Source organism: Notamacropus eugenii, chromosome 5 (genome assembly GCF_028372415.1).
Source record: "Notamacropus eugenii isolate mMacEug1 chromosome 5, mMacEug1.pri_v2, whole genome shotgun sequence".
Lineage (NCBI taxonomy): Eukaryota > Metazoa > Chordata > Mammalia > Diprotodontia > Macropodidae > Notamacropus > Notamacropus eugenii.
Window position 1 is genome coordinate 246,108,565 of NC_092876.1, and position 144,179 is coordinate 246,252,743.

General features: G+C 36.0%; 1 protein-coding gene and 1 pseudogene across 6 annotated transcripts; one reads left to right on the plus strand and one right to left on the minus strand.

Annotated features, from left to right (window-relative positions):
• The first annotated feature begins 3,958 nt into the window (after positions 1–3,958).
• On the plus strand, positions 3,959–107,384 carry ITPRID2 (ITPR interacting domain containing 2). Of its 6 annotated transcripts, XM_072612556.1 has the most exons (19): positions 3,959–4,038; positions 61,637–61,918; positions 62,396–62,441; positions 65,712–65,761; positions 66,619–66,675; positions 68,597–68,636; positions 68,732–68,830; positions 71,048–71,256; positions 71,952–72,628; positions 84,269–84,341; positions 85,522–85,613; positions 88,193–89,389; positions 90,558–90,638; positions 90,755–90,882; positions 91,263–91,413; positions 94,420–94,485; positions 95,140–95,601; positions 104,983–105,106; positions 106,196–107,384. In XM_072612556.1, the coding sequence occupies exons 2-18, from the start codon at positions 61,705–61,707 to the stop codon at positions 105,085–105,087; spliced, it is 3,747 nt and encodes a 1,248-aa protein (XP_072468657.1). In that variant the 5' UTR covers positions 3,959–4,038; positions 61,637–61,704; the 3' UTR covers positions 105,088–105,106; positions 106,196–107,384. The 6 variants fall into 6 exon arrangements, with proteins under 6 accessions (XP_072468657.1, XP_072468660.1, XP_072468659.1 ...); XM_072612559.1 differs by lacking the exon at positions 3,959–4,038 and having other exon boundaries at positions 61,517–61,918; positions 94,420–94,473; XM_072612558.1 differs by lacking the exon at positions 3,959–4,038 and having other exon boundaries at positions 61,517–61,918; positions 90,767–90,882.
• A 3,431-nt stretch (positions 107,385–110,815) lies between these two features.
• On the minus strand, positions 110,816–111,529 carry LOC140507820 (proteasome subunit beta type-7-like; annotated as a pseudogene).
• Positions 111,530–144,179: the final 32,650 nt, after the last annotated feature.

Here is a 144,179-nt window from a genome sequence, read left to right on the forward strand (position 1 = left end):
AATATCACTCTTTGCTCCCCAGGACATTGATGCTAGGCTGGCTGAAAAAACCCTGAATTCTGGAAATCTGGAATGCTATGGTGCTCTCAAGACCTCTTAAATTCTCAAGGTTGAAGAGAATTCATTTCCTCCCCCAAGAATGGGGAGAAATTACACAGTGGCTAAGGACTGAGGCCTGTTTCTAAGAGACCACAAAGTACCAGAGAGGAATAAGCCCTAAGCCTGCTCTTCCTAGTGCATGATCTCTCATTGGGCATTGTAAATAAAAATCCCTAAGAACAAATAAGACAATAAAGGAAATAGTCAAAACCGATAGACCTATACAAGTGAGTGTGATGGAGAAGATGAGCCAGAGTTGTAACTTAAATGATTCTCAAAGCAAAGGATAACATGCAAAGGAGAATTGGTTTAAACTTACTCCAGCCTGGGTTCTTTCCAACACAGAGTATTTTCTCTATCCTGGGGTCAAGTACTAGGCGTATTCCCAGTACTGGAGAGAAATGCCTAGTCAGGAAAGCTAAAAAGGTTCCTGGAGCATATGTAATCTTTAACACTTACCTTACTAAGGAAGGGCCAAAGGTGCCCTTGTGTATATATAAATTTATTTCTAGTTAAACAAACATCAGTATTTCCAGTTGCTGGTAAACAGTGCATCCATAGAAAAGTAACATGCCAATTACTGAAGCAAAGGTTCTGTGGTCAATATAATTATTTCTAAAGTATATAAGAAGCAAAGTTTATGATTATTGGATTAAATTACACTGTATATAATGAATCAGTATGGAAAGTTTCTACAGAACTTTAGCTTTACGTTAAAGTGGTATCAGTAAAGTTACTTCACCTGTTTGACCTCAGCTTAAATATCTAGAAAATGAGTTTAGAACTAGTGATTTTACAAACGTGAAACCCAAATTGATTACCAGTCACTTCTTGTCTGGTAGAATATAGTTTCATTTTTGTGATGATTTCTGGTACTCACCATGATCAGTACCTCTCTGCTCTCTTATTAAAGAAAACATTCATGATATATATAGACATGAGGCTTCTGAACAATCTACAAACTTTTGAACTCTCTCATTTCTTACTTGAGTTATGTTTTTATATGTGTATGCATGTATGTATATTTTTTTGCCATCCTTTGCCATGTCCATGTTTGCATTGAAATCACTGAATGCTTATGTGAGTTGATTTAACACGAAACAAAACAGCTCTACCTACTCATTCTCTGCAAAAAAAAAAAAATGGTTATATATAAACTGTAACCTCTTTGTGGTTCATGAAACATGACATTTGCAAGTGCTTATCATGAATGCTACAACATAAGATGAGCAGATGTCCCATAAAAAGAATTATTCCTGTTCCTTTTGACTGCAAGGAAAAAAAATCAGCTTAACCAGTTTCTAGATTTTTCTCTCCAAAGAGAAACTGATTGAGCTTTTCATTTAGCTGCCACTGTATTTTGTTTCCTGGCTTCACTTATGGCAAGGGCATTAGAATTGATATGATTCAGTTCTTTTGGTGATATGTTCACTCAGTCACTGGATAAGGATATTACATTTATGCCAACAGTTAAGTTAATGTATATAGATAGTCTAAAAGAACATGATTCTTTGCTCTTTCTGTTTTTTTGTTTTTTAATCATTGCAGAAGCAAAAGGAGGACTCAGAGATCTGATGGCCATTTTGTATTTTCATTTTGGGTGGCTTGACTTGGTCAGATAACTAAATATATCACCAAATGGTCAGATTGCTGGTGACGAGCCTCCAAGTACTTATGCTGATTCTCTGAAAGCATGTGTTCTACTGTCTTTCTATCATTGTAGAATATACCAGAGCTTGTACTTTACTGTCATAGCCTTTGAGAATTTTCAGTCACCTTCAAATCACAAGGGGGTTGAGCAGAATTTTGTGGACTGAAACTGATCAAGGCAAACCAACTGACTTTAAAAATTGTTTCTGGAAATGCCTTTGCCTATGAATCTTGCTATTCAACAACAGGATTCTAGTCATTAACTAACTACTTTTCCTGAACTTTGTCTGATCTGGGAGAGACCAGGATTATACCAGCTAAATAAATAATATTTTTAAAAATTAAATTAACAGCTTATTTCCTGTTTGTTTACAAAAAGGAATGTAAAAACCCTTAAAAAAGAGACCTATTCTGAACAAAGGATCAAGCTTTAAAGACCAAAACTCTTGCATTATTTAACAGTCTTTAGTCATGGTACCTTAGATCTGTGCTGAAAGGCTTTATAGAATCACAAAAGACCTTCCTTCTCAAATCTCCCTCCACAACCTACCCCATTTCCTGAAATTTCAAACTTTGTTAACTTCTTTGGGTTAAGATCATGTCTCTAGAAAGCTGCTATTATCATGAGAAGGAAATCCTTTATTATATTAAAATACATCAGTAAGCTGAAGGACAAAATAAGAGAAGTACAATTTGCTAGATAGGAAGAATGAAAGAAAAGAGGTAGGCAGAATTGAGTGAGATATCAAATTAGGGACTTTGGTCAGCCAGGAAGTGTTTGAGAGTGCTAAGCACCAAACACAAAGTAAGAGTATTGGTTTTCAGAACAGGGAGCCAAGAGGTAAGAGGCCTGAGGACAAACTTTACCTACTTTAGAAGTCTGCCCAAGGTTTGACCATGGGAATGATCCAGAATTTAGTTCAATATGTGGCACATAGCAGGAACTTAAGAAACGTCTTATTTTTTTAAATTGAATCATCAATTGTTTTTTAAAAAATTTTTAGTTTCTTGTTGTTAGTTTTTTTCAGTTGTGTCAGATTCTTTGTGACCCCATTTGGGGTATTCTTGGCAAAAGATACTTGAGTGATTTGCCATTTCCTTCTCTAGCCCATTTTACAGATGAGGAAACTGAGGCAAACAAGATTAAGTGACTTGCCTAGAACCACATAACTCGTGTCTGAAGCCAGATTTGAATTTAGGAAGATGAGTCTTCTTGACATTAGATGGTCTGGTACCACACCACTTAGCTGCCCCAAATTTTAGGTATAACTATACTGTAGAATTCATGAGTCTGTGTTCTACTGAAAGAGCATTATATTTGTAGTCAGAAATTGGAATCCTGATTATGTCACTTATTACCAGTGTTTCTTGGGACAATTCACAACCTCTATAGTCTTCTAATTTGTAAGATGAAGGAGTTGGACTACAGAATCCACCAAATTCTCTTTCAAACTTGGTCCTATGATTTAACATTTTACATAAATGAACACCATTTACCGTGTTAGTGGTGCTTTGTTTGCTAGTAACAATAATTGATCGACTGTTTAAGATTTGTCTGGCATTGACCTTTGAGAAAATCCTCAAATATTTTGAAGGCCTAACTAAGTAATCTAATCTTAGGATCCCTTAATTTAACTATATACATCTAATGCTGCCACTAAGGAAGGTGAAACTAACTTTTGAGGAAAGGAATATAATGCTACATTATTGTGTTAGAATTGCCTAGTTCACCCCGGTGACTAATTAAAGCGACAGGTAAAATTTAGGAAGGGAGAATTCATTACTAGGAGTGGAACAGGGCCAGGATTATCTTACCACTGTGTCCCTATCTCCAGAACTATCTCTCACCTTGTCACTGTGACAGATGGAACAGTACAAGACTGCAGTTTAAAATGAATAATATGTATTAAGGAAGTGAGGGAGGTATGTAAATAGAAGGACCCAAGGAAGGGATAAGCTAATGGAATGTGCAAGTTATTAATTAAAGTTGCTTTTCAAAATGAACAATCTGATGTGTTTTGAGCACTGTTATCGGTACTTCTATGTTCTTGGAACACTCTCTTCTTTCGTCTGCTTCTAACAACAAATGTGGGCTAATTGCTGTGAGTTAATTGAAAAGGATTGTTTCCTAGTTGCCAAGAAACAGAGATTTCTGACAATATACAGCCCAATATGCTTACGGATCAAGCTTCCTGATTTTTCTTTCAGGGTTTAAGAGTATATGCTGCTGTGAATCAGTTGTTCCGTGAGAAATACAGCTCTAAAGAGCTTTCTACCATAGCTTATAAGGTAAGAATTGGATTTTGAAAGCCATGACTTTGTTCCGTCCATATAACTTTTCCTGTATCACCTGAGTGCTTTGGTTTTGAAAGAATCTTTGTACTGAAAATGAGAAGGTTTTTGGTGTTTGAAGTAATTATTTTTTTTTTGATGGCAAAGGAAAACTTTTGTGTAAATTTGTAATCCCTTGATTTTCTGCCATGGGAAGATTCTGGGAAGAATAGATAGATGTTCTGACAAAAGTCTATTTGTGCTGGCATAGTCTGGAGGTGTTCTAAGAGTGTGTTCCTTGTTGGTTTCTGGGTGGCAATAACACATATACCAGGCAATTCTGAATGCTTGTCAGGGCTAAGATATTGCAATCATTGCTGAATAAGTATTTTAGTATTTACATGAATAGTGAGTTTGTGGTGCTTAGAGAAGTTGCAACATTTATATGTTTCTTAATTAAGAAGGGAGAATTTTGACAGGACTGTGTGTATTCTCACCTTTTATTTCTATCTGTCAATGTATTTTTTTTTTAATTTCCTTTTTCATCTCTTTCATTTGCCATTTGCCTTTTCCATTTTTTTTTTTTTTTGGTCTTGGATTCAACTGGCTAAATTAAGAATGCAGTTTGTCATGAGCTTAGTTCTTCCTTGAAAAAGTAAAATTGAGGCATTATTAGACTAGCCATCTGTTCTCAGTGTCAGAGCTCCATAACATAAATTGCTCTTCTGGGGTGGCAGCACAGAAAAAGTGCTTAAAAATGTTTTCAATCAAAATTTCAACAACAATTAAGTCTCTTCTTCCCTTCTTTCCTCCCTCATCTTCTCTTTCTTTCCATTCCCTCTTTGCCTCTCTCCTTCTGTCCTTCCTTTACTCTTTCCTTCCTTTCTCCCATTCTTACATCCCTTCCTTCCCTCTTTCTCCCCTCTGTTCTTTCTCGTTTTTCTCCCAACCCCCTCCCCTCCCACCACACCTTGATCCTTTTCCTTTCTTCTTTCCAAGTTTACATTTGGACTTTCTCCCCATTCTGCTGAATGATCATCAACATTTTAATCATCCAAGCAAAACAAACTAATGGAATCAGGATTTCCTTCCTTCCTTCCTTCCTTTTCTCCCTCCTCCAATATATTTTCTATCTTATTGATCTGTCTTTTCTAGTATGATAAATTTAGTGGTTAGCAATTCTCACAAAGTAAATGATGCTTGAGTCAACAAGTGTCTAGTGGTATTATTTCAAGCCTGAAACTATTAAGATTTAGAAATTTTATTGATCTGTGCATAGACTTAAGTTGTGTTCTGTATATCCAATGGATGCATACCTAGACCAGCATAAAGTTAATGAATACTGGACATTGAAAGTGAATGTCAAAAAATTTCACTCAAGACCATGGTAAGAATGAACATTTTTGATCTACCTCTTCAAGGTCACAATGACCTTTCTTTTCCTTGACACTTCTCTTTTTCCCTAGAATATATCTTTTGAGAGTAACTCTGTCTAAATGTATGTAAAATTATCCAAATATTTACAAATAAGCTTTTCTTGATTTAGAACTTCAAGCTACCTAAGTATACCTATGTCCTGGACACTATGATTTCTTGTGGAAAGAGGTTATTGCAGCAAGTCTTTATGTGAACATATGATTTAAATTTCATAAAAATGACCTCTAAAACTTTGTGGACACAGTTTCATGAAATAAATTTGATGAAGTGATCACTGCATGTGAAAGGATACTGTTATGGGTAAATGCGCTCTACCCAGTGTTTACTTTTAGCTGCCAAGCTAGAGATTTTTACTTGCTTGAATTCACTAGAAATAGCAAGGTTTAACTAGTCTGCTAACAATCGCAATGCTATCACATATCCCACTTGGTCTCAAAGCACTCTGTTTCTAAGACTCAGAAAGCAGTAATTTGAACTAGCTTATCTGACCATATGCACAATTTACTTTTATAAATATGAAGTTTTATTGTTATCCAGTCTATTTTTGTTGGTAGCACATATTTGTTTCTAGTTAAGATATTATCATTAGACTTATACTGTTCCTTTCCTCACTTTGTCAGAAGGCCTAATCTTTACTTAGAAAGAAAATTTGACTAATCCCAGGGCATGATGGCCCCATAAAAGTAACCCTGCTGACAGTGTTTCTCCATGAGTTCTATACTTAAAGGGTGAAGACTTACTTGCATTATTTTTTAATTTAATCTTTTTTCCCTTAATTACAATTTTTAATATTTGTTCTTTTAAAATTTTGAGTTCCACATCCTCTCACTCCCTTCTTCCTCAATCTCTCTTTGAGAAGGCAAGCAATTGATATAGGTTGTATGTTAAGTGATGCAAAACATGTTTCCATATTAGTCGTGTTGTGAAAGCAAACAGACCACCACCAAAAAACCAAGAAAAATAAAGTAAAAAAATATGCTTCAATCTGACTTACATTATTTTTTCCACCTAATAATACTTTATTTTTTTTTCCAATTACATGTAAAGATAGTTTTCAACATTAACATTTATAAGATTTTGGGTTCCAAATTTTTTTCTCCCTCCCTCCTTTCCCTCCTACCTCCCCAAGACGGCAAGTATTCTGATATAGGTTATACATGTGCAATCATATTAAACATATTTCCATATTAGTCATGTTGTGAAAGAAGAATCAGAAAGAAAAAGAAAAACCCCAAGAAACAAAAACCAAAAAAAAGCGAAAATAGTACACTCTAATCTGCATTCATAATCCATAGTTCTTTCTCTGGATATAGATAGCATTTCCAATCATGAGTCTTTTGGAACTGACTTACATTATTTTCAAAAGTTATTTTGAAAGGTGATTTCTGACAGTAACTATCAGTTTTTAATTCACTTTATTACTTGTAATTTACTAGATAAGGTTGAGACGATTATAACATAAATAAAGTCAGATATAAATAGACATTTTATATCATATCATGAAAATCTTTACTGAAAAGATCATTTTCCCTTCTAAAATATTTTCAGGCTTTTGGCAATAAATGTATGTTAACTGAGATTTATTTGATCCTATGTAGAAAGTACTTCAAAAGAGTGTTCAAAAAAGAAACAACTCAGCAGTGGTGTTAATGAAACACAGCACCATACAATTCAAGATCATTCAATTTGAACTTTACTAGTAGCCTTGGTCAGTGCAGAGAGCATGATGGGAATGTCAAGGAAACAAACATACTTGGATGTCTTCTAGTCCATGACTGTTTAGCCTTTATCTGAACAGCCTCTCCTCTTCCAGTAATGGAGAACTCACTACCAAATAAGGCAGCCAATTCTATTGAATAAGAGTTCTAATTGCTATAAAGTACTTCTTTTTATTGAACTGAAGTCTTAGGTCCTGGAACTTTAGCTTCTTGTCTGTCTTGTTCTGTCCTCTGGAGCCACATGCAATAAGTATAATCCCTCTTCTAAAAAAGTCATTAAGATAGTTGAAAATCCCTACTGTGTGTCACCAAATCTGTTCTCATCTACATCAAACATGCCCAGATCCTTGTAATATATGATTTTCCAGCATCTGCTTAAGAACTGCCATTGACAGGGAACTTTGTAAACCCATTCCATTTTGAGACACCCTCAGCTTTTAGCATTCTCTCTTCCTAATAGTGGACATTTATTTCCCTTTAACTTCCTATTCCTATCATCTGGAATCAAATCCTCCCTATCTATGTGATAACTCTTCAAATGTATAGATATCTTTCTCTTGTCCCTGGAAGTCTTTTCCAGGTTACACATTCCCATTTCTGTAATTGCTCTTTACATGACATGGTTTCCACACTCCTTGTTATCCCAATTCCTCTCCTTTGGATACTCTTTAATTTTCAGTAGGTCTCTTAAAATATGGTTTCCCAAACTGAACAAGATAACTATAGGTAGCATTTATATAGTGTTCATTACATGCCGGGCAGGCACTGTACTGAGTGCTTTACAATACCTCATTTGAGCCTCATAACAACCCTGGGAGGTAAGTACTATTATTACCTCTATTTTACAGATGGAAAGCTGAGAGGAGGAAGGGGTTAAGTGACTTGCCCAGAGTTACACAACTAGTTAGTGCTTGAGGCTGCATTTCAACTCAGGTCTCCCTAACTCCAGGCCTAGTACCTATCCCAGCGTACCACCCAGCTTCCCCTACCCAGTCTACTGAAAAATGTAATTTTCTAAGGCAAAGAATAAATAAATGAATACTATTAGTAGTCAGGCAGGCAACAAGCATTTATTAAGCACCTAATATATACCATAAACTAAGTCAGTATTTGGAAATATAAAGACAAAAATGAAATATTCATCTCCTCAAAGAGCTTACATTTTATTAGGGTGATATATTCATAAGTGAATATATACAAGTCATTTGTATGCATATACTCCCTATACACACACATATATCCATGTGCATAAAAGTGTATACATACACACACACGTGTATATGCAAGTCACTTGTATATGTATATATTCTAACCTCTCTATTTTCTAGCTCTTTCTCTAAGTCTCTAAGTTGTGAAAAGTTGCCAATCTACATTAGTACAAAAACTTTCCACACCAAGAGTTCCCTACACCATGAAATCATTGACCTGTACTGTTTCCCTCCTCCCTCCTACATTTCAAAAAAGCATTACCTCTTTCCTTCCAGGTTTATCTCATCCAAAAAATGACAAGAACTACTTCATCTCCATCTATATCAAAATAAAAATTTTGTATTGGATTGGATCTCGTAGAGAATCCAGCAGTATGCAAGTATAGATATCCTTTCTGGCTGATACAATTCACAAATCAACACTCAGATGAGATTGTTTAATCATCTGTGAATCGATGTTATATCTGTGTCTGCATTTCTTCATATTGTTCATAAAGATGTCATAAGAGACTTTGCCCTATGTCTTGCTGATGTCGAGATAAATTATGACTATGTAGCCCCCTGATTTTCCAGTTTAAAGGTTAGCTACTTGGTACCATGGTGCACCAGGGGTGTATGAGATGTTCAGGGAGGACTGGCATCTCTGGTATAAGGACTTGCCAAGCCCTTTTCAAGACTGCTCATTCACTTTTGATGTCTACTTTCATCTAAGTCTCACCTCTGGCTCCAAGAAGCTATGGAATGCACAGTAGCCACACCCCAGTAAAACCATCTTAGCCGATGGGCTAAACCAGGTTGAGGGTAACCAACAGGCCTCAAACTTGTCATGGAGTTAGGGGGATAGCTACCCCAGGCAGGTGAAGACTTCCCCTGGCAGAATGAGAGGATGAGAGCAATTTGTTCTAATGTCCATGAAAGTGCTGCAGCAGGTACTGTGGATAGTTTAGAAGTTGGTCAGACATCAAAGATGCCAAGGTCATCCGTTGTATCTCAGGCCATCACCATCTTGACTTTTGTCTTGTCACTGAACGTTGATGACTATGGAAGAGAGAGTGAGGCTATCAACTTTGCACAACTCTACCCCACTTAAATCCAATTCATGATCAAGTCATCAATCCGTGATGTCGTTGGCCACTTTTTAAATGAAGGACAAATACCTGGCACCATCAATAGAGCACCAGGCCTGAGTTTAAATCCAGTCCAGACACTTACTAGCTGTGATTCTAGGGAAATTGTTTAGCCTCTGTTTGCTACATTTGTAAAACGGGGATAATAATAGTGCCTACCTCCCAGGTTTGTTGTAAGGATCAAAGGAGATTGTTGTATAGTACTAAGTACAGTGCCTCGTATATAATAAATGCTATACAAATATCAACTGTTATTAATATCATTACTATTATTCTCCATGAAGGAGAAAATAGAAGAAAAGTAGTAGTTGATCACTTCTGCTTTCTCTGAATATATTCCATCTTGACAATGTTCCTTTTAAAATATAGTGCCTACAACGGTACACGCTATTCCAGCCATCATCTGACCAGCACACAATACAATGGAACTATTATCTGACTTGTTCTCAACACTGCATGGTTGCATCAATGCTGCCTAAAATCACATTAGTTCTTCTTGAAAGACACATCACACTGCTGACTCATAGTGAACATATAATCAGCTAAAACCTCAAAGGCTTTTGTACATGACTTGCTGTCTGGGCACTTCTCCCTGATCCTGCACTGCTACTGTGTGTTTTTTGCTCTAAAGCTGTGTAATGGTTTTACATTTATTTCAATTAAGCTGTTTCTTCCTAGTTTCTGCCCATCATTACCCTGGAGGATCTTTTTTTAGTTTCTGATTCATTAATAATCCTTCCCAGTTTCAAGTTACTGCCAATTTGGCAAACATACTATTTGCATCTTTATCCAAAACATTGATTCAAAAAAAGTCAGTTAAAATATAGGCTAGAATTGGGACTTTCAGTATGACAACAGAGACTGTCCTCTAAGTGGATACTGCCAAGTGAAAGATTATTCAGTTACACAGTAGTTGTTAGATAAAGATGTAAGTTATCAATCCACCAACTATATAATCAGACTGCATCTCAAAATGCCTTGATGAAACATAACTATACTATATCTACATTCCCCTCACTGTTTTGTAAAGCTGTCAAAAAATGGGAATGAGATTAGTCTAACAATGACTTATTCTTAGTGAACCCATGCTAGTTTTTAATGATCACCACCTCTTTTTTTAAGTGTTCTTAAACCCTGTATTTAAAAATATATTCTAGAATATTTTCCCCCAAGGATTAATATCAAGTTCACCAGTATAGTTTCAGGAATCTCCCTTCTTCTTCATTTAGAAATGAATACAGTGTTGGACAATGTCTAGTCTTCTAGCATCTATTTCATTCTCTATGCTTCTTTAAAGATCACTGATAGGAATTTAGTGAACACTTCTCCAAAATTCTTTCAGTGCCCTGGGATGTAATTATTCTGCTCCAGGACACTTGAACATATTTAGAGCAACGAGTTACTCTTTTACTAACTTATTCATCTGTAATGAATTTGTTTCCTCTTATCCATGTTTACTCTACCCTATTCCAGTCTAAAGGACAATTTATTTAACAAAGAAAATAGAAGCAAACTAGAAATGATGTAAAGCTTTTTTTCTATTTTCTGTTAGCAGCTTAGTAGCATAATAGATGGAGAAGGTGGCATAACAAAGGTAGCACTGGGCCTAGAGTCATGAACGCTGGAGTTCAAATTCAGCCGCAGACAACTTTTGGTTGTGTGACCTTGGGCAAATTACTTATCTTCAGTTTTCTCATCTGTAAAATGGAAATAATAATAACACCTATATCCCCAAGTTGTTGTGAGGATTAAATGAGATATTTGAAAAATGCTTAGCACAATACGGAGCATGTAGTAGGCATTATTATTAGTATTATTGCTAATTATCCTATTTACCCCCAAGAAACAGGTCTCATTTTCCACCTTGTTCATTTTGTACTCCTCTCAAATAGCTCCATTTGTTCTCCTTCCTGCTTTTCACAAGCTTCAGTTCATAGGATAGCAGATTTAAAGATGCAAGATTTCTCAGAAGCCCTAAAGATTATTTTACAAATAAGAAAACTGAGGCAAAAAAGGTTAAGTGACTTGTGTAAGGTCACACAGGTAATAAGTGTTAGAAGTAAGATTTGAATCCTCTGACTCCAGACCCATTATCCTTTTTCAATGTACCATGAGTCCTCATTAGTTTCTGTGACACAATTTCCATGTCCACATCATTTTTTTTTTTGCCATAAGTACCATTTCAGTGCTTGAACTGTTCATTTGTTATCCCTTACTCTCATTATACAACTGACTCTTTTCCTTTTCTAATCTTATTTCCTAGGTGATGTCTTTTATGTTTTTCCCCCATAAGACATGGTTAGAAATATAATACAGCCAAGTCGTGCCTACCATTGCCTTTTAGGTAACCCTCAATTTTTTAGCTTTGAAAATTATGTTTAATGATTTGTACCAATATATGAATCCTGAAAGAATATTAGTATTAAAATGGGTTATGTGATTTTACATAACTTAGCAGCTTAGAATCATGGAAAGAGATACACATTCATTTTTCTTTATGTACCCCATGTTTCCATCTTTGTCTTTATCCCAGATCATCTCCACTATGGTAACAGCTTTCATCTTGATTATCCTGCTTCCAACCTTTTTCTGCCCAATTAAATCTCCCATTAGCCACAAAAATGATCTTCCTATACCACTAGTCATGTCATTTCCCTCCTCAGAAACCTTCAGCAGTTCCCTGTTACTTGTAAAATAAAATACAAGCCCCTCAAACTGTCATCTAAAGCCTTCTACAATCTGGTTGCAACTTATTCTTCACCAGCCTCACCTTCTCCCCCGCTGAGTCATCTAAGTGCAAGTCATATCATCATTTCTCTGTTATCATGGTTTGAAAAAGAAGGATGAACACGACCTGTGAGTAGACCAAGTTGCCTAAATGGGGATCCAACTAGCTGGGTAACTCAGCTCATCCTCTCTCTCAGCCTAGCCCTTTCCCTTTCCTTCTCTCCAAAAGAAGGTAAATTTTGATGGCCAGAAGCTTCCCAGTTAACTTGGGGTATATTGGCTAGATTCCTTCTCTCCCCTCCCCTTCCCTTCTTGTCTCTCCTAAAAACTTAGACCCCATGCACTCTGAAGCCCATGGATTGAAGAACGAAGGGTCCATGCCCAACCTCCACTCAATGGGTGTTTTTGGATCCTCCTGGCTTAAAGTAAATATCAATAGTAACAGTTTCTCCTCAAAACAAAAACCCTGAGGCTCCTGCCCTTCCCAGCATGATTTATCCATTTATTTTTTTTCTTTTCTATTAAAGGGGTTATCCCCTGACTACTTTTAAAGAGGCCTATTCACTGAATGGGCATTACCTCACTTTAAGTGAGTAGCTGCAAAGCCCTCAGCCTAAAAGGCCAATGTCTCCCATTGAATCCTGGGCCATCTCCAGTCATCCTGTTGAATATGTGGTCACTGGATCCAGATGACTCAAGAGGATAAAGTGAGACTGGTGACTTTGCACAGTCCACCCTCCCTCAAAACAAAGTCAAGTGCAAGTCATGTCATCATTTCTCTGATGTCATAGTTCTTTTTGAAAATGAAGGATGAACACAACAACTTACACTTACCAACTTCTTTTTTTTCACGACTCCTTTTTAAGGGCTCTGCATGTCAACCAAACTGGACAATACCTGGTTAGCAAACTTAATTTTCCATTTCCCCACCACTGTGTTTTTTACATAGGTTGCCCCCATGCCTGACAGTAGTTCTCTCCTCATTCTTGGCTTTCAGAATTCCTGCCTTCCTTCAGAGTTCAATTAAAGTACTACCTCTTTGAAAATGATCAGCCCAATTGCTAGTGCTTTCTCCCTCTTCAAATTGCCTGACATATCTATTTGAGTATTTGTTGTAATCCTCTCAGAGAATGTAAATTCCTTGAGGGCAGGAACTGTTTTGTTTTTGTCTTTAACATCCTAAGATATGACTAGTGGGTGTTTAGGAATGCTTAATGGATGTTTGTTGTTATTTTTGTATATATTTCAATAATTCAGTTGAGTTTGATTTAAGAGGTTTCAGCCTGCTTTTAGAAGAACCATTCTTGTGACTGCATTTTAGCACCCTAGAGTTGGCATGGCCAAGGATCACTAAAAAGATGATTGACACACAGAAACTGGTAGAGTAATGTGAAAAACATGAGATAAAAAGATACAATGATCTACTGTATGAAGCAGAAATGTGATGACTAACAAAAAAAGGAAGCAGTATGATGACATCAGAGAGGACATTGGCAGCTCTACAGTCTTAGAAGTAGGAGTTGTGCTGGTCACATATCCCTTAAATGTACGTTTTAGCATGTTCCCTGATATGTGCCTATTTATGCATGTTACTTGGCCACATATGTTCCCTATGTGCATATGTATCTTATCTCTGCATATCTCTTCTTAGTGGCATGGTAAGTCATGTGTGAATGAAGGAAACCTTCTCTTGTCATTTAATTTGTAATACTATTTAATGAAATGCCTTTTGTTTAAACTGAGGTGCCCTTTGGATGAATGACAAAAGTAATCACATTGGGAGGGACTTCTTAGCTGTAGTTTTGAGTGGGTGCTACCCTGGATATTTCCTTGAATCAGGGATAGCACTTCTAAGGGCCCATCTGTCAGAGGAGGTGTTTCAGGGACTACAATGATATAATTGTCTCTAACAGCATGTCGATTTGTTGGTTGTTGGACAACCTTTCATATTTAGCATTCCGAGAGTTAGATTTTTAGGTCTAGGATGATATAATTCTTATATTTTTTGCCATTGCCACTGAAGAACTTTGGGGCAACAACAAAGAAATAAAGGCAACTTTGCATTTTTCCTCATTTCAAACATTGCTGTAGCCCCCTAAATTACCTCAAAGTAGCCAACTGGCCTCTCTGTACTAAGCTTGATTGGTCCTTGGACAACAGACAGTTTGGCTCTACTCTAGACCTAAAGTCTTTCTAGTTTGGGAAACCCTGACAGAGCCTAGGTTCCACTAGCATCAGCTTTCCAGAACCCCATGTCTCCTTAAAGGCAATGGACTAAGACTTTTTGTGGAAATCATTTGTGTATGTCTTTTTAAAAATCCATACCTACTAAAGAGTTCCTTTTATAGTCATATCTCTCTACTCACATGCCTCCCCCATTTCTACCTCATTGATATTATTCATAAAGTCATCATCAGTTGCATGGTCTTCTTTGCCAGCTAAAATAAAGAAGTGCTATGTCTTAAAAATACACATTATTATGTATTTTATTACAGAGTTGGACCAGTCACAGATAAAGCAGAATTTGCAAGCAACATACAGCACAGCAAACAGCAATATTTGGTAAAAGGTTGGTCAGTGCAGGATCTTACATGGATGTTAGCTCTCTCCCTTGATAGGATATTTATCAAAAAGTGCACTGATATAAATATGCTTTTTTTTTCTCATAACATTCATTCTTACAAAGAATGACAAAAATTATTAAATACCTTGAAAACCTGAATAAGCTGCTGTCATTCTTTTGCTACTGTATGTCAGGCCATGAAGTTAATCATACCTTCATCAACAGGGAGATTTATATTTAAAATGTTGCTACCTTCTTTTCTAAAGGATTCTAATATTTGCATTTGACTCATACCAAATGGGTCATTTCAAGCAACAACAAAAAAAATTAAGTTGGTAAATTTGCAGAGCTTCAAAGTAGAGAATATTTAATCCTGGGATAATGAACATCTGCTGAAGCAATCTATCCAACGTGAAGCACCCTCTCCTGATTTTTTTTTTTATAAGAAGTGGGAAAAGAATCATTGTATAACTTCAATTTTTTTTATTTGCTCTTGGGACTAGAAACAAATGGTTATTTCTATATGCTAGAATATGAAAGAGTGCTTCCTTTTATCTCTTTTTATAAGGGGTAAGTCAAGTTTCATTTGAATTAGGGTACTGACTTTTTCTTCTCTGATTAAAATGATATTAGAGAAATGAAGGGCTTAAAGGTACTTTTTATACTTCTAAATACATTGCAGCATTTTTAATTCTGAATGAGAATTACTTGGGAGTAATCTCGTGTTGAAGAGAGCAAGGTCTCCAATTGGGAAGGCCATTATGAAAAAATTCAGCAGTTACTTGGTAAGGGACAAAGTAAGGATGTTCTAGAAAATGCTCCATTATTTGAACCGAAGAGAGCATCAAGTAGTTTAAAATCCCCTGAAAGTTAACAACCAATATATCCCTGAGGGTGATGAATAATTATGCAGGATAAAATTATGTTCTAGAAAAAGGATTAGGTGTCCCCTAATGCCCCATAGGTTTGTGAGCAGATTTCAGGAGGTCTCTGAACCTGGTTGGGGGGGTAGCAGAGAAATACAGCATTATCTTTTATTTTTCATTAATCTCTAAATGGAATGAAGCATTTTCTTACATTATTCTGAGAAGAGGTCCATAAGCTTCATTAGACTCTGAAAGAGTCTATGACATATAAAAAGGAAACCCTGTTGTAGAACTTAACAGGCAGGCTTTTGATATATACCTCCTTGACACTAATTTTTCTGGGGAAAGTCAGAGAGGGGACATTCAAATTATTTAACTTCATTAGGTATCCTTAAGAAGTTACTGAATAGGCAGACTTCAGAAAAACCTTAAACGACTTACATAAGCTGATGCTGAGTGAACAGAACCAGGAGAACACTATACACAGTAACAGCCACATTGTGCAGTGACTAACTTTGATAGACTTACCTCTTCTCAGCAGTGGAAAGATCTAAAGAACTATGGAGTCTGATGTAATCAAAGCATACCATTTGCTCTCTTTTTTGTTTGTTTCTTCTTTCTTGTGGTTCCTCCCATCTCATTCTTTACAACATGACTTATTGTATATGAAAATATGTTTAATATGAATATATATGTAAAGCCTATATCAGATTGCACACCATTTTGGGGTGGGGGAGGGCAGGGAGGGGAAGAAAATTGAGAACTCAAAATCTTATGGAAATAAATGTTGAAAACTAAAAAGAAATAATTTTTTTAAAAAGTGAAGTTACCAAATAATAATAGTTCTCTATTATCAGTGACTATAGACTAGGCTAGAAGGTGTCCCATTAATTTCTTTCCTAGAAGCAAGGCTTGTATTCCTTAGTGACAACACGTAGGACAATGAATCATATTTGAAATAAGGAAGAGAAAGTGTTCTTGAACTTTCCCATTGATTCATAAGAACCCAAATACATACCAGGCTCTTGAAGCAAAGAGGGACTTGAGGTGAGTGGGAGGCATGGATTAGTGTTAGCACTGAAGGATCTGATCTCAGACACTTAGCCTTGTGACACTGGGCTTAACCTTTGTCTGCCTCAATTTCCTCATCTAGAAAATGAGGATAATAATAGGATCTACTTCCCAGGGTTGTTATGAGGATCAAATGGGATAATATCTGTAAATCATTTTGCAAATCTTAAAGCTCTGTATAAGTGCTAGTAATCATTACTTTTCTGTTTGTCACACAAAGAATGGGTAAATGACTGTTTTGACTTAGATTATATACATTATATGCAAATAGTTCCAGGATATGTTCTTGGTTTCCTGATTAGGACTGGAACTGCTTTTCATTTTGTTTTTATAACCCCAGAACCTGCACATAGTGCACATCATCCTTCATGGACTGGTTGGGTCATCAATTTTATGAAACTGAGGAAATACTTAAGAAGATGAACATTTTTAGCTACCAATCATAGCCACTTTGTCACTTCTTATATGTTTTGCTTACTATTTAAAATTTCTATCATTCTTAGATTTAAAAAAATTAGAGGAAGATACTTAAAGGGGAAAAAACTAAGCTTTTCCTCTGAATATGCTGCTGTCAGAATCTTTTGGATGACAGTCAAACCCTTCTGTAATTTCCTGCACCACTTTTAGCTTCCTTTTGCACCACTTATTCCAAGTATGCTCATGGAATGTTGAGGAGATGCCAAATATTATTTGCGTGTCATACTTTAACATAGCACCAGCTAAGCTTGCTCCAAATATCTTAAATCAGAGTTCAGAAATGAAAGTGGAAATACACTTGTGCTCATATGTATGTATTGCACCTTATTAGAAAGTGCTATATTGGAGATCAATTTAGTTCTTGATCAATTTCCTATCAGTGGAGGGTGGAGGAGAAAGTGTTATTTGAGTGTCTTTTTTTTTTTTTTAAATCTTTCAGTCATAGCTAGTAGCAGCTGGGAGTGGGAGTTGAGGAAGAAACATTTTTATCACCCATTGTTATCACACAGGTTTCACTGAGATGAGATAAATGGAAGCCTAGCCCAGTAGCTTCCCAGAAAGATTGCTGAATATGAATCTAGGCTGAATGATGGTTTTTCAATCTTCTGTCCTTAACTCTTTAATATAGGATAATAGGAAAATCGATTTAGAGCTGTAAAGAACCTTAGAAGTCATTGATTTTAATCCCTTCATTTTACAGATATAAAAACTGAGGCCCAGAGAAGTAAAATTGACTTGCCAAAGTTTACACAGATAGCAAGTGGTAGAGCTGAATTAAACACAGATGCTCTGACTTCAAATCAATTTAATTCAATTCAATAAACATTTATTAAGCACTTACTATATGCAAGTCCCTGTGCTGAGTGCTGGAGATACAAGGACAAAAAGCAAAATCATTCCTGGACTCAAGGAGTTTAGAGCCTAACGGAAAGACAATAAGCTTTCTGAAAGCAAGTCTTGTTTATACCGAACTAACTGGTTTCCTGACAGGGCAGCTAGGTGGCACAGTGGATAGGGCACTGGGCTTGGAATTAGGAAGACTCATCTGAATGAGGTCAAATCCAGCCTCAGACACTCACTAGGTGTATGACCCTGGACAAGTCACTTAACCCTGTTTGCTTCATTTCCTCATCTGTATAGTATGAGCTGGAGAAGGAAATGGCAAACCACTCCAGCGTCTTTGCCGAGAAAACCCCAAATGGAATCACAAAGAGTCCGATGCAACTGAAACAATTGAACAAAACCTCCTGACAACCCGAGTTTTGGCCATACTCACAGTAGTTTCCTCAGTCATTTATCAGTGTTAATAGGCTTATAATTAACAATCCTACAACTGCTGACTACTTAGTAAATTTTTTTTTACTTACCAAATGAAATACAAATTGCCACTCTAATCTCTTGTCTTCATGAAAACTTTAGAGATAAAGAATGGATCTCAAAATTATGGATCTAGAAATAGCATTATAAACCTAGAGTTGGAAAGCACCTTAGAGATAACCTAATTCAATCTTTTCCTCAAATGAGGAAACTGAGACCCACAGAGGTCATGTAGGCAGTAAGTGGTAGGGTCAAGATCTGATCTGGACCCTCGAATTCTAAGGGAGGGCTCTTTCCACTACACTGCATTGCCTTCCCTAACCTGGATGGAAATGTACCCTTTCCCTGAGCTCCCTGGGCATTTATTTGACTTAGTTCAGATACTTCCCAGGCCTTTCCTGATTACTCCATTTGCTAACACTCCTAAACAGCATTTATTTACCATGTAAATAAGTATTTTGTATTTATCCATGTACAGGTTGTAATCCTTCCAAAAGAATGTAAGGCTCACGAGGGCAAGACCTTTTTTTTTATCTCCATTTACTGGCAGCATCTAACATGTATCAGGTTGATTAATAAAAATTTGTGGAATTGAATTGTTACTACTTACCACTCATATGAAATGTAATAAAGAGCATGTACTGTAGTTTTATAGAACATTAGTATAATTATTCTCTCAAACTATAAATTCCTAAAAAGTAGTCAGTAATAGTTCACTTTTGCCTAGTACTTTAAGGTAAACAAAGTTCTTTTCTTACAACAATCTGTGCCATACTATACATACACTGTGCCATACACTGTGCCAGTGTAATCATTATTATCTCTAGGAAACTGAGGCCCAGAGTTTCACAGCAAGCAAGTATCAGATTCAAACAGCTTTATCCTGACTCCATGGCCAGTGCTTTTTTCATTGCCTTATTGACTTTTCCATGCAACACAACATTGACTTTTCTGTACAACACCTAGCACATAGTAGGTGTTCAACAAATATTTTTCTAATAAATGAGTTCATCTCCTCAGTTACTACAAATAATCAAAGTGAATTATCCTATTCAACATTTATTAAGCACCTACTGTATTTTACCACTATTAATTAGATGCTTCAAAGCTACACTGACAGGCTCTAACATCTGAGTAACATTCATGTATATATAGTCTGATATGTTTTCACTTTGCAAAGCATCTTTCACTTGCTTTACTTTATCTCATTTTATCTGTACAAAATTCATGTGGGGAAGATAAGGCAGGGAGAATTATAATCCCAATTTTGTATACGGGAAACTGAGGTTCAGAGAGTTTAATTTTTTTGCCTTTGGTCACACAACAGGTTAGTGACAGATAGGTTATGAGAACTCTGACATCTTGGCTTTTACTACAATGCTTTTCCCACTTTACCAAGCTGCACCCTTTATTTGTACAATTTTTCAGCTAGTAAAAGAAACAAATCCATTTTAATGTCTTCCTAATATACCCTATTGCCTCTATGAGTTAAGCAGATAACAATAAAGACTTTCCCATCACTGAAGGTCTTTGAGCAAAAGTTGGCTGAACCTCTTTTGGGTCTACTGTAGGGAAGATTCTTATTCCACCTACTTTAGGTTGGACTAGGTAGCTTTAGAGACCTTTACCAGCTCTGAGAATCTGTCATTGTTAATCTGCCAATCTAGAGGTCATCTAATACACCTTCTTTTTCCCTCCTCCCTCATCCTGCTCTAGGCAAGTGGAAGCCTAAATATCTCCTAAAAAATAGTTGCCTATTCAGTTGTTTCAAAACCTTTTCCACTGACAACTATTGCTGAATGTACAGATGAACTAACTCTCTAATAGCATAAGGTCCTTATTCTTGATTAGCCTTTATGGTAAAACGTCTTAAGACCAACAAAGGATGAATTTCTTACTTAAGAATTTTCTACTTACTTCAGGTCTCTACAGGCCATCCAGGAACGAGACTCCTTTGGTTACCAAGGTCATGAGTGTGATTTTGTTCCAGGGACTTGAAACCAGATAAAGGAAACAACATATGATGTCTCTTATTTGTTCAGTGGAACCAGACCATTTGTCTTTTTCACTTATATTCAGATTGTTTCTTCCCTCCTTGTTGCATTGAGAGAGAACAACAATTTTTAATTGCTTAGCTAAATTGATTTCTTATTGGGACACAAATATTTGAACAAAAATAAGGAAGGTATTGAAAGGAGACTGCAACTTACTTTCTACATCTTCATCACAATCATCATAAAGCATAATTGAAATGATTCTGTAACCTTTATCATGAAGAAACGGAAGTGGGAGAAACATTTTAGGAGTGTTTTCCTTGTCTCCAACTGTAATACATAAATACTGCAAATGGATAGAGATGTTTCAACTTAGAATTTTACTAGATAAGCTAAATGTGGATAAGATTTCATAAAAAGTGATAAAAACTGGTGGAGGGGAAGTCAAGGCTATTTTCAAGTAGGTTTACATCACAGGATTCTTTTTGAACTCTTCCAAGTTATTCATCAAAGCTTAGTGTAGATTACAGTTTACTGTATGGCATATGGTAGTTTCTCAGGCACTAATAGCTAACTAGAGTTAATGGATAAATGAATTTTCATCAGCTTCTTCCCTCTGGTTGAAAAAATAACTTATTCTTTGTCCACAATTCTTTTATAATTACTATGGTTAATCCATTAAGTATCCCTGATTTGTCTTTAAAACTTCTGTTGGGAAACAAGAATGTTGTATAAAATAGTTATACCCACAAACACACACATGCACACTCTTAGTAGAGAGGTGTTAGAAGTGTAGAGATATACATTTTTAGACAAGGTAAACATGTTTGTTTTACTTGACTACATGTATTTGTTACAAAGTGGTGGATTTATGGAGGGATGATTTGGTGGGTAGTAGTAATAAAGATACAAAACAAAAAGAAGAGCATATCACTAAAACATTTAAAATTACATTCATAGAAGAAAAAAGTTAAGTTCAGAAGAGGAGACAAACAGGACTTTTATTACTATCTTATTAAATTTAATAAATACTTAAAAAGAAATGTGGCAGGAATTCATGGGCTCACATATAATCTTTGATTTTTGTTCTTTGCACGTTAAGATATTTGTGTTTGTTGATGATTGTCAGGTTCATAATTTTAAAATAGGACATTTTTGAAAATTCATGACTCAGGTCTGAAAAGAAAAGTAGAAAAAAGAAATGAAAAGAAAAGAAAAGTATGAAGAAGGTCCTTTGGGTAAATTATCAAATGTGAAAAGGGAAAGGATTTGATTGAAGTGCTAACTGTGTATAACATCTAACATCTGCATTTTCAAAAGCAACCTATTTATTTGATGGCCCTGTAGCTACAGTTTCCTGTGATGTCATGGAAAAAATGGAAAACATTGCAATTCTTAGAATCATGGAATACTAAAGCAAGATGAGGCCTTTGAAATAGCATATCTATCTTCCTACCCTGTGCAGGAATCTAAGTGGTTTTCCAGCTTCTACTTAAATGCCACCACTGACAGGGAGAACTTGACCTCATAAGGCAGCCCATTCTTTTTTGTTAGTAATAGTTTGTTATAAAATCCATGCTCACATTGAACTGAAAAATCCTTCATTTAATTTTTACCTGTTGGTCCAAGTTCTACCTTCTGCAGCTACAAAAAGTAATTCAACTCCTTATGGCAGATGAATCATTATAAAGATAGCTATTATTCCTTTCCTTAAGCTTACTTTTTTTCTAGGTCAAACATTCCTTCATTTCTCCTTCATATGATACAGCTCTAGACCTTTTATCTTCCTCTTGAATATACTCAACTCTTAATATCACTATTAACTCATAGTACCCTCCCCAATATTCTAATTGTGTTATTACCAATTATTGTCTATAGAGAGACTGTTATCTTCCTTGTTCTTACTCGAAGGTTGTAGATGAATAAATGGCCAACTTTGCCAAACCAGAAAACATTTTGAAGGCCAGAACAGATCTTAGACTTTGTTATCCGTTTACTTTAACATATACATTAAACCTAAGGTTAGTTATTTAAATATCTGTGCATGCCATATATTAATATAACTGACATGACATTTTGCTCTTTCCAAGGAATCTACAGGAACTTAAAAAACTCTTCCCTGGTGGCATGTATGAAAAAACTTATAATCCTGCTAGAATTTCAGATGCTTCAAAACAAGAAACAGTATCTTTTGGTTACAATTAACATCACATTTTTCTACTTAATGTTCCTAATTTTTTAAAATACTGATCTAATCATATATCAGTACTTCAGAGATCCATGAACTAATGAATAAGTAAATGAATGAGTATTTATTAAGTGCTTATTGTGTTCCAAGTACTGTGCTAAGCACTGGGGAAACAAATAGAAAACTAAGTGAGTCCTTGCTCTCAAGCTCACGCTTTCATTGGGGAAAATAACATATATAGGATGATTGAGGTACAGGGTGAATAAAAAGGCCCAAAAGTCGCAAGGATGAAACTGTAGAACAGAAGACAAGACCCAGGAGTTCTTAGGGTGTTTTAGCAGGCCATATGGCAGTTCCCAGGGATATGGAGGGGTGAAAGGGAGTAACAGTGGGGTTGATGGTAAGGCCCAGTACACCTTAGGACACAAAGTCAGGACCCACAGCAAGGTCCAGAGGTCCTCCATCTTACCAGAAGGAGGCTGACTTCTTTGTAGTTCCATGATTTCAATACAGTAACCTGAGTTCTAACTTTTTATTAGTTACCAGGCTAAACAAACTCATCTCCTGTCATCCAACATTCTGGTGATAAGACCGTTGGAATTTAGCTAGGTCAGTCCTCAGACAACAAACATACAATCCATAGTCAGAACCAGACTTTAAGCCTTTTCATTTTGAGTAGGATTTGCCAGAACTTATAGTCCACTAGTGAAACCTTTCAAGAACTTCAGGTCTCTCCTCCATGCCATAATAAGGCCTCAGAGGAGGACTTAGTGGAGACTGATTGCATTACTGCTTCAAAACACTCTTAATTTTCAGTATCTCCAAGTGATAGAATGGTTCATTTAAATTCAGGTGACTATTAGCAACCAAAAAGTCTCTGTGGTAACCACAGGAAAAGTCTATTGTTTTATGAGTTAAAAAAAAAAGTAACATTCAGTCTTTGGTAACTAGAAAATGAACAATGTTTAAAAACCTCAGAACTAATGTGTTTGTTGGTTTGTTTTTAAATTAGCTGAAAAGATAATTTCTTGGGTGGGATTACTTACTGGATAAGTCTATGAGAAAGATGTCTCACTGGAATAGAAGTTTATAATAATAATAATAATAATAAATAAATCATTTTATGTGCCTTTAAGTTGTATTTCTCAAGAATATGTTTTAGCTGTTTTTAACCTGACTCCATAAACTAAATTTTGATAACTTTGTTCAATATGATTGGTTTCCTTCCTGTAATCTTATATATTTTAATTTATACATTTAAAAGCATTATTCCGAGAAGGGATCCACAGGTTTTACCAGAAATCCAAAAAGTCCAGGACCAAAAAAAAAAAAGGGGGAAGAGGGGCAAGAACCCTTGCTTTGTATAGATTAAGAATGCTATAAATTCTAGGTAGGAAATCAACAACAAAAAAAGACAACCTGCTCATCTTCATTAGGTTAATTTTTTTATTAATGCAAAGGTTAGAATCCCAATTTTTAAATTAATTCTTGCTTTCATCTTCTTCAGGCTGACTGTCTTCCAATATTTTCATCTTTTGCCCTCCATATTGTTCGTATCACAAGTTCAAGTGCCTGTCATGTTGTTGAATAGCCTAGCTTCCCTTGCTTTGTTTGTACGTTTCAAACTTTGTTATATTACTCATTGCAGACCATTTGATAGTTGTCTATTATGACCTCTATTCATAGACGGAACTCTTTTTCCATAAATATTCTGTTTTAATAAACCTGACAGGAAAATGAATCTAGAAGCCTGTCATTTTTTGAAAACTGAAATAACTATTTTAAATACACACATAAATGTATATAGTGCTTTATTACTAAAAGGGATTTACGTATATTATCTTACTTGATTACCATCATTCTCTGAGGTGATTCATACAGATATTATTATCACTATTATAGACATGAGAAAATTGAGGACCAGAAAAAATCAGGTTACTGAAAAGGCAAATGCTTGGTAAGTGACAAAGCCAGGACACAACCTTAAGTCTTCTGATTCCAAGTCTGGAATCAGAATTTCTGCTACATCACACTTTCTATCATTACAAAACCAGACTACAGTCTTTTCTATGTTTTAGATTTCATTCTCTCTCTCTCCTTTCCCCTCTCATCCCCTCCTCTCCCCCCATTATCATGTTTAGACCTTTGGAATGGGAAATTTGTCTTGTTTTTAACTCAGCCATACAAATAAAAATGTAAAAATACTTGTTTGTTATTTGTTCTATTATATACTTGAAATGAGGAGAGGTTAATCTTCCATTCACTTTATAAATAATGGAAGAAGAAAAACAAAGCTATAGAAGAAATATATATCTACATATATATGTGTGTGTATGTATGTATGTACATATGATGATGATCCCCTAAACATCCTCTACTCCTTCCATTAGTACAGATGATGGGGACAACAGTGAGAAAGGGCTTTCCCACTTAGTTGGATGGTAGCTAAAGTAGTATTCACAACATGGTGGGAATGGTTGTAGATGGTGTTGTAATGTAATCTATCTAGGAGGAAGCAATACTGATGAAAGCTACAGGACTCTTCAAGGATAGCCATGTGACAGCCAGTCCTTTACAGGATGAATGATTGAAAAAAATAGCTAGAGGAAAATTAGACATATGCAAATACCTGGCCTCACCTACTCTATAGTGGTACTTGTCACAGGTTACCAGTTGATCAGAATGAAGAAGGAAGAGGCACTTCTAACTCCTCTTTCTGCTTAATTTCCTTTCTCCACTAAAACCATTCCATGCTGCCATATGTTCCTCTACTTTCCACCTCTTCAAATGTACAGTGTCTGGTACACAGTAATCACTTAATAAATGCTGGCTAACTGTTGAATGACATGTTCCATTCTTTTAGGGACTTGATAGGTTTCTATCAACGTTGATAAAATAATTTCTGACTAATTCAAACATTTGTTAAATACCTGATATGTTAGGGAGCACTTTCCTAAGTGTTAGGGGATATACAAAACTTAAATAAGACATGACCTCTGCCTGAATGGAGCTTGCAGGCTAATATGAAAATGATCTGTACACAGACAAGCAGAATACATCAGATTTTCAATGGAAAGTCAGCAGGCACAATGGATAGACTGCTAGATTTAGAAAGAATTAAAAAGATATTGATTTTAATCTCTTCAAATATTTGCCAGTTGTGTGACCATGAACAAGTCATTTTTATCATCTTTGAGCTTCCCTTTCCTCATCTTATAGATGAGGGTACTAATAGCACCCACCTTTCAGTATTACTATGAGAGTCATATTAGATAAAATAGGTAAAGAGTTTTGTAAACCTCAGCTATTGTGATCACCATCATTAGAGAGATACAAAAAAATTGAGATCCAATGGGGTAAAAATAACATTATTAACTGAAGAGACTGAAGATTAGATAAGACTTCCTGGGGAAGATGGAATCTGAGTTTAGTGTTAAAGAATGGGCCAGAACACAACAGGTAAAGCAAAAGAGAGGAAGAACATCTTGGATAAGGCAATAATAAAAACAAAGGTGAGAGTCTATATACTTTGGGTAAATAACAGAGTATATTTATAGAGAGAACATTAATATGAAATAAGTTTAAAGAGGAAGGTTGGCACCAGATTTTGCAAAGCCTTGAATTCAGCTTTTGGAGAAACTTATTGAATAGCAAAGAGTTTGAACTTTACTTGGTAAGTAATAAAAAAACCCAAAAATTTCAGAGGAGAGTGAAATCACCAGAGTTATATATTTAAATTTAAAAAAAAATTAATCTGGCATTTTCTGAGATGGTTTTGTTTTTGACTTAGGATCCTTACTGTCATGCATAGTACCTAGAATTCAATAAATGCTTTTTTCAATATATGAATAAAATGTGAGATATATTAAGAGGTTGAATCAATAGAATTCATGAGAAATAAGAGAAAAGGAAGAATCAAAGATAGCTCCATAATTTCAAACAGGAATGACCAGGTGAAAGGTAGTACCATTTATAAAAAAAGAGAAATCTTAGAAGGAACAAGTTTAGGAGAATACATAACAAGTTTAGTTCTAAACATGGAGTTAAATGTGCAGTGGAGAGGTTTCCTACAAGTGGTTTGATATGGTCTAGACCTCAAAAGAGAGGGCAAAGATGGAGGAAAAGACTTTGAGAGTCATTTTTGCAATGGTCATAATTAAAGCATCAAAATGAATGCATTTGCAAAAGAAGCGAGGGGAAAAGAAAGAAAACCTAGATCAGAATCTGCAAGAACATTTACTTCATGAGAGTCAGAAAAAAGACAAAGTGTCATTGAAGAAGAAGGAAAAAAATTAATAAAACTAAAGTGGGAGATGGTGTCATGGACAGAGGTGATCAATAGTATAAAATGTCTCAGAAAGAAAGAGAATGAGTACTGGGAAAAGGCCATAGGATCTAGAAATTAGGAGCTTATTGTTGAACTTTTAGAAAGCAATCAGTCAATAAGCATTGATTAAGTCCCTGCTATGTTCTAGGCTCTCTATTAAGCATTAGGAAGGAAGAGCATAAAACAAGATCCCTGATCTTAAGACATTTTACATTCAAATAGAGGAAGAGAAAAGAAAATGGGGAATAGAACTTCTTTATCCTGCTCTTCCCTTTTCCTGCCTCATATCCACTCTTCTGAGGGCAGAGGAGTAGAGAAGTAGGGTCTCCCTTCTGACCATCTAACCATGTGCTTCCCATCCCATATTGCCCTTGCCCCAATCCAATCTCCATCCTCCTTTGGAAAGAAGAACGGTACCCTCCACTCAGTAATGAATATTCTCTCGCCTGGTCATACCTTCATATCCCAGTGATTCTGAACCCCATATAACATCATCTGAAACCCATTTCCCACTCCCCACCATGATTCCTTTTTTCATCCCCCTAAACCCTTCTTCCCCAGAGTTACAACCAAATATCACCCAGCCCTTTCACTGTGCCCTCTAAAATGCAGCACACTTCCCTTCATCCTAAATATTTTCCTCTTCCACTCCTTTCATCCACTAGCTATTACTGAAATCTGCACCCCTCCAGATGACAGAATCTCCCTGGCCACCTTTTCAGTTGTAGCTAAACCTTCACTCATTCTCCTTGACTTGCTGGTTGAGGCAGGGAAGCTGGAATACTCTTTGTTCCCCATTGCCACTCCCAGGTTCTCTCCTACTTCCAATATTCAGCAATATCTCATCCTTTGAGATTCAACCTATTCATATCTACTCTGCTAAAAAAAAAAAAATAGAATAAGGACTGAAATGACTAAGTTTTTTTTCCTTCACTTTATTCCTTTTCTTCACTTATGTAAGTTGAATGACTTTTGTATAACCTGAGGGTTTGCCAATGATCAGTCATTCCACTGACTGCTACTTGTGTTGTTAATACAGGCTCTATTCTTAAACAGATAGGCAAAAACTTTTTATTTCTAGTGCCTGTGTCAGTCATCTGAAATAGGGCTGTCCCCATCAGTCAGTCAATCAATTAATTAGTGTTCATTAATCACCTTAGGTGCCAGGTGTTTTACTAGGTGCCTAGTCACCAAAAACATTCAGTACACCACTATCCATGGGACCTCCAATTTTATCTTGCTAGTGGCCTTTTTCTCATATTTCTTATCCCGGATATATTTCTTATCTCAAATGACTGGGACAAGATAGAAAAATCCTGCCTGGGTTTATTTGATTGAATAAGTGTTTCTCAAGTATCTACTATTTTATACAGTCAGCCAGCGAAAAGCAGTATTTTTGAACCAATAAAACTTCATTCTCTTAAGTGCTAGGATACTTTTTGTTTATTTGTTTTGTTTTTGTATCCAAAGCATCCTGCATAGTGCCTTAAACACAGTGAGTTCTTACTAAATTGAGCTGTATCCATTCCTTTCCTTCTCTGGAGAGGGGGAAAATGGAAGGGTGGAGGGGGTTGGGGAGAGAGAGAGAGAAAGAAGAGAGAAGAGAGAGATTTGTTGAATGACTTGGGAATTTCTTTTTGTTCCTAGAAGAATTGCATTGGTATGTTTGAGGTGAGGAGAAGAAAAGTGAGGAGGAAGAAAAATAAGTTCTACTGATCTATGAAAAGGGTGAGTAGGTAGCTCTAACTCAGATCAGCTGAGATCTCAGTCTAATGCAAACAGTACATTATCAGGGAAGTATCACAAGACTACTGGTTTGTTTTGCAAATATTTGTAGCCACTAATGAACTGAATATTTTACCACAATTCTGAACCCTTTCTTTATAGAGAAGGTCTTTATATAGGAGGTCTTCAAAATCAGAAGATTCATGACTGCTCCATGACTATCCAAATGGCCATCAAAAAACATATTCAAATGTTTCCCTAGTTTATTATTTAGCAAGCAAAACAAACAAAAACAACCTCATTCTGTCATTGCAACTTCATCTATTAATGTAATTTCCATTCACTCAGTCATTCATTAGTTGACTCACCTAACAAATATGTGTGGTTCACAGTGACCACTCATGATTTGACAATGGTTAGAATAATTTATAATGACTAGTTCTTCTAGTGTTATTTACTGTAATCAGATTTGGATTCCTGACAGTATATATAGAACAGAATGTATCCCACTCCTTCTCCAAGTCTTCATTTCACAGGACTTTTCTGTTGAGTTTTCTGAATAATCCCAGCTTGAGATTCATGGGCTGTCATAGATTTGGGTGTGTATCATGTGATAATGGTACAAGAGACTATTGCTCACAAAAATATATATCTTTGTTTCTATCATACTCTGTCTCTTGTCTGTACAGTGTGTTCCCATTAAATCTTAACAGAAAATAAGAGGACCTGTTTACTCTGGATTTTTCAGTACATCAGTCAATGAACAATTTATTAAGTGCTGCCTATGTGCCAGGCACTGGGTTAAGCACTGGAGATATAAAAAGAGGCAAAAGACAGTCTCTGACCTCAAGGAGCTCACAATCTAATAGAGGAGACAACACACAAACCAACATATACAAACAAGCTATATACAAGATAAATAAGAAATATTAGGGAAAAAAGCCCTAGAATTAAAGGGAATTGGGAAAGACTTCTAGTAACAGATGGGATTTCAGTTGTGATTTAAAGGAAGCTAGGGTAGCCATAGGCTGAGATAAGGAGGGAGAACATTTTAGCCATGAGAGATAGAGAAAATGCCCAGAACCAAGAAATGGAGTGTCTTGTTCATGGAACAGTCAGGAGGCAGTGTTACTAGACTGAAGAGTATGTGAAAGAAAATGAGGTATAATAGGAAGACTGGAAAGTAGAAAAGGGTTAGGTTGTGAAGGGCTTTGAATGCTAGACAGAGGATTTTGTATTTGCTCCTGGAGGTTATAAGAATCCGCTGAAGTTCACTGAGGAAGGGACTGACTTCTTAGTTCGTAATGTATCAAAGGGAATTACCACACACACACATACGTGTATCATACACACATACACAATACATATATGTGCTTATATACATAAACATTTAGTATGCATATATATATACACATATATGTGTGTGTGTGATTCTCTTTTTATGTTCAGTTTTTTCAGTTGTGCCTGACTCGTCATTTCATTTGGAGTTTTACTGACAAAGACACTGGAGTAGTTTGCCATTTCACTCTCCAGTTCATTTTACAGATGAGGAAACTGAGGCAAATAGGATTAAGTGACTTAATCTGAGGTTAGATTTGAATTCAGGAAGATGAATGTCCCTGACTCTAGACCCTGTGCTCTCTCCACCCCACCACCTAGCTGCCCTATCTTATCCTCTACCCAAACATATTCCTTATGTTTAATCTATGCCCATTAACAATTAAAATCAGAAAGAGCTTTCAAAGAACCTAGAATGAAGCAATGACTCTAAATGCGATCCAGTGACAGTGAGCAAAACTATATGTAGGAATCTTTAGTTCAATTTGACAAACATTTATTAAATACCTAATATGTGCAAATCATTGGACAAAGCTTTGAGAATACAAGGATAAAAATGAAACAGTCCTCATGAGACTATACTCATTCACGGAGGGATAGAGGTACAAATCATGTACAAAGCAAAACAAACTAATTTCATAAGGTAGAGGCTATTAGTAACTGAATGGTGACAAAAGGCCCAGTGAATAAGGTCACACCTAAAGTGTATTTTGAAGAAATCTAGAGATAGTAAAGTACAAATCTATTCACATGTACTACATCATAAGTGGGAGGAGAATGATTCTTCTGTAATTGAAACTGGTATCCACAATTCCATTTTAATAATTTGGTAAGATTAGGCAGTATATTTCAGTTTAAACAACAGGTATTTCCTAGAGATCTGGGTTAGGGTTAGTATCACAGAAATGGGGAAGGGGTACATTGTAGAAGGTGGGGGGGGGGGAGTGCTCTGTGCGAGGAAGAGCTAACAAGTTAGTTTGACCAGAACACAAAGTGAAGGAGGAGAATAATATGAAATAATACTGGAAGGTAATTAAGAACCAGAATATAGCTTGTTTTTATTTTAAAGAAGAAGAGTCTGCATTTTATCCTAATGTAAAAAGGGCAACCATTGAAGATTTTCAAGTTCAGGGGGAAGGGATGCCATAGTCAGAAATGTATTTCAGCAGTATCAATTGGTGAACAAGCATCTATTAAATATTTACTATGTAATGGGCACTGTACTATTGGTAGCTGGGTCAAGAACACACTGAATATGGAAAAAATCAAAATCATAGAATTTCAGAATTGGAAGGGGCTAGTTGCCTAATCCAACCTATATCTGAAAAAGAATCCCCTCAGTAACACACTTGACCAGTGGTCATCTAACTTCTGCCTTGATTCTTTTAGGGAGGAGTGAAGATACTGGAGGTAGACAAATGAGTTAAGAAATTATTTCCAATTTTCTAAGAAAGAGGTGAACTATAGTAGGAGACATCTAAATAGAGAAAAGGAAATGGATGAAAGAGATTATGAAGGCAGAACAAGATTTTAGTCTAAAGTAAGACTGATTCCCAAAAGAACTCAACATTCTTTCAACATTCAACAAAAACTTCAATGTTTATTGTGTGAAGATCATTGGCCTTAGCATTGGAGGAAATAGGAAGTTTAGATAAAAAATAATTCTTGCTCTCATAGAGTTTATTCAAGTGTTTTTATACTTTCTGGATATATTTGTCACATTCTATATGCTTATCTACAAGCATTCTGTCAAATCAATATTCCAAATTTTGCATGGGGCAGAAGCTGTTTCTAAAATGTAGCCACTTCTTAGTTGTAGAATAATTGTATCATCTACCTAAAAAATGTTTTAAAAGAGTCCAAAATATATTTGTTTAATAACCTCTCATCTCTACCTATTTCAATTGTACCTGTCAGTCAAGGCTCAATTCAGACCCAATATTTTCCTTGAAGTCTTTTCTAAGCGCCCCAGTTGAAGAGGTGAACACCTTGACAGCTTCATTTGTCAGCTGTCATAAGTCATTTTGTTTTTTGTCTTCCATGTTCATGCATCTTGTCTCCAAAACAATTTCACTCACTAAGTCCTTGAGAGTAAAGTCTGTATTTTATCCAACTCGACATCTTTGACATAGTAGGTTCTCAATAAATATTTTTGGACTGATTTGTCTTTGGGCAATTTTGGGAAGCTGACTGAATTCAGGAGAGAACCTTTGGAATGAGTCCTTAAAGCTCAGCTCTCTCTTTTTTAAGTACATTAAATAATATAGAGGGGGAAAAATTAAAAGTTAGAGTTTAAAATTATTCCTTCAGGAATACTTTTTCTTTAGCTTCATTCTCTTTGTAGCCAAAATAGTATTTAAACTATCCTTTTGTTGTATTTTGAGGGTTCTTTGCTTCCCGTGCTTTGAGAATGATGACCTTGAAAGGGTGTTGCCAGTTTAAAGATCTGCCAAGTAAGAAAGGCGGAGTTGTGTGGGAATGAGGTTTTGTTTAATCAGGTTTTATAATTGCTTTGGTGCAATGTTTTGCTGAGACATGTTAGGAACAGCAATCCATGGTAACATGTACTCAATATTAATTCACAGCATAAAACACACGTTATAATGTTTGAATAATTTTTTAGTGATCTACTTAGAAATTCATTCAGCTTGGAATGATAGATAAAATGAACTTTATCATGGATAATGGCTGTGCATGAATCCATTACTTTGAAATAAAGAAGAGTCATGGTATAGGAGATATTAAATATTGATAGAATATTTTTCATTTGGAGAGTAGAGAAGACTGGGGTTTGTGAGATAACTCAGCTCTTCTGGACTAGGAGTAGATCATGAAGAGAAGTCACTGAGCATGAAAATATTAGTTCAAGGGAACAATGAAGAATTTTGTAGTTTCACATTACAAATAGTATAAATGTATCCCCATTGAAGTTAAGCTAGAAATACTTAATACCACAAAGATTATACTTAGTTACTAGTGCAGGATACACACCCTGATGGATGCGCTGCCTAAATGTCTGGAAGAATGCCCTCCTACACACTTGAAATATTGAGAAAAGAAAACAGCAATAAGGCCAAAGAACTATGAGGAGCCCTAGAGATTGTCCAGTCCATTGTCCTTGTTTTATAGATGAAGAAATTGTGATCCATAGAAATCAAGTGATTTACATGCACACAACAAGGAGGTGTTCATGTGGGACCAGGCCCCAGGTTTTGAAGTCTCCCAGTACAATGCTTTTCCTTCTGTGTTCTATAGCTTCTACCATCATGTCCAGCTACTCTATCAGGCCTTCTCCTGTTTGGCTTCTTCATGTTCCCCACTTTGTTCTGAGAATGAACACTACCTCTCACTGCAAAACATCAAACAAAGTTTATATACATACGCATTTTGGCTAGAACTCTCTGCTTGCTCATTTTTCTACCCTTGCCTTACTCTCACATCCTTTTTTGTGTGTGTTCTGGCTCATGTCAGCTGAATGTTTGGGTTTAAGAGATCTTATTTGAATGTAAAGAAATAATTCCAAGCTCATTCCCTTACAATCTGTTGAGTTTCAGGCTGTATTTTTGAAGTAAGAACAGATAGAGGACTTGATTAGAGCAGCAAAAGAATTTCAAAATTCCTTTGATAGAGTGGTACTCCATTTTTTTGTCCAATAGTTCACTAAAAACTAACTATATTCTCTTTTTGTTAACTGTTGTAGGCAGGAGACAATCATAAAACTGGGTTGTATGGGCATAAAAAATTGCTTTTGAATGTTGCAGAATGTACAGAAATTTTTAAGAAAACTGATATTTTCTGCCTAGATTATGATGCTTAAAAGGTGATATAGAAAAGACAAGGAGAAGAGGTATATAAGATGAATTCAAAGTATGGCTAAAAACATGGCACACATGGTAAGGCCTCAGAGGAAGACTCTGATGAAGGCTAGCTCTAGAACACTGCAATAAATAATGTATATAACGTTGGTTTGGGGGAGAGGGGAAGAGGAAAATGGCACATCAGGTGTTTATGCAGACATTATAATTCAAATCTGAACTACCTAGCAGTTCATGTGTTGTCTGTCATGTATTGTCCATCCTATAGTAGAAGGCTTGGAGGGCTGAATTCCGGATGATGTGATCTGATCTTCCAGAAGTAATGATAATGAGATGTGCAGCATCTTTATTGGTGTATATTTGTTATATCATGATCCATAATAAATTTCTGGTGCTATTTTCAACTGTAACCATTAATAGTTTTCTTTTGTAGGAAAATAAAATGTCTATATTTTACTCCATATTCTATGCAGAAGAAAACATACAAGGATGGTGCCAATTATAAAAGTTTAATTTATCTAGTATAATTAAATCTTAAAAGATATAAATGTCAAATCAAGAATAAATAGGCTTTAGCAATTTTCTTTCAAAGTAACTAATCTAATTCTAAAGAAGTAAATAAAACATTTGTTATTAAAAATTTGGGGGAGATCCTGATACCTCTTTTTCTTAATCAGTCAAAGATAGGTTCATCTGAATCATTTTCTGGCTACAATATACAATTATGAATGCTAAGTTGCACAACACCAGAAAACAGTATAAAACAGGACATAAATAAAAGTAACTCTTGTCTTATGATCAGTGCTCCTACTTACTGGCTAGTGCTTATAGGATCATATATCTAGAGCAAGAAGGATCAGCTGATCTAAACCCCTAATTTTACAAATGAAGAAACTGAGTGCCAGAGTATGGTCCAAATTTGTTCAAGTAGTATCAGAATCAGAATTTGAATCCAGGACCTCTTACTCCAGAACCACTATATTTCTCCTCTGTTGTGGTTGTTGTTTAGTTGTGCCTGATTCTTTGTGAACATATTTCAGTTTTTTGTGGGGTTGTTGTTGTTGTTTGGCAAAGATTCTAGAGTTATTTGCCATTTCCTTCTCCAGCTCACTTTATGGATAAGGAAACTGAGGCACACAGTATTAAGTGACTTGCCCAGGGTTACACAGCTAGTAAGTATCTGAGGCTAGATTTGAACTTAGGAAGATGAGTCACTCAGGCAGGCACTCTGCCACCTACCCTCTCTGCTGTACTTTTATTTTTTTTCACTTTATTTTTCTCAGACTTCAATTTCCTCTAATTGAGACTTGGCTTACCAATTTATATACTACCTATCTATAGCTCCTTGTCTTAGCTTCCTTCCCTGGATTTATCTTGCTTGTTTAAATTATACTACCTGTACTTCAAGTGTTATTTGTTCACTGCTATTGAAACCCCCTTGACTTTCCAACCAGTGGAATCCACCACATTCTACCTGATTAGTGAGAATACCAATTCTGGTTGCTTTTGGCCAGCTTCATACTATTTGTCATATAAATTCTAGTGAAATAAGCAGCATATGTAGACATTCCAAACATAGTATTCCATACTTTCATTTTCATAAGATCCTGGATTTAGACCTAGAAGGGACTTCAGAGGTCATTCAGTCCAAACTCCTCATTTCAAAGATGAAGAATTTCAGACCCAGAGAAATTAAGCAATTTTCCCATGGTCATACAGGTTATAAAAGGCAGAACTACTATTTGAATTTAAGTCCTCTGACTTCAAATCTGCATTCCCCCCAAAAGGTATGGATATGGGACAGCCTTTATTTTATCCTATAGAAAAGTATAAGATAAGTACTTGCAAGAGTTCATTGACAGAGAAAACAAAGTACTCACAGTCTATCAGTTTTCCCCAGAAGGAAATGAATTTGGGATTGATATCAAAGTAACACTTCATTATTCTGGCAAATTCATCTTTCCCAGAGATTCCTTCACAATCTACTTGAGACTCTTAGTACTATCATGTACCTTAGACCACCAACCCCCAAGGCAAACACACTTAGAGGCTGCTGAACAAACATTTCTGTTGTCCTTCAGCCAGCATTGTCTGAGCAGCTCACAGCAATAACAGGGAAGCCTAGCTACACCAGATCTCCTGCCTGGCTCTCCTTTCCCCTTCCCAATTCACTCTAGTCTCCTTGCTGCAGGAACTGCATTAGCAAACCTTTTCCTTCTCTGAGAAGCTCTCTGTTAAGGAAATCCTCCCTTAGAAGGCCAGTGCCTAAGCTCTTGAACTTGGGAATTTTTAAACTGGAAATACTCAGGAGGTAGGTCCCAAGGCTGGAAAAATCCACATCTGCCATGTGCTTCTGCAGGAGCTCTGTCAACTCCAAACTGCTTGTGCAGGCAAACTCCAGCCTCAGGAAATCTAGTCTCTGAAGTGTACTCAGAAAAGGAAACAGAAAACTACTAGGAAATTTAGGTCCTGGAACCTGGGTGAAAACACATAGCTATTCATATGTATCTCCTACAAATTACCATTAATTACTTCTAGGGTGCCAGGAAAGGGGTGAAATCCCTGCATTATCCTTACCCTGAATAACACACACACCCAGAGAGAGTGAGGGTGGGAGGGAGAGAGAGAGAAATATAGTGAGGAGAGACAGAGATATAGACAAACAGGGAGAGACAGAGAGATCAACAGGCACAAAGATAGGAAAAGAAACAGAGAGATAGCAAGAGAGGAGAAAAATTAGCTCATTTTTGTAGATCATAGGAGAGGGGCAGTTCTGATAAAAGTCTCTCAGCTGAACTTTGTTGTCATCATCTTGGATGAAACCTCGGTCACTAGAAACCAATCAGATGACTCTCCTGTGCCCTTTCAGCAAGGCGCAGGTAAGTGGGCCTACTCTGCCTGGGGAGTTGTCCTTCAAATGCCTCAAATGGGATATCCTAAGTTGATCAAGAGTTCCTTCCTACACATTCTCACCTCCAATTAAATATTTGCTGTCGTACTCAACATGCACACTCTTTGGGGCATAGTGATCCATAGCCCTCCTACATCCAGGGAGTTCCCTGGGAACCTGGGGAAGTCCAAGCACTGCCTTCTTCTTCACTACCTCCCCTATTGCCTCATGCTGAGTCTCAGCAAAGTTTATACTGCAAAGTTCACAGATGCTGCTTATTCAGTCTCAAAATTAACACCTTTTTGCAAAAGCCTAAATCTTCCCAAGTAGTCTGGAGATTTAACTTACACACAGCTGTTATTTTTTCCAGATTACCTTGTCAGATTCTGGAGGCAAATAGAACATATTAAGTTGAAATGAAAATTTTGGCACAAATCTCATGGAATTTGGAGTTTGAAAAGGACATTCAAAACTTCTAATTGAGCCTTCTCATTTTATACATAAGGGAATGGTGGCCCAGAAAAGTTGAGTGACTTATCTGAGGTCACACAAGTATTATATGTTAGAACTGAGACTTGAATTCAGGTCTTTTGTTTCCAAATCCAGTGTTCTTTCCAGGACAGATTGCATGAGAAATATTTTCATTTTACTTTAGTACTATGTGCATGGATATTTTTCCAATGAAAAGATTTTAATGTATACTCAAAAGACTTAAAAGTTTGCTTGTCAAATCAAAAAGATAATAAAATACATATCAATAGAAATTTTTTAATGATTCTGATGAAGCATGAAAAAGGACCTTCATAAATTTGTATTTGAGAAAGCAAATAGAAATCTTACTCATATTTTAGACTTAAAGGGTGAAAATGAGATGAAGAGTATTTTTGAAATGTTAATAAGTATTTAGCAAAAATCTAGAGGATGTGTATGTTGGGTTTATTTTGCACAGCTCTCAAAATGGTGCACACCTGTAACCACTAATTAGTCAATTAATGACAAAAAGGCATTTGTACTTCATGTTATTAGTACATATCTCCAAAGAAAGCAAAAAATTGGGAATAACTATAAATATTGTCCATGGAATCTTGTGGAATGGGATGTTAGGAAAGAATTCTTAGGCAGAAAAGAGTTAGTAATCACTATTGAAAAAGAATTATATGTTAACTTTATAAATGCACACACATATATAATTTGGAATAATTATTTTTTAGTAAAGCTCCATAGCTTTTAATATTATTGTATTCTCAAAAACCTTCCTTTCTCTCTTGAGATCCAGGCCTGTTTCACCAAGTGAATAATGGACATCTTTACTGAATGTGCCAAAGACATTTCATGGTCAATATGTCTAAAACAGAGCTTGTTCTGTTTCCTGACAAACCCACACTTCTTTCTAACTTCCTTATTTCTGTTGAGGACAATACTGTCCTTTAATCTATCAAGATTTCCAATCATGGAGCCATCTTTGCCTCTTCTCCCTCATCCCACAGATCCAATCAATTGATGTCTCATGTATTCTATTTCCAAAATCTCTCACACCCCTCCTTTCTTCTCCACTAATACGGCCACCACCCTAGTTATTGCAATAGCTTCCAACTGGTCTCCATGTTTCCAGTCTATCACCTCTTTAATCCATTCTCCACTTGGCAGTTATGGTTCCCTATACCTACCTTTAGGATCAAATATAAAGTCTGCTATCTTATAAAACCCTTCACTCTCTGGCTTCACAAGCATTCCATCTGAATTTCATGTTATTGCCTTTCATCCATTCTACATTCCTGTCAGACTGCCCTGCTTGTTCCCACTACATGATCGTCTAGCTTGTCCCTTTGCACATACTATGTCTCCCATTGGGAATGCCTAGCTTCTCTGAAGACTCAGATAGGGAATCATCTCTTACTCAAGGTCTTACCTCTCTCATGCTCCCTTTAGTGTTCTTCCTCTTTTTCCTCCTTCCCAAATTACTTTGATTTGTATTGTATTTACTTATCTGTATCCATATTGTCTCCCTCCCTATCCCCTCCCCAGTAAAATGTAAACTTTGAAATATTTTGTTTGACTTTGTAATCCTAGCACCCAGCACAGTGCCTGGCACATAGTAGGCACTTAATGCCTACTCTGTGCATTCACATTGTTGAATTTAGGATGGAGAGGAAGAATGTCACCTCTCTCAATAATTTCAGGAATTTTTTTTTTCTGGTCTGGACCTGTATTTGTGTCAGTATACTTAACTCCCAGTGAAGAAGTGCATGGTAGATCCTGAAACTTCATAGTCGTAGAGAATTACCTGGGAGTACTTAGAGGTGAAATGACTCACCCGGGGTCATCACGCAGCCAGGATGTGTCAGAGGTGAGACTCAAACTTAGGTCTTTTTGACTTGAACAGTCCTCTGTTGACTCACTTCCTCTTTATTATTATTGTTTCTGTTGTTAATATTACTCATAATTTTTGGCCTAAAATTCCAATTGTTTTAAAAATATCTAAATATTTTTTATATTTAAAATTGATCTAGCAACTGTTTAAATTATAAACTATTTCAAAGTTGTTTCACCAAAGGTAAAGTGGCTTTTAAATTACCACAATAGGAAACTATGGTATCTATTAGATAAAATCCAGAAAATTGTTTCCTTAAATTTTCTAACAAATATTTGATTTATAAAAAAAAGATGTCACTTAAAAATTGAAGCAAGTTATCCAAGTCTCCTTAATAATGAAGGATATTAGTTATGATAGATCCTAGACAGCAAAAAAACATTTAGACTAGTAAATCTGAAGCTAGAGAAAAGTACTTTTTTAAAAAGTCTAAACCTTTAAGCATAATTTTAAATGCTTATAAATGGGCTAACCCTAATGGTACTCCAGTTCCTTTGTTATTGTACTCAGTGTAGGCTGAAAAGTACTGGCCTGAAAATTAGGAGAGATGGATTCTAGCCCAGAATCTTCCACTAGCTACCTATGTGACCTTAGGCAAATCACTTAACCTCTTTGGTCCTCAGTTCACTCATCTGTAAAATGACAGTGTTGACTAAAATAATCTCTCAGGTTCCTTTCAGCTCTAACATTTTATGATGCTATGAGAATGCCTTTGAAAGGTGTACATGTTTTTAAAATTTATATCAGTGCCTATGGAGGGGGTATTACTGGATCATGTCCAGCCATAGCTAAAGCAAACAATACAGCAACTGAAAAGGTTCTTGCGTCACTTGATTTTATTTTTTTTATACTACAAACAATACCTGGCAAGTAAAGAAAGACTTCTGAGTTGTGGTTGGCACAGTGATGCCTGGTCAATTGCACCATGTATTTAAACAAAGTAGGCACATTTTCAGAGTGCAGAAGCCGATCTAGTTGCTTATCTGCAGTTACTCATATTCATAAGTGCAAATTGAGGTGCTAGAACCTGACTGTGAGCTGAATATACAAGTTCAAATTGTGTACACCACAAGTTCCTTATATATTTGTCTACTTTTTCTTGTTTTAGCATAGATTCTGTCAACTAAGACTCACTGATTCTTCTACTGCCATGCCTTTGAGTCCCATGGCCTTTTTCCAGTTTTCATTTTTATTGACCCATTTGCTGTATCAGACACTTTGGTCCATTGTTTCCTCCCTTTGCTTCCATGACACACTACTCATCTTCTTCTCCCTGTCTCTCTAGTTATAGCTTTCTATCTCTTTCACTAGTTCTACCTCTTAATTTTCTTAAATGTGGGCTTACTCTTATAGCTTCTTGTTCCTAGTTAGTCAGCTTGATATGACAGGGGCTCTGGACTAAGAGGCAGGAAGCTTGAGTTTTGATTTCATTCTTCTACTTACCTGTGCGATCTTAAGCCTTTCCCCTCACTGAGCATTAATTTTTCCATGTGCAAAATGAAACAGTTTGAACTAGATGGTCTCTAAATTTCCTTTCAGCTATGACTTTACAATTTATGGTAATAATTCAGGGGCAAGAAAGAATGATTCTAAGTATCTGTCTCTATGGAACCATTCTTGTACTAGTGTGTCTCTATGCTTTTTACTTTTGGGGTCTTATCCATCTTGCTTGAATGTCTCTCCCATCAACATCTCTGATTACCTGTTGGACATTATTACTCAATTGTTCTGTTATTAAAAAATAAAAATAAAATACCAAATGCTTCACTTCCCCCAAAACCACTTTCCCTTTTAGACTTCCCCAGCTCTATCAGCAGCATTCATACTTCTCCCAATCTTGTTCCAAATCAATGAGTCATGTTTAACCCCTTACTCTTCTTTGCCCCTCACATCTAGTCACCAAATCCTGTTGATTCTTCGTTGGTAATGTCTCTAGCCATTACTCCTGCCAACACCCTTGTCCAGGCTCTTATCATCTCAGATCTGGTTATAGCAACAGTATCCTAATTTCTCTTACTTCATACATGAGAAACTAGGACTTAGTTCTAGATTAATTAGGATGTCTAAAGAAAGTTTAATAAAGTCAAGTAAGTAGTTCCTGACTGCCTTATTTCAGATTCAGAAGAGTAAGGAAGTATCCCCAAAATGTGTGAATGTATGCACATGTGAGTATATACACATATGCACACAGATACACACACACATATATATGTATATATATATATTAAGGTTGATTTATCTTTAGGGAGGCAAGTAGGGATAATTCTGGATACTTTGCACTATAGTTTGAACAAAAACAAAATAGCCTTGTAAAATATATTTAGAAGAGATTGTCCTAATACAAAAAGCAAAATGGTTATAACATGCTACTGTAAAATTTAGGTCAAGCTCTTTCTTGAAATGAAGGGGGATATGTAATTTTTATATTTCTATTTGGAACCTCACACTGTTCTTGTTTATTCCTCCCCTCAGACTGAACCTAGGAACTTTATAAAGTTCAACAACAAGGTCAACATTAGCATGCCTAATAAGGATTTAGACTCAGAGAGTTTCAAAAGCTTGAGCAGTTATTTTTATATAGTAAGGGACACAGAACTCAAATCTGAGCCCATAGCAAGTTAAGAGAACACTTTTCTTTTAGTACCCATTTTTAGGGGAGCATGTAAAGTTTCCATGATTTGCAACATTATCCTGAGCAGCACATAGGCAATAGGAGAAGACTTGGGGTTCAGTCTTTTACATTGATGCTGCCATCACACTCACCATATTGCCTTCTCTCTCTCCTTTCTTCAGGTTGGCCACTTCCTTTCTTCCATTCTTGCTTTTCTTGGTGTTAGTTAGTTCTGTTTTAGGTTGCAGCTCTTTCCCTATTGTCTTCAGTGTTCTGCTTCCTATCTTTTTTTCCAGACCACTGAGCTTTGGTCTTCCTTTATCCTAAGTCTCTTCTCAGAAAATCATCCCAACCACACAAAAGGAAGGAGTAGGCTCAGTGTCTTCCTGAGCCAGGGTATTCTCCCAGGGAAAAAAACCCATCTCTATCTAGAGAAATAGAGCAATCTCCACTACAGTACTGAATCTTACTAAAGCCAGGAGCCCTGTAAGTTAAAGGAATATGAAACAAAAACAATATGGTAAATGAAAGGGCCTTGGTTTAAGAATTAGGAGACTAGGTTCTAGACTCCATTTGGCTAAATAGCCATGTAACCTGGGGCAAGTCAACACTTCTCTGAGGTTCATTTCCCTCAAAGTTGTCTTACCCAAATCGTGCCCTTTTCAACTACAACATTCCACGATGATTAGAATTACAATAATAACTAAAGGTTAGGATGAGAATATCTGAAATAAAGTATATACTTCTTAATGACTCTGACGTGGAAGTTATCAGATGTATGAATTATATTATAATAACAGCTGACATTTCTATATTACTTTAAGGTTTGCAAAACACTTTACAAACATTATCTCCTTTGATCATCACAGACTGTTGTAAGGTAGGTACTACAGGCATTATTATACTCTAGGAAAATGAAGCCCAGAGAGGTTTAACTGATTTGCTTACGGTCATACAAGTGCTGGGGACAGGTCCTAAACCTATTTCTCTTACTGCTTACCAGTTAAGCTCTCCTTCTACTATATCAAAATGCCTCCTGGAGAAGTAAAGGAAAGCAATATACAGTAAGGAGAAACAGGGTAGTTTATACTTCAACATCCCAAATCCTAGGAGCAACCACAAAAGGTAGAGAATTAAGAAACACATGATACACTCTTTTGCTCAAAAAAGGCCAATGCTCTCAATATGTAGGCTAAAATATATTTGCATACATATGCATTTTTTGAAATACATACTTAAGTATAAGTAGCACTCTGAACTTATAGAAATCAGGCACTGTATTCTTTTGGAGGAAGAATAATCTGAATGTACAATTGAGAGAAACATTCCTTATTTTCCTCTTCCAGGTATTCTTTCCTAAGGGAACTTTGTTAGCACAATTCTAGAGTTGATAAGTTTCTTTGTTTCTGATATTTTGCATTCTCCTCACTTTCATAGGTACAAGCTTTAACTTTTCTAGTGTTTTTAAACCTGAATATTCTCATATATGTCAATTTCCATCTATGCAAGTTACTTAGCTCATTGCACTAAAATATTACAAGTGTCTATTTAAAGCAGAAATTCATAATCTTGCTTATGTCTTGGATTCCCAGTGTAATATAGGGTGAAGTTTAAATGACATCTTCTCAGAATATTGTTTTTTAAATATATAGGATTACAAAAGTACAAATTATATTGAAATACAGTTAACAAAATATTTTAAAGAGTAAGTTTATGAATCACAGGCTAGGAATACCTGATGAAAAGGATTCTTTAAGGAATGTGAGAAGTCTGGTGATAAATGCCTGTCAGTTGTTTTTAAAAAATAAGTGAGAGTATATTGTTTTATTTAAAATTTTTAAATAATCAACATGAAACATCATACAGGTGCTAAATAAAACAATTACAGTATAGATTTTCTTTTCTTGCTGCTTACCCACCAGGACATTTTTTGTACATTTAAAAAACTCTTCCTAATGGACACAAATTCATTTTGTGGAAAACATTTTAAGAGGTTAGAGAATTTTTAAAAATGCATTTATTCTGATTAAATCAATCCCACATGCTTTATTAAGCACTGTCTGTGTTCAAAGAACTGAGCGAGGGATTGGAGATTCAAAGACAAACTCTTACAGTCTTCATCCTCCAGTAGTTAACATTGTAATATAACCAACAATAGTGATATCCTGAGTATAGTGACTGTGGAAGTCAGTATATGATAAAACCCTAAACTGAGACTTATATACTAGGAAGCAAGAAAAGAATCTTAAAATTGTGTTTGAGAACAATGATTAGAATCCATCACCTTGCTGGAAATGTTAAGAAAAACAACAGTTAAATGATCAGGTGTGATTTTTGCAAATAACTATACTGGAGTGAATTCAATACTATTTAGGTCATGAAATCATTTGATCAGGACTAACTTGTTTAACGTTTGATCATAATTCAGTTTAGTGATAACTGTTACTGGAATAGGAGGCTCCCCTTTCTTTTGAATCATACATTTATAAATGGTTTTAAATGCAAATTATATAATATGCATGATGTCTAGCCAGATATGTTTATTTGGAGCATACATTCTAACTCATAAAGACATTTGTAAGGATTTTAAAAGTCAAATGGGGTAAAAGTCTCAGTAGTAGGAGAGCACAATAAAAAGGGGTAATAATTTTCAAATAAAAGAATTCCTTTGAGGCTCTGGACAATATGAAATAAGTCCATAAAACTGTCAGAATTTTGCTGCAGCTCTTTAAAACAGTCACCAGTTGATCACTGAACCATTTTTTAAATATGTGTTTATAAGCTTCTAAAGTGAAAATGCAGTATGAACTCTCTAACCAACACTTCCCCATTTCTCAACATGTGGTCTTTAATCTTAAATTTGATATGCTTGAAATAACTGAAAATATAAGTCTTTCAGCTAGCCTTGCTTCTGCTGGATTTGTACTTTCAGCAACTGATTTCTAGTCCCCAAATATTTCTGTTTTGGTTTTTTAAAATTTTTTTTCTAAAAAATGTAGCAAACATTTTCAGAAATAACAATCTTGCTTATTCTTGCATATTTCAAAGCGCAGAGCACTTTTTTCTAGTTTTTTGTTTCCTTCTGGCTGCTTGCAACATCTCACTCTTTCATGCCTTCATTTTCCTACTCAGTGAACCTAGTTTTTGAAGGGCAATGATTTGAATTAGCTGCTCATTTTCTACAATTTTGAGTCAATTGGACTGTTTGTTCTGGGAATTTCATGGGTGTTTTGTTTTGTTTTTTCCAGTTTGGGAACCAAATCAGGTGGATTGAAAAAAGTAGAGAAAGCAAATAGTACTGGCTCCACCTTTTTACAGCTACAATGAAAAAAGTAAAAAGCTAAAGCCAAATCAAGACTATTATTTTGAAAACCTGTGGCACATAGTTAATAGAAATTTTTAGTCTTTATATATTGTATAAATACATGTCAAATAATTTGAGTTTCTCATATTTTCAGTGAAAATTATTTGAAAGAAACTCATGTTCCATTTGGAACAAGCTTATAGGTAAATTCTATTTTGTCATTTATTTTATATTTTAAATAATTTTGTGTTTTGTGAAAAAACTATATAATATGATTAAGAATCGTGTTTTTCCTCAAAAGGAAAATTTTAAATTCTTTTACATTTCACTTTAGGCTGTGTGCAAAACATTTGATTTTTGTCTAAGAAAATTCATACTCTGTAAGGTAAAAGAGAATGTATATTGAAAACAGTAATATTTTGGTAAATATCATGTAAGGTTATACAATTAACTTGTATCGATGTTGAAAAGGAACAAAGAATCAGTCAGTGGTGATTTTAAAGAAGATAATAAAATGGTAATTGGGATCAGGAAAACATACAAACATAGAATTTACTCTTAAAAGTGAAACTAATATAATTAGATTTTGTTTTGTCTGCTATTTAGTCCTCACTCAGAATTCCAACTTAGCCTGGACCAAATCTGAATTCACATCTGTTACTAGAATATTCTTGCAGATAAGGATATTTACATGAATAACGCCTAACTTCACTTTTAGCTCTCTCTATTCTTTTTTGGGATTTTCTCTATTAAATTTTCAGTGTTGGTTTTAACTTTATATTTGACCTGGTAGTGTAACCCACTTGAACCAGATATTTGTCTTTTCCTTTAGAAACATGAAATAACTGAGGTAAAAAGCTCTAAAAAATGTCCTGATGGAAGATTGTCTTTGTTTTTTTCTCTAATACCTTCTGGCAATATAAACCAATTTCTTCAAAGAAGAATGCATAATTAGGAAATTATACTCAAGGATTATCCAAATGATAAAAACAATTCATCTTTTTAGCAAGTAGAACATATGCTATAAATTAGCAGTGCTGTGTCACTGCTTAACTGTAAATGTTCCAGAAACCACTAAATTGCAAACTATTGCAAGTTTATTTCCAGTTCTTTGCCTTTATACTTCTGAAATAGGAAGAAAATAAAACAAACCAAATTCTCCTTATTCTATTATTATCACAGACTTTGAGGAAATAGTATTGGCTCCACTTGTTTGAAGCTACAACTCAACAAGTAACAAGAGAAACAGCACGCTCCACTGAATAGTGAGGTTAGTCTTTGCGTCAGAGAGCCTGGCACTCAAAGCCCATCTGATGCACTAGCTGTATGACTTTGGCTAAGTCAAAATACCTCTATTTCTCAGTTCTTTGTCTCTTAAACAAAGGGAGTGTATTCAAGGCCTTTGAGGTCCTTCCTGGTTCTAAATCTATGATCCTTTGAAAAATGTTCTTTGGAATGAGAAGTTTAGAAAAAGAAGCATTTGTATCATGAAAACTGCAAAGCAAGTCCTTGATTTTTTAAAAAATGTACAAAGAGTTTATTATGAAACTGGAACATTTTTAGCTGTCACAAAGCTTTGCTTCTGAACCTCAAGATACAACTCGTCCAAATAAGATAATGACATTCTTCTGTCCTAAAAATCCACAATAATTTTTACAAGCACATATTATTTGTTATCCACAAGTAGACTTTTCCACAAGTTCCAATTAATGGTTATCACCTCCCTTTGCTTAATACTGAATTTTTCCTGTGGGCATTATCTCTATTTAGTCCTCTTTCCACAAGATCTATAGTCTATGGTCCAATCAAATTATGTATATTTATCACATGCCAACTTAATACTTGCTAGGTTGTATGAGGAACACAAAAGAAGTATAAGACATGGATCCTTCCACCCAGAAATATATAATGTGATATCATTTGAAGCTCAGAGACAGAGCTTTTATTAAGTACTTGGCTATGTGCGAGGCACCATATTAAGTGCTTGAAATACAAATGAAAAATATAGTTGCTTATATATGAATGTGAGGGTTTTCAATGGAATTTAATTTTAGCAACCTGCAGAGTCAAGCTAAAAGTTCTAGAAGAAAAGAGTTCATCAAATTTTCCAATGATAAATTATGGCTTTTTTGATCAGTTCAAAATGAGAGTTAAAAATATTTTTATAGTAAAAGTGAGTTAAAACTTTCTGATGGGGAAGATAGTGATTCTAAATTTCTTCGAAAATAGATCTTGGCTGTTAAATTTAAGTACTATGCAGTTTATAGTATCAGCTATCTGTTTTACTTGTTTCTTTGAATTGAGTGAAACTTACCGTTTTGGTCCTTTGCCTAATCAGTCAATTTTCATTTACAAATGAATCAGAATCCAAATGAGCCAGACAGAAACATCTCAACTAAGTATATTTTAATCACATGCAATTTTATTTATAAAGATGTTTGTCAGATATGATGTCTGTCCACTGTCCTGAACATTCCATTAAAAATCTGCCAAAGCAAATATCTAAACAATATTATCCCAGAATTATTACTACAAAGGAACATCATGTTATACTGCTATATTACCTGAGGTAATACATAAATCTGGAAAGAGTTTGTACTGATTTAAGTTTATAAGAATATAAAATATTATTTATTTTCCTTGGAATGTTATTTGAAAGTTGAATCTTCAAAATGGACATTTTCTAATAATATAAGGACAAATAAAAGGAATTATATAGTATTTGAACTAGATAAGTCAAAAAGTATCATACATTAATTTTCTGATTTTTTTAACTGTACCAAAATAAATTTTTTTTTAAAGAATTAATCAATGAGGCAAAATGTCATCCACATCCAGAGAAAGAACTATGAAATCAGAAAGCAGACTTCTTTTGTATTAAGTTTTGTTTTGGTTTTTCTCATGGTTTCTCCCATTTGTTTTAATTCTTCTATGCAACATGACTAATGTGAAAATGTGTTTAATAAGGATGTATGTGTAGAACCCATATAAGATTGCATGCCATCTCAGGGAAGGGGAGAAAATTTAAGACTTATAGAAGCAATTGTTGAAAACTGAAAACAAATAAATTCATTAAATTTTTTAAAAGTTGTAAAAAAAAAAAAGAGAGAGAGAGAGAGAAAACCTAGGAATTATCAGACTGCCTGAAAACTATCATCACAAAAAAAAGATTGTTGCTACAGTAATATAAGAAATAATTAAAGAAAATTGTTCTGAATCATTAGAACAAAGTGAAGGGAAGGGAGGAGCAGAAATAGAAAAAATCAGTTGAACACCACTTGAAAGAGATCCTATGAGGAAAACTCATAAGAACATTATAGTCAAATTTCAAAATCCCCAGCTCAAGGATAAAATATTAAAAGCATCAAGAATAAAACAATTTAAATATGATGGTGCCACAATTAGAATCACACAAGACCTAGCAGTGGAGACAATAAAAGACTGCAAGTCTTGAAACACTATATATTGAAGAACAAAAGAACTGGGGCTGTGGCGGAACATGTCATACCCAGAAGAGTTAAGCATAATCCTGAATGAAGAAAGGACATTTCATCAACTGTCAGACTTTTAGGACTGTTAAAAAAAACAACACACTTGAATTATAGAAGACTTGACATACAAGAGAAACAAAAGAAACATAAAATACATACTATAGACTAATTACAAGGGATTCAAAAAGGACAGACCATTTACTTTTTATAAATGTAAAATGTATATATGCCTAAGATTGTCATTAGCAATTGGGTAATTCATAAGAAAGATTGGGGTAGACCTGAGTATGATATGAGTTTAAAAAAGTAAAATCATTTAGGAACAACAACAAAAAAGAATTAACCAAAATGCTTTACATACACATACACAGCACTTGTATATGTGTGTATATGTGTAAGTGTACACACATGCATCTCTAGGTAGACATACTGATCTATTTTCTAGCCCTCACTAAAGATATCTTATCTCACATCTCCATGTCTTTGTACAGGTTGTCCCCATGCCTGATGTGCTTTCTCTTCTTACTTCCAACTCCTGGAGTCCATGGTTTCCTTCAAGACCCAGCTTAAGAGTCTCAAGACTTTTACTGAGGGAGACCTTTCTTGGTCACTTTCCCCTACTCTTTCCCCCTAGTGATTAGTGTTTTCTACTCAGAAGTTACCTTATTTTTATATTCAATTTATATATCTCATATAACCTATATATGGGTAAGGGATTAGTGGTGTGGGGGTCCTGTTGTTTTATGTGTTATATATGGTTACATATGTCCACATGACTCTATATAAATGTGTCTCCCAAGAAAGCAAAAACAGTTATCAGTAACATCTCTTTCCCTAACCCTTTTCCAAGGGAGATCTTGATTCCTGCCAGGAGGGGAAGCTGGAGGTTGGATCCAGAGACTGATCACTCTGTTCTTCTCAGAGGGAAGAGATACCACGCTAAAATTATAGCTACCTGCTTCCTTAATTATTACTAGTCTAGGAAGTGTAATTTTTAGGTTCAAGTCACAGCTTCTGACTGTTATTTCGTAATAGGAAAAGAGGGTACCCAAGCTTTATTTCCAAGGCTTGTTGTCTTCCCCTAGATGCCAGTCACATAGTGAACAAATACATATAGCAAATAGCCAAAGAAACCATTTATCTAAGTTGATAGTAAAACAGAAATCAGAGAAAGTATGTATATATATATATATATATATATATATATATATATATATATATATATATACACATATATATGTGTGTGTATGTGTATATATATATGTGTATGTGTGTATGTGTATATATATACACATATGTATGTATACATACATATATATGCATAAATATATATATATGAATATATCCTAGATAATAACAGATTAAATGAGATCTTTATTTGGGGGTAAAATAACTCAGCTCAACTAAAACAGAGAAAGTCCCAAATTTCACTCAGGAGGAAATTCCCTGAAGTCTCTGGTAAGTTGGAATAGGGACACAATCAAAGTTCTAGATGTTGGCTTCTTTCCAGAGTCTCTCTCTCTCTCTCTTTAGCACCTTGTAGAGAGGTTGGACTGGCACATCTTCTCTCTCAAAACTGAAAGCTAGAAGAGTGCAGGATCTCTCCTCTCCTATTCCCACCAATGCTACTCCTTCCTCCCCACAACAGGCATGGGGGATGTACTAATCAGTTCCCCCAATGGGGCACATCATTTCACTCACCTCTTTAATTCTGTTTCTTCATCTGTAAAATGGAGATTACCTTTTCCTCACAGGGTTGTTGTGAGGATAAAATGTGATAATATTATACATAAAGCATTTTGCAAACCTTAAAACCTTACACAGATATGTTATTTGCCATTGAATACCTAAACTATACAAGAGCCTGCATTTATATTTTAACACACACCTCCACTTCTTGTATATGGTAGGGTTATTCATCCTTAAATTAAATATAATTATAATAAGCCTTAAAGAGAACGATTATTAAATAATATTACTAAATAGACATCAACTTTGATAATCATATGTGATAGTATTAGTAATATTACTATTATTATTATGAAGTAGGACTTCTCTGCAACACTGCCCATTGATAGAAGCATTAATTAAATAAATTAATCTAGAGACACACTCTCTACCCATTCTTCCAGACTTGGGATGGGATGGGAGTTCGGGGTGATAGGAGGAGGACTCATTTGAAGTGGTATTAACTTCTTGTTTTAATCTTGGCAAATTATCCTACATTTTGAATTACCAACAAATTTGTTCATTGCTATTCTTATTCCTGTACATTTGTTCATTTAGCTAACTCATAAGTGAAAACAATTCTGTTCTTACTTTTTTTCTGAGTTTTGGGTATCAACTTGGTCCGAGAAGAATGACCATATTTCAGGCAAGGTCTCCTGTAATAAATTAATAAACTAAACCAGTCAAGCCTACTCTTTCTTATGAACTCCCTGTAAAGTTTCTTCAAAGGAAATTCTAATTGATAAAAATGAATCCTGCCAAGGCAGAATCAGATGACTATTAGTATTTGTTATACCTACAGTAGTATTACTTATAATTATATTAGAGTAAATTGCTGTCAGCCAGTTCATTCATAAGCCAATAAACAAAGAAGTCAATACATTTTCAGAGCCACTGCCTAATCTGATGCTTCAACACATTAAGGAACCATGTTCAATCCATTAATAAGTATTTATTAAGTGCCTACTATGTGTAAAGTACAGTGCTAATGCTGAGAATACAAAGACAAAAATAAAACAGTATCAGACATTAAGAAGCTCACATTAGTAAGGGGGTAATAATGATAATAATACTAGCTAACCTTTTTAATAGCACTTATTTTATGTGCTTGGCATTGTGCTGAGCACAAATGATCTCATTTGCAATTGCCAACCACCCTGGGACATGTGTTACTATTACCCCCATTTTACCAATGAGGAAAGTGAGGCAAACAAGGTTTAAATGACTTGCCTAGGGTCACATAGCTAGTAATTGTCTGAGGCTGGATTTGAATTAATTTGTATTTCTCGTATTGCTTGTGATTTGTAACATTTTTATATGGTTGGATTTTTGGTTTTATTTTATTTCCATATTAAGTATGTTTATTAATGAAAGTTGAAAAAGAAATTAACCAAAAAAAGTATGTTTCAATGTGTACTCAGAGTTCATCAGTTCTCTCTTTAGAGATAGATAGCATTTTTCATCTTGAGTCCTTTGTTGCTTCCAACTCTGTCACACTTCTCAGATCTGTCCCCCCTCTCTATTCCTACAGGTTCCGTTTTGTGCCAGTTTGGTTTAGGGGTGACCAAGGGCAGCCATAGTACAGAGAATGTGCTACTTTCACCAAAAATTTGACAACAAACACACACAAACACACACACATCTTCAGAGATCTGTAATTTCACTGGTGTAGGTACTCCCTCCACTGACAGATCACAACTTACTTGGGAGATGGCCTTTAAGATTTGTTTTGGCTAAAAAATCCACTCCCCTATAGCCAGCTGGGTGATGCTGGTCCGCAGATGCCAGGGACATAACCCATCATTGGTCCCATATTCAAAGTCTTTCATTGCTCTTTTGGCTCAAAAGTCCAGGGTCCACTTTATTGAAAAAGTCATTTGCAGTCTTTTCTCCCTCTGCAAAATATTTGTGTTGCTTTAGCTCTTCTCAATGCCTGGGAGTGGTAGTCAGCTAAGTACTTGGAAAATGGAAAATTTATACTTTATATCTATTTTAGATGATTACTAGGAAAGGGGCTAACAAAATGGGTTTCAGCTGAACTGTGTTATTTTGTTCTAGTTATTCTCAAGTATCTAGTTGGAGACTCTGTAAGACAGTCTTCTACAGATGTCGCATTTTAGCTTGGATGTAACTGGATGTCTCATTGTTTCAGCCAGTCTCTGAGCGAGAACAATTTTCTCTTTTTTGCAAGATATACAATGAAAAAAAAAGTAACAGCTACCCAGCTATTAGCACATTAATGTCCTAATTAGCCCATGTTCAAAGCCCACTGATGTCTCCATCCTCTCCATATCTAAATTCCCCAAGTCTATCAATCACATTGATGGGCCTCTGGCCAGAAGCATCCTGACAATGTTGCCCTCTTGTATAAAAAAAACTCCAGCATTAAAAAAAAAAGAAAGTACATAGCTTAAGTGTAACTTGTTGCCCACTGCTACCTTAAGGGGCTAGGTGAAGGGCACACCCCAAAGATACTGTGCTGGAGGGACTTTTTGTATTTTTGTACTTCTGTGATCTCCATTTTCCCACTACTCTGTGAGTATACCAACATTAATCAAAACACAGATAAATGCTAAATATATATTCTGTAATTGTTTCAGAATGCATGTGTGTGAATTGTCATAGGAATCTAAGGAAATAATTATTCTGCCCCATGTGAACAGTCATATCATTGGATTCTTGAAGGCAAGGACCTCACTTTTACATTTGTCTCTCTACTGCCCAACACAATACATTTTCTTCTTTCCTTCCTTCCTTCCTTCCTTTTTTCCTTCCTTTCCACCTGATAATAATAATAATCAATAATAATTAACAACAATAATAACTCAAACTAGTGCCTTACAAATATCTCATTTGATATAACAACACTGGAAGTTTAGCACTATTATTATATCCATTTTATAAATAAGGAAACTGAGGCAAATGGAGGTTATGTAACTTGCCTAAAATCACACTGCTTATGTGTCTGAGGCAGAATTTGAACTCAAGACCTCCTGACTCCACCTCCAGCACTCTATCCACTTCATCAACTAGCTGCCTCTATGAAATTTCTGTATCCTCACATAGTTCAACATACTTTAAGCTCAGAGGTCATTTTAGAACAAACATTGAAGAACCTTTGATTTGCTGAAAAATAGAACCAACCCCAGCAGTGGTCTATGGGCAAATCAGACAGGAGGGAGAGGAATGAATCAGAGGTGATAAGTAGGGCTTTCTGCACTGAGCAGGACCCATAGTAGGTAAGGAAAACTGGACAGGAAGAATGTTTGCAGCAAAGAAAGGCTGTAGCAAAATTGACTTAAGAGACAAGATCAGGAAACTGGTTCTGTCAAGGATTAAGGCTCCCATCGGACCTGGAAATAGTGCCAACACAAGGGTATTCCCATTGTAGGATATCAGAATCTGTAAACTATATGAAATAAGTTGCATTTGGTGGAGGTAAAATATAGGATAAAAAGAGAAGAAATGCAGGAAGTAGAAAGGATAGCAAAATATATAAAATGAAGAGGCTGAGAATCCAGAAAGTGCATAAACATATGGAAGATCGAAGAGTCAGGTTAACAGTTAACTCAGTGAACCAAAAACTAGTGAACTGCATAAAACCTGATAGGAGCCAATTTTCTGTCTATTAAGAAGTGAAACAAATTTCCTCATCAGAATTAAGGGTATTAGTTTTCCACAGCCTTCTGTAAATTTGTCCTGTAGTTAAGAGCAGAGAAGAATTCTATGAAGTTTGGTGTTTATTTAAAGATTCACAGACTTCTTCCTGTTTCTTCTAAGAATAAAAAAAAAGTATTTTACAGTTTTTTATTGCCAGCATTATAATGGGTATGTAATGGCTTCTTGTCAAAAAGAAAATAGTGTATAAATTTGCCTTTTGTGGTGTTCATTGACCAAATGCCATTGGAATATGTGTTTCCATCATTATAATAGTTTTTCTTCTACTATGTTCTATAGTTAGTGAATTAAAGACCTCCTTAAATATGTATTAATGCAGCAGCAGAATAAAAATATTTTCCATGACAATCAATTTTATGACCTCTTTGGCCTATTCCAATAACTCTTATTCTGATAGTATTTCTTTAAACTTAATTTTAAAATTATGCAAAGTGTCAGCTTTAATTTAAAAAATGTATTTGGAGAGACTTTAGCTCAAGAACTATTAAAAAAATAAGTAAAACAAAACAACCTGTGAACTGACCTTTAACCTATTGTTCTTTTCATTTAAGATTACTCTATTAATGTATTTGACTGTAGGTTGTTTGATTAGCATGCATGTTTCATACCTTAACATCTGGGCCAAATGATTCCCATCAGCTGGAATGCACTTGCTTTTTGTCTCTTAATAGTTTGCAATTAGGTTTACATTAATTTTCTGTTTTGTTTTGAAACTCAGTTTCAAAAAACACCACCTTCAGGCTATGAAAATAATTTTTGATTGTGATTAAATACTAAATCCTATTAAATTGCATTACATTGTGTTTGTACTTTAAAGTCAGCATTAAAATAGTTAGGGATTAGTATCATGCTTTGGTGAAAAAAGGCATGCAAGCAGTATGGATACTACTTTAATCATTTAAAAATAACAGCTCTAAGAAAAAACTCTAAGGCTCTGTACATGGGAAAAAAAGACTTTACTTTGCTCTTAACTACAGCAGGAAATATCTGTTTGTTTCTTATGACCCTAGTCCTTCCATACCCAGATTAGCTTTCAAACAAAGACATTTAAATTCCCTTCACCTCCAATCATTGTTACCAAGGCTAGTGTAAAGGGATAGTTTGCAGGGTGACCAGGGAGAGTATTTGCATACCTACTATTTGATGTTATCGTTCAGCGTTTCAGTCCTGCCTGACTCTTTGTGACCCTGTTTGGGGTTTCCTTGGCAAAGATACTAGAATGGTTTTCCATTTCTTTCTCCAGCTCATTTTGCAGATGAGGAAACTGAGGTGAACTAGGTAAAGAGATTTGCCCAGGGTCACACAGCTAGTGAGTGTCTGAGGCTGGTATGGAATTCAGCTCTTTCTGATTACAGGCCCAGAGCTTTATCCTCTTTGCCACCAAATTGCCCCTAGTATTTGATGAAGGGGCTGATATTCTATTATTTTCTGTCCTGAAAAGGGAAATCTTGGACCCTTGCTTAGCTATTATGTAGACTATCACCATTATATAAGATCCTTCTTCAAAGTGTAGCAATCATCAAATGTTCTGATGGAACTTGTGGTAAGAGTAGCCTTAAGGATGTCTGAGGTCCTGTATTGAGAACTGCAGGCTTACCTATTTAGATGCCAAAAAGTCAGAGAAAATGTCCACATGGTCTGTGCTTTCTTTCCTGTTCTTTGTTCTCAGGTCCTCCTGAAAGTATAAATAAGATATTTGGTTGGTTTATAAGAAATGTTATATATGTAGCCACAGTTACCTTTATACTGGGGAATTCTTTTGAATACAGGAAGAGTAACACTTGTTCTAGAGAGGAATGAATAGAAAAACAAAGCAAAAAAATCACTTTTATATACACATCTACAGACCTCTTCTTCAAGTTATTGCGTAGAATCATTGCTTATTCATTATAAGAAACTATTTTTTAAAATTCCCTGTCTTTGTTCTTTCCTTCCCATTTGGGTTTCTGTTGTATGAGGTGTTTTGTTGGGATGCTGCTTACTTTAATCATCCTAGAAAGAGACTTAAAGGATTATATGGTGAATTTAAGTAAGACAAAAAAAAGTTTGCTTGTGATTGTCATTATATCTTTATATGAGTATTCAGTCTGTCAAAAGGAGTGGATTTTTAGATTTATACCTTTAAGAAATTATAAGTTTGGGTTTAAAAAATAATAGGCCATATTTCTTACTATAAATACAAATGTTATTTGGTTAGAATTATTAAATCATTCATGCCATTTATTTCTACTCTAATATTAAGTGGAAACCTCTCATTTTGAGCTTTAACCTTCTTGGTGCTTACCTGTATGAAAGAAGTGTACTTTCCAGTTAGATGTTAATAAAGGAAAGGATTGTAGTTCAGAGAAGGCAACAGTAAGAAATTGTTTACCAGGACCAAATCCAAAGTCTAGCAGTTATAATGATCTCTCCCCTTTTTGTCTACCTTTGGATTTGCCAAGTCTTATTCACTTTGGCTTTATTTTAAAATGCATTACTGGTGAGTGAGGAAAGGTTTGTTCTTTATTTCAATGACTCACTCAAAAATTTCTTCATTTAAATGATAAATTTCCCTATTCAGAATAGAGATACTTTTGTTTTAAGGTGAGGATGAAGGGACAGAGGGAAGAATATGAAGGAGAGAGCAAGAGAAATGTATCAGAAGAAATGAGTTTTATTTAATCAGACTTGGGGATATACAATAAGTATTATTAGATTGTGAACCCCTTGAGGAGTTCTCCTTTTACCTCTATTTATAACCCTAGTTCCAATGTCTGGCACATAGTAGGTGCTTGATGTTTATTGATTAATTCATTAAATGAAACTTCATTTTCATAAAATTTTACTGATTTTTATTTTTTATTTTTTGCTGATGCTTCTAAAGGCTAGAGATGACCCTTGGTTCCTTTTTTTTTTTTTTTTTTTTTTGGAAATTGAAAAAAGTATGCCTTAATCTGTATTCAGACACTAAGAATTCTTAATATGGTGATGGATAGCATTTTTCACCACAAGTCCTTCAGAGTTGTCTTGGATCATTGTATTGCTGAGAATAACTAATCCATTCACAGCTGATCATTTTACAATATTGCTGATACTTTGTACACAGTACATTTCATTTTATATCAACTCATACAAGTCTTTCAAAGTTTTTCTGAGAGCATCCTGCTCATTATGTCTTATAGTACAATAGTATTCCATCATAATCACATACCACACTTTGTTCAGCCATTCCTCAGTTGATGGGTATCCCCTCAATTTCTACTTCTTTGCCCGCAGAAAAGAATTGCTATAAATATTTTTGTACATATAGGTCTTTTTCCTTTTTGTTTTTTATCTTTCTGGGCATACACACCTAGTAGTAGTATTGCTAGGTAAAAAGGTATGCCTGGTTTTATAGCCCTTTGGATGACCCTTGGTTCTTGAAGGCTATTATAGCTAAGCACTGGAAGGATCTACCAAAAAAGAGTGCTTTACAGTATAGATCTCAAGATTTACCACACCTCTCATCTAATAGTATGCCAGGCCACCAAAGCATGGCTAACATGTATTTCTTTTATTTTAATCAGAACAACTCTTAAAACTATCAATTAAAGAAATAGAGGAGCTATTATTATTCTCATTTTACAGATGAGGAAACTGAGTGTAAAGGGACTTGCCCAGGGTCATACAGCTAGTAAATGTCTGAGGCAAGATTTGAACTTGGTTTTTCTGACTCTAGGCCCAGTGCTCTGTCTACTGGACCATTTGGCTGCCTCTAATTTTCATAATAATAGTAATAATAATAATTTGTATATGTATGAGGCAGCATAGTACAATGCAAAGAACACTGTAATCAGAGGACCTGAATTTGAATTCCTTTTCTGTCAGTTTGAACAAGTCACTTGACTTCTGCAGCCTTCAATTTAATTCCTTTATCTGTTCTATTAGGGAGTTGGATTAAATGCCCTTCAAGGCTCTTTTAATCTCTAACTCTATGGTGATATGATTTCTTGAATAATCCAAGATATGTATCCTGCTTTTATGGAAGTTTACAAAGCTACCAATGAGAACCCAGCACAGTACCTCATTATCTATTCATTTAAATATGCTTAACTTTATGAATATGTTTAAATATATTTTCTAATATGCTTTAATTGTCTTAACTTTCTATTTAAGAGAATACCATTTGTTATTTTTATAATGACTGCAAAACCAAAACCATTCCTATTACATAATCTTGCTTTACTTCTTTGTGGATGAGGTATATTCTTAACCTGTTGCTCAGAAACACCACAGTATTCAGCCAAATTGAAAAAGAAGTGTACTCTCACTAAGGTTTCAATAGCACTGTGGGGAATTTAGTATCAGGAAGAAAACAGGAAAATGGTATTATGTTAATTGCTGAAATGACAGCTCAAGTCATTTAAAAGCTTAAAATCAAAATGCACTAGAGCTTAAGACTAACTTATCCAGAGTCATTCAAGAGACTGGTATATTGGGGATTGGATACACACACACACACACACACACACACACACACATATGGGATTAATATGTCAGGAAATAGCATGAACAAAGCCACTAGATGTTGAAAGGTTAGGGTTTGTCTGTAGTGGTCAAGGAGGAATCAAATTCTGAAGGAGTGGGAAATATTGTTGGCTAGGTCAAGCAGATAAAATTTGGAAGTGTGTCTTTAGTATCCTATCTTACTTTCCAGTGTCTCTCACCATCTTCTTTTCCAGAAAAAAAGTACGTGTGTGTGTGTGTGTGTGTGTGTGTGTGTGTGTGTATTCATCTCTCCATCTTGGTGTCTAAATGATTGTAGAGTAATTCAATAATTTGATTCAACAAACATTTATCAACTTCCTACTGCTTGTAAGCCATTGTGCTAGGTGCTGAGATTACAAAATCAAACTGAAAAATACTAACAGAATATAATACTTAAACATATAAGTAAATCTTAAAAGATAATAATTTGAGGAGAGAAAACACTCATAACTAGGCACATCAGGAAAGGCTTCCTGTAGGACTCAGAACCTGGAATATGCCTATATTGTTGTTGTTACAGTCATGTCCAACTTTGTGACCCCATTTGGGGTTTTCTTGGCAAGAATACTATGGTTATTTGCCATTTTCTTCTCCAGCTCATTTTACACATGGGAAACTGGCAAACAGGGTTAAGTGACTTGCTCAGAGTCACACAGCTAGTAAGTGTCGGAGGCCAAATTTTAACTCAGGTCCTCCTGACCTCAGGCCAGGGGAACTCTACTCACTGAGCCACCTAGCTGCCTTGAGCTAAACTAAAGAGTCTAAGAGGTGGCAGTGATGCAGTGCATTCTAGGCACACAGGACAGCTTGTACAAAGATATAAAGAGATGGAATAAGGAGTCCTGGGAATAGCAAGTAGGTCAACTGGCTAAAACACATAATGTATAACAGGGAGTAATGTGAAATCATTTTCTACAGGAGGTTAGAGCTAGATATCAAAGGACTTTAAATGACAAGGTAAGTTTGTTTTGTCTGAGATGCAACAGAGAATCAATGAAAGTTCTTGGAAAGGAAAGTGACAAAGGTACATCTACGTACTAGAAAGATGCTTTTGGAACCTCTGTGAAGGATGGTTGAGAGACTAAAAATAGTAGTACAGGTGAGAAGTAATGAGAGTACAAACTAACATGGTGGCCATGTGAGTAGAGATGGGGATGATTGGGAGTGATATTTTAGAGGCAAAATCCAAAAGACTTAGCAGTAAATTAGATATGGTCTGGTGAGGCAGACTGCAGAACCAAGAATGCCAACAAGATTTCAAACTAAAGTGGTCATTTAGATGGTAGTTCCCTCAGTTTGGAAGAGAAGTGTAGGGAAGAAGGTAAGTTCTGTTTGGGACATGTTGACTTTGTGTATGGCACATCTCTACGTGCAAATATCTAGCAGGCAGTTGATGGCATGGAACTGGAATTAAGGAGAGAAATTAGGTCCGGGTATCTCATATATGGTCTATACAGAAAGCTGGTCAAAACCAACAAAGTTGGCCAATAGAAAATGCTCATATTGACCAAATCAAAGGTTTTTGAAGCTAGGTTTTGTCTAGGATTACTATGAGGTGGGAGAAATTGCAATTTGGAAAACTAAGTTAGAAGTTATTTAAATAATTCACAGATAAGGTTTTAAGAGCTTATTATATTCTTATTATATTCTATATTATATTCATATTATATTCTACATCTATATTCTACAGTCATGTTCTTATAAATTCTCTTATTTTCCTTTTACTTTCAATGGAACTAAATTTGACTGATTTGTAATTAAATATTCAGAGTTGGAAACTTAACATGTTGCCAATGGTATTATCACGAAAATTTTTTAAAAATTTTCTTGAGTATATTTATGGAATATGTTAATTTTAATTAAAAATGATAACAAATGTTACATCTTGTTCTTTGAAAGTTACTCATTGGAGGAGTAGAAAAGTTTGAAAATAGTTATCAGGTTAGTTGTAATGTTTAGGCGCATAGAGTTGCTTAATACTAACATGGTATCAGCTTCTAGATCAGCAGCTGACGATACTTTTGTAATTTGTTTTGCTTATTCCAGCAAAAAAGATAGGCTTAAGAATCTTCACCGTACAGCTCCAAAACTCAAGGAATTTTTTCAGCATCCTCCTTGCTCCCCTCACCAACCCCATCTTCTTCTTTTCTCGTTCAATGGATGCACCCGACTGTAACACAGAAAGTAGCCAAGATAGTCGAGGGACAACCAACCTAATCTCCACCAAGCATGGAATTAGCACCAGTGAAGGGACTCCAGGCTTAGACTCTCTGACCATGGACAGAAATATCACCTGTGTGTGCCACTCCCCCTCTCAATCTTCGTCATGTTAAAAGCGGCTAGCAAAATAGTGTTAGGACTCTCAAGATGAGAATAAAGTCAGGCATTTTCAGAACCCTCAGTTGGGGGGAGCGCTTCCTCTTCCGTGCAAAATGGCTTGTGATCTTGTTAGAGGGGAAGGCCAGGGTAGACGACAGCTGGTTTCCCCACCCCGCCCCTCACCCCAGTGGGGATGAATCTCCAGCGCGGTAAGGGGCAAAGGTTTGGAGCTGAAAGCTTTGGCTCGATCGTTTTCAAGTTCACTAAAAATCCCCGGGCCTCAGTTTGCTCTTCTGTGAAAATAAAGAAGGGCGCACCGGAGGGGCTCCACGTGCAGGGTAGCCTCCGGGTCCCCCGGAGCCCCAGGACAACGTCGGGGGCCCGGGGACTGACGGCGTCTGCCTGTCTTCCCGCTCAGCACCACCCCTCAGCGCACGCGCGCGCGCCTTTATATGGGGCCGGAAAGGGGCATGGAGACGACGGGGAGGGCCGCGCTGACGCCAGGGCCGCGCGGCCGCAGCAGCAACAGGCGCAGCCCCCGGGGCCGCGGGAGTGCGGGGGGTGGGCTGGGGAGGGGGGCCGAGGGGACTGGGGCGGCGCAGCTGTGTGGAAGTGGAACTCCGGGCTCGGGCCGCCGCGGCCTCCGCCGGCTTCATGTGAAACTTCTCCTGCCCGCCCCCTCCCTCCCCCCGCCCGTCCCAGTCCCCTCCTCCTCCTCCTCCCTCTCCCTTCTCCTCCGCCTCCCCGTCCTTCTCCTCCCCCTCCCGGCCCCGCGCTGACAGCAGGGCCGGGGGCTCCCCCGCCGGGCTGTCTTTGCCAGGTTGACGGCGGAGGGGCGGGGGCCGCTCAGCCCGAGCCCCGGAGCCCCCGGCGTGCCCCGGGGCCGGGATGGAGAAGCCTTCGGCTGTGGCGGCGTCGGGGTCGGAGGAGGAGGTGCTGGAATGGCAAGTGGCGAGCCGAAAGAGGAAGGCCTGGGCCAAGTGCCGGGACTCCTGGCAGGCGTCGGAGACGGAGGAGCTCTCCACCGAAGCCACGCAGGAGGATGACGAGGAGGACGACCCGGACCTAGCCGCGGAGAAGCTGCCCCCGGCTGCAGAAAGAGGTCAGGCCCGTCCGGACGGCCGCCAGCCCGTCTGTCTGTGTGTCTGTGTGTCCGTCCGTCCGTCTGTGTGTCCCTCGGTCTCCAGGCAGGGACTTTCATTTCTGCTGGGGTGGGGGAGCTGCCCGGGAGTTACGATCCAACTCTTTGAATTCAGCCCCCCTCCCCGCCACGGTGAGGCAATCCTTGATGAATTAGGTCCGTACAAAGAAAGGTGGGGGGTAGGAGGGGGGGGCTTAAGAAAAAACTCTTTGGTAACTTCCCTTGCTTTGGTTGCCCTCTGTTGACCAAGGAGTATTCAAAGTAAACAAAAGTCAAGTTCAGCCTTCTAGCCTCGGAGATGGAGAGCTGTTGTTGTTTTTAATGCTTCATTTTGGTGCGCAGCTAATCGTGTCTAAGGGAGACCAGTTTGGGAGTTCCTCCTGGGATGGAAAGTATCGTAGTACTAACGATCTGCCTCCCCGACTCTTTGTTTCGTAGGAAGCGTTCCCAATGAGAAGATCGCTATATGGCTCAAAGACTGTCGGTAAGTCACTTGGAATACGAAAGGGACCGTATACTTACTTGTCCATTTTCTCTTGATTCCCAGCTTTAAGTCAAAACAGCCATGACTGATTTTTATAAGTTGTGTTACTTTTCCTTGGAACCTTAGTGCATCCCTTGGGTTGATTTTTTTTTAAAGGAACTATCACTTTATTTGAAGGAAGCTTTACAAGTTAGATGTTTTCCCCAAGATCAGTGATGCAAACTTGTGTATGCTTCCTTGAATATATACTGTAGCAGACTATTGTTACATTTCTCTGGCTCCACTATGTTTTGGAATCTCATTAGAACAAGTTTCTTCTTGTAAGTTTTATATTTGGAGCATGGATTTATCCGTGTCACTGGCATGAAAACAAAGTAGCACCTTGAAGGCATTTGATGCTCTGCAATAATTTAATTATGTACCCTTCTGCAGTAGTGAAAACGGTTTTGATAAGATACATAAGGTGAAGCTCATTTGTTTGTAAGTTTGACTCCTGTAAAGTTTGCTTTTTTTATATTTTAATTATTTTGCAGGTTACTTGCTTAAGGTTTAGTGAACCTTTTAGCTTCAGAGCACTGATTAGGCCTTGTGTGTCAATGATCATTTTAGTATTTCCAGCTCAGGGAGCTGATGACATGTTTTCTTAAAGGAGATCTTCCTGTGAGAATGTCCTCTTCAGTTTATTTTTTTTCCTTAAATGTAGATGAAATCCTGACATTTTTGATGCCATTTTTGATACGTACCTTAGAATTTTCAGTCACTTAGGAGTTTAATTCAAAAAAGCTACATTTTGTGATTCAATCATAAAAACCTACAGTTAGGCACTTTAAAGATCATTTAATTCAATCTCTGTCAGTAGGGAAATTGTGCCTGGTTATAAAATGATTTCATTTGTCTTCCACCTGTTTAACTTAATAGTGAAGCTCTAATTTGTTAATGGTGTTTTCATGCTTTGTTGATGTTTTACATGTTTGAATGGAAAATTTGTGTAAGTATATTTAATGATTATTGAGAAAAGGCCATGAAATTCAGTGAATTTACTTTTATTCATTTCTTATTATGACTGTAATTGTTTTGGATAATGATATTTCCTTACTTGCTTAGGTTTTTCAAAATTCAGTCTTCTGTTTTAATTACAGGATTGTTATTTCTTGTATTTTTTTTTGAGAACCTCAAAGATATTTTAGTTTTTAAAAGAATATTGTTAAATTTTATTGCTTGAACACAAGTATGCGTATAGAAAATGTATTTCTTTGGTAAGAGGCAGAAAAGGAATTGTACCTTGTTAACTGTGATTTGCAGAGTTCAAGCATTTGTAGGTAGGATATGATTACATAGGAAGTAAGAGTCAATATTTTTGGTTTTTAAATTGCAGCTTTTAAAATAGATGCATCCGAAAAGTGTTTCTAGTCATAAGTATTTACCTTCCATGAAAATTCTTGGACTAGTTAGTATGTTAATGTTAGTATGCCATTTATTCTAGACTGATTTTTAGTTTTTTTTCCCTCAGATCTCTTTTTTCTTTCTTTCAATCATACCTGTTGAGTACAAATGTGGCATTTTTTTACCTGTGAGAGCTATACAAGACAAGAAGTTTCTCCAATGTTGGCCATACTGCCACAAATTTAGTTGCCTAGGAAGAGGTCTTAAAGTAGGATCTCTTTGGAGAGAACAGATTTTGAGGTAGCCTCTCAAACTGAATTTTTGGGTTTTTTTCCCTCAATAGGTGGACTATGTATATTCTACCCTTATGAAGCCAAATAACAAATATGGCATTTTTATTTTGTATGTTCTATAAAATCTTATTTCAAATTGATCTGTGTGTATTGTATTCTGCTGGAATTTTCAAAATAAACACTTTTCATACATTCTATGTTTATTTTAATTACCATTTTATTTTTCATGGAAAGGGTGATTAGACATAAATTGGCTAAATTATCATCTAATAGAGAAAGACTTTTCTCCTCCAAGGATTTATTTTGGGGGAGGGGACAGTCCTTAATCATTGCTTGCCATGGAAGCCAAAGAAGGTTTTTGGAAGATTCATTTCTGCTTTTTTTCTTTTTTTAAACTATTTACTCGTAGGTGTATGTAACAGTACTGGCATCCATAGAAATAACTGCCAATGTCTGATTGCTCTAAACTAAAAAAGTGAGCATTGGGAAATAATTATAATTGTTAAAACAAACCACACACAATTAGATATTTTAATATATAAGAAAAATCTTAGTTCCCAAAGTTTTATTGAGACCAATCCTATAAGGAATTTTATTTTTGCAAATTCTTTTGCCACATAAAGAATTGAATTTGCTTGATCTGTATTCTGATATACTTAACGTTTTAAGGTTTTATTGTTACTTTGGGTTTTTTTTGTTTTCAACTTACTGTTAGATTTGCAGCCGCTCTAATAAATTACTCCAAAAGGACAACTTTAGTTGTAAAATAAAAGTTCTGTTACAAAGCAAACCACACATCTCATGCTATGATTTACTTTTGAAATGTTCCATACTGATTTTAAGTGGAAAAATACTTTTCTTTTTCAAAAAAGAAATTTCCAGTGCATCTGTCTTTAACAAACTAATACAACACATTCTTATGAACAGAGATCATATTAGCAGTGGTTAGTTGTGTGTAGATTTTAATGGTAATATCCAAGATTTTTGAAGTATCCTTTAAAATAGGTAATGATAATAACAAGAGTCGTTCAGTTATTTGTTCCTACCTCATATTGAGGTCTGAATTTTAGAAGCTTTAACAGATTGGTGGTTTGTTTTTTTTATAGTCATTCTTCAAGTCTAACAAATATGAAAAAATGTGGGAGTTTTTTTTGGGGGGGAAGACAGGGATTCATAAAATGTTAGACCTAGAAAAACAAATGAAATTTAAGAAAATTGTGACTTTTTAGTACTGTCAGATTTTCTTGAAGTTTCTGACATAAATAATTTTGATTTACTTCAACTCTGTTTTTTTTATTTTGGGAGGGCTAGTCCAATATTTTTAAAAGGACGTCAAGCTTTGTCAGTAATACAGTTATTGCTCTTGATCAATGACAGTTGAACTTATCTTAGTGAACTGTTTTCCACAATAAATAATTTCTTAATTCTTTGAGTATTACTAGTATAAACAGTTTTCATTCCTTATGTTATGTTCTGGGAAGAGTGTGAAACTTTAGTTTTAAACTTCTTATTATATATCTAACCTGTTAAGCAAGGATGTAAAGGAACAATATTTTAAAGAATTAAGACAGTTGTGTGTGTTGTATGGTTTCAGAACACCTTTGGGAGCGTCACTAGATGAGCAGAGCAATATTACACTCAAGGGTAAGAGAAAGTAACTTGTCGGTATCATTTTTAAAATGTGGTTTCTACTCTATTTTGGATTAAAAGCATATACTTAAGTCAAATGCAAATGTATAAAGTTTGTTCATGCAGATAAAAAAATTTTCCTCTTCTGCAGTCTAAATGAGAACTTATCTATTTTAATCCATAAAAGCAATTATTTCATGAAACTAGCTTCTTTTGTATTTAGAAGTCTTAGTTTTCTGATATAATTAGATATGGTAGGAATTTAGCAGTAGTAATAAGTGTTTGTGTTGAGTGAACTGAGTAACCCTTGATATAATAATTAAATATTTCTTTGCTTATACTTAACTTGCCACACCTGAAAACTTACCACCTGTGCAAAACTGAACTTTAAAGGTCAAAGTACAAGAAAGTTCAGGTAGTTACAGGGCTAATAAAAAGCATTTTCAGTATCAGGAGTCTCTTGGGTTTTAATTTGAGTGGGTAGGAAGAATGACTGCTCTAGGGTCTGGTTTTCAATGAAACTCCCAGATAAGATATGTTATCTAATTAAACCTCATCAAAAAAATAACAGGCTTGCTTAGCTTGTAGGTGGATTTGTGAAAAGTTAATGTGGACACAAGTTATTATTTTAAACCTTTTTTTTTTTTTTTTTTGCTTTTTAAACCTATTCATTATGTGATTTCAAAACAGTGATATCTGAGTAGTTTTAGGGTCTGAAATATTTCACTATATTTTACAAAATATTTTGCAAAATACTTTGCTTAATTAAATTTGATGTATTAGCTGTAAATATTTAACTAGGATATCATCTTGATATTTGGGAAAGAAAACACAATACTAAGTGTTCTTAATTCTCAAATGTTAATTTTCAGGTGTGCTTGTGAAAAATGGAGGAAGTTTTGAAGATGATTTGTCTTTGGGAGCTGAGGGTATGTTTGTAAGAATTACGTGATTTGAATGACTACATATGCTTTTAAATCTAATATATCATTTTGACAAAACTTTTTTTTCCCTTAATGGCGAGGAAATTGAATGTACTTTGGAGTTTACTATCCACTGAGCTAAATTTAGTTATATTAAAAACTACTAGGACTTTTCTGCCAAGATCTTTCCTGTATCCTCTGATGCTCTCTAGTCATAGCGTGTAAGATTGTATAAGAAAGCTTATGGGACAAAAAACTAATTTTCCATATTCCATCCTTGGGTACCATGCTTAAATTCTATATGGAAAGAATGCAGAAATAACTAAGAGAAGAGTGATGCTGAGAGAAGGAAACTAAAATAGATATACTTTGAAAAAAGCAAGTTAAAGCAGATTTTAGTATGAAGTAAACTAAGGTCATGCTAATAGCTTCTACTTGTCATTATCTACTGTTTTTGTGACTTATGCATATTTTTTTCTCCCCCTCTTCAGAAGATTTTAGAATTTAGGACAGGTACACATGATATGGTTGGGATGGATTAGAAATTAGCCATGGGGAAACCAGTCATTTACTGTATTAATTCTTCATTAGTGTACTAATGCCACAATTCTCAAATAATTTATGTGAGAGCAAAATTTACTAGATTAAAAAATGATTTGGGTGTTTTGGGAGTAAATGTTTATTTTAGTGGAAAAAGTTGTTTTTAGGTTTTATGGCTCTCCTTTTGCATTTTTTGAGGTCAGATATCACATTATTGATAATAATTATCACTATTATTATGTAATTACCATTGTGCTGCTTACTAGAGGCTAAAGACAGTTACTCATAGTTTTAAATTGTACTAAGGTGATAAAACTATTAAACTTATCCATGTAAGTAATACCTTTAATCTTTGGTTGATTTAAAATAATCCACCTAGACTCGTGTGATTTGAATTGTAAAGAGTGAGAACTGTAGGGTAATTTCCAAAGATATTGTTTTTGATGATATGTTCTGAAGTACTAATTTTTATAGTGAACTTGAGTTTATTGCTTACCTCTCATCGGCAAATTTAAAGTTGTAGTAAAAAAATCCTTTGTAAAAAAATGCAACATACTTTTGTCACTGGTTTTAGCAGTTTTTCAGAATTGAATAATTTCACAAGGATCCAGAGTTGTATATTTTTAAAGTTTAGCACTTATTCTCTTCATGCAAATATTTCCTTGGTTATATTAATAACAAAATAGCTAAATCAGAAATGGAAAGTGAATAATTGAAATGCATATTGCTAAACATTTTGTTTTATTAATCATCTTATTTAACATGTAAAAAATTTAAGAAACATAAAATAGCTATTTAATGAATGTTTGGTGAATTTATCATATATAATTATTTTTTTATTTTTGTGAAATAAAAGAACTTTATTTTAAAAAGGAAATGTACTGTCAGGATCAATAGGACATATGGTAATAATGTGTTATATAGGAAAAGTTGGTTGTTTTAAGTGGGTAACTTTTTAGCCTTTAAGAAAAGGCATATTAAGAATATAAATGTTTTAGGTTATACAAAGTAATGAGAGCTAGACAGTCTGCCTCTTTAGGCATTGTTTTTCTGTTTCTATTGTCAATAATTTCTGATTAGCCAATTAGGGCCATTTCTAGTATGTGCTGTATAACCAAGTTAATTTTTCCAAATGATTATGTAAAGGAATTCATTCTGTAGGAATTTTTCCTTCTTATTTCAAACTCTAAAATGGAATATATAAGAAACATATGACTCTCATCTTATCTCTGCCTTATGCCTAATGGTATGCAGATTGCTAACCAAGATGGGAATTTGAAACCTAGGGCACTAGCTGTGATCCTGTAGCTAATTTATTTTCATATGTACCATATCGTAGTAATCATGACTAGTAAACATTTTTATGCATTTTTTTTTCTCTTTGCAGCTAACCAACTACATGAAAGTGATGCTCAAACTGAACCCTGGTATGTGCTTTGTTTGACTTTCTCTTGTTAAAGCAATTTACCAATCAAAGGCATTATGAAAAGTAAAATTTCATGTAGTTTGTTTATATTCGCAGCAGTAGTGTGTTGGCTAAGGAAAGACGACTTCAGTTTCATCAGAAAGGGAGAAGTATGAATTCTACTGGCTCTGGAAAAAGTAGTGGAACAGTGTCAAGGTAACTCAAGTATTTTAAAATTATATGGAATTAAATTGTGTCCCAGGTGTCCTCCCTTCCTGAACTATCTTCCTAGCATAACCAAATCAAATTCAAAATATTTCATTTTCCAGTTTCAGTGGACACTTATTTTTTAATTGTGTTTTTAAAATAATTTAAAACAACAGAAAATTAACACCTTGTGGCACACTGGTTGAATTGAGCTCTGAAAATTGGTTAACCTTATTAGCAGGGTAAAACAGGGGTTCTTAGCCTTTTTGTGTTTGTCATGGACTGCTTTGGCAGAATAATAGTTTTATTTAAATAGTTTTATTTAATTGAAGAGAATGCTAAATTTCACTTAAATTCAGTTAAAATTTAAGTTCACAGACCCCTTGAAATCTATCTATGGCGCTTTTGGAAATTTTGGACCTTAGGTTAAACCTTGGTATAAAGAGAAGTAGGAATTTCCTAGTAGAATAGAAAGAAATAGTGTAGAATAGACCATATTCATCTGAAGCAAAATACAGAATAAACTTTACTAATTTGCTGAACCTGAAGCCAGTCATATAATAATTTTAAAAATTAAACTAAACCGAAGTTTCTCATGAACCAATTTGAATTAGAATAAAAGTTTTATACTTTATAAAAAAAAAAACTCTTGAATTGAAATTTCAGCATATTCTCTGATAATAACTTCATTTCAAGTCCTTGTTTTCAAATTTGTTGTTCTTTCTGCCCTGTTGTTTAGAAAAACAAGTCCCAGAATGTGAAATAGTTTTAGAAAGAAATTTTTTGGGCGGTGAGAGAGAGAGAGAGAGCATGAGAGAGAGAGAGAGAGAGAGAGAGAGAGAGAGAGAGACAGCATGAGCATGAGCAGAGCAAAAGAGCACATGAGCCAGTGAGTTGGAAAGAAGGGGTGGCTCTTTCTCCTGGGACTCTGAAAGGTTTATATTATGTAGAATTTTGGCAAGTATACCTCCATATGAATCACATGTGTGCACTTAAGCAATTTTTGCCTAGAGGACAACTTGAAAGCAAGGAAAATTGAGATGGATATTAGAAAATAGAAACATTCAATAAAATTTGGACAAAACCAAAACACAAGCTTTGGTGGACTCTAAACAAGTCCTGGGTGTGGTAACCTAAAACAAGAATGCTTTGGGTGGATCCAGAGCCTAGGGGAATGCAAAATACCTTATAGTCATCTGTAACATTCCTAGAGAGTTCCTGGGGTCAGGCAGCATTCTAGGTGATCACATAAAATTACATTTAAACAGTAAAATAATTTTTCTAAACATTGTAATAAATAATTTTTCCTGCAGACCTTCAGATGTGCTATCTTGGATTACCAAAGGGAACAGAGTTTAAGGAGGATATGTGTTTCATTGAAACTACCTTTTTTATTATATCCTGTTGTCCATATCTCACAGTTTCCATCTCCTGAGCTGAATTGCTTAAAGGATTCAGGCCCCTCCCTATCTTGCCATATTTGTCCACTATCTGTACTGTCTCTCTAGAATAAAAGAGATGATAAAACCTGAGGGACAGCAAAAAAAAAAAAAAAAAAAAAAAGCTTGACATCTCTTGTCACAAGAGTTGAGTTTCATAGGCCATTTTTATTACCTTCCTAATGAAGAAATTTCTTCCATAACCTTATTTTCACTTTTTTTTCCTCAAAATTTCCTCTCCCGTTCCACCTGGGGGTGGGGGGAAGAGAGAGAAAGGGCAAACAACTACTTTTCTGTAGTGAAAACCCACTAAAATGACAAAGTCAATAAGGTAAGTATTAGTTCATTTAGAATTATGTTGATTGGTTATTTTTTAGGGATATGTAGTTAACTTTCTAACAAATTCCTTGAAGGTAAAAGATGCTTTGTTAGGTAGTATGCAGCATCAAGGACAATGCATGCTTAAAAACTATTATTAACACAGAAATGGATAATGGCTTAAAGAGAGAATAACTGCAAGGAAAAAAATTTATTATGCCTCTTATTTTTAAATCTTTTTAAATCTTATTTTTTAAAAAAATTATTATGTCTCTTATTTTTAAATGAATAATGGCTTAAAAAGAGAATAACTGCAAGGAAAAAAAATTATTATGCCTCTTATTTTAAACAGGGATAGATTGTATTAGTTTTTAACTTGTGTATCAAGTCAGTTGTTTGAGATTTTTGTCTTTGCATTTTGCTTTATTTTACTTTCCTCCACACCCCCCATCCATCCCCCTCTTCATAGTGTTTCAGAACTGCTGGAACTTTATGAAGAAGATCCTGAAGAAATTCTTTACAATCTTGGATTTGGACGAGATGAACCAGATATTGCTTCTAAAATTCCATCAAGATTTTTTAATTCGTCATCATTTGCCAGAGGGATAGATATTAAAGTATTTTTAAGTGCTCAAATGCAGCGGATGGAAGTGGAAAATCCAAATTTTGCTTTAACAAGTAAGTTTTTTTTTAATGGAACAAGTTAGAATTTAGCAGTCATGGTAAAGAGTTGTCTAATTTTCTAAATATTCTCATTCTTCAGGAATAGTACTAAAAATGTACTTGAATGAAATGTTACCTTTATATTTAAAATCATAAATAATGGTTTGAGTGGCTTTTTATTCTCTAATAAAAAATGATAGTCTAACTTAGATTCCTATAATTAATTTACAAAACTCATTCTGTGTGTGTCTCTCAAAAATCAGGTATACATACAATCTGTATTGATGTTACCAAGACTAATTTACTTGCAAGAAACTTAGCAATTGTAGCTCAAATTTACCTGTTGTGTTTTAGTTTTGGAAATGAGAGGTGGAAGAGGGGCCATTATTAGATGAAATCATAGTCTAAAATTTCAGTAGTTTTCCTTAATCATTTAAACTCATTGTCTTTGTGTTTTCCTTATATATTCTCTGAATATTTAATAGGAAAATAAAAATTTGCCAGGTGTACCTTACTCTGTTGACATTTTATTTTATATTTGCTTTGCTTTGTCATGTCAAAAACTGATAAATTCTGTGCTTTGTACTAATGCAGTCTGTTCATAAAGGTACAAATAGTAACTATTTGAGACTCAGATTAGAAAAAAGAAAGGATTGAGAGTTTTTCTTATATAATGTGTCACAAATTTAAATTTATTTGTGTCCATGTAGGTCGTTTTCGTCAAATCGAAGTGCTTACTACTGTGGCCAATGCTTTTTCTTCTTTATATTCTCAAGTCTCTGGGACTCCATTGCAGAGAATTGGTAGTATGTCTTCGGTGATCTCTAACAAGGAGACAGATGCCCCACCACCTTTAACTCGAAGTAACACTGCAAGTCGCTTAATGAAAACACTATCAAAGCTGAATTTATGTGGGAATCAGATAGCAGGAGAAGGTACCCCATCCCCAACCGCTGAAAAGGGAAAAATTTCAGGTGTTCCATGGACTGAAGAAAATGGCACTAAAAGTGATCAAAAATCACCCAAAAATGTAAAAAAGAAAGATAGTTCACCTTTGTTGGCCACAGTGAAAGAGGAGATATCTGGTAATTCAACAAACATTTTGGGCAGTGTTAACATTGAAAGACTTTCTGATGAAGTAAATAGTAATTTAAGCCAAGGAACAGAAGATGATCAAAATAAGGAATCTGAGAGTCATGAAATTAGACAAGGTGAAAATTCTGGCAGCATAGACTCTAATTTCAATGGTGACTTCAACATGTCCAGCAGTAGTGAGCTGAAAAATGTACATGCATCCATACCAGATAAAGAACCATGTGTACCAATGCCAAACCCATCCATAAAGAACATAATGATATCACAAAAGGACTCCTTTGAGATGGAAGAGGTAAGTAGAAAAATACTGGAACTGTGTTCAAGTAATGTGCAATTTTTTAAAAAAAATCAGTTGATAATCCTTCTAATTCATATAAACCATCATGTTTATAAAATCAAACATAGCTGGCTGAATGAAAAAAAATTAAATCTTTCAAGTTTTGACAGTATTGGTGTTAAAAAAGAATCTTCTTATTCATAGGTGAGATGAATGACCATTTGCTGATGCAGGTGTGATTTTACATATACACATGTGCATATATGTATATATGTATTAGTATGAATGAAGAGCCTGACAACAGGTTTTGTTGGAGGTATGGGAAAAGAGAACGTGATGATAATGGGCCTTTAGAAAGAAGGTGAAGTATACATACAAAAAGGGAGACAATAGGCACTCAAAAATTTTACCTTACAATTCTGATTAGGGTTAATTATGCATTTAGTGTAGCAGAATTGGAGATGACTGAAAGATTAATTTGATCAAGTTTAGATGAGTTTGCTTTGAACAGGAAGAATTAGTGATCTCTTAAGTTACTGAGCGAATGTAAATTCCGAGAGTAGAAACTGTTTATTTTTGTCTTTGTATTCCTAGCACAATGCCTCAAGTTAGTAGCATTAACAAGTGTTTGTTCATTAATGATTTCTTACTCTTTGGAAAGCTTCATTGATGGATCATGCAAAGTCATCTGTAGCAATCAGAACATTTGATGTCATCTGATTTTCTTGCCTTTGAGTAGGTTCCTCCATTTTTACTAACTTAAAGCTAGTCTTCCAAAAGTTTGTAACTTACTCTGATTTCACAAACTTTGTGTGTATGAGGGTGGGGAGGATTATCTAATTTCTTCCTTCTGAAATGTAACAGCACATTCTACTTTATCCTTGAACTAGAATGCTTTTGAAAAAAGATGTTAATCCCATGTAAATTCCACCCTGCTTTAATCAGTACTTTTTTAAAAATACTGATGTTACCCATATTGAAACAGTCTTTAAAAAAATACAATGTTCACCTGCTAGAATTTGAATATACTGTTTCCTTTGAATTTGAATTTTGAATTTGAAGGCATACTAAAACTAGTATACAAACTATTTGCAGTAGTATATTTCTTTTAGTCTCTTGTCACAAGGTAACATAGAACCTTGAACACTGGCCATAGTATTTTTTTTTGTCTTTAATTCTTTTAAATTGCAGATGTCTTAGTTATGCTATAGGTAAGGATCACCTCTATTTGATAAACACTCTAAACTTGGAACTCTTGAGATCTTTCAGTGTAATATCCTTTGCTGGGCCAGAGGTAGTAATGTGCAGTCCTAGTAATCTAGTGACTGTAGAAAGTACCAGTCCTAGTTTCTCCTCTAAGCTTCAGTCCTGCATCACCAGTTGCATTATTAGATATCTTACACTGAATGTATGAATTAAACATTTCAGACTTTGAGACATCTTAAATTTATTGTTTTTCATTCTAAACCCTCCCCTCTTGCAAATGTAAATATTTTTGTCCAAGGCATTATCATCCTTCTGATGTCTCTGCTTTAAAATCTTGGTTATCCTTGATTGTTCATCCTCTCTCAGTTCACATTTCTAATCAGTTGCCAAATCTTGCTTATTTTCTACCTTTTTTTCCAAACATCTCTTCTATTCAACCCCCTTTCTTTACTCAGGCAGCTACCACTTTATTTCAGGTCTTTGTTATCTGTTGCTTAGATTGAAACAGTCTAATTGGTACCCCTGGCTCAAGTCTCTCACCACTCCATTCCATGCTGCACGCTGCTGCTAAAGTTCTTTTCCCTAAGCTCAGTTCTGACCATGCAGCTTCTCTACTTAACCAATTCCAGTGGCTTCCTATCTCTGCTAGAATAAAAGGAGAACTTCTCTGTTTGAAGTCTAGCCCCAGCCTTTTTAGCTTTATTACATCTTCTCCTGTGCTCTGTGATCTAGCCAAACTGTTCTTCTCTGTGGTTCCTCACTAAGGACATCCCATCTCCCTTTTCTGTCTCTTTGCATTGGCCATCCTCCATACTTGGCATGCATTCTCTCTTTACCTCTGCTTCATAGAGTACCTTTCTTCCTTTATGATGTATATTATTCATAAAGCCTTTTTTGATAATCCCTTCCTTCCCTTGACCCCAACTCCTAATAACTTCTCTCCCAAAAATAACATGTAATTTATCTACCATATGTGTGTATATGTATTTATTAAATACGTATATATGCATATATATTTATGCTGTAAAGATTTTTATATGTGCTTGTCTAGAATGTAGGCTCATTGTGAATAGGGATTATTTTATTTTTGGTATTTTTATCTCTAGTACCTTACTACAGTATCTGGCACGTGGTAGGCATTTAATAAGTACTTGTTAGTTTTTTATAATGGGCATATAAGAACAACCATTTATTAGTCTTTCTGAAGCAACTTTTCTTCAATTAAATTTTACAGAAGAAAATTTAAATTGAGTACAAAACTGAAGAAATATACTTAGATTGAATCTTAATAAACAGGGGCATCCTTACACCAGAATAAGAAGAGAGTTCTAAGATAACCAATATTCCAAATAGGACTTATTCAGCTTTCTTGTTATTATAAAGTTTCCAACAACAGTATATCTGAGGAAGGCAAGCATCAAAGGTGATATTCAGACTGGGTTGCTCAGACTCCAGTTCCCTTTTTCTATCTGTTGTACCATGGTAGTCTTCAAGACCTTTCTCTAGATACTAGGTAACCCTAATTTGGATCTCAATCATATAATGGGAACTCTTTCCCTTAAGTGGTATTATCCTAATTGTCTTTTTCTTCTTTTTTGGTCTTTGAAAGTGGAAAAATTCACCTCAATCCAGAATTTTAGGGTTGGCTTCTAGAAAAGGAGACACAATGTACCATCATGGAGCAATAGATTTGGAGACAGAATTTCTGGGTTTTAATGTTGTCTTAGGCACTAACTGTGACTGGGCATACTACTTAACATTTCAGAACCTGTTCCTTCACCTGTGAACTGGGAATTTCTTGTACTACCTACCTTACAAGGTTGTCATGACTAAGCTCTTTGCAGGCCTTAAAAGCCCTATATAAACATATTTGCAGTTGTTATTCAACTAATAAACATGGTAAAACAATTGGGATCGAAACAGTTGTTTCAGTTGTTCAGTTATTAAAATTGTCAAGAAGCTAAAATACTCAGGTTTACAAAATTATATATTTTGGTAAGATCTGAAGGAATTGGAAAACCTCCCTTTCTCTAAAGTACATATATAAACCCTTAAACCTTGATTGTCTATATTAAATTGAACGCCTCATAAGCACGTCTGAAATATGGAGAATTAAAGGGGAGAATATATTTGTTACTCAAATTCATTGAATTATAGACTTAAAATGACTAGCACTGTATTTTCAAGCTCCACACCCTCTCCCCACCCCCTTGGGATCCTTAAAGAAGGTTTATTAAACAATGGATAAAGACGGGAAGCATGTTACTTTATTTCCTTTTCTCCCAGTTAGATTTGGGGCATATTGACATAAATGAGAACAATCCTACTAAAGCAACTTTTAGATCTCAGTGAAAATGTGTTGTAGCTTTTTTACAGTTGCTTTCCTTTGAATTTTGAGTTCTATTGGGAACTTACTTCCTGTGAAGACAGCCAGTAAGTATGAGTAAGAGTTCTTTCAAAAGAATGTTTTTCAGTAAGTCATTCTCTTTAATAGATTAGCTGAACATCAGTCAGTACCAGTAGAAGGAAAAGAGGCTTTTGGGTTACTAGATAAGGCATTAATTTCTAAAAGTGACAGTGTTTCAGAAGGAAAGGAATACTACCAGCATCAGAGGTGAGAAGCCTTGGCAGCAAGAAGTCTGACTTTTGATAACCTGGCTCTTGAGAGTGAAGAGAGACTATATATTAAATGGAAAAAGAGCCAAGAAGCTGGGAAGACTAATTCAGGTCTGTAAAAGTGCAGTTGTTTGCCACATATAAAATAGCAGATACCATTTCTCAATTTGGATGCCAGTTTGTTTACATTGAAGTATTTTATTTTGTAAACTATTCAAAATTATATTTACTTTTTTCAAACTTTCGAAATTAGAAATTTATTTGATTTTTCTATTCACAGTGACAAGATTACATATGGTTTTCTTTTGTTCTCCTTAGACACCTTATTATGAGTATGTTACTATAGCAATGTACTTGTCAAAACAGCAGAGCAGTAATATAAGTGATTGATTGAGATCTAAATTGAAAATTGCCCTACATCAGCAATGCCTCTTGGACAAGTTGAGAAATACATTCTCTCCCACAGAGTTAGCATTATGTAACAATGATCTAACTGATCCTGCATTTCTAGAGAGATTTGTTTTGTCTTCACCTGCCCCTTTGAAAGAAGTTTTTATGTAATATTTTCCTTATATCCTAGTGATTTGCCCAGGGTCAAAGAGTTAGTATGTGAATGTGCTGCTGATGGCATAACTATTGGCTCTGTGTATGGATTTGTGACCCTCTTGTTTCTAAAATGCATTCAATATATATTTGTGTGCTCAAAATGAAGTTGCTACTGTTGAAAGATTTAGCTGACATTCATTTTTTTACTTTTCCTCTCCTAAACTGTAGAACTTTTTTTTACCAAAATTAGTGTACTCAAACTTATTTTTAGACTTGTGTTTCATTCTCAATTGTTTTATCATGTATTCTTTTGTACTTTATTATAGTACATGTGAACAGAACAATCTTCCTAATTATTATGCTCTTGCAGTATAAGTAGTTGTATATTTTGCTTTCTTATCCAGTTTATACATTTTCTCAGGACAAAGAAAGACTGCTGTTTTTTAAAAAATAAGATGTTTTCTGTCCAGCAGTAATTTAGTAAATATTGTTAAATTAACAGGTTTGAATGTTTTGAGCTAAGCTCCCTGCCCTCTCAGGTTCTTATTCTTTGTAGAAATAAAGTATGTCTGTGTATAACTGAAGTATTTTTCAGGTTGAAATTTGTAAGTCATTATAGATGATATTTTTTAGTTTGATGTGACCTCAGATCATCCATTTCCGTGTCTCAATCTTCACATGTGAAAAAACACATTAAGTGAATTGGCAGAAGACTTATTGCTAATTAATGGCAGAGTCGGCACTAGAATCCAAGACTCTTGCTCCCAGTCTGGTTGATGTTCTTTCCACTGCTCCTATACTACCTTTGTGGTGTAATATAGTATAATTTTCTTTTGGATTTTTAAGATGCAAATCTAAATTGATTCAGTTTGTTAAAATATGCAGCCTTGGTTTTATTTATTTATCTGTATTTGTTTTTTGAGGAGATGCAGTGTGGTATAGAGGGTAGAAAATTGACCTCAAAGCCAGGAAGACCTGGATTCAATTCTTATTACATTTCAGTGCCTCTTATTACATGTTGATTCTTCGACTCTAGACAAATCATTTAGTTCTTTGGAGTAACTCTGTAAATTATAAGTTGCAGAGAAGGTGCAAACCTTCCCATCATCACTGAAGTCAGACGTTCAGTCCTTATTTCCTATCTTTATCCAATAAAATGTGTTTTCTCTTTGTTAAAGTTTCCTGATAAAGATCATATTTAAAGTTATCTACCTGTTGATAGTGCTATGTAAAAGAAGACAGGAGGAGTGTTCTAGAATATAGAATATAAAATTAACACTGTTGAAAATCAGGGCACAAATTTGATAAATAACAGAACAATGTACCATTTTTTACCATTCTTCTGGAATAATGATTTAGAATGTTCATTTTCTTAAGTTGTTTTTCTTTCACTATGATGTATATGTAATCTTGGGGTAATTTTTTGAAGAGCTAGGGATTTGGTCATTTATAAAATAACACAAATATATTCTGTATATTTTAAGAATTTCTAATCCCAGAATTTGTTGAGACAACAGGAATTCATCTTTCCTACTGAAAGCCTTTAGAAAATTTCAAAATGAATAAAGTATATTTCTGTGGGCATCTTTAAAGGTTTGAAAATGCACATTAGGAAAAGGGTGTCACCATGGCTCTTGGTGTAGTGTGATCCATTTAAGATTTAAACATTTTCCTTTGCAGAAAGTAATAATGATAAAATTATAAGACACAAATGTTCTTTTTTATTTCAGTAGCCTATGGAACAGAACATCATAAATTCAGTCATTGTTCTGAGTCTGTATTCCTGCCTCTGCTGCAGTGGTTATTAAAAATGTCTAATTTTAGTAAGTAGAAAATAGTGATTAAGATTTTAACTGCTCATCTAAGTAAAGTAAGACAGAAAAAGAAAGGTACAGTTGAAATTTAAGGAGTAAACAAGTAGTAGTTTGATTATAATCATTCATGGCTTAATTTTTTTCTTTAAGAGAATAAGAGTTTGGTCAGTTATAAAATAACACAGCTATGTGGCCAAACTGCATTTGGAAAATTGCAGTGTATTTTAATGATTCCAAGTTCTGGTTAACACTAGTATTTTTCTGATGACCACATGGAAAACAACTGAAGAATTGATTTTGCAGGTCATCCAAAGGGCGATGGAGAGATGCATAGAGAGCATGAGTAGTTTACAACATATTACTAATGGAAATTGTGCAGGAAAATGGTGTAAAATATAGCATCCAAAAATATATATTACCAGAAGAGAAGGTGGGCTGGTCCCAGTAGATAAGTCTTTGCTCCATTGGCATCCATGAAATGTAAAGTAATCTAGAGGATGTCCTTCAGGAGTCTGTACTTCCCTATGAATGATTTATAAAACTCAGGAACAAGATTAAAACTGAATGAAAGTCACATACATGCATATCAGAATCTACCATGACCCTATCAAAGTATACTAAAAATAGTGAAAGGACATTTTTTAAACTTTCCAAGTTTGTAGGTGGATTTTATGTTTTTATTCTTTTAGTCTTCCTAATTCAACCACTGTCCCCTTAAAACCTTTGAAATTGCCTATTTTTACCAGAGATAAGCATAAGACTAGAAAGAATTCTTATTAGAAGCCATTTATAGAAATGACATGTCAACGCCTACATTTTTGGTCCAGTTCTTCTATATTGTCTCTCTGTCACTAATAGTATCAGAAAATCACAGAATGTTAGAGCTGAATGAGTCCTTAGAAGTCATCTAGTCCAGTTTGCCTGTTTTGTAGACAAGGACTCTTGGTACTAGAAAATCATGTGAACTTGCTTAAGGAGCAGTAACTAAGAAATACAGAATTGAGACTTTAACTTGAGTCTTCTGACTTTAAAGTTCAGGACACTTTACTAAATTTATAATTTGACATTGAGCAAGTTACTTTCACAGGATCATAGAATTAGATCTAGAAGGGATCTGTAGGTCACCTAGTACCATTCCCTCACTTTAGAGCTAAACTGAGGCCAAAGAAGCCAATTAACTTGTTCAGGGTCACTCACCTGATAGGTGGGAGGGACAAGATTTGAATTCAGGTCCTTCCATGTTAAAAACACTCTTTCCACTGTGTACCATGTTTTCTCTCATTCTTAGCTTTAGTTTTCTTATATAAAATAAGAGGGTTTATGTAATTTTATGTATAAAATGTATATGTACACAAACAGTATTATTTGTTTTATATGTGTCTAAATTATGTATGTGTGTATATATACATTTCATTTATAAAATGAGAGGGTTAGATTACATCATAGGATTAAAGATTTAGAATTGAAGGGAATGTTAAAGGCATTTCACTCCAGCCTCCTCATTTTATTTACAGAGAATCTGAGTTCAGGTTATTTGCCCAAATAACAAGAGTCGATTGCATTTATATAGTGTTTTGATTTCCAAATTTCTTATAACTCTATGATTCTTGAATTTATTTTGGGATTAAACTTAGGGGTAGAAGAGGAGTTTGATGTTAGAAATGAATGTAATTTTTTCCAGATTACAATAAGAAACTGAACCCTTAAAAATGTGATGTACAAATATTTTCAGATAGGCCTTTATTAACTATAGTTATTGTGATGTTTTTCTCTATAGCAGTATTCCATTGAAATCTGACATTGTGCTTTGAATCACCTTTTCGTTTAAACTCTCTGCTGAGGTTCTTTGATAGTTTATAGAAGCCCTAGAAGGGTAACCAGTCCAATTCTGCAGATAGTTGATAGTGTTATATAAATGTTTCAATGTTTTTGTAATCATTTTATCAATGAACAGAATCAGTATTAACTATAAAATGGGAAGGAAAAAAATATACTTGTATTTGGTTGTATTGTTTTTTATTTCATTCTGTTGTAGTTTCTGGTACGTTTTATAGAGTGCATTGTTATGACATAAGTACACATAATTTTTTTTTAAAAAAACAGTTAATATGCAGTACCATATGTAAAAAAAAAATTAAGTTAGTACATTTTTTTTTCAGAGATTGTAATGGGCTTTTGATCCAAGTGTTGTGGCAAGTACTATATCCACAATTATGTCATCATTTACCTTATCTGTTAAGAGAGAGGTCTTAATAAACCATGACTAAAAAAAAGAAAAATTAAAACCAGAGGAACCAATTGTGCTGGTAATAAAATTTTTCCAAAAACAAAAAAAGACTTCAATTATATAGATCCATTCCATATCATTTTTTACTTAATGTGGTAGTACATATTGCATAAGATTATAACACTTTAAATATTTTTGCGCTGCTTTAATAAGATAACTAAATATTTTTAAATTTGTGATATTCTTAAATATTTAATTTAGAAGGGTAATTCTTTTAATGTTATAGAATCTGTAAGAAGTGGAGGAGTTTAATAGGGATCTATTTCAAAGATTGTCTATTGATGGTTTTATTTACAGCATTACATTTGAGGTAATGCATTGTTTAGAAATTCTGTTATTACAGATTACAAATAGAAGGATAATAGCTAGCATTTATATAGGACTTTAAGGTTTGTGAAATGCATTTATGTAATTGAAAAACAGAAATTTCATAGTTCAATAAGTTGTATTGTAATGTTAAGTTGAAAGCTGAGATTCCTAGAACATTCTTCTTGTGATTATAATGCTGAGTTAAAATTACTTGAAGCGAAATTTTCAAAAAAATGTCTAGACTTGAATACAATCTAATAATAGATCTTTTGTTAAGTATGAAAATAAAATGCATTTTGTTGGCTTCTGAATTAAACAAAGCCTTTCCTGTTGAACTTTTTCCTATGTGCAGTTTTTTTGGGGAAAAACAAGTTACATTAACACCACAAATTTCACATATTTACAAAAGGAAAAAGTTCAGTCTATTTTCCATGTTTCTCTAATTGAAAATGTTATTTGGAGTTGATAGTTTCAAGCAACTAATATCCTCCAAATATTTCAGATGACCAAAACTGTTATAGATAAGATTCTAAGGGGATAAAAATGTCACGAATTTTTAGGTGTGTGTAATAACATTTTTGCCTTGTACAATCCTATAGAGATGAATTTATCAGTTTTTTAATATAAGGTCACTTGAGCAAGTTATCTTGTCTCTATAAGCTTTGGTTTCTTTCTCTGTAAAACAATAGGTAATAGGTAGATAATCTCTTTAGGTCCCTTCTAGCTCTTGGCATTCTGTTTCTGTATTTTAATGAAGCTATAATATATAATACCACTTTCTTGGTGTTCATATGTATCATTAAATTGTATCATGCTATTAATCAGCTTCATGTTTGACAATAGCTTTTTAGATAATGTTGTTAAGATTCAGATTTAAATGTGCCATTCTGATATTGAATATCCACAATAAACTGGAATGAATCTCATCCTCAGAAACATTCTATGGTTTAGAACTACAGACTCAATGTATGTTAAGAGGCTCTCACCTACTGTTTGGAATATATGCATGTGTAATTTTCCTGTTTTGTCAATCTTGTTGAAATTTTCTATACTATTTAAAATCCTTAAATGAAATTAGTGTTGAAATTGTTACTAAAATTAGTGTTCTTCTTTGAAGATATTTGATTTTATTAATAAACAGACAAAAAGACTTAAGAATTCCTTACAGCTAAATCTGTATAATTTTTAAAATCCTATGGTAACAAAAGTTTAAATTAGGCATTTATTATATTCAGCTGATGTTTATTTACTTCTTCAATGATACCTTCCTCCACTTCATAACTATCTAAATATCAAAATGTAATATTAAATAAATATATACCTTGTAAGGTCTATATTGTTAAAAGTTTTCATAGTGTATGTGTGGGGGAGGGTGGGCATCAAGTCTCATTTTCAAAGGGAAAGAAATTTAATCTCATTTTGTCACATGTATACCTACCTGTCTACTACTGTTTTCACAAGATTTTTTATCTTATTGGAATATATTGAGTAACTGCAGAAAATTATAGAAGAGAATTGAATAGACTAGTAGAGGCCATGATCTGTACTTGGAAAGGGTAGCAAGGTACCTGAATACATCTGAATGAATGAATGAATGAATGATGAATGCTTGCATTAATATGTATACATATAGGATCATAGATTTGATAAAAGATCCATCAAAGTACACTAGAAAGATTATTTTTCTACAGGTTTTTGGTGTGAGGACAGAACTGGAACTAGATAGAATATACACATTGCTGATAATTTAAAACACCTTGTATTCTCCAAATTTTTAAGCTGATTATAAATTGTAATGCAACACAAAGGAATCTAATGAGGCTTTTTTTTTTAACACAGTGGTTGGGGTTAAATGACTTGCATAGGGTCACACAGATAGTAAGTGTCTGAGATTGGATTTAAACTCTGATCCTCCTGACTGTATAGTTGGTGCTCTAACCACTGTGCCACCTAACTGCCCCTGAGACCCTTTTTTTAATACATGCACAATTACTTAATTTGTGTTGACTCAAGTCTCAATAAACTTTGAGTGGACAGTTAAGGATAGGGTTATTGTTTTCACACTTTACCTAGAATACATGTATGCCATGTCCATTTTCTAACTGGGTACTCCCAGAAAAAGAGGTTAGGGACAAAATAAGGGGGTTTACCCCTGTAACATTTTTTTCTAGCCAGCTAGGTGGCACAGTGCACAGAGCACTGTGGCCCTGAGTCAGGAAGACCTGAGTTCAATTACAGCCTCAGACACTTACTAGCTATGTGACCCTGGGCAAATCATGTAACCATTGTCTGCCTCAGTTTTCTCAGCTGTAAAAGAGGGATGATAATAACACCTATCTCCCAGAGTTGTTAGGCAATAATATTTGTGAAACACTGGACTTGGTGATTAGCACATAGCAGATACTTGGTGTTTCTTCCCTTCCCTAGGGTTGCTTCTACTTAACAGAAGTTCAACTTTTAAAGAGAGACTTTGTTATGGAATTCTGTATTCTAGTTAATATTTATTTTTGTTATTGAATGCCATTGTTTATATGTTCAGTTATTTTTATTTGATGGCTTATAACACTAGAAACTATTATTCTCCTTTGTAGTTATTCCTAGACAGTTGCTTAATTATTAAATTGAATTGTCAGGGATTCCAGCAACTAAAAGATGAACTTTGTTTCATCTCTTTTAAAATGTAACAACAATTTTGATGGATGGATTTGTGATTTCATTCTCATAAGTTATTTTCTCCAGCTTTAGGCAAGCCATCCATGAATATTATTGGACTTATTTTTTAATTAAATTAGCTTGTGTCCTATTGCTCTCTAGTATCTATTCTCATTATTTGCCTTAGAACATTCTGACTCTTAATGACTTGAATCTCTTCCATAGGTTCAAAGTACAGAGGGAGAAGCGCCACATATTTCAGCCACTTGCCAGTTGGGTCTTACCAAATTAAAAAGAGGTAATCAGATGTTATAGCTACCCTTGGGGCTACTGCCGAAGTGATATCAACTGATTTGGAAATGGAATTTTATCTCATTGTCAGCATCAAGAATATATACATATATATGTATATATATATGTGTGTGTGTGTATATATATATATATATATATATATGTAAGATGAAAATCAAGAACTAATGTGTACATGTTGCATTATTGTTTAGAAGATAATCTTTTTTTGTGTTATTAAAGATAATCTTTTTTGTGTTATTAAGCTCCTTCCCTTTTCTTTTACATGTCATACTCATTTCTGTGTTCTGGTTAGGTGTTAGATTTTACCACCATGGAAAGGTATGAATCAGAGTGGTAAGGCTATTAACTGCCATCTGCATTTTTAGAACTTGAAAACATGATGGTATTATGCACTTCTAATTTGTTAAAATGTAAAGTAGTGCTCCCTGTTTAGAAAATATGGAGCCTTACCTAACACACAACCAGTAGTTAATTAACTTGGTTAAAATTTCTTCAAACCACTGTTATAAGGTGATTGGCACTATAGCCTTTGTTCCATTCCTACTTATTAATCATTAGCTCATTATAAGGCACCTTTGATTTGGGGGCCTATTGCATTTCCATTTTAGAATGTAGCTAAAGCAAAATTGCTAGCTCTTTTTAAACCTCAAAAGACAGTGATACTTGAAGAAAAGGAACTGGCTAATAAAGAGGTAGGAATCTTTTTTTTAAACCTTTATACATAATTTATAACCAATTTTCACTATTTTAAGATTCATGCAGACCTTTCTAGGAATTTAGTTAATGTTGCATCTCTCTCACCCCTTCACTGCTAAAGTTTTTATCAAGAGCTTAAGTATATTTAGATAGTAAGGATTTTCTTTTTTGTATGTAGTTCAGAATTATTTTTCATTTCATTTCATTCTTCTGGTAGAGTATAAATTAACATAAGGCTTATTCCTAATGCTTATATTTAAAAGGATTTCTGTTTGTGTCAGAGATAGGTATTTTAATGTAATTTGAGCCCTAAGGTTTAGTATTCAATAGAAAATCTAGATTAGCTTTTAACTCTTGAAAATGATATTTTATATAACAAAACAAAACATATAAACAATATTATTAGAATCAAAATAATATCTGTAAAAATGTCTGAATTAAAGATTTCATAAGCATTTTTTCTTTGGTAGATCAGCTACTGCGTACTGCAAGTCAGCATTCTGATAGCAGTGGTTTTGCTGAAGATTCTTCTACAGATTGCCTTTCACTTAATCATCTTCAGGTAGGACATTCATAATGCAGTGATTATCGTGACACACTTCATTCTAAACAAAATGCGCCACTGCAGTTTTTCTGTTTGTGGCTTGGTCCCATCCGGTAGCTTTTCTTATTGCAACTTGACATCGAGGCCATGATTCCTTCTGGTGTTTGGATGAATTCACTTACCCAAATGTCTGCGCACTGATTGAAGGTTTTCATTTTTTAAAAACTTCTCTTTTGGTAATCATTTTAGCTCTCTGTCTGAACTTTGTAAGTCCTCTATTTTCATTTTGGGACTTCTGGAAAGCAAGAGTATTTCAGTAGTTTATCTTCTAGTATTTCAGTAATATTTTGTTTTATGTTTCCTATCCCAATTGTATTTTTTGAGTATTCATAGTGTTTTGTTTTTTAATGGATCATTTCAGGCCCTCAACAACACTCATTAGGCACTATGTTTTGTGTGCTAAATGTTGTACTGTAACAGATTTTTAAAAATCAAGTTAATGGGCCCTAAGTTAAGAACCCCTTTGAAGCACTCCCTACTTTCACCTTTCTACCCTTCGGAGATTCCCAGTCAAAAGTGATTGTCTCCCATATCTCAGAAATGATTAAAACATCAACTCGATCTCTTCTTAAACTTTACTCTATTTTACTTTGTAGTATGCTCATTTGTTTTGTTGTATCCTCTCACTCCTAACCAAATGCCTTGAGAATACGGACTATTATAGATATAGATATCTATATCTATATCTATCTATCTATCTATCTATCTATCTATCTATCTATCTATGTGGTTTTTCACCTTTGTATCTCTTACTTCTTGTGCAATATCTTGTGGGAACAGAATGGAGTCCAAAGAGCTGGGTTTTAATCCTTAATCTGTCAGGATTAGTAGTTATGTAATCTCTCTGAGTATATATTTTTTCAATTTAGGGTTCTTCCTTTTCATATGTCCCTACCCTTTAATGTTTTTTCAATCCATCCTATACAGTTATTTCTAACAATCTTTCTCACATACTATTTTCAGTTGTGGTTTTCTAGGTTAAAAAAAAATCTACAATAGCTAATGTTTAAAGTAACAAAACTCTATTTTGTTCTCTCTTCTTCATTGACTCTCCAGCATTTTCTGTACCATCCCATCTCATATTTTGTCACTTACTCCTGATTAATTGACAACACAAATTATTCCCCATTCTAGCTAAGCAAAATTGTTCTCCATCCTTTATATGCATGCCTTCTTCTGTGCTTCTGACCATTCCATTTTTTCATCTACCTCCTGGGGTATTTTGATTTTATCCTTAAAGTATATATACATCTATAAAATGCACATAATTAATTCATTACTTTTACTCTTTTTTTATAAGGCTGTTATTAGGATCAAATATGATTATAAATGGAAAACATTTTATAAATCATAAAATGCTAAATTAATGTCAACTGTTATGATATTCAGTTCAGCAAGCTTTATTAACTGCTTCCTATGTACCAGGTACTATGGTAGACCTCAGGGATACAAATACAAAGAATGAAACAGTTCATATTCTTAAACTGCTCACATTCTGATGGGAGAAAGAAGTGTACAAGGTAGTCCAACAGTCTTAGAGCAATTTTAAGCTTTAACTATGTAGTTTAAATGATTTAAAACTGCATGAAGATTTTAGGAACGCTGTGTGTGTGTGTGTGTGTGTGTGTGTGTGTGTGTGTGTGTGTGTCTGTGTCTGTGTGTCTGTGTCTGTGTGTCAGTGTGTGACATGAAGACATCATATATAAAGAAAAATACAGTATAGTTTGTTTTGGATATGTTGAATGATAAATCGAAGACATCCCAGTAGAAATGTCTAGTTGGTAGTATACGAAGTTCAGAAGGAAAACTAGGACTATATATACAGATCTGTGAATCAGTCCTCTACATAGAGTAATCTTGCATATATACTGTAAAGTGACTTTTGCTTTTTTAAAATCTTTTTTCATATCAGAATCTCTTTCTTAGTAATGAGTTTTATTAATCTCTTTAATATTGAAATTCCTTTTTCTTGTTTAAAGTTGCTGTTTTGAGTTAATTCAAACACTAGTGCAGTTACATAATTTCTCAGAACATAGTGCTTTTGCATTTTGATTAGCTGTTTCTTCATTATATATTGCAAAATCTTTATAACTTTAATTTTAAGTTTCAGACATTTCCTTCAAATGAAATAAAAGAACAAGATAGTTGCTGCTCTCACATTCTAATAGTGGGAGACAATACATCTAGAACAGTTCAGGTATGCTTCAAGTGGAAGCCTCAGGGGTCCTTTCTTCCACTGTCAAATTGTGATTGTATAATTTGTTAAAACTACATCTGGAAGTTACCTTGGAGATCATCCAGTTGACTTTCACAGTTTAGAGCTGAGGAAGCTAAAGATTAAGAGTTAGAAGGACTTTTCATGATTGGTAGAGTCAACATTTGACCCCAGGTCTTCTGGTTTCAAATCCAGTATTTTTGCTACTAGATCACATTGCCCTGTTCTAATACATTAGTAGTGTCAATATAAAAATCCCCTGTCAGTCAGTGATTATATTTTGTATTCCTCAGCATCTACTCTGCTTATATTTCCTTCCCAGGTTCATGAACCTCTGCAAGCAATGGGAAGCAGTGCTGATAGCTGTGACAGTGAGACAACAGTTACATCACTTGGTGAAGACCTTGTAACACCACCTGCAAAAGATCAGCCTTACTTTAATGACTCTGAGGAAGAATCTCTCATACATCTCCCAGAAGTAAAAGAGAAGATAGCAACAACTGTCGAAAAGAGAAAGATAGATAATAAGAACCTCCTGATATGTGAGAATGTACAGAGTAAAGGAAGTGAACAGGTTGCCCCTGATCAAGGAAGTCTTGTTACTGAAAGTGAAGATGATTTACCTTCAAGAGAGACACTTGCCTTACCGCGGGCCCCAAGTACTGAAAGTGATGTAGATAAAAGTAATGACTATGAATTTACCCAATATACAACACACCACATTCTTAAATCATTGGCTTCTATTGAGGGCAAATGTGATCATCTGAGCTCTGAAAAAACTATTGACTCTCCTTCTTCAATTGATAGAGTTAATGTGGCTTTACAGAGGGCTCAAATGAAAGTCTGTAATCTCTCTAATCCGAGAGTAGGGCGTAGCCTGATAAAATCCAAAGATTTGTTAAAACAAAAGTACCTATTTTCAAAGTCTGGGTATCCCCTAAGAAGATCTCAGTCTTTACCTACCACCTTACTAAGTCCTGTAACAGTTGTGTCTTCTGTAAATGTCCGATTATCTCCAGGAAAAGAGACTAGGTGTAGTCCACCTTCCTTCACCTTTAAATATACACCTGAAGAGGAACAAGAATTAGAAAATGAGGCAGTTGAACAAGATAGCCATTCTCTAGTTAAATCTACACTCTTCATCTCTCCATCTGTGAAAAAAGAAACTTCACAGTGTGAGATCAACAAGTTGATGGAGGAATCAAATCATAATAGGACTTGTAACCATTTATATGTCCCAGCCCCAGTCTCACAGTCCACCTGTTCACTTCATTCTGTCCACTCTGACTGGCAAGAAAGGCCTCTGTGTGAACACATGAGAACACTTAGTACTCACAGTGTCCCAAACATGTCAGGTACTTCTTGTTGTGCCATAGGCCCTTCTTTGGGTTGTCCATACTCACACAGACCTAGTAACTATTCTTATCGTTCATGTTCGGTGAATCCTCCTTCTGCCATTGAAATGCAGTTGCGGAGAGTGCTACATGATATCAGAAATTCACTGCAGAATCTTTCTCAGGTAAAGAAAAGTTTCTTTCAAATTTGAATTTTCAAAAATTTGTTGTCTTAGATCTTATTTATATTTATCAAATAGCATTTACAAAATATTGAAAATGCAATATATGCTCAACTATACAAGAATGTATTGATAATTCAGCATGTTTATTTAGTACCTACTACATGCCAGACACTGTACTGAAAAAGAAAAGAAAAAAGCCAGTGGCCTCAAAGATCTCACTTTATTTTGGGTAGAAATAAAATTTGCACAGACACATGCAAAGTAATTTCAGGGAGGAGTACTAGCTACTTGGGGGATCAGGAAAGGCCTCTTGTATGAGGTGCCACTTCAGCTGTGTTTTGAGGGAATTATGAATTCTAAGAGACATGGGTAGTAGAAGACAGCCTGAATAAAGGCAGAGTTCCAGAACTGTTGTATATGAAAACTATGATGTATATTTATTGGAATGTAGGGTGGATGAGGGAGAGTCATGTGAAATCAGTCCAGATAGATATCCGGAGCTAGATTGTGAAGGACTTTCAATGTGAAACGGAGAGTTGATGTTTTATAATAGAAGCAGTAGGAAGCGATTGAGGTTTCATAGTCAGAGGAGTGACATGGTCAGATCTGTGCTTTAGGAAAGTCACCTTTGTGTAGAACATGGATTAGAAGGGTATGAGACTAGAGACAGTTATAATATTTCAGGCAACAGGTGATGTGGGATATTATTGATTGTCCTTAAAAAGAGACTAGAAGGATGGATAGCCACTGTCTCAAGATGACATTTTTCTCGTTTGTAAAATGGGAGTATAAATATTGTATTTGCCAAACTCAAGAGTTGTATTGAGTAAAGTGCTTTGTAATTAGCTAAGTGGTATGTAAATGGAAACCATGATTAATCCCTAATTTTTTCTGTGATTTTGAGTGAGTTACATGTTTGAAAGATTTTAGTTTTGTTATTAAGTCAACTACCTCTTAGCTCCTGTTTAAAAATTTAATTTTAAATTAATTTAAAAATTTATTTGCTATACCAAAACAAAATAAGAATAAGGTAAATTGTGTAGATTTTAGACTTTTGCCTTTATTTATAGTCCCTTAGAGATATTTTAAACTATTAGGAAATTGAGCAGTTGGAATTTTGAATTTCATAAATTCTCATAAAATTCATAAATTCTCTTACTTTGTGTAGTATCCAGTGATGAGAGGACATGATCTTGCTGCTGCCGCCCCATATTCTACTCAGAGATCATCTATTCTACCTCTTTATGAAGTGAGTTTATGAGTTTAAATTATTCTGAGTTCTTAAAAATATGTATGTTTTATATAGTTTGGAAGTGAAATATTATTTCAAAGCCAAAATATTACAGCAAAACAGTTTTATTTCAGAATACTTTTCAGGAATTACAAGTAATGAGGCGAAGTCTGAATTTGTTCAGAACTCAAATGATGGACTTAGAACTGGCAATGTTGCGTCAACAAACCATGGTTTACCATCATATGACTGAAGAAGAGAGGTAAAAAAACCTATATTGTCTTCTTTTAATCATTTAATTAGACTTCTTGTAAAAATAATTGCCAAAATTATGTAACCTGTTTGATTATTTTGCTTAGCAAGCTATATTTTATGTCCTGGGTGAAATGGAGAATGGCAAAAGACTAAAAGTGTCTATGTTTTATATTAGGTATCTTTTTGTTTCATTTTGTTGCATGTAAACTTTTGAGGTTTTATTGAGAAAGTGAGGAAAGCATTTAGGTTTTCCTAACCACATTCCTTGTAGAATTTAGAATTTTTAGAATCCACCGTTAGCTCTTTCTTATTGTTGTCTGTCTACTGTTTTCATAACTCTGAAACCTACCTTTCATTCGTGCTTTTCCATATAATTAAAAATGTTAGATATGAAGTTGATCAACTTCAGAGTTTGAGGAATTCAGTCAGAATGGAACTTCAGGAATTAGAACTGCAGCTGGAAGAACGTTTACTTGGTCTGGAAGAACAGCTTCGTACTTTGCATGTCACTTCACCTTATCGTTCTTCAACACTCATGGTATGTATAACAAAGTGATTAGCTGTATGTCTCCAAATGAATTTTTTTCTTGTTTGTATGGGAGGGAATTTCATCACATATTTCAGAGTAAATAATGAATTAAGCTGAAATAAGTTTTTTTGATAGTAGAAGAGACCTATGTTATTCTTAGGTGATATTTGCGGTAGTTCTTATTAGAGTATAGGCAGTCAGAAGATCTCAAAGTTTAGTTGATGTAAAAGCTTCCTTTGTTCTATTTTTTAAAAATGTTATTTATGTTTAACATTCTTTTTAAAATTGTGAATTCTAAATTCTCTCCCTCCTTTCCACCACTCACCTGCTCACTGAGAAGGCAAGCAGTATATCAGTTATACATGAGAAATCATGCAAAACATATTTCCATATCACAAAAAAACTGAGAAAAATAAAGTGATAAAATTATACTTCAGTTTACATCAGAGTTCATTAGTTTTCTCTCTGGAGGTGAATAGCATTTTTTATCATGAGTTCTTTGGAAACTTCTTGGATTATTGTATTGATCATAGGAGCCAAACTTTTCACAGCTAATTATTCTTACAACTATGCATGATGATCTCCCAGTTCTTCTTACTTCGCTTTGCATCAATTCATTTTTTTCTGAAACTACCCTCCTCATAGTTTCTTAGAGCATAGTAAGAGCTCTATCTAATCATATGCCACAGCTTGTTCAGACATTCCTCAATTGATGAGTATCCCTTCAATTTCCAATTTTTTGGCCACCACAAAAAGATCTACTATAAATATTTTTGTATATATAAGTCCTTGTTCTTCAGTATCTTCAGGGTTCAGACCTAGTAGTGATATTGCTGGGTCAAAGGGCACACACAGTTTTATTGCCCTTAGGGCATAGTTATAAATTATTTTTCAGAATGTTTGGACTAGTTCACAGCTCCACCAACAGTAGTGTATCCATTTTCTCTCACCCTCTCCCATATTTGTCATTTCTGATAACTGTGAGGTACTACCTCAGAGTGGTTTCAAGTTGCATTTCTCTAAGCAATAGTGATATAGAGTACTTTTTCATGACTGTAGATACCTTTGGTTTCTTCTTCTGAAAACTACCAGTTCATATTTTTTGACCATTTATCATTTGGGGAATAGCTCTTGTTTTTGTACATTTAACTCAATTCCCTGTACGTTTGAGAAATGAGAGACCTTTATCCGAGAAACTTGATGTAAAAATTTTTGATATGACTTCATTATCTGTGGTACTTTTTTTGTAAAATATAATTTCCCTGATTATCTCATTTAATTAGGTCTCTTTTTGCTTTTGCTTTGTCTGAGATCATGATTGCTACTGCTGCCTTTTTTAATTCAAGTAAAGCGTAATAAATTCTGCTCCAGCACTTTATTTTAACTCTGTGTATATCTTTCTGTTTCAGATGTATCTCTTGCAAACAACATATTGTTGGATTCTGGTTTCTAATCCGTTCTACTATCTGCTTCCATTTTAATGTGAGCTCATGCCATTCACAGTTATGCTTACCAACTGTGTATTTCCTTCTGTCCTATTGTTTATCCCTCTGTTTTTATCATGACCCTCCACAGATGTCTAGTTTGCTTCTGACTATTGCTTCTTTTAATCCTCCCTTTTTTCATTCCCCTCTTCTTCTAGTTCTCTTATCCCATTTCCCTTTTATTTCCGTATTGGGCAATAAATTTCTTTACCTAACTGAGGTGGTGTGTTCCAGGGAGAGATATGGTCACTGTTCTCTTGGTCTTTACTCAGGAAGGGTCCTTACTCTCCTACAAGTCTTGATTTTTCTCTCTTGCCTTGGAGCTGAGATCAGGGCTCTTGCTCCCTTATGACTGACCACAAACACTCCCTTCTGCCCTGGAACTATGACCCAGAAGTGTGTATGAGCAGTAGAGTAGTCAGTTGGCACTAGCTGTACCTAATACCAGCGCAGGATTCCCTGTAATCTCTTCCCCTTACAATCTCTTAATTCAGAACTCCCAAAGCTATTATTGATCCTGGCTTTGCTGCCTCCAAGACCCACTGCTTCAGGCAATGCCTTCTGTACTCTGGGCAAGCCCACACACTGATGTCACAGACCTGCCAACCTCTTAAATTGTGTTACCCTGATCTTTTGGCTCTGCCACTCTAAAATTTGATTTGAGGTGGTATTTTAAAGTTATTTGGAAGGGAGACTTCACCTGGGTTGCTGCCTGTAATCTGCCATCTTAGTTCTGCCTTTCTATTTTATTCAAACAATGTCAGAATGAAGAGTACTAGGCAGGAATGGTAGTATTAAGTGAAAAGTCAAGATGTAACTTTAGAAATGACAAGATAAACTCTTGTATCTAAGTTCTTTTTCTTTCATATAACATTGACTATTTTACTAGTATTAATCTTGTTTTGCTTTTCATCATTTTGCAAGTGTTCTAGACTCCAGTCAGTTGAGGTTTTAGTTGAACAATTTCAAAAGGAATGCACAAATAAGAGAGCTGTAAAAAAAATGGACTTTTATTTTCTTACAGCTTCTACCTTGTATATTTCTGAGTATCCTTCTTATAAAATTTGAGTCTTTATAGTTTGCCCCTTTCCAGCATCCATAATGTACCTAGGTGTATTTTTCTAAAATAAATAGCTTTTCATTATGAGTATATTACTTTAACTAGCAATGTATTAAAACTTAAGTAGAGGAGAAGGATATATGGTTAGAACCATTAATGTATTTTATGTAAATCTCCCAATACCTATAAATTGATTTTTTGGTTCACTTTTAAGTTGGTTTAAAGTGATAGCAACATTACTTTGAGAAGTTATGTGCACGTCTGTGACAAAATAGAATCATAATAGTTATGTAATAGTTGTATTTTGATAACAGCTGTTAAATAAAAGCCATTCCTATTAAATAAATTCTATGAAAGTTGAAAATGACTTGTGTCGTATACCTAGGCTTCTCCACATAGTACCCAGCCAGTAACTTTTAGTACTGTATAGGAATATTTGAAATTTAAATTTTTTTTTTTTTACTCTTCTAGGGAATGTATGGAAGTAGAAGTGCTGATAACTTGTCATGCCCTTCTCCATTGAATGTAATGGAACCAGTAAGACTTTCTGCTTTTAAATCATTGGGGAAGGGAATGATACAAGATGATGGCATTTCATAAACAGACCCTATTTAGTGTAGATGTAATATGTTAAACTGTGTAGAATTTAGGTAAGTTAGAAAATTGCCTGAATTACAAATTTGACATTCTAGAAGTCTTGTATAGCTTTGGCTCTTTTAGCAAACTATTTAGTTAACCATAGTGATTTCTCTTTATGGCCCAAAGAATAAAATGCATCATCAAAAGTGCCTAACATACCTTTTAAGGAATTTATATTTTCAGGCTCGGTACTATATCTTTTAACAGTAATAAAATCCAGAAAGTTATCGAGTCCCTGAATCATATTTTGACTTTTCTTTTGAAGTTCTTTAAACTACTTGAAATTCCTTTGTGTAGAGGAAGCATTTTTAATAATCAGTTTTCAACAGTTAGATTTCAGGATGCCTTTATTATAACAGTAAAATTAAAATAAACATTGCATTTCATTGTTCATTTTTAATATATATGTCATAGTTTGCAAAGTATTTAAATTTTACTGTTTTTTTTTTTAATATTAAAGCACTTTCTGGGAGTTTGTTCCTTTAGGTTGGGAATCATTGTTTTCTTTTCCCTCAAGGAGAGAATACAATAACTCATTTTCTGATTTTCTAGGTCACTGAACTGATGCAAGAGCAGTCATATTTGAAGTCTGAATTGGGGCTAGGGCTCGGAGAACTGGGTTTTGAAATTCCTCCTGCAGAAAGTTCAGAATCTGTTTTCTCTCAAGCCACATCAGATTCATCATCTGTGTGTTCTGGTCCCTCTCGTGCAAATAGAAGAGCTGGAGTAGTCTCTACTGACTCAGTTGGCAAGGCCAAGACCCATTTGCCAAGCAAGAAGGTATTTCGAGCTTCTGTGGCCTTAACACCAACTGCTCCTTCTAGAATGGGCTCAGTGCAGACCCCTCCAGTTCCTGAAAATTCTGAGGAAATTGGAGTAGTTGAGGAAGCTGTAGAGTCTGTGGAACCTAAATATGAAATGGAACAAAAACTTGAAAATATGCCATTGCTGCCAACTTCTGAGGAAAGTCAGAAAAATGTGGAACATGATGAATTACAGCAAGTCATACGGGAGGTGAGTAAAGTACATTTTAATTGCTTTAAATGGGTGACTTGTAAGGGTTAGAAATTTTATTTAGACTTAACTCACTGATATAAGAAATACTCATGACTTCCTATAATTGATGGAATTTTTAGATCTTTTAGCCATGTTGTATACGCAATAAGTGATCCTTCATTCATCTACTAAGTGGTTTCCTATTGCCTCTTGGATCAAATATAAACTCCTCTGACTTTTAAAGCCTTTACAGCTTGGTGCCAACCTGTCTTCCAAGAACTGTTTTACATTATTTCCCTTGCTTCATGCTGTGGGCTAGACAAGTTGCTTTTCTTACTATTCCTTACACGACTCTATTTCCTGTCTCTATGCCTTTGCACTTACTTTTCTGTATTCCTTGAATGTACTGCCACCTTCCCTCCACTTCTTAGAATCTTTTGTGTCCTTGAAGACTCATCTTAAGCTTTCCCAGATTCCCATCTGTTCTCCCATAATTCCCCCAAACTCCTGTGTTCTATCCCCTAATAGAATGCAACCTTCTTGAGGACAAGAGCTTTTTAATTTTTTTATCTTTTACCCCCCACTAGCTAGTACAGTGCTTGGCATGTATTTGGAACTTAACAAATGTTTGTTCGTTGATTCGTATCTGTTAAGCCAAATCCGTAATGGCAAAGAAGGTCATGAGATTTGAAAGTTCAATATAGTATGGTTCCAGGGATAAATTTCCCAGTACAATGTTTAAGTTTGTGGACTGATGTTAAGAGGAAAACTACTTTTCTTTGTGTATTTCTCCATTTATAAGAGTAGATCATCATAATTTTTTTTTACTTCTGTAATTTGAAATAACATTAAAAAAAGGTATATATGTGTGTATATATATTGTGTATATGTATATACTTAATACACACATATTTATATATATGTATATTTACATATATATGTACACACACACACACACACACACATACACACACACACACACACACACACACACACACACACACACACACACACACACACACACACACACACACACACACACACACACCCCCATAGTAAGGGATGGAAAGAATCGGTGCTATTTAGTTTATTTTTGCAAGTGGGAAGTGGTGTAGGGAAACTTTAAAACCTAACAACTGAATAACAGTAGAGGAAAGAAATGTGAATAGTATGATGTTTGGATTATGTTTTGGATTTAATCCAAAAAATTGTATCAAATTTGGGCTCATATTGGAAAGGGAATTTTGTTAGCTGGGAAGAGTCACGAAATTTAATGTATTTTTGACAGTGTAGTTAGTAGAACTGTAGGAGTGGATATCACTTAACAAAAGAAGGAAGCATCTCTGAAGACAGACAACTGCTCTGATGGCTTCAGTCCTTGTTTGATATATTGTTCATCTTTGCAATCCACCATTTTCCTTTTTTGCCCAGCAGAGATTATACTTCAAAATCTGTAAGGCACTAAGAGCTTGGATTCTTCCCCATTGCTTGGAAAAAAGATTCACAAAGTCTCAGGGTTGACAGCCCATACCTGTACAAAATTTCTAAGGTCTATCCTTCACTTTGAAGACCTATTATGAGAGCAAAATCCATTATCAAGAGGTAGTCCATTACAGTTTTGGGTAGCTCTCACTGTCAAGAATTTTTTTCACTAAATCCAATCTAAATCTGCCTCTTATTTCTAGGTTGTTCACTGTGTCTGGAAAGATCAAGTCTAATCCCTCTTCCACATTACATCCCTTCATATAAAGAGATAGTTTTCATGTCCTCTTTGAACTCTTCAGGCTGAACATCTCCATTTCCTTCAACTAATTCTTATGCATTGTTCTTCTAGTTGGTCAGTCTTCTGTGTCCTTTCCAATTCACCCCTATGTAGCTGTCCCAATGTACCTATCTGACCATGTTCCTCCATAAGAACTGTTCAGTGTCTTCTTCCCATAATCTGGCATGTAAGAACATATGCAGTATGATATTTATCTGCTTCATAGCCATGTTTCATACTGCCTTCCATTCATATTATTCCATCCAGATGTTCCATTCACATTGGACTGCTTGATATTCCTGGAACCTATTATTCAGTTTCTTTCTTATGCGTTCATATAATCTCATTCCTAATGCATTCATCACAATCTTAACTTCCTACCTAGATTCAATTCTTCCCTCATCTTTTGCTGTCTGAATCCTTGCCTTCTTTCAAACCTTAACTCAAGTGCCACCTTCCTTACCAGGAGGGCAAGAAACCTTTCTGATCCTCTTATTCAGTTTTCCTTCTGGAAGGAAAATGAGGATGGGGAGCAGGGTGGTAGAAGGTGAGTCTTGGAGTCAGGAATACCATATGTTTATCAACTTCTCTCCATACGTGACCAGGTCAAATCACTTAACCTCCCAGTGCCCTAGGAAAATCTCTAAAATAACTACAGGTAGCTTGCTACTCTGCATTGGTGAAGGGAGTTTCAACACTTGACGTTCCCTACACTAATGAAATCACAGATCTTTAGCAATGACAAAAAACAAGAACAAGAAATAAATCAATAAAAGCTACTTATCTTTATATATTACGTATCTCCCCTTCTAATCCCTGTTAAAAATAAAAGTTTTTGAGGACAAAGATTGTTTTTCGTTTTGTCCTTGTATTCCTATACCTTTCTCAGAGTTGTCTAATAAATGTTTAAAGTGAATTGAATCACTTATGCGTAGACCAGATTTTGGGAAGGAGAAATGCTGATGTTACATGCATTACTTTAGTAGAAGTCAGTGTTAGGGACAACACTTAAAGCGCAGTATTCCTCTTTAACCGCTTTCTTGATAGCCTTGTTCAGTCTCTAGACCTTTATGTGATTTAAATTTTATCCTTTTCTGTTGTTTTATGTGACCTTATGTTGTGAAGGAAGAAGGTAGACTGCCTTAGGATGTGTTTGGGTGGATTATAATGTACGTGAGCAACGGCCTATAACGGTTTACTGCTATTAAAAAATACAAAGCCGCTTACCGGAATAGCTGAATGTGTTCCCACAGAAACTAATTCAACAATGTTAAATGTCAAGTGCTGAACAAGTCGCTGCGTTGTTTTGTGAGGATTCTTCTTTGCCTCATTGAAATGCTGATGCTTTGGTTTATTGCTTTTAAGTTTTTTTTAAACATCGCCTCTGCCAATATGATTTTAAATATCAGGTGTTTTACTTAGCTTTATTGTAATTTCTTTGTGATATGAAAAAGGCAACTTTTTCCCATGGAAAGTTTGTTGAAATTGAATGATCCATAATTATGAGGTTTTTTTTCTCTTCAAATCCATCTTGACAGTATTCTGGCCTGCAATTTAGTTATGGATTTCAGTCTTAGTGGATAGATGTGTTTATACATACCAGATTTCTTCTAAAATAGATTTTACTGTCTCTCCCAGGAATCAGATACTCTTCTCTTCCCCCCCCCCCCCCTTTTAGGGGAGTTCACTGATGCCTAAGTAGAGAACACTAGATTATTCTAAACACCATAGGGTGTAAGGTTTATAGAGACACTTCCATATGAACTTATCACTTGCAACACTGAACTGTGTCTCTCTGTGTTTACATTACCTTTTCCATCACTTCAATAAATTGAGTGTTATCCTTTATTAACTTGATGTATTCCAATAACAACAGTATCCTATCTTTCACTCCTGGATCCTAGTGCTCATTTTTTCCTCTATTGCCACTATTCCTCAGTCCTCCATTCCATTTCTTAGTATATGTTCATCCTTCGTTGCCAAAGAAGACCATGCCATCAGAGAAATAATGACATGACTTGCACTTGACTTTGTTTTGAGTGAGGGAGGTTCTGTGCAGGTCACCAGCCTCACTTCTCCTCCAGGGCCATCTGAATCCACTGACCAGGTATTCATCAGGATGACTGGAGATGACCCAGGGTGAGGGAATTGGATTTAAGTGACTTGCCCAAGGTCACACAGCTAGTGAGTGTCAAGTGTCTGAGGTGAGATTTGAACTTAGGTCCTCCTGACTCCTGCACTGGTGCTCTATCTACTGCACCATCTAGCTGCCCTATTCCATTTCTTACTACCTCGTTGAATGCTTTGTTATCCAGATTATCCGAGTAAATCCCCTTTTCTCTACTTCTTTTGTGTGGAACACCATCTTCTTCCAGTTTATCCGAGTAGGTGTGTCCTTTTCCCCTTTTTTATTTCTTTTGATAATGCCTCATTTAACCCTTTTGTTGTGAGGAAACACTCTAATATCCTAACCCTAGTTCTTACCTCTTCCTTTCATCCTCTTGCTGTAACTGAAATATGATTCTTCAAAATTATGTGCCTTGCCCTTTTCCCATGGAAGCCTCTCTTCCCACTCCCTCCAGTTCAGTGGGTAAAGTGATGAGATCACATCCTTGCTTGTCAATATTTCTAGGCCATTTACCCTCTATCTTTTTTGCAGCTTGAGAGAAAATCTGTACCACTCTGTTATTAGCTACTTTTGACTACTCACAATTCACGTACTTTAGCATTTGACTTAGTCTTTCTTTTTACCTTGTATTCTGGTTTCCTTTCCACACTGCCCTATGGTCCCTACATTTACTTGATTTGTTAGCTCCTTAAGGACAGGGATCATGTGTTACTTAATATAGTGATATACTCTACAGAATCTGTTACCATGCTCTGTACATAGCTATGAAAAAAATGGTATTCTCAGGATTAGTCCATTGTAGCAGTACCATTACTGACTAAACATTGTTTATTTCATGATCTTTCATTAGAATATTCCAAATACTTTGGAGGGGGGAAGGAAAAGGGGGATGTCTAGCCTTTTTAGCTCATTGGTAAAGGAAATTCAGGGTGAGTAACAACCTCTTTCTACCAGTGCAAATCAGCAACTGTTTTGCAGTGTATTTGAGAACTATCTGGAGTATTGAGAATGTAATGACTTGCTCAGGGTCACACAGCTATTATATGTGTCAGAGGGAAGACTTGAGCTTCAGTTATATGCATGGTATCTTATCCATTAGAATGTAATGAGAGAGAACAAGAACCATTTTTAAAAAGTTTTTTCTTTCAGTTTTCAGTGCTTAGAGTCATAGTGTTCTGGCATGATTGGTTAATTGCTGACTTTGAGGCCTTCTAGTTATCAATGTACTTATACAGTCTCTCTTTAGAAACTGTCTCAATAATAACCCTCATAATATTACCTTTCCTAATGGAATAACTAAAACATCAAATAAGTTAGAAATTTCAGCATTGTCATGTAGGACAAGAGTAACTGTGGAAGAAGTTTTAAAAAAGGTTTCCACTTTATTTCATTCTCTTGTTTATCTCTTTGAATTCTTCAAAAACTCACTTTTCACTACTTCCTTTTAATTCATTGATCAAGCATTTTAAACTGTTCTGTAGGGTGTTAGAGTTATCCTTTCTCATTTCTGGGAGTGTAGTTGTTAATTCCAGTATTATTCCTTTCCTCTAGAGGTTTTTTCTTACTCTTTTTTAAGTCTGTAGTGTTTATTATATTTGGGCTTCTTTTTAAAATGTATCCCCATATAGAACTAGGAGGGTGTAGGGTTTACTGGAAGCACTCAGGAAGTGCTTGTTGATTGACTAGTAAAATGTTCATCAAAATTGAAAACTGGCAAAGGGTATAAATGGCTTGGCATTGAGAGTGGCATAGAGCCAGTTTACGTAGAAACTTTAATTACTGATATTTTCCTTGTTTATATCTTGTAGCTAAGTAAAGAATTCTGGGCTTTACAGTAGTTACATCTAATATTGATTCGTTAAAAAAAATTAATTCTTTTGCAAGGAGAATCCCAGGTGGGATGATGAGGAGTAGGACATGACTGGAACAACTGAATAACAAGAACAGCTGAGATACACTAGTAAAAATGTTCATAATGATTGAAATAACAGCGTTTATATAGTGCTTCATGGTTTATGAAACTCTTCACAAATATATCTCACAACAGTCCTAGAGGGCAGGTGCTCTTACTATCCCCATTTTACAGATGTGGAAATGGAGGCAGGTAGAGGTTGGATGATTTGTCCAGGGTCACAGGGCTGGTGAGTGTCTGCAGCACAGTTTGAACTCGGCCCTTTCTGACTCCAGATGTATTACTCTGTCTAGTTTACCATCTAGCTGTAATAGAATAGTATGTGAAACCTTGAAAAATTCTTGTCACAAGAATTTGGATATGTTTTAGTGTAATGTGTTGCAGTTGATTATTTCTTCTGTTAACTTTACCAGCAGTAATTAGTAGGTTTTGCTGAGTTTATGTAATATAGTTCCACTTGACATGATAGAAATAGATGAAATACCATTTCTGGGTGTTCTTCAATTAGATTGTATTCAGGATGTACTTAGGAACATTTTAGGAAATGGATAGAGCTAACAGGAAAGCATAGAAAGGAGAATTTTTGAAAGCTAGTGGAGAGTGTCTTAAGTGCTAATTTGGGAAGGCATTATCAGTTTATTTTAGGAAGTCCACATTTAAACCTTTTTACAAGGGGCCTATTTGGAGGGGATGTGAAGAAGGGGTTTGATGAGCCATACTCAGTGGCTGACCATCTGAAGAAGGAAACACTGATAGAATTGCTAATTTTCTTAGGTGGACTGTACACCTACCAAGAATAAAATAGCATCTCTGTGGTACCCTGAAGGGAAAAAAAAGGAAAAATGTGGAAATTGTACTAAAATGAATTGTCTAGAAATTTATCTCTGATGTTTTTAGATATTATTAAGAGTATGCAAGGGAGTTTTCCAATGAAATACACTAAACAACAATTTCTTCCTTTAAAAAGATAGATGGTAAATTACAGTAAATGAATATTCCTTTTAGGTGCTTTATTTTCATTAGGAACCAATATTACATTTATGTCATTTTGCTACTAATGGTGTTTATTTATCAGATTTGTTATTTTATTTATGTAGCTATGAACATTTTAAACTATAAAGGGACAGAAGATAAGAAAAATATGAAAATAGATTTATTCTTTTAATTTATTTTTCATGGTCATGTTGTATCCTGAGAAAAGCTATTGAGATTCACTTAAAAAAAAAAAGGTGATGTTATAGTGTATCCTTTTCTTTCTGTAAGTTCATGGTTTTGCAAAATAATCTACTGTTTTTGTTCTAGGTTTTTTATTAGGCTGATTTGATGTCACTACATTTAAGTTCAATTATATAAGCATGTATTATCACCTACTGTGATTTCTACAAGTCAGTCGCTGTCCTCCAGGAACTCAGATTCTTCCAGGTGAAAAAACATGCGTACTAGTAAATACAAAATGATTTCAGTGAGGGAGGCAGCACCAACTCGGCCCATCAGCTCAGGCCTTTTGTAGGAGGAGGTGTCTGGAGCTGAGCCTTGAGAGACAAGAATCCAAGAAGCAAAGGTCAAGAGAAGGTATTCTAGCTGTGGGGACAGTTGTGCAGAGGCACAGAGATAGGAGATAGAATGTAGATAGGTAGACCAATTTGACCTGGAAAAGTAAGCTGGAGCCAGGTTGAGAAGAGCATTAAATGCCAAACGAAAGAGTTCATATTTTAATTTTGTAGCAAATAGGAAGCCACTGAAACTTCTTGAACAAGGCAATGACCCCTTCCTTTAGGAACATCAATTTGGCAGCTGTGTGGAGAGTGGATTGGAGAGGAAAAGAGGCTAGAGGCAGGGAAACTAATATGCTGGTGCAAAATGTAATGGAGGCCCGAATTTTGTGGTACAGGTAGAAGTGAGTGGTTGAGAAAGGTCATTTCACTTCTCTGAGCCTCAGATTTCTCATTTGTAACGTAAGGGGGCTGGACTAGATGACATCAAAGATCCTTTCCAAATAGACATTTGTGATCCTTTGTTGTGGAGGGGACAGGACTTGAAAAGAGAACTGAGAATGAAGAACGAAAGATAATAACAGGATTTTGAATCTGAGTGACTGGAAGACTAGGGAGTGCCCTAGGTTGAGAAATAGAAAATTTTGGTAAAGTAGTCAATTTAGAGGAAAACATAATTAGGTCTCTTGGACATAAAAAGTTTAAGATGCTAGTGGGACATTTATGTGAAAATGTGCCCGATAGTCACTGCCACTCAGAAGAGAGATCAGGATTAGCTTTGTAGATTTGAAAACACACATGGGGCTGATGAACTCACTAAAAGAGAGTATAGGAAGAGGACAGAGCTCAGGGCTGCCCCTGCTGAGAGGTGATGTTTGAGGGCAGTCCAGGGTGGATGATCCAGCATGAGAGAATTCTAAGGATTTGTGAATGCATTTTGCACAGTTCCTGCTACACAATAGGTTCTCATTACGTGGTTTTTTTCCCCTTCCTTTCCCTTAAGAAGATAAATAGGAGAGAACAGTGTCAGGAAAGCTCTGAAAGGCAAGGTTATCCAGCAGAGAGAAGGTGGTAGTCAGAAATGTCAATGTTTCAGAGGTCTGTCCAGAAGGGTTGGGATTAGTGAAGATATGGGATTTTACATTTGAGATCATTAGTAAGAAAGAGCAGTTTCTGCCCAATGGTGGAGTCAGAAGCCATATGCACTGAAAAATGTTTGGAGATAAGGCAGATGCAATGAATGTAGACACATCTTTTCCTAAGAGTTTGTATGTGAAAGGGAGAAAGAATAATAAGGGGTAGCAGGGTCAGATTTTTTTTTTTTTAGGATGGATAAGGTCTAAGCAAATTCTCTAGGCAACAGGAAGATAGAGAATATAGAAAGAAAAAGACAAGTTCTCAAAAGGAGGTAGGATAAAGGGCCCAAGTAGAGGGGCCTGGCCTTCATAAGGCAGATTGCAGATATGAGATTTAGAATGGGAGAGCCAAGTGCAGAGAGGGAACTCATAAAGGATTGCCTCTATTTTCTCAGTAAAATATTAAGAAGAGGTCCTTTGCTAAGAGGGAGGGAATGATGTCAGTGGCATAAGAAAAAATTTGGAATAGACTTTGGTGTGGGAGAATGCCCTAGAGAGTCAGTCAGATTCTGGGATGGGTTACCTTTTTAAAAGTTGGGTGAGATTCCAGCTGTAACTTGAATCTTTCAGGGCCTTTAAATCTTCATGAGATCTCCTATATATAAAAAAGTGAATAAAAAAATCTTACTCAAAAAATAGAAATTCTTGATATTTTGTCTATCCTTTGTTACTTTTTAACAGTTTCAAATGAAATTTCATGTGAAAAGAATTTGTTCTATTTACTAATAAATACTAGATAAAATACGTCTGTAATTCAAAATTTGTATCAGTGATCTTATCCAATGTGTTTGTGTTTCATGTTGGTTTCTCATATATTCTGTGAAGAAACTCTGCATTTTGTGCTTTGTACAATATTTAACAAGCTGTAATGATTAAATGCATGTTAAATATAATTCCTAATCTTTGTAGGGTATTTAAAAATTGAATTGTCTTTAATCTTTCCCACATCCTTTTTTTTCTCATTTTAGATTAAAGAATCTATTGCTGGGGAAATCAGGCGTGAAATTGTCAGTGGACTTTTAGCAGCAGTATCTTCTTCAAGTAGGACTACTAATTCTAGACAAGCTAAATAGCCATAAATGGGTATTACAGGTAAGTCTTCTAAAGTTGCTACATAGTCCTCGATCCTAATTAAAGCACTGGAAAGCAGCTACTATTTTCATAGTAAGTGAGACATTTAGTAGGAAATTTTTTTTTCTTCTTATCTAGCAGTAACAGGTAATGGAAATTGCCTGGAAGTCTTTGCAAAACAACTATAATAATGGAACTAGCCAGACTCTTTTGTTGTATTGACTTGTTGCTTGAAGTCAATGGGCTCTGATAGAGTGGTATGGTAATTGTATGTGCTATAATAGGATTTGAATTCTGAAGGTTTTCTGGAGAATCAAACATAAATACATTTTGAACATCTTTTTTCAGTTACAGGTTTCTTCTTAGAGCCCTGTCTTGTGCATTTATATCCAGACATAGCTGAATTTGTCAAAAAATATTTTGTTTCACAAACAAATATGGACTTTTAATAGTTTATTGATAAACACATATATTTTTTCACTATAATGTTGACAGTGTAGAAAAATATGACACTAGCAAATTTGGCTCCTTCACCCCTACCTTCCTCCAATATGCACATATACTATATGGAGGGAATGTGATAAAAGACAGATCATAGGATGGTTGGTAAGAGTGCTGGGCTTGGAAGCAGCAAGCTCTCTTTTCATATCCCATCTCTTATACTTACTAACTTGTGATCCTGGATACATTTTTAATCTCTATGTGCCTCAGGCAATTCACTAGGCTTTAGCTACTAAATCATAGAAATCAGGGGCAATTTAAAATGTACAGAAGTGATGGGTTCTCATACATCTTTCATGTAACGCTTATGAAAAGTTTTTCTAATGACAGCATGAAAAATTTTTAGTAACATAGAAAATTAAAGAGATTACTATTTTGACAAATATAAATGTGGTGGTTATATATTTAGATGAAGTATAGATCATATTTTATTTTTAGAAAGCATATCATAGTAATAAAGTGATAATTATTTATAGATATTTAAATTCTTGAGCTCATAGTAATATCACTAGAAAGGAATATTTTTCCCTGTGGTTAATGATTTTTAAGTATTAATATTTGAGAGAAATAGTAATATTCTCTCTTTCCCTCCTCCTTTTCCCCCCAAAGGTTAATGTGGACCAGATTAACTATGGACTTTTGGAATTATGATGGTGTACACTGGTGGAGGTGTCAAGTTATCTTTTACTTGTACTTCAGGAGACACTATTGCTGCTGAGATGGGCTACTGTATACAATGTACAATGTTTATTTCTTCTGTGCATATCTTTTATTTTTTTAACCATACATAGAAATTTAGGCACTTTGTAGAATTTATGGCTTTTCTAAACTATCAAGACTCTGGCAATTTAAAAAAAAACCCTAATATTTATTTGTATGTCTATTTTCCATTCGTTTCCCTGTGTAGAATTATATTTTCAAACTTGAAGACTTCCAGACTTAACAGACATATAAATAACATATTTCTTTTGTCTAGCTTCTTAAAACACTGACCTCTGTGAGGTATTTACTGTGCAATAACTGATTCATTTCTGAGAGCTTGAAACAACCAATGATTTTTTTCCACTGCTGTTACTTATTGCCACTCCCAAGAAGAAGAAAATATTCTTTTGTAAAAATTGCTATGAATTCTTGGAGAAGTTACCAGTAACAGTGTGTTTAGAATTAATGAAATAACCTAAAACTACTTAAAGTTCTTACACTGTAAGCCTTATCTCTGCACAAAACAATTAAACCTAATTTTATCATGCTTACATAGTATTCTTTTTTTAAAATATGCCTTATTTTAAACACTATGCATTTTTGCATTGGCCATAGTATTGTATTATATTAAGAAAAGTTTCCTTTTCTTTGTCTCAGACAGAATTAATCAATGTCAAAATAATGGAACTCGTGACATGAAATAGATAGAAATGGATGGAGAAACAGTTTTGTGGAAAAATGAAAGTAAATTTAGATTTTTTTCTGCCCCACAAATGATTTTATTTCCGTTTTTATCATTGAAACATGTTCCAGTGTGGGGGGGGGGGGGGAGAAATAAAAGGGGCTACTGTTTGGTTTTGTATGTGGTCAAATAGAGGTGTAAAGTAGCATGTGAATATTAGTTGGAATTCTCCTGTGTTTATAACTTCCAACTTCTATTAAATTTTTTGAGTTTAAATTCTTAGTAAAAAAATAGCTAATGTAATAATATTCTTTTAAAAAAGTATATCTAAAAGGTTTATAAATGTTTGGATTATCACACAGGCTGATTTCTTTAAAAAAAATATTAAAACAATAAAGTATTTATTTTGCCTAATTTTTTGTTATTTGTTTTGCTAAAACTACAGCTCTGCGACTTTAGGTTGGTTATGAGGGGTAATTTTCTGACTAGATATACATAATTTACTCTTTAGCAATGCAGGAGAATATTTTTTAAAGCAAAGTTTAGGAAGAGACCACCCTGGAGGGAGCACCACACACTGTCAGATTTCTTTAGGCTCACCCAGCTCTTCTGTGTCTGATGATTACCATCTGAGCCTAAAAATATTCTTCCTTTAGAATGCTATTATCACAGCTAGAGAGAAACATTCAAAGTTTAATTCTTTTTTAGGTTGTTCAACCTCTCAATTATTGATTCTAACACATGCCAACAATTCACAATGTAAACTTTTTTCCTTTTTGTTTTATTGATATTTCTTTTCACATCATAGTCTTTTCTGAGTATATCCTCTCTTATAATAAAGGAAAGTATCAAAGTTAATTGACAAAATAACCTTGTATTATAGAGTATATGCCATTCTGCACCCATGGTTCTACAATGTAAATTTATGTACCTTACTAATAATAATGATAGAATCCTATGAAAGCGCTTAAATGCTTAATTTTTAATATCTATTTCTCTCAAACCTACACACAGATAAATATGCATGGATCAGTGATAGAAAATAAGGGGGAAAAAACCAGTTCAAAGAATATTCAGGCCTATCTAGTGGTCAGTTCTATACAAATCATTTTTTTCCTCAAGAATTTATTTCATTAAATAGTAATGGAATTGAGGTTTCCCCACCACACTTTAGAACTTTCTAATAGATATTTTTTATTGCTCTACTGCTCAGTACCAGGTAATATGTACGTGTTTCAGGGGCTGCTTAAAAGTTCAAGGTGTGATTGGTGCCTTAAGGTAGTTTATAGTCTTTGGAGAGTCAGTATATGTGTACAGAAAAAAAAAGTAGCACTATGAAGCAGTGTATAAGGGCTAAGTGACATGGCCTAGGCAAAGCTGTAGGAGTTGGAGAGAAGGATTATTTTGTCTAGAGGTGGTTGGGTAGGGTTTTGCTAACGATGTGAGATTCACTTGGGATAGAATAGATTAAATAAAGCATTTATTATGAATTTATTTTGTGTCTGGCACTGTGCTAAATTTTGGAAATACAAATATAAAATCCCTGTTCTCTAGGAGATTAAATTGTAAGAGGGGGAAGATTGGGGAGGGTAGACAGTGTAGAAGGCAGCGAGACAAAGTGAACTGAGTTAGAAGTGTGGATTTTTCTGCCAGTGAAGGTTCTGGAGTTGAACCCACAAATGTTGCCTGGAGGAAGGCAGCAAGACAGAAGGTGTCTCAGACATGAGAAGGCTACTGGGAAAGAGGTAGAAAAGTAATCTGCAGAGTCAGGAGATAAGCCAGAAAAGTGTTAAAAGATAAGTTTGATGGAGTCAGACAGCAGCAAGGAATTCATTTTTAACAGAGGATATAAAGATAGGAAAGTGTAAAGTGTAGTTTTGGAGACAGGTAATCCAATGTGTATGAAGCAAGAGGTGGTGTTTGGTTTACAGGGGTGATCTGATTAGAGTGCTGGGGCTAAATTGTGGAAAGCCTTGAATGTCAGGTTAAGAAACTTTAATCCTGTAGACATTAGGGAGCCATTCAGAGTTTTGGGGGAAACAGGGAAAGGTGGCATCAACATGATTTCCAAAAGATTAGTCTGATGATGTGTAGGAGAGATTGGATACAGAGAGACTGAGGATAGGGTGATAAATTAGGAGACTTTAGTAGTAGTTGATTTTTTAGGTGATAAAAGTCCAGGTACTAGAAATGAGGATGGAATGAAATCGATAGAAGAATGGGTTAGGGTTAGATGGGAAAGAAAGATTTGGTGACTGACTAGATATGAGGAACAAGGTAGAGGAGGAGTCTTCCCTCTTCCTCACAAAAGTGGGGGAATAAAGCCACAGGTCTCAGGTATGTGGCTGGAACATATTTCCAGGAGAAGCACACCTAGTTAATTCAGCTGTAGGAACCAGAGTAATCCCTGTTACACATATAAAGAAAGGAGCTTTTGAATTATAATGACATTCAAAATCCACAGTTATATATGAATAGTCATGTAAATTAGATTCCCTCATTTCTCATACCACTATACCTTATTATTTAATGTGGAATATATTATTGAGTCGCTTTTCAGTTGTGCCCAACTCTTTGCGACCCCGTTTAGGGTTTTCTTGGCAAGGATATCAGAGTACTTTGCTGTTTCCTTCTTCAGGCAATCTTACAGATGAGGAAATCAAGGCAAAGAGTGTTAAGTGACTTGCCCAGGGACACAACCAGTAAGTATATGAAGCTAGATTTGAACTCAGGGAATGTAGTGTTTGTGTATTTATAATACCCTAGATAGAGGTCACCAATAATGAAGAAACATTTTCTTAGGTGCCAGGAACATAACATAAGTTAAGCATTGAGAATACAAACCAAAAACAGAAGAAAACTAAAGACTCTCCTTATCATTTGATTGAGAGATGACATACCAGTATAAGCAAAGAGCTGGCCTTGAAGTCGGGATGACCTGGATGCAAGTCCTGCCACTGACACATTCTGCTCGTGTAGTTAGATGGAATAGTGAGTGACTAGAGAGCTGGACTGAGAGTTTGGAAGACTCATGTTCAAATCCCAACTCAGTGCCTGCTATGTGACCTTGGACAAGGTATTTAACCTTTGTCTGCCTCAGTTTTCCCACTGGTAAAATAGGAGTAATAATATTACCTGTCTCACAGGATTCTTGTGAAGATCAAATGAAGCAAGGTAAAGAGCTTGGCAAAACTTAGTGTGTTATAAATGCTGCCTATTATTGTGTGAGTGACTCCAGGCAAGACAGTCAGTCTGACCTGGATAGATTATAGATTCTCCCAACTCCAAAGGATTCTGACTGAGCCCATGAGGACTTGGGTTCCCCTTCCTGTCAGTAATGATAATCTCTAATGCAAGAAATTCCATTTTCTGCCAGTTGACCCACACATAGAAACTCAAGAACTCCTGACATCTCAAACTCAAAAGGGTGGCCACCAAGACTAGGGCCACCAAGTAAAAGGGAAATAAAAAAGTTCAAAGCCAAAGACTCCTCTAGGCCTGGGCATCTGCTTTAGACACTTGACACTCTCTAGCTGTGTGACCTTGGGAAAGTCATTTAACCCCAATTACCTCATCCTGGGTCATCTTCAGTCATCTTGATGAATATCTGATCACTGGATTCAGATGGCTCTGGAAGAGAAGTGAGGCTGGTGACCTGCACAGCCCTCCCTCACTCAAAACAAAGTCAAGTGCAAATCATGTCATCATTTCTCTGATGGCATGGTCTTCTTTGGCAACAAAGAACGAACACACATTTGTTTATTAGTGATGAGTTTGTCTTTTGTAAGATAATCTAGAGGCAACCCCAAACCTTCTAATTCAACAGAATTAATGAGCAAGCCCTTTTAGAAAGTATCTATTGTCTGTACTGTTTCATCCAGCACTTCCATTTCCAGGGAAGTTACTTTCTCAGTAATAGTTGTCCCTTTCTTACACTTGTACCTGCCAAAAATACTTCCCTTCTTGTTGGGAATATCAAATGGAGGGAGGAAGTCCAACTTGTCTTGCTGATAACACAGAGTTCTATGTTGCTCCCATATTCCAAGTCATTGAAGATTCCAGCTAGTTTAAATGTATCCTCAAATACTGACATTGCTGCCAGAGACCCAGTATGCATTGTGACATAAGGCAGTTTATCACTTCATCCATGAGGATAGACACTGTAGAGGTGAGATGCAGGGAACATCTACTCCTCCTAAAACCAAGGTTACATCAATGTAACCTTGAAACCCAAAAAGCATCTGTTTAAGCATTTGATTAGCTGTAGCAGCTCTGGGTAGACATCTCATAGAATGGGAATGGGGCTCCAAGTTGGAAGAGATCAGCTGAGTTGTCATGTCAGTGTGTGCCACAGTCCTGGTACTACCAAAATAGATATTAGGAGATAAAAAATTATTTTTGTGTTTTTCTTTCTTTCCTTTTAGCAAGGAGGCATAGGTCAATGATAACATAGGTGAGCTTAGCAAATGAGTGACAAAAGTGGCATTGGCACATAGGTGACATAGGTGACAAGTGGCACCTTGGTGACATGGGTGACCAAAGTTGTACATTGGTGACATGGGTGACCAGAATGGCACCTTGGTAATATGGGTGACCAAGCCTTGATGACACAGGTAACCAAAGTGGATTTGGCAGATAGGTGACATAGGTGGCATTGGAAGTTATATGAAATAAAAGACATTACAAACATTTGACATGGGTGCCATTAGCAGCTCGGTGTTGTAAGGCCAGCAACAACAGCCATAGACCAAGAGCTGCTCCCATGGAAGCAGGATTAAGACAAACAGAGCAAACTACTTATCTTTTAGGAGTGAGGAGTTGGGGGGGGGGGAGATGTCACTGATAAGTCACCTGTATCATCAAGGTGCCACTGTCACCTATGTCACCAGTGTGACACAGTCTCACCAAGGTTTCCCTGGTGCCACCGAGGTGTTCCCATTCTTTCTCCAAGCCTGGTGCTCTATCCACTCTGCCACATAGCTGCTCCTTGTAACATTAATTTAAGAGTTCAAGATCTTTCCCACCTATTGATGTGCCTGCCCGTTAAGGGAATCTTGATTAGGGGAGTCCCATACCTTTTGTTAATTTCTAATGCACTGGTTCTCAAGGGTTGTGATGCCCTCTGTCTCTGAAAAGTGTTGTCAATACTCTGAGGTAAGGTTTTACTTTGGGGCTTACTCGTTGAAAGTGTTTGTTTGGCCAGAAGAGACTCTAGTCACCAGCTAAGGAGCCCCTTTGAAAACCCAGATGTTGGCGCTTCACTCTCTGATAATCATGTATGTATGGTCACACAGTTGGATCTGTCCATCTGTGATGTATGCATTGCTCAGTCAGACTCTTGGAAACCCTGTCTGTTGGTTGACCTTTGTTTCTCTGTATTTTCTCTGAAGTTCAGGGTACCAACTTTTCCAAATCCTGAATTAAGTGAATGATATATGTGCTTGATTAAAGTGATTGTTGACCCCTCAAAAGTTGCTTTCCTTCTAGAAAAGCAGATCTAAGAACCTGTACAGCAGACCCTCCTGCGTATGTCGGGGTCCTTGCTGATACACTCCTTTAACCAAGACTTTCCCTGTTAATGGATCCAGATGGATCTTGAAATTCCAGGGTACAAAGTCATCCTCCCTGCCTCTCCTACCTACTTTTACTGGCATCTCATTTCCCAAAGTACATTGGGGTCGATTTCTGTAGGATATATTTTGAAGAAGTGAAACAAATAATTTATTTCAGATCCTTTGTGAAGAATTTTTTCAAAAGGTTAGGAGGAAGAGTGGGGCAGAGCAAAAATCTGAACTCTACCTCTGCTACCCTGCATGACCCAAAATTTTTTATTAAAACTAACTCCTTTCACACAAAAATAGGTGGTCTGTTAACTTGCCCTTTACTCAGTGTCCTTTGTGACATTATTTATGAAATCCCATCTCCAAAAACATTGAACAACGTGTTGGCCAGCCTGATCCTTGGGCTTCTCAGAAATTCACTGGGCTCTTTCTTGAATGATAACTGAAGAGATGTCACCAAAGCCCAGTCAGAGCTAGGGTTCCATTTGTATAGTCTTGGAGAACCCAAGGCTGCCTTCATGGTACATTGAGATATTGGAGGACTTCAATGCAGGAATACTGAGAACGTTAAAACACCCCAGTGTAATCTTTTTTGACTTTTTAATGTGTCTCCAACATATAGAGTTCCCCTTAAAGTAAAATTACTTTATTATTCTGATTTTAGAAATGATAAATAGAGGTTCAGGAAGATAGAGAATTATCCTAGTTCACACAGTCTGCTGACAACAGAGTTGGGACTGATGAGGTTTAGGGGTACTAGACCCCAAAATACCGACAGTCTGGGTCCTGCTCGAATGAATTTGACTCAAGTCTTCTTAAAGCCAAAGAAAATAAAGTTTATTAAAGATTCACCACCTTGGATTGGCTCTTAAGGAGCCTAAGCATTTGTAACACTTGTATTTACAAGCGTGCCAGATAGAATCTCAGTTAGACAGAATCTGAGCTGGATTGAATCTGAGCACCTTCATGGAGGCAAGATGGACCTTAAATACAGAAAAAGACTGTAGGAGGGATCTGGGGTGGTCTGGTAGTCCAGGGTGATGGGAGAAGGGGTTTGGGGAGGGTCTTGAGGAGAAGTCCTAGGAGGGGGTCAAGTGCTAGAAACAGCCGGAGGCAATCAGGAGATAATCAGACAATGGAGGGCCTGAGCCAGAAGCAGGTGTTGCCACATAGTCTGGGGTCCCAGGGATTGTCTCCATAGATCAAACCCAGGGAGGATCCTGATGGGAGTGGCTGGTAGTCCAAACATCCACAAACTGTGCTGGGCAACTAGGACTTCAAGAGAATGCTAAGTAGTCAGGAATATCAAAAGGATGCTAGGGTCCAAGGAAGAGAATGCTAAATATTGATCAGATAGGGAGTATCTGGGCTGGGAGAAATGAAAGGGAAATCCAAGGAGGCCCCCCAAAGGCCAGACTTTCCAGGGGGCCCTTTAGACTAATGGGACAAAAGCCCTCCCGATCCAAAGGGAAGATCTTGTCTTGGGCTTGTAACATCAGGACCAGAATCTTCATTTTGAGAGGAAACATCCAAGGCCCCTGCTGGGGTTATTTGTGCGGTACTTCCATAGAAAAAAAGGAGTTTGAGCCTAACCCTGACCTGCAGCTGGGTGGCTCAGTAGATAGAATGCCAGGCCTGGAATCCAGAAGACCTGAGTTTACATCTGGCCTCTGACATTTACTAGCTGTTTGACCCTGGGCAAGTCACTTAACATTTTGTTTGCCTCACTTTCCTCATCTGTAAAATGAGCTGGAGAAGGAAATCATAAATCACTCCAGTATCTTTGTGGGGTTTAGAATTGAAAGGAATTTTTGAAGTTATCTAGTCCAACTTCTTATTTTCTGGATTAGGAAACTGAGGTCTGGAGAAGCAAAATAATTCACACAAGGTGGTAAATGGAAGGTTCAGGATTTGAATCCGGGATATCTGATTCTATATCCTGTGCTCTTTCTATGATGCAACAAAGCTTCAACATCTGTGTCATTATTAAATGTTTAAAAATAATAATTGTTTCGCCATCCTCTAAATATTACTAATTTCCTTAGTTGACAAAATGCACTATCCTGTCTTTGTGAATTTGACTGTCATAAAGTTTTACCACTAACTTAATTTTGGTCTTAAATGTCATGGGTGTAAGAAACACCTTCCACCAGACAGCATTTACCTAGGACTTGAGAGCAGGGCCAGGATCAGGACCATCAAGGTCCTTTGTGGTGATGTCCAAGGTTCTGATTGAACTACCTCAGCTTGGGAAGCAGGTTAAGAATGGAGCTGTGACTGAGAAATCATTGCTCAGTTGTGGACCCGATTTTCAATGTGGACAAGTTAACTTCAAGACTTCAATGATAGTGAAACTAAAAGGATAGAGAATGAATGGGGGTGGGAGAGGGGAGGAGAGGGGCCTAAAGAAGTTGTCTCAAATCCAAAAATCAAAACAAAATTGTAAGGAAGAGAGATAGTGGTGGCAAAAGATTGTGTCAGGTTTGAACTTCAGTACCTGTGCCTCCAAGAAGCTGTAGCATTGTACAGTGGCCAATACTCTAGTAAAATCGTCTTGGCAGATGGGCTAAACCAGGTTGAGGGTAATCAATGGGTTCATGTTTGTGTGTAAAATTATTCCATACATACTTCAAGCCCCATATGAGATGTCAGATGTCATGGTTAAGGTGCAACAACAATCTCCTCCCAAAACATTGGTCTTAGACTGGATGAAAACAAGCATAGTGCCTAGAAGAGTAATAACTAACATTCATATATTCCTACTAAGTACCAGACACTATACTAAATGTTTTACAAGTATTATCTCATTAGATCCTCATGATCATCCCAAAAGGTAGGTGCTGTTATTATCCCCATTTTACATATGGGGAAACTGAGGCAAAAAGAGGTTTAAGTGACTTTTGGCTAGGGACAGATCTGAACTCAGCTTCTTCCTGATTTCAGGCCAAGGGCTCTTTATGTTATATCACCTAGCTTCCTTATTGAAGGAGGTAATACTCTGCCCTAGTCAGATCACATCTGGAATAAAATAAAATAGTAATTTGTTGTTCAGTTGCATCTCACTCTTTGTGACCCCATTTGGAGTTTTCTTGGCAAGGATACTGATGGTTTGTCATTTGCACTCTATCCACTGCACCAACTAAAATAGTAATAGCTAATGTTTCATATACATATATATGTATATGTATACATATACATATATATAATTATGTGTGTGCATACACATACACACACATATGTAGTTTGGGGTAATTCAGAAGAAATTTTCTTGATAGTTCCTAAGAATGCCTGGAAAAGTTAATCTCAGTCACTCTCCTCTCAAGCCACTTTATTTCTACTTCTGACATGTTCTTCTGTGGTAACTTGTCATCACGTAGTCCTGGAAGAAGTCTCTACAGAAAGAAAAAAACAATACAAGTGAAAAATACATCAGGGTGATTGGGCAGGAAGAACCACCAGTAGCAGGGGTGACCTTACCCTACCCTTTCCCTTTGCCCCATGATCTGAGCACAGACTGCTCAGACTCCATGCACAATGGCATGTGCTCATTTAGCCTGAGAAAGGAGTGCATGGACAATATTTCTGAACCCAACGAAGACATGATTTCTTTAGCAGTGTGAGCCTGAAATCTTGCCTCCTAGCCAAGAAAGATTTTTTTTTTTTAAACTGCATTGAGAGTTTCCTTATGAGTAACCTCAAGTTTGAGAGTTTTAAAATAAGTGAATTTGGAGATTGGATCTTCTAGGGGGAGGTAGAGGATTGGCTGCACAGTTTTGCCTCTTGAAGAAAGATTCCAATTGCTTATTTGACCCCACAGCCCAAGGAACATGAAGGGGACTTGTGGGATTTGAAGGGACTTGAAATGTCTGGTTCTACAGTAACTATTTTGAACAGTGCGGGTTCAGGGAGAAGATATGTCATTTGTTTAGCAGACCCAAAATATGATTGCATTCCAAGGGGAATTTATGAGCTATTGAAATGCTTTATGTATTTTCTTATCTTTTAATGGCTCTTATGAGGATTTTACATCATTTACTTTTGCTAATGGGGTAAGATAAAGACTGTCTTATGCCAGATTTACATTTATTACCTGGAGTGCTATAATGAGAGCTAAGAACCGTTACCCACATTTAGGGAGACCTAGATATGAACTAATCTACTAAACATTCATTTTTTTTGGATTAAACTTCAAATGGAGGTATAATGAATCCTGCCTCACCCACCCCCAGCCAAAAAAAAAAAGAGAAGGAAGAAAGAAATTTACCCTTCTGGGTAAGATCAGACCTGGGCTGTGTGATTCCAGAGATGTTTAAAAATGGAGTGAGGGTTAATAGAGCACTGGTAACAAAGTAACTTCACAGTAAGAGTGAAGAGGGTACTAACAACTGGGGATCAGGTCTTCTTAATTAGGCAGCTAGAAAGCACAGTAGATAGAGCACTGGGCTGGAGTCAGAAAGACCCAAGTTCAAATCCAGCCCCAGACACTTACTACCTGTGTGACCTGGACAAAACACTTATTCTCTGTCTCAGTTTCCTCAGCTGTAAAATGGGAAAAATAATAGCACCTAATTCTTTGGGTTTGTTATGAGTCTTAAAAGATAAAATATTTGTAAAATATGTAAACTTATTATTTGTAAAGTTGTAAAACAAAAAAATACCCATAGTACCTGGTACATAATAGAAGTTTAATATATTTTTCCTTCTTTCCTTCCTTTTCTCCTTCCAAGTTGGAACAGTTTGGTGATTCACATTTGGAATTGGAATGAAACAAGGCACTCATAGATCGTACAAAAAAGTTTACTTATCAATAGCTTATCGTAAGGATGTAACAGCAGTGCAGTTGGACAAAGCTTCCCTCACCTCCACATTTGCCATGGTGGTAGATCTTGTTAGAAGGGTGTTTGAAACCTGGGGAACCTCTAACTCTTTGTGTGCTGGGCTTTTATACCTCAAGATGGAATGTTGTGTATTGGGGACAGCAAAGAGGCCAGTTTGGCTAGGACAGAGAGGGAGTAATGTAAAATTTGTCTGGGTAGATGGGTTGGAAATAGACTGTGACTAAGTATTAAATGCTGAACAAAGAACTTATGGATTGTCAAAACAGTATGGGAGCAGCTCTTTTACAGCAAACTCTTTAGTGTAGTCAATCATAGTGTAGTAAGGATGAATAATAGTGAATTTAGAGTTAGGCATTCTCATTTTGTCACTATTTCAGCATTACAAATTATGTGACCTTTAGCCTATCATGTAACTTCTCTAAATCTTAATTTCCTCGTCTATAAGGTATCCCTATTGTAGAGCTCAGCACTCTCTCACTTGCAAGAATTTAGCCCTCAAATGACCATATAGATAGTTTTTAAATAATAATAACCATTCAGCATTATCTACTATTAATAGTGTCAACAACCCAATGCCCAGATTTCTTTTCCTTTCTTGTAATAATGTCACTTTGATTCTTGGTTGAGAAAATGCATGTCACCCATGGTCACTATGGAGATCCTCTCATCTTAGGTTTGCCTACTTTCCTTCCTTCCTTCCTTCCTTTTCTCCTTTCTTCCTCACTTCCTCTCCCCTTCTTCCCTCCTTTCCTCCTTCTTTCCTTTCCTTCTTCCTTTCTTCTTTCAATCCTTCCTCCTTCCCTCCGTCTCTCCTTCCTTCCTTCTTTCTTTCCTTCCTTTATTCATTTTTCTATCTCTTATGTGCTAGACACTGTTCTAGGTAGTGAGGACACAAAAACAAATGCTAGGGCAGCCCCTGCCCACGAGGAGTTTATCTAGCAGAGTAAGTAAAAGCAGTTTTAGAGGAGTGGGGGTTCTAACATTTGCAGAGATTTGGAAAGTTCTCATGGAACTTAAGGTGAGGAGGGCTAACATGGGGACAGTGTTACCAAGGCAGGAAGATGAAATGACACGTATTGGGACTAGTGTGCCAGGATTTCGTAGGTCTCTCTGTATTTGGCCCAACCGTACACTGCACAATGTTTATAGGCTTGGATCATTCCACTCTTAGTCCCTCTTTTGCCAGACTAAAGAATTCCAGTCATTTTAGTCCAGTTTTAGTTGTAACATGTAAGTCCACTGTAATCTAATATCCAGTCATTTTATATACTCTTTCTGAACCCTATTTAGTTACATAATAATAGCATTCTTGAGGTGCATAGGCCATAAAGAAGTACACACAGTTTTCCAAGTATTGATGTTCAATGGTTTTAGATAAGGGAAAGACATGCTTTCTATTTTGTTGACAGTATCTTCTCAGTGATTATGAAGATTATAATACTGTCCGTACTAAATAGGAGGATATTAAAACATTACCTAAGCAGTGTTTGCAGTAAATTTCAGTAGCAAAGGTCACAGAATTAACTTCATCTCTTCTGCATGACTCATAGATTATGTCAGTATGTCAAGGACCTATGATTTCAAGTCACAGATTGGGGGAATGAAATAGGAAATGAAATATTTTACACAATGTGGTCAATACAAACAGAAAATATGGACAGATTCCTGACTGAATAGGGAAGCAGGATTGTTTTGTTTGGTTTCCTCATTTCTTCTTTTGAAAAATAATTTCTAATTGGTTCTAAAGATTACTAATTATAATCTATGCCCAAAAGTCAATAAAAAAAAAAAACTTCACTTCACTGTGGACTTTTTATGACTTACAGCTGGTGTAGGAACAGGTATGATTTTGGAGTTGAATCCCTGGGTAAAGTTTGTCTTTGATTCTGCAGGGTGCATTTGCACTGCCAACAATAATTAAGTGCCAGTTGAACCTCATTCCTTGCAAAAAACAACTCAGATGGCCAGCTCTGAGACCCTGGTGATGCTTTCCAGAGTAAAAAGTTCACAGGATAAAATGGAAAAATCTCAGCAGCTCATCCTTTTCTCTGTCATCTGTGTTTATAGAAACATAAAAATGTGAATGAACTGCTTTTGGCACAATCTCTCCTTGTTTGTGTTGCCTTAGCTCCATAGGGACAGAGGAGGAGTCCAGCCCAGGGGATGGATTTCTACCTATTTCAAGCTTCCTCTGTCATGTAAATAAGTAATCACTTCTGCTTGGATCCCAAATAACCAATTTTCAAAGTATCAAGCCGAATTGGATCACACAGAATACAGCCTTTCTGCTGAATGGCATTTAAATCTCATTTTCTATTGGCTTATGAAGTGAACAGCTGAGGGTCATACATGCAGTTAGCATTGCTCTCTATCCTAAATAAAGCCAAGCACTTTGCTGAATCTGTATGGACAACTCATCAGTTTTGTCAGATGGCCCTTTATTTGTACTACTCATTTCCCATAACATTTTCCAGAATTTCTTCATCTTTCTTTTTGTCCACATTGCCAAATTTCTGGTTGTCTTCTTACTGGTCTAAGTACCTCTAGCCTTGTACCTGGTGACAGCCACTCAGTCTAATATGCCTCTGTTAATAGTGTTTTTCTCTAACCTTGTTATGGTTGCATGGCTTCTCTTGTCACCGAAACCCTGCATTAATTCCTCTTCATACTTCACATCCTTGCTTTGGGAGATTCAGCTAGTCTATCTGATTCTACTAGAGTGAAATTTCATTAGTTCCATTTTGATCCTTCTCTCCTTCTGTGGCGCATTGGAAAGAGACCTGGATTGACAGTCAGGAGATATCAGGTTTTGACTCCTGTTACCTGTGTGATGATGGGTAAGTCACCTCTTTGGGAGTTAGTTTTCCTTATCTGTCAAAGGAAAAGGGTTGGATTCAGTGACCACTAACGTCCACTTCAATTATGAATCTACTCTCTCTTGTGTTGCCTGAAAAAAACCAACCCTCTACCTTAACTTCTGCTGATTCCTGTACTACGCCTATCTAACTGTCTCCCCTACTTGGACCCTCTTTTTCAGAGAAAGAAGAGGCACACCCATTTAATTGTCTTAGATTGCACATCTTAGAGACCATGTACTATGCTCATGTATGTCTCCCAGTATGTAAAGTGAGGAGTATAATGCTTGCATTACCTACCTCGCAGGTTATTGTGACGAAAGCACTTTGTAAATTCTAAAATCTCTGCATGAACTCTAATAATGATGGAGAGATCATTGACTTAGTCCTGGGCCTGGGTTTATCTTTTTTTCATACTCATAATGTTCCTTTGGGCAAATAACATAATCTCTTTCTTCTTTACTTTTCCCACCATCAAAAAGATAATGAAGCTTCTTCTTTTCTGATTATGCTGTTGTGAGGTTTTTGTGAAAACTTGGGAGTCTTTCAGAATAATAGCTTATGCTGAAAGAGGGCTTTAGAGTTTACGGAATATTTACCTCACAACAATCCTGTGAAGCAAGTAGGGCACATAACTCTATATTCATGTTTGTTTTTTGAGGCAGTTGGGGTTAGTGACTTGCCCAGGGTCACTCAGCGAGCCAGGTTTAAACTCAAGTCCTCCAGGGCCAGTGCTCTGTCTACTGCACCACCTAACATCCCTTTATATTCTTGTTATAGAATTGGAAATTGAGGTTAAGTGAGATTAAAGGAACTGTTTAAGGTCATGTGGTTGCTAAGGTTTGAGCCAAAACTCAAACCCAAGACTTCTGACTTCAAGTTCAATACTCTGTTTTTAGAAAGGTGTTTCAATTGTTATTTTTTCAGTCTTCAATCAACTTGAAACACACTTTGCTACCATGTCCTTGATTCATAATTCTATTATGTTTACTTGGAAGGAATCGTGAGACTTGAGAGGGCCATCTGTGAAATAAACAGCCTACCCAGGTTTGAAAAAATTAAGAATGAGATGATTTGCTACAGTTGTGGGCACTGAAGAAGATTACTTGTGGAGAGAGAGAGAGAGAGAGAGAGAGGCAAGAAAACTTTTTGTTGTGAAAGTCATCATGTTCTTTTTGTAGCAAATCAATACCCATAAAACTCAAGTTTGGAATTCAGGCTTGGAAACCACAGAGAGTGGGTTTATTTTAAAATGCATAGTCTGTCATATATATATATATATAAATAATTTGCTTTCAGTGTAGTAAATTCACAACTTAGCCTTCGTACGCTAAGAGATAGTTTTCCTATTTCCCCAAATTCTTTCACTGACATAGAAACATGGAGCATAGTTTTGTTTTTTCTTTTTTTAACTTCAGGGAACCCTGAAATCCTAGAATGGTTAGGCCTAGAAGGGCTGGTAGTGACCTTCCACCCAAATCCCTTCCACTTTTAGATGAAGGAACTAAGGCCTAGATAAAGACAACGAATTCCTTAAAGAGACTCTGCCTTCTCCCAGTTGGGAAGGAGAACTTGCCGTTGTTCTCGTTCATTATTCAGGGTGTCTAAAAGGTCTTAGATTTTATAGCTGATTGTTGTGGTCATCATTATTAATAGCAGTGACAACGACAGCAGACATTTATACTGCGCTTTAAACTTCGGAAAGACCTTCATTTACATTAGCACATTGGATCTTAGCAACAGCTCTGTGAGGTGGTACCATAGCCTTTATTCATCCCATTTTATAGATGAGGAAACTGAGGCTCTGAGAGCTGACTTGCTTCTAGTCATACAATTAGGAAGCATCCGTGGCAGGATTCAGAATCAGATCATTAGACTCCCAGTTCCAAACTGGGCTTGGGGCAGCAGAAAGAACAATGACAAGACTGGAAAAGGTAGAAAAAATTAGAATCAACTAAGAAAGTTTAAAAACATTTGGATTATTTTCTGTGTAGAGAAAAGGCAGTTATGACTTGACTTCATAGCTATCTCCAAGTCTAAGAATATATTCTACATATATTACCCAGAGGAGAGAGACCAGCTGCCTTTTATCTGGCTTGAGGTTAGAACAAGAGGAAATGGGCTTAAAGTGTTGCAGTTAAAAAAAAAAATTCACTTTAAGCCATTGGAGAAGTTCCTCATAATGAAGAGTCAAAAGAAACGCCCTTCCCTATGGTCATTTCAGGAAGGATAAAGTCCCCCCACTAATTCCCTTCTGCCCTTCTGGTTCTTCATTTATATCTCTTCCCCCTCTTTGTCTTCCCCTCTCTCTTTTCCTTTCCCACTCCTTTCCCCCCTCCCCCTACTTCTTGCTCTCCCCTCTCCTTCCCTCCCTATTCTCCCTCTCTCCTTCCCCCTCCCCTTCTCCTCTTCCCTTGACAACCATGATTAACTTCACCCTGATCTTGGGTTATAAAGTCAAAGGACATTAAACAACACCTGGCAAAATGTCAAGGAATAACACTCCTCAGAAAAACATTCTACTTCTCTGTCTATTGCCTTCCTCCTTCCTACTCCTGTTCTCAGCCACATAAACAAAAGCAATCTCTCGTCTGTTATGAGCCGACTGTTAGGCTACCAGTTACTCTATTTGTTGTGTCCTTAATAAGTATTTTTTTTTAGTAAATGGGCAACCCAAGCAATATGGTGGTACACAGTATTTGATTTAGAATTCTCCATTTATTTTGCAAAAAACATCTCTATAAAATTATTTTGTTAACAATTAACAACCTAGAGTTTGATGAGATATAATTAGAATTGTTGATTTTTTAAAAATCTGAGTCGAAGGCCTTGCAGAGGAAAACAGTATTATAAAAGTGAGTGAGACATACCATCTAGGGCTTAATTACCTGCTAAGTGACTTTTCAAGTTTCAAACCTCCTTGATATCTTAATTTTCCATCTATAAAACAACAGTAATGTTGCACGGGTTGTGGTGGGACTGTGCTTACAAAATATTCAGGGATATAAAAAGGCAGAAAGTAGAGGAAGTACTAAGTTACAGAATGTTAATACTGAAAGGAACTTTGGACCACAGGGTGCAATCCTCACATTTTACCAATGGGGCATCAGCAACTATGCTGATTCAGTGGGACAGACTATCCTACCAATATGCTCTTGTGATACTTCTGGTGTGACTCAATGTAATTCAAGTTTTCACAGGGCAACAACATGCACAAATTGCTATGCCTGGCACAGCAGACATCCATAGATAACTAAGAGAATGCACCCTCCAAGAATTTATGGACTTGTAAGGGAGATGAGAAGTATACAACTAACAATAATGGAAAACAAAATATGACTAATGCATTAAGACAAATGCTATGAAGTCTGAGAGGAAGAAGAGATCGTATTTAGTTATGGGAAGAGGGGAGTAGAGGAGGAAGCAGGACTCCATGAAGGGAATATCATTTGAGTTGGCCATTGAAAGATAAGTAGAAGAAAAGAACCTATATGTGCAAAAAATATTTATCTCAGTCCTCTTTTTGTGCAAAAAACTGAAACAAATGAGGTGTCCATTAATTGGGAAATGGATGAACACTGAACATATATGAGTATAATAAACATTATTATGCCATAAACAAATAATATGATGGATTCAGAGAAACTTGAGAAGACTTTTTGTGAAATGATGCAGTGATATGAGCAGAACCCAGCAGACAATTTAGATAACAACCATGGTAATATAAAAGAAAATAACTTTGAAAACTTTATGCACACTAATCAAAGCAGTGACCAGTTATGCCTTCTTTAGGCTAGTGATGAAGTAGGCTTCCCATCTCTTAGCAGGAAGCCAATGGATAAGAGATGCAAAATGAACTATTTATTTTCAGTCATAGCCAACGTATTAATTTGTTTTGTGATTATACTTACTTGTTATAAGGGAGGCACCCTATTTGGGGTCAAGTAATGTTTGTGGATAGTGATAATGATGCCAGAAAAAGAAGAAAAGAAAGAAAATAGAATCAAATGAACATTAAAAATTCATGGAAGAGAGCAGAAGGAAGTTTAGAAAGGATACAGATAACAGGCCAATTTTGTTACTATTAAGTTAAATTGAATATCCATTTAAAACTTAAATAAAAGAAGTTCATAGTTTCATATACTATTCTTTTTATATATATTATGCTTATGCTTATTGAGGTTCATAATAAAAAAAATTAAAGGACAAACAAAAGTTTAGAGTAACATAGACCTAGCAGAAAAGATCATGTTTGCTCTCTAAGGATGAGGCTAGTGAAATATGGAAAGGCTTATAACCAGTAGGATGGCCATGCGATATTGATTTTTTTTAACCAAGGCAACCCATGAAAAAAAGAAAAACATAAAATGATCCTTATTCTTATGTATCCTATTTTTGCTTCTCTAGAGATCTCAGCAAAATGGTGGAAAAGGGGGCAGAGAATGCTAAGGATCACAGTGTTTAGATTTAATAATTTAATTTATTAATAATAATTTAATAACATTTATTAATCAATCAAAAATTATCATTTAGTAGATGCCTACTATATACCTGGCACTATGTTCAGTACAGGGGATGTACAAACAAAAATGAAACAATTTTTACTCTTCTGGAGCTTTCTTTCTCTTGGGGGAGACAACAGGTTACTATGTAAGTATAAAAAATAACAGACAAAATAAATACATGGTAATTGGGGGTGGGGAAGAGGCACCAGCAGTTGGTAAAATCAGAGAAGACCTCACAGAGGAGGAGCAGTACGAGTTCACGTAGCTCTCTGGATACAGCCAAGCTGAGACCTCAGGAATTAGTCCTTGGCCATTCTCTGTCCTTCACCTGGTTTTGTGATCTGCCCTGAGTTTGTTGCTCTGGGGGTGCCTGTGTCCTCGACAGAGGGCCTGGTTCCCCACTGTTTTAATTCCACCCCACCTCAGATTCCTCAGGAACAATTCCATTTTTGGCTCTAGTCTAAGGGGTCATCCCTAGTCTGGAAGGAGGGTGGGGGGGGAGGGAAGTGGGGTAGATTGGGAAAAGGCAAAAAGGGTGCCCAGAGTACAAATATAAATCAGATATGGAACAGGCAATTTTATTCCCCTGCGTTCCCCCTACAAAAAAGAGAATGTTAAACAACAAGGAACTACAGAATGATTGCAGTCAATTCAAAGGCATCAATCCTTCTTGGGATATTTGCAAACAGCTTCTTTGCAAGAGCTGCCTTTTTACTTATTTTACATTTTACCCTCACTGAGGATAGCCTGACCAATGCTAAGGAGACTTTTTCTTACACTGATTTGTCTCTCTGTAGTCAGTTGTTTTTCTCTTACCTGCCATTGCCACTCTTGGAGATTAAACTGCTTTGGCAGCTAATACCCAACTACTTGGGTGTCAAGAAAAGGGAGAAGATGTCAGTTGCCACGTGAGGCCCTATCTTCAAGGGAAGAAGAACCAGACAGGATGTGGTCCCATCCTAGACACCGACCTGAATAGGAGACCATGGGCTTGTGACTTATGGCCTAGTGCAGGAGAAGGACATCCCCCTCTCAACCTTCTGGAACTCAGATAGGCATCTGAGGCTGGGGAATTGGGGGGGTGTAGCCAGAAGTATAGGCATAAAACGTTTACTTCATATACAACTCAATAGTCAGTGAAAAAAGTATTCAGAATTGACAGGAAACAATCCCAGGATATCAATTCCTGCTCTGAAATCAGGAGGGGAAGGAAAGTACTCCTACATCACATAAAGTCAAGGGATCCCTGCTATACTGAATTTTGAAGGAAAGTAGGGTTTCTGAGAGATGGAAAGTACATTGAGGGATGGTGGGATAGAGCTTATGCCAATTATACACCAAGCGCAAGGTAGTGCTGTGCCCTGTGGTAGACAATAGGGAGAGAAATGAAAGAAGGGAAATAATCCTTGCCTTCAAGGAGCTTATCTTCAACTGAGACAAAAATAACATGGAGATTCACAAATACAAATGTATACAAATAAAATGCCAAGTCATTTCAGAAGAAGGAAGAACAGGAACATCCAGGTGGATCAGAAAATATCTCATGCAGAAGTTGGGACTATGGGCTAGAATTAACCAGGCTGGCCTATTGCCTCAGGTCCAAGTTTGGGAAGAAATGAGATCCTCATGTCTCATCAAAAGGAGGTTTATTTGGCTATAGCAACGAAAGCCATAGAGCAGATATTACTACAGATAGGATACTATCTATATCCAGGACAGAGCCTAGAATTAATTGAGTGAAACTTCTCTTTTGCTGGTGTTGATCATTCTACTGCTCTGTGGTCTGAAGTTTGGTACAATTCACCTAGTGCCCTCCATGTTTTTATACTCAGGCAATGAGGAAACTAAATCAATGGCCCAAGTCTTAGGCTCTTGAGACAATTTAATCTTAAAAATGGTTTCAATATCTCACATCTGACCCATTCTTTCTAGTCATACAACTATCTCTTTAATTTAGGAGAGAGTTTAATTAATAAAACAATAATTTAAATCCCTCCCTCATCATCTTTTACCTGGACAATTGAGACAATTAGTCTCTTCAAGCCTTTCTCCAATCTATCTTCATGCCAACTGCCAAGATATTTTTCCTAAAGAGCAAGTCTAATCAAATCATTCCCCTACTCTTACTAGTTCCTTATTGCCTAGGATAAAGTATAAATTCAATTTAACATTTAATGCTCCTCAAACGTGGCCTCAAACCTACCTCCTTTCTGACCAATAATACACTTCCCCCCTTCCTACATTCTGTGATCCTACCAAACTGTCTTGTCTAGTGCTTCTCATAAAGAACACTCGCTTTGTCTCTGTGTCTTTGTACTGGCTGTCTCCTAGGTTTGGATCGGACTTCCTTGCCTCTGCTTCTTGGAATTCTTTGTTTCCTTTAAGACTTGGACTGAAGCACAACCTGTTACATGAAGCTGTTCATGATCTCTCCAGTTTCTCGTGCTTTCCCCTTCCAAAGTAGTCTTGTATGTACTTATCTACTTTGTTTATATTTGTGTGTGTCTATATATGTATATGTGTGTGTATTTGTATATTTATTTGTTTGTTTATATGTTTCACCCCCCCCCCCCCCCAATACAATATGAACAACTGGAGGACAAGGGCTATTTCATTTTTGTCTTTGTGGCCCCAGTGCGGAGCTCAGCGATTACCACATAGTACGTACTTAGTAAATGTTTCTTTGCAGAATTGATTGATGGATTTACCTAAATCAGTTAGAGTGTAGAGATAGAAGTAGAGATAGGAGGTAGAGAAATTATACCAAGAGTTTGATAAAAACATTCAAACTGAATTGACACACATTTTGATACTCAGTGATTTTGATGTGAAAAATGGGCAGGGGGAAGATGTACAGAATTGTTGGAAAATATGGATCTGAAGAAAGGAAAGAAGCCAAAGGCTTTTAGGCAACACAGATACCTCATGGTTTCATTTTGCAAATATTTTCTTCAATTAAGAATTAAGAAGCATGGAACATGATGAACATCAAATAACATCACAAAATTACATTTGGTCATTTCTTAATATGCAAAATATAATGGATTACTGATGAGTCATTTTTTAATCAGCTGACTACAACATTAGACTCTTAATTTCTTAGAGAAAAACTCAAAATAAATGCCAGTTTAGAATAAAGAGGAAAATTAGACTACATAATGCAAAATAATAATAATAAAAAACTTCTACCTGATTTATTTAAATATGCTGTTGATAGTTAAAAATGGGAAATGAATAAAAAGACCAGACATTAATACAGACTATCATCATTTACTGATGAAATTTAACTGATGTTAATCAATTGTCACAAGGAAGAGACTGAAATAACCAAGAGACTCCCTGGGCCAACAGTTATTGTTGTTTTTATAAAATAGATCTCCATCTCTTTATGGCAACCAAGGGCAGAACCATTTTAGCATATACAGTTGTCAGTAAAGTCTTATAGAAAAGGAGACTGGAGATTATGAATAGTATTATTTCGTAAGAGAGAAGTAGTAGAGGGAAAATAAGTTTACAGGAAATTTGTTGATAGCTTTGATTTGTCCAGATCACCACTCCTAGGGCAATTAAGGAGGAGGGTGGAACTAAGACAACAAACAAAGAGAAAATAAAAAGATCTTTCAAGCTACCTATAAAAGCTATTTTCTCCATTAATGATAATGGAACTGTCATACTTAAATTTAACATCAGAGTACTCTGTGGGTTTCATGGGGAAGTAGAAATGCATTAAAGATAACGAACAAGTAGTACAGATGAACCAGATCATATATATATTTTAAAAAGTCTGTATTAAAGGCACAACATTTTGAAGTTATTGAGAGACCAATTCTCAAAATATCTGAGAGGAGAGAACAGAGAAAATTTGTAAAAATTGCAGACCTTATTTTAAAAAAGGTATATTCAGAAAGTATAAATAATTATTAACCCATCTGTCATATGGCCATAATGCCATATGCCTGTGTTTCATATCTCCACAAAACTTTCATGAGAAAAATGCCATATTTATAGAATATTCTTTATAGGGTGTAAGATGAAGTGGAAAAGTTTTCATAAATGACCATACTGCAGATAGCACCTTCATGATCATACAACTGACTAAAAAGTGTAGAGAGTATAAGAGTCCAATGTCCTTTATTTTTTCTATAATCTCTCTTTTCCCCTTCCCCAGTCCTAGACCATGCTTAGTCACCATTCTTCCTTCTAGGTGACCATGAGAAAGCTTTGAAGGGAGCATGGCGTTGCTTCCAATCATTTATGTTGACAGATGAAGCAGAATCCTCTAACTGACTGCTGAGCTAGAAGAACTGACAGTTCAGTGTATCTACAAAGGGGACCAATTTACTCTCTCTCCCTTACTTTCTGTCTGTGAAGCATGTGCACTTCTTTCTGAGATATGTAGTCCCGGGAAGGGACAATTGTCCTGTGACCCACTCTACTTCCATGTAATCATGGGCATATGGACACCTCTGATTTTTTTTGCCTGTTCTTTTCAGATCTTAGGAGGTTGAATAACCTCCATATGCTGTATGTGACCCTGACTGTGACATTGTGAATTATAAAAAGCCTTGAGGTCCAGGGAGACCTTTGAGTGTTATAACTGTGATGTCTCCAGAGTGACAGTGACTGATGGGAGTGGATGCTTCTTCATTGGAGGAGTTGGCTAATGACAAGAGGTAGATTGACCTGATTCTGGTTGTTTAGCAGCACCTAGGCATTGGGAATGGTAAGACAGTGTCAAACTGAGGTGGAATGTAACATGGCTAATTAGCAGTATAGCAAAGCTGGTAAGATTTAAATATTAGCCACAATGCTGATTATAACCAAGTTATAAGTTAAGTTAATGAATTCTGTTCTAAAATTCTGTTCTAAATTCTGTTCTGTTCTGTTGTAATATATGCCATGATTCTTCCACATTTAGCATTTCTGTGTAAGAATAAATTACAGTTCCATACTTATTTCATTTTGAGTATTGTGTACTTCCTTTACTCTCTGCTTTGGGGAACCCTGTAGACATCTTTTCCCAGACTTTCACTATAATTAGTATTTTCCCCAGATGCCAAGGTTTGGGGTTTATTATTGAGCATATAAGTGTAAGAAGGGGGATGTGAAACCCCCTAATTAGAGGTTAGGATTTCCAAGGACTGAACTAGGTCCAGGAGCTATCATGTATGCCAGGGAGTGGTACAAGATTCCAGCCTCTGTAGTTTTTAAGTGTTAAATTTCTTCAATATAAAAAAGCATCTTATTTGGTAGAACAAAATGTCACATTAAATTCTCTCTTCCAACAAAGAGGGTGTCAGGAGGTTGTAAGATGCCTCCCTTTCACCTGTAAATATCATAGAAAAGAAAGGGAATAAAGATTTATATAGTACCTACTGTGAGCCAGTCACTGAGCTAAGTGCTTTACAAATATCTCATCTGATCCTCACAACAACCCTGGGTTCTATTATCATTCTCATTTTACAGTTGAGGCAACTGAGATAAAGGCTAAAAGACAGGGTTACACAATAAGTAAGTATCTAGGGCTGCATTTGAACTCAAATCTTCCTTACTCCAAGTTATCACTCTAATCAGAGAAGACTGCTTGAAAGATATGACAAATGAGGTAACTTTATCCAATAATTCTGGTTATAAATATCAAATGAGATATAAAAAAAAATGTAAGCTGGACAAAACTATTTGTTTTTCTGATGGTGGTTCTATCAGACTATGTTCTATCACAATACAAACAGAAGATAGATTCTATATAGATGATAAAGTCCTCCTGAAGCTAGGGTTATATATGGCATTGTGCTTATTACATAAAATTCCAGAATAATGAAACATCTCTTAAGTGTGATCCATAAAGACTCCAAAGAAGGCTGTGTTGTATGTATGTATGTATGTGTGTATGCATGCCTGTGTGTATATATATGCATATGTATACAAACACAATACATACATGTACACACTAATAATTATATTTATATGTTTATTGTGTACATATATGTGTGCATACACACATGTTCATACATACACACACATACCTATATGAATATTTATGCTGAGAATTTATCCAGTCTATATATTTATATATGCATCATATATATGTGTGTGTGTGTGTGTGTGTGTATGTGTATTTTTTGTTGCTGTTCATTCATTCAGTTGTGTTTGATACTATGTGACCAAAGGCCATTGGATTTTCTTTTTTATTAATTAATTTAGTTTTAGTTTTCAAGATTCACTTCCACAAGATTTTGAGTTCCAAATTTTCCTCCATCTCTCCCCTCACCCCACCTCAAGCTGGTGCATTCTGATTACCCCTTCCCCCAATCTGCCCTTGCTTCTATCATTCCACCCCCCTTCTCTTATCCTTTTCCCTTCTATTTTTCTGTAGGGCAAGATAGATTTCTATACCCCATTGCCTGTAAATCTTATTTCCCAGTTGCATGCAAAAACAATTTTTAGCAAATAGTTTTAAAACTTTGAGTTCGAAATTCTCTCCCCTCCTCCCTCTCCACCCACCCTCGTTTAGAAGGCAAGCAATTCAATATAGGTTATACATGTGCAGTCACACAAAATGCTTCCATAATAATCATGTTGTGAAAGCTAACTCTATTTCCCTCCATCCTATCCTGCCCCCCATTTATTCTATACTCTCCTTTGACTCTGTCCTTCCTCAAAAGTATTTACCTCTGATTACCCCCTCCCCCACTCTTCCTTCCCTTCTATCATCCCCCCATCTCTTATCCCCTTCCCCCTTACTTTCCTGTAGGGTAAGATAGATATCCATACCCAATTAGGTGTGTATGTTATTCCCTCCTACCAAATCTGATGACAGTAAGGTTCACTCATTCTGTCTCACCTCCTATCTCTTCCCCTTCATTGTCAAAGCTTCTTCTTGCCTCTTTCATGTAAGATAGTTTACCCCATTCTATCTCTCCCTTTCTCCTTCTGCCAGTACATTCCTCACTCATCCCTTAATTTATTTTTTTAGATATCATCCCTTCATATTCAGCTCACCCTGTGTCCTCTGTTCTCATTGTCTCTTGATCTCTTTCTCTATATATACCTATATATATGTATATAGGTATATATATATATGTATATATGTATATAATATGCATACAAAAGCTGACAGAAATTTTCCATATTATATGGCAAGAGAAGTTTATCTCCCAGGAGTTCAAGGATGCCTCCACTGTCCATCTCTATAAAGGTAAAGAGAATAGATTGTCCTGAGACAATCACAGGGGGGGTCTCCCTCTTAGTCATTGCTGGCAAAATTCTTGCTAGAGTCCTCCTTAATGGGCTGATCCTTCACCTGAAAGATGGTCATATACCTGAGAGGCAGTGTGTCTTCAGAAAGGGCCGAGGAACAGTTGCTACGGTGTTTGCTGTCCCACAACTCCAGGGCAAATGCCAGGAGCAGAACAGAGGTCTGTATACAATATTTATAAATCTGACCAAGGCCTTTGACACTGTTAGTCATGGGGGCTTATGGAAATTACATCAAAATTTGGTTGCCCAGAGAAGTTCATCAATATTGTAGGTCAATTTCTTGATGGCATGTTTGCCCAAGTTCTGGATAACAAACAATGCTCTCATGTCTTTCCAGTGAAACAGGGTTGTGTGCTTGCTCCCATGCTTTTCAGCTTGATGTTTTCAGCCATGTTGTCAGATGCTTTCAATGATTATGAACATGGCATTGAGGTCAGCTACCGTATTGATGGTATGATCTTCATTTTGAAAAGGCTACAAGGCCAAGACCAAAGTGGAGGGAGTGTTGGTGCATGATTTTCTGTTTGCAGATGAGTGTGCACTCAATGCAGCCTCTGAAACTGAGATGCAACAAAGTGTGCATCAATTCTCTACTGCTTGTACTAATTTTGGCCTAATAATCAACACCAAGAAAACACAGGTGCTCCATCAGCCACCACCACACCATCCATACATGAAACCATTGGTTACAACAAATGGAGAAATTTTGAATGTTGTGGATAAGTTCACTTATCTTGGAGTGTACTTTCCAGGGATGTACACATTGACAATGAGGTTGATGCTCATATTGCCAGAGTTAGCTCAGTGTTTGGGAGTCTCTGAAGAAAAGTTTGGGAGAGAAGAGGTATTAGACTGCATTATTACCAGGAGTTTTCCTTTTGGGATCTGTTTCAGGAGATAATCAGTGGATTCTTTCCATTTCTATTTTACTCTCTGGTTCTAGAATATCAGGGTAGTTTTCTTTCATAATTTCTTGAAAGATGATGTCTAGGCTCTTTTTTTGATCATGGCCTTCAGGTAGTCCAATAATTTTTAAATTGTCTCTCTTGGATCTATTTTCCAGGTCAGTTCTTTTTTCAATGAGATATTTCACATTGTCTGCTATTTTTTCATTCTTTGGGTTTTGTTTTGTAATTTCTTGATTTCTCATCAAGTCATTAGCTTTCATTTGCTCCATTCTAATTTTTAAGGAATTATTTTCTTCAGTGAGCTTCTGGATCTGCTTTTCCATTTGGCCAGTTTTGCTTTTTAAGGCATTCTTCTCCTCACTGGCTTTTTGAATCTCATTTCCTGGTTAGTCTATTTTTAAGGTATTATTTTCTTCAGTATTTTGGGGGGTCTCCTTTAGCAAGGTGTTGACTTGTTTTTCATGATTTTCTTGCATCACTCTCATTTCTCTTCTCAATTTTTCCTCTACTTCTCTTACTTGATTTTCAAAATCCTTTTTGAGCTCTTCCATGGCCTGAGGCCATTTCATATTATTTTTGGAGGCTTTTGATGTAGGAGCTTTGACTTTGTTGTCTTCTTCTGGGTGTATGATTTGAGTTTCTTTGTCACCAAAGTAAGATTCTATAGTCCAATTTTCTTCCCACTCTTTGCTCATTTTCACATCCCATTACTTTACTTTTTAACTCCTTGTTAAGGTAGGACTCCATTTCCAATGTGGAGGGTGTATAGTCCCATGCTTGTGCAGCTTCCAAGGTGGCATGATCAAAGTAAAGGTGTTTGCTCCTCTCCTGTCTGTGCTCTGGTCTGTTAGTGACCACAGGTACTTGTTTCTGCCTTGGAACTGTGAGAAGGATTCCCTCTCCACTGCCACCACAAGCTCTGCCATGCCAGTGCTCCTCCTTGCTCCAGGACCACCACCCAGGACTGTGACCCAGATTCGAAGCACTGGCAAAGCAAGAGAATCCTGCCTCGGCACCAGCAAAGAGATTCCTGCAATCCCCATATGATCAGCCCATTTGATTCCACAGATTTCTGTGGGCCAAAAGCTTGGGAAGCAGCCACAGCCATTGCCCTGAGGCTGGGGCCGGACCTTGCTCTTCTCTCACCCAACTCTGTTGAACCTTTCATCCTGATCTTCTAAGTTGTCTTTGTCTTCTATGGGTTGAGAAGTCTTCAAACTGCCACAACTGCCAGTGCTTCAATCCCCTGAGGCCTGCTCCAGGTTTGCTGGTGGCAGGGGTGAGGAGGAGGTAGAGTTTGAGAGGAGGGAAGTCTGTGGTGGTGCAGCGAGTGTTGGTTTGAGCTCCTCTCCCAGCCCAGTGTAGCAAACCTATCCTGTCAACCTTCCAGGTTGTCTTGGGCTGGAAATTTGTTTCACTCTAACATTTTGTGGGGCTTGCTGCTCTAGAATTTTAGAGTAATTTTTTACAGGTATTTGGAGGGGTTTGGGGAGAGTTCAAGCAAGTACCTGCTGTTACTCTGCCATATTGGGTCCACATCCCCATGGGATGTTCTTGACAAAGATATTGCAATGATTTGCTATTTCCTTCTTCATTGTGTCCCCATTTTATAGATGAGAAATTGAGGCAAATAGGGGTTAAGTGACTTGTGCAGGGTCACATAGCTAGTAAATATCTGAGGCTGAATTTAAGTTCATATTTTCCTGGTTCCAAGTCCAGTGCTCTACCTACTCTACCATCTAGTTGCTTCAGGTATGGTACACACAAATGCTGTACAGATTCTTATATATCTATGTTGTCTCTCCATGTATCTCTGTGTCTGTTTCTGTCTCTCTCCCCTTTCCCTCTTAATTAAGCAGCCACAAGATAGAAAGTTGATTTGCATTTGAGAAATTCCAGAATCCTTTTTTTCTTCATACTATTGCATTTTATTTTCCAATTACATGTAAGGATAGTTTTCAACATTCATTTTTGTAAGATTTTTGAGTTCAAATTTTTCTCCATTATATTGGGTGGAACTCCGATGAAGAATTTATTGAAAAACATGAATGTCAAACAAAAAGAGACATTGTGATTAAGCTGTGACTTAATAGTCAAGAGCACCACATTGATAAAATTATATCCAAAACACTGTCTGAAGGACTTATATAGCAAAATTATAGATCATGTGGGAACCTTGGTTTGAGTCTTTGCTTAACGAGTTTATATTTTCTTATGAAAGCAATGGAAAATCATTGATCCAATTTTTTAATAGATAGGTAACATGATCAGAATCACAATTTTATAATAGTGTGTGGAATGGATTGGAGGGGAGAAAAACAACAGGAAAGATTTAAAAAACAGTGCAGAGGAGAATTAATAAAGATTTAAATTAGCAGATGGAATTGAGGGGAATATGTTTCAGAGGTAAAGTCAACAATACTTGGCAACTGATTATATCTTCTGGGCATCGGGAGTGGAGTTCCTGAGGATTAATGCTATTCCAGAGTAGAATGCACAGGAATCTGTCTCAGCTATCTATGAATATCTCTAGGGACCCATGTTCCTCCTTACTGAAGGTTTTCAAGCAAATGCTCCTGTCAGCAATATTGAAAAGGTTTCATGATTTGGTCCCTTGGACTATTTAGCTTCTGAGGTTCCTACCAACTGTGAGATTCTGTGTTTCTCTGCATATAATAGACACAGGTGATGTGCCTGAGTTCATGGTTCTGTAGATATCACCTGAGGAAGTAAGGAGAGGACCCTTCCATGAAATGACATTGTCTTTGGCTGATGGTTTAAGTAAAGCAAATCATCGTTAGTTAAATTCTAACACTCTTTTCTTGGTATTGTATTTTTGATCTTGTTCTGTTTGGAGATACCTACTGGATCTTAGGGGCAGCTAGATGAGTCAGAGGATAGAATATTTGACTTGGAATCAGGAAGACTCATCTTTATGAATTCAAATCCAGCCTTAGACACTTAATAGTTATGTGACCCTGCTAGTCACTTAACCCTGTTTGCCTCACTTCCTCATCTATAAAATGAGATGGAGAAGGAAATGGCAAACTGCTCCAGTATCTGTGCCAAGAAAACCCCAAAATGGAGTCACAAAGAGTCAAATACAACTAACTGAAACAACTCAGCCACAACAACAAGTGCTTAGCACAGTGCCTGGACTGTAGTATGTGTTTAATGCATATTTATTGATTGACTGTTTTCCAGAAATTTTGTTGAACCCCCTTTGTGGATTGCTGATGTAATGAGTGGCTCACTGGATTTCTTCCTCTGTGGAGGATTGGCCAAGTGATGAGCAAGAGAGGAGTATACTAGGAGAAATTACAAGATGCAGCACCAAAGAGGAGGTGTGATGGATAAAGTAAAGGCCTGAGACAGGTGTTATATATCTGGCCTTAGAGGGGATGAGGTCACCAGAAATTTGCCTGTAAGGATTCAAGGTTGGAGATGTAAGGCAGGATTATGAAAGCAAGTTTTTGCTGCTGGTGGAGTCTATTTCCTCAGCTTGTAAGTGATGAGCTAGTGTAATAAGAGTCAACCAGAGTTTTAGCTATTGAGAATTTCAGTTTGTAATGGCTTTTGAGTCTATATCCCCATGCTTTCACAAGGAATTAGAACTAGGACTAGAATTCCTGGGTCTTCATTTACTGACTAGTTCTACTGGAGGCCTGGATGGAATATGAGTTAGAAACTGGTATATTTCTTATGCCTTGTTGCCCACTTTCTCCATAGCTGCAAGGATAACAATGGAGAACTAAGGAAATTAAACTGACTTCCCAGAACTCATGTACTCATAACTATCCATACCCTTTTTGGAAGCTGCCTGCTTCTAGAAGGGGCAGGCTCACGGTCCAATGGTAGATGTTTTATTATGTATTGCTTTAATGTCTCTATGCTGAGAGAAAACACTGTATACAGTTTAGCATGTTGTGCCCATCTCTGTGGTGAGGCACTTTAATTATACCAGGCTCTTACAACTAGTGGCCATTATCAGGGAATTCAAGGAAGAGGCAGATTAAGGCCAATAGGTGGAACCCAGAGTTGACTCTGATTGGGCAAATCCATGAGTTGGTGTGGACACTTTGAAAGAGGTGGAGCTGGAGGAGAAAAAGGTATTCTGTCTCTGAGAACCAGGCGGTACAATGCTTCTGCTCAGTAGGGTGGAGTGCATAACTACTCCAAAGAGAACAGTACTGCCCAGTTCCTGGTCTCTACTGTTGAATAGACATAGCCTAATGGTTAGCAGCGCCACCTGGTGGTTAACTTGCCTTTGATCAATGGTTTCTTACAGGCTTGACTTCCCCTCATCAACTGCTAATTCTTAAGCATGTAGCACCTTTTCCCCTCAATCTACTCCCAGAAAGTCAGGGGCAAAAAAAACCACAAGGTCAAGATGAGGAATTGATCTGGGGTCAGAGAAAATGAATTTGACTTTGGACATGTTGAATTGGAAGTACCAGAATAAACTTCAAAGGGAGATCTTTGGCATGCAATTTTTACTCTCCTTCCCTTAAAAATGTTTGTGGTATCTTTATCCCAATATATTTATTCTATTTCCTCCCTCTTCCAGAAAACCATCTCTTCTAACAAAGGGGTTTTTTTTTTTTAAGAGAGAAAAAATAGCATAACAAAAACAACCAAGACATCAACTAAGTTTGACAGCATTTTAAAAGTGTGAGATGGGAACTCTGGGGAAAAAATTCAAACTTTGATAGCTCATGGTATAGAAATCATCCATTTAGAGGCAATAGCTGAAACTATGCAAATGGTTTAGGAAACTGAGGCTCACAGAGATTAAGGAACTTATCCCATGTTATATAGGTAATAGATAACTTAGACAGGATTTTAATCTAGGTTCTTGGATTTCAAAAACATCACCTCCGTTTCATGGAAACTGAAGGAAAGATTGCAGGGTGCCAGAGTAGTTAGCATTATCAAAAGCTAGTAAGCAAAGAAAACATGAAGAGTGAACAAAGTCCAGCATTTAAGAGGTCATTCGTGATCTTTGAAAGAGCAATTTCAGTCAAATGATAGGGGAGAAAGCCAAATGCATTAGATGTTAAAGGGCTAATGTGCATTAAGAAAGGAGAGGAAGCAAGTGTATTCTTTTAAGAAGTTTATTCATTAAGGAAACAGGGACGATGGTAGTTTGAGGGTAGAGGTGGGTTGAGGGAAGGTCTGTCTCTTCCTCTGGCATAGGATGGGGGAAAAGGAGAGGATCAGTGAATATAAGAGCAGTGCTGAAGAGGAAGGGGAAGTGGAGGGATCTTAAGTTAAATAACCTCAATAGACTGGAAAATGGGGCCATTTGTTGAGAGGGAGGGGATTGGAAGAACAGAGGAATTGTAGGAGAATGAAAAATGGATGAGAGAGAAGCTATAGGTATTATATAAAACAAAAGAGGATGGCTGGACCCATACCATGCAGTTTGCTTTTAAAAAAAGAAAAAGAGCTCTAATAAGAGCTGAGTCATGAAAAGTCTATGAATCTGCAATTTATTCAGACTCAAGTTCTCTAATCAAAACCTCCATGTCTTCCAAGTCTGTAATTAGTTTGTTTCCCAGTTGTTTCTATGAAGATTTTCACTGATAGAACAGTTGTAGTTTTCTTCCATAAAAAAAGTTAAAGTTGGTCCAAAGTATTAACTAACGCTAGGGGAATACTTCATAGGAAGCTGAATCATCTAATCCAATGAAGTGTTTACTAAGCACCAGTTAATCTCCAGGGCTCTATACTAGGTACTGAAGATGCAAAGACGAAAATCTAAAATAATCCCTAAACTCACATTTTTCATATTCTACTATGTAGGGATGCAAGATACCAATAATTTACTAGTGATTTAGTAAATGCCTTGTCTCTGAGAAAGATTTCGTTGTGTTATTTATTTGTCTGGTTTGATCTTTTTCTTCCTTCTTTAAGAGCATATGATTCAAGTTGATTTCTTTATCATGTTGCTGGTTACGTATTGCTACAGACAACATTGGCCCATGAGTCATTATTTTCACTGGAAATTCAATAAGTCTTAGCATATTGCAACCTAAGGAAGCTAAGCAACCATCAGTAAGTACACATAATATTTCGATCAACTCATGGTCTAGGTGAAGGTAGAAGGAGTATGAACTTGCAGGGGCAGCCTTACTTATCTGCCACAATAATAGCCTGTAGCCCACTAAGTGCTTGAACCAATAAACATCTTGAATTTTCTAACTGGAATGATACAGGCTCCCATGACTAACAACTATAACACCTTAAAACGTTCAACAAGGGTTTGATGTTATTACTAAGAAGTGTGCATCCTGCTTAAAGTGAGTCATACAAATCAGCAAATAACTATTTTTGCTACTCCATTATTTAGGGCTATTTGTGCATATGACTCAGCTCATGTTATGAATAGAAACATAGACAACGTGATAATTTCAAATGTTTTCCACTTCAGAATCCAACTCAATCCAATATGCATTTGATTGGTATTTATGTACCAGACATTGTCCTAGGGATGAGGGATACAAGATAAAAATAGAGCTAACGTTCTAGTGGGGAAAATGTCATGTATATAGATAATAAGAAAGTAAAGAATATAGATGCAGAGAACTAGGCTTATCATTATTTATACATGGAAAGCATAATAGAGGAGGAAACTCTCTCTACCAAAGCAAATTGTCACATTCTCTGTAACTTAGAATCCTAGAGTTGTGTAAAGTGACTTGCCCAGGATCACTTGCCCAGTATGTGTCAGTAGTGGGAGTAGAACCTAGGTCTTCTCCAGAAGTAGGACTGAAACCCAGTTCTTCTTGATGCCAGTGATAGCTTTCTAGTCACTATAACAAAATAAATGCAAAGTGATTTTGACAGGTTTGTAGGAGAGAGTATTGACAACTAGAGCATCAGAAAAGATCTTATGTAGGAAGTGCAAAAGTATATAGACTATATGCTGTAGGGTGCAGAATTCCCCTGCGCAGGGATATTCACAATCCTGCCCCCATACCTCTACCCCATAAAAAGCAGAGGGACAATGTTGATGCCAAAGGAAGAGGCCAGAGAGCTCCAGATGGATTATAGGTACTAGTTTAATCAATTAGATACTTACATTGGTGCAGTATGATGGATTCCTGCCAAGAATCTGATAGTCATCAGTCTGGGGTGGTGGCCAGACTATAGGTTGGATCCCTGCAAAGACCCCAGGAATGCTCAGTGGTAATTCTAGAGATCAAGCAAAGAGAGGAGCTATAGAGCACATCACTACTGATGGGTAGGTATTTTGGGGTTTCTGCTTAGTAATGAGCTCATTTCCAAGCTTGGATATTATGCTAATAATATTGAATAAGTGGCCAAACACAGGGTTTGTGTACTGGTCACAAACTGGTCATGAAGTGGTCTCTGTGTCCATGTTGTGGCTTTTCATCAGTCACAGTATCTAAGTTATGACTCAGTGTCTATGTTATGATTTTTAACAGGTCACTATCCAGGTTTCTACCTTTCACAGAGTTTTGGTTTATGGTTTTCAATTCTTATTGGGTTTTATGGCCTTTTCCCAAAGCTGAACCCCACACGTTTACCCTGATATCACACAAAGCTTTTTCAGGAATTAAACCAACAATATGTTGAATGTAGCAAATCTTTCCAAATAATTGGTTGAATGTAGCAAAGGTCATTTCTGTGGTTTGATGTTGACTCATCACAAAGGACAGTAAAGTGGAAAGAATTCCTCTTACCACATGCCCCAAGTAGAATCTAAACTTCTCAAGGGCAAGGACTTTTGTATCCCCAGTTCATTAGCACCAAGGCTTTGTAGGTAGGAAGTGCTTAAGAAATACTTGCTAATTTATTAATGTGCTAGACAGTATTCTAGGCACTGGGTTGATAATTTATTCTAAATGAGTTAATATTCTAACAGGCGAAACCACAAATTAATAAGTCCATATTTAATAAACATACATCTAGGTCCTGATAAGTATGAGTAATGAATCCAACGAGGTGGTCATGTTATTTGAATTTGCACTATTAGATGTTGTAATTACGAATAAAATATGGTCATTGTTTTCTGTCCAATAGAAATATGTAGTGAAACAATTTTTAAATAATTTGTACCTGTTTAATAACATAACATGACAGCAGAGAATAAGAAACTGCATTTCTGGTTCAAGTTTATTACGAAGTGTATGTAAGGAGTATTTTGTTATCCTTCTCAAAATTAGTTTCTCAGGATCCATGGCCATGGGAATATCTAGTTTTCAGGTGTTTGATAAAAACTCCCAGAATAGTTTCAAGGAGTCTAGATAGTAATTCTCAGAATCACAGTGATGGACAGTCCTACTGAGGCTGCACCATGAGATATGGGAGCGACATCACTGATATTTACTACGCTTGTACTGAATGACGATGTTGCTAAAGTTAACCTGTGAGCTTAATTGTTGGCAAAATGCCTTGTTTTTCTGATGCCCTATAAAACTGGTGGACGTTGGTCAGTGAATGGGGAAAAACCCATATGGGGGAAAATACACAGGGAATCTGTGTGTCTCAAATGCCCCCCATTGAGACTTCAGGAGATTTAGAGGAGTCCACAAGTGTGCCTGCCTTGATTGAGCCCATTGAGATGGAGGGTTAGTGGCTCCCCCTTCTCACTGACCCCTGCAAGAAGGGTAATTAGGGAATGTTGTAGGAGCTATTTGACCTCACATTAACTGTGACCTAAATGTAAGCAGAATTAATACAAATACATACAAGGTAGTTAGGCAGGGCAAGAACTAGCAGTTATGAAGATCAGGAAGGGCTTCATGTAGAAAGTGGTGCTTGATCAATGGCTTGAAGAAAAAGCCAGGATCCTGACAGATGGGAATAGGAAGTGCATTCCAGGAATGGGGGGTCATGTCCAGTGTAAAGTGATGGAGGGCTATGTGTGAGGAACAGAGGGAAGGCCATTTTGGCTTGGAGCACAAAGCAGGGCAAAGTCATCTAAAATAAGATTGGAAAGATAGACTAGGACCAGATAAGAGTTTATATCTTATCCTACAAGTAATAGAACCACTAGAATTGATTGATCAAGAGGGTGACATTGTCAGATCAGCTCTTAAGGAAAATCACATTGTTATCTGTGTGGTAAGGGGAGAGATTCAAAGCATGACCAACTGTGAGGCTGTTGTAATCTAGGCAAGAGATGATGAAGGCCTGAACTAAGGGAATGTCTTTGTGAATAAACGGAAGAGGTCACATGCAAGAGACATTTGTAGATGGAGATATGGCAAGATTTTGCAACTTTGTGAATATGTGGAGTGAATGAAGAAAAGAAAGGAATATAAACTTGGTACACTTGACAGAAATAAGGAAGCTTAGAAGAGGGGTATGTTAAGGAGGAATGAGAACGAGTTCTGTTTTGGATGTGTTGACTTTTAAAGCTTCTCTTTGACATTCACTTTTGAATGTTCAATAGGCAGTTGTTAATACAGTACTGAAGCTGTGGAGATTGGGGTTGATATATAGAACTGGGTGTCAACAGCATAGAGATGATAATTAAATCTATGTGAGGTCATGAAGTCACTGAGAAAGAATATAGAGAAAGGACATGATATAAATGAAGAGATAGTAAAGAAGGGTTCAGATAGGTAGTATGGAGAAAACTTAGAGATGAGAGAAGATTCAGGAGGGTACAGGTGTCCACAGGTTGAGATGTCAAGAAGGGTAGGGAGTAAGAAAAGATCACCAGATTCGGCAGTTAAGAAGTTATTGGTAACTTTGTTGTGATCAGTTTCAATTGAATGATTCATCAACAGAATATAGTACTTGTGAGAGTAATGATAACACTAACCGCATTCATTTATGTAGCCCCTTATAGTTACAAAGTGCTTGATACATAATATTTTACTTGATCCTGATAACTCCAGGGAGGTAGATTGTACAAATATTTTCTTTTACTTGGGACTTGAACGTTGATGGTTGCAACAAAATATAGAGTTTTTAATGGTTTTACACAAAAACATTTTTAAATGCTACTATGTGCCAGGGACTATGCTTTGTGTTGGGGGTAAAAAGACAAAAATGAAACTGTTTCTGCTCTCAAGGAATTTACATCTTTTTTGAAGCTTATCTACCAAGACACTTGAAGTCCAGTATATTCATTCAGTATATGATCAGTAGTTATGGATGAGTCTGTAACCAGAATCTAGCGAAACAAGAGTACCCCATTAAGAAAATCTGACAGAGTAATTAATGATTGCCAAGACATTTTAAATGGCTTCTGTGCCAATGATCTTTTGTGGAAGGTCAGTGGTTAGAGGTAGGTGATTAAGGAATGGAAAATTCTAGGCTAAAGGAGATCTTTCACTCATATCAAGAATAAGGGAGATTATTAATTTAACAGAAATTCAAAAGAACTATAGGGTTCTTATAAAGAAAACTAAGGCCTAATTGTTTTTTGCTTAGTCTACTGAAAAAGTATGAGCAAACATTAAATATACAGTACAAATAGTAAATCCATGGTTAGGAAAATGAGAAATCCAAGAATGCAATATATGCCAAAATGCCAGTATAGCTCTATTTTGTCTTATTTATGTGAGAAAGGATGTTAAATCAGCTTGAGGTACTTGTTTTTCAGAAATAAACTTGTTTTCTACTTAAGTAGGCCCATTGCTCCTAGAACTTTGTTTCTTGGATTTTGCTTTTGAACTAGTGTTAGCTTTTCAGTTATTTCCTACTCTTCGTGATTCTGGGATTTTCTTGGCAGAGACACTGGCATGGGTTTGCTATTTCCTTTTCCAACTCATTTTACAGATGAGGAAACTGAAGAAAACAGGGTTAAATGCACAGGGTCACACAGCTAATAAGTATTTGAAGTTATATTTGAACTCAGGTCTTCTAGACCTCCAGGCATGATCCTCTGTTCATACTTGTAGGAGAAAGTGGAGTAGTGTATCAATATAGAGGATAATCTGTCCTTGGGCAAAGGTGATGGTCTTTCCTTTCTACCTCCTCTAAATTTTACCAGTCAGTCTGCAATTCCCCTTCCTTGACCTTTCCTAGTGCTTGCTTTCCCTCCTATTGAGTGTCCAGTGAGAGTGAAGATCTTGAGGTGTAAGGCACAGATGTAATAGTTTCTAAACCACCAGAGACAGGAATCATGCCTAACCCACTATCAGCACCTGCCCTTATTGTAGACAGCTTTTAACTTCTTTGCTCTGTGTGAAATGTGCTCTACCCCAAAATAGGTAGAGAAGGTGAAATTCAAACCAGTTAGAATGGGTTTTGTTCAGGATTTTATTTTTAGGACAAAGTCAAAAGGGAGGTGGAAAGGA

Bases quoted from the DNA above. Each gene is read 5' to 3' on its own strand.
- ITPRID2 (XM_072612556.1), top strand. From the start codon at position 61,705: ATGGAGAAGCCTTCGGCTGTGGCGGCGTCGGGGTCGGAGGAGGAGGTG. The intron at 68,831-71,047 runs GTAACTCAAGTA...CCCTCTTCATAG, and splicing joins AGTAGTGGAACAGTGTCAAG to TGTTTCAGAACTGCTGGAAC. The intron at 90,639-90,754 runs GTGAGTTTATGA...GTTTTATTTCAG, and splicing joins CTATTCTACCTCTTTATGAA to AATACTTTTCAGGAATTACA.